The following is a 103,255-nucleotide window of genomic DNA, read 5'->3' on the forward strand; positions in this document are numbered from 1 at the left end:
GCGATCAGAGCCGGGGCTCAGCCCGGCCCCCAGAACGTGCTGGCACCGTCCCGGACTGCAGGGAAGGAGAAGCAGAGGGACAAACTGGCTGAACTCGTTACGCTGGTGACATTTGGGAAGGGTGGCTGGTGAGTGGCATGCTAACCATTGTGTCCAGTCTTTAAGGAATGCGTGCAGGATCCAGCAAGGCAGCAGCACTTTGGTGAGTCACGGCACGGACACGCGGATTCAGCCGGGATTTCAGCACAAGCCACCTGTAATTGCACATTAGTGCAGGGATGCTTCAGGTAATCAGCTGTTCCAGCCACGCCAGAAAGGGGGGAAGGGAGCAGGGCTGGAGGGGTGGCCGTGCCTCCAACCCCTCCTTGGATTACAAGGCAAAAATATAGGGCACACAAACCGCCCGGGGAGCGCTGGCTTCCCCTTTGAAGGCAGGGTGACACTGCTCCAGCTGAGCCCGGGCCTCGATAGCGGCGAGATAAGGAGGGTAAACACGCCGTGGTGCTGGAGAGGGCAAGGATCAACCACCGCAGGCAGCCGGGGCTGCGTCCCCGTCCCGGCAAAGCGAGGGGGGGAGCGGCTGCGGAGAGAGCAGAGCTGCTGGCGCTGAAACCCAGCTCTGGGAAACGCGAGTTCTCACCTGCACACACAGAGATAACAAATCTCACATCTCACAGCACCACATCATCTCACAGCCGCACATCTCACATCTCACAGCCCCACATCATCTCACAGCCCCACAGGTACAGGAGGGCAAGGACAGCCCGTCCTTGGCTCCCTTGTGCAACACCTCCAGGCTGGGTGACGAGGCAATTCATTTATTTTCCTCCTTTCCTCAGGAAACGCCTCTGCCGCGGCTGTCAGTCACTGCCCGGAACACTTCGGGATGCCAGCAGAGTATTTCAATCAAATTTGTCAGAGCCATCGTGTTTCTACAAGCTGGAATGTGTGTCCGGGCTCGGGGATCCACCCAAGCGAGGCAGCGCAAACCAGCAGCACCTTCCAGCCCCGCCACGTGCGGCTCATTCCTGCGAGGAAGAGCAGCAGGGAAGAGCCGGCATCCGGCATCCGGGGCTTCGGGGGAAGCTGGAATGCTGCGGGGCAGGCGAGAGCTGATCCCTGCTTGGGATGGCTCAGGAGGGACAGGAACGCCCGAGCTGCTCCTTCCAGGTTACATCCCAGCAGTGAGAGATGAGAGAAGGTGCTTGTCAGGGAGATCACGGAGCTGCTAGCCGAAAAGTCTGTGGCAACCTGTATTTGTAGATGAACAGAGCAAATACTCCATGTGCAGACGGAATAAAAAGCTTTTTAAAGGTTCCGCCGCCTGCGCACACACTGGAAATGGTAACGGCCAGCAGAGCTCAGGGAGGGTTTGGAACCTCTCTGGGACTGTTCCTGCTGCTGTTCTGCTCCGAGTCGGGAACTGCACAGCTCCGACAGCAGCACGAATCCTGCGGGGAGCAGCAGCTGGGAGGAGAGCTCGGGGGTGACAATGACACAAGGACAGAGTCCCCGGCCACCCCTCACCCCCAGAGCCGGGAGCAGAGCTCAGGGGGAGGTGACAATGACACAAGGACAGAGTCCCCGGCCACCCCTCACCCCCAGGCTCGGGACAGGGGTTTGTTCCATCCCTGGACAGCCCAGCCCGAGCTTTGGGGCAGGGACGCGGCGTCAATGGAGCGATTGTGACGCGCTTGGCAGCACCAGGAGCCGGGGCTGGAGCCCGAGCGCGGCTGTGAACGGCCAGAGGAGCCCCGGCCGCTGTTCTCTGCTGTTCTGTGCTGCTGCCACACACACACACACGCTGTTCTCTGCTGTGCTGTGCTGCTGCTACACACACAAACGCGGCTCTCTGCCGTTCTGTGCCGCTGTCCGCTGCTGCAGCAGCTCCCGGAGCCACCTGCACACCCGGCCGGGCACGGGAGGAGGAGGGCAGCCAGGGAGAAAACACTGGCACGCTGCAAGGAAAAAAGCTAAACAGAGATTAAAAATAAACTGGAAATGGCGTGCTGGGTCTAGCGAGCCGCCTGCACAGAGCTGGTGCCACCCTCGGCTCCAGGCAGCAGAGCAGGGACGGCTGCAGCAAGATGCTGCTTGCACGCTGCAGTCAGGACGAATTCCTGCCGTTCCAGCGAGCCTGGAGCACGGCCAGGTGTCCTTCCAGGAGCAAAAGCTGCAGCAGCCCCAGGAGAGATCCTGCTGCTGCAAGGTTGAGGATTTCTGGTGCTTCTGCAGGCCTGGAGCACTCAGCAGCCCCGTGCCACCCCCTCTCCTGTCCCAGCCCAGCAGCGATCTGGGCACTGCCCAGAGCACGGGGCTAAAGCCAGGGGCTGTAGTTACAGAGAGCTGCTGCAAAGGAGCAGCCACCCCACACACAGAGCACTGCAGCACCACCAGAGCCTGAATTTCACCCACCAGAGCTTCAGGCACACCGACTTACCCATCACCCCCTCAGCTCAAAGAGGAAAATAACGACAGACTACAGGCTGTGAGAAAATATAGAGTTGCTTTGGTTTTTTTTTTTTTATTATTTAACAATTAACAAAAGAGGGATGGGAATCTCAGCTGTAAACATTGATTGCTCCTTTCTGATCACAACGAGTACTTTCCACCAACATCCCTTTGTATGCTCTGATCCACTCCAACAATGCCCAGCCGACTCTGTCAGGGCTTTATTTGCTCTGCTCAGGGTCACAAATCCAGAGGCAGCTTATTCACCACACACCAGCAGCAGGACCAGCCACCCACACAAAGACAGCTCAGGGACTCAGAGACTTCAGAGCTGCTGCTGTGAGATACACTCAGAAAAGGCAGGACATTGTGCTGGGCTTGTGCCAGAAAGAGGGAAATGTCTCCAAACCCAGCAGGTTTGGAGAGAAAGGAGCCCTGCAAAAGGTAGGGACAGGGACCCTGGCAGTGCCAGCCCAGCAAGAACATCCCAGCCCTGTTGTCAGAGGGAAGCTCTGGCCCTGGACTGTAAAAATTTGGAGGTGCAGAGCCAGCAAGTTTGTCCCAAAGAGGGACTGGCACATCGTCAGCTCCATTGTTGCAGTGGAGCCAGAACTGCCTGGAGCTTGACAGGGGAAAGTGAAACTTCATCTCAGGCTGGAGGGCAGCCAGGGCTGGAGGAGCTGCACCCACTGCCAGCCCTGCCCTGGGAATGTGCCTGAGCAGCAGCAGCAACCAGCACCCAGCTCCTCCTGGGACAGAAACCCTCCCCAGCCTCTCCTTCTCCAGGAGGAGCCACTCTGCAGGCGGCTCACAGAGCCAAGGCTCAGCTGCTGCAGCTCCCAGCAGCAGGAATGGAACCAGGGAAAACCAGCAGGGAAAGATGGAGGCAGGGAAAACCAGCAGGGAGGGGCTCCTGGTGCCACCCCCACCTCAGGGACCTCAGCTGTGGCACTGCCCAGGACTCAGAGCTGCTCTGGCCTGGGGAACACCTGGGCAGGTCCAAGCAGGGTCTCAGCTTGCCCCTGTCAAGGTGCCCAGCCAGTTCCCAGCCTGGTTTTTGGTGGCAGCAAGGTCAGGTCAGGTCATCTCCTCGTCACACTACCCACATGGACAAGCAAATAAAAATAACCCAACAAATTTGAATACACTGTATTTATTCATAACAGATTCTAAAGAATCTAGTGAGTCTATGTCAAGCCCATCGCATGACAAGTGATACAGGTGTAGGAAAAAAAAAAACAAAAAACCAACATTTAAAACAAACAAAACAACGAAAAAAAAAAAAGAAGAAATCAAGTGCCATTCAAGCTACTGGAATCTTCCAATTGCCCCCTCACAGGAGGCAGCACAGTATCACTGCAAGGTTCAACCATCCACAAGAGTCCCACCACACACACTCATAAATCCAAAGTGCAATCTCAATGGTAGGTCGCCCTGTCGATCTGTTGGCTGTAGGGGATCTTTCTGGGCATCTCAAAGGGAAGGAAGGAGGGAATCTCAGTTTGGTGTGTCTGTGGGTAGGAGCAGCCTGTAAAAAACCTGCTGCAGGGCATCTATGCTCAGTTCAAAATGCAAGGAAAAAAAAAATACAACCTCATCTTCCTCGAAGCCACGGAAGTGGCACACTGGGGCTCCCAAAAGCAGCCCTTAAATCAGTTTTCTCTTGCACTGGAAATCCCAAGCTCCCAGCACAGGGAGTTTGGGGGACTTGGCCACAAAGGCAAAGCTGTGCTGCAGGGAGGCAGCCAAAACCTGCAGTGGCCACAGGGCCAGTGGCACTCGCCCAGCTCTGATAAGAGGGAGCAGGGCTGGGCCACTTCCAGCTGGGCCAGTTCATGCCAGGTGCCAGAGCCACCCCCCACCCACATTGCCCCTACCCCAAAAAAGGTACCAATCTGGCTGTGCACATTCCAAGGATCTAGTCTTTATTTCAATCTGCCCAGCTATTACAGTTTTGTCACAAAAACAAAAAAAAAAAAAAAACAAAAACAAAAACAAAAAACAAAAACAAAACAAAAAAAAAACCAAAAAAAAAAAAAAAAAGAAAAAAGAAAAAACCAAACCCCACAGGTTAGTAAAGGTACTCGAGTATCAGCCTGGCAGGAAGCACCAGGAAGCTGTGGTGACCCTGGAGCAGCATCCCAGGGGATGAAAGCCTGCAGCATCCCCCTCTGCCTCCCTGCACTCTGACACCCATCTGAGGTGGCTGAGGGCACAGCAGCACCTCCACAAAAACTCTGAGCTCCGGACACCTAACAACTCCAAACCCACATTGGACTGAGAGCCAAACCCTCAAAACACAACAGGGTCTGTTTATCAGACATTTTTTTCCTAAGGCCAACTAACTTCACCCCCTCCTTCCTCCCCCAGGCTCTGTTTCTAGCTAGAGGATGAATTTCAAATGCTATCACACAGGGAATCCCAGCTGGGGACTCTGCTCTGGAGACAGGACCTGCCCAAGGGATGATTTCCAGCATGGAAGAGGTCCTGGAGGACACAGTGACAGCTGGAAATGACTGACCAGTGACCTGGATAGTTTGTGCTTCAGAGGACAAGCCTCACCTTCCCCAAGAGCCCAGCTGGCCTCTGACTTTGTGCATTAAAATCACTGCATGTCAAAAAAAAAAAAAAAAAAAAAAGAAAAAAAATCAGAAAAGCAGCATTTCAAATTCCCCTAGAAAATACAGGATTAGGTATGGCAGCCTGGGGCAGGCTCCTGGACAAATCACCTGCCTCATCATTTAGGAACTCAACTATATTTTGGCACTGCAGACTTGGGAGCTTGAAGAAATCCATGTGTAGGTCCCTGCTGCCTTTTTGTCCAGCAAGCTCTGCACAGCACTTTCCAGCATCACTCCCCCCCTCCCCAGTGCTCCCAGTTCCAGCCATCCCAACCCCCCTGGGTAATGCAGCCCCACTTTGGCAGCTCTTGGCTCACAGGCAGCAAGTCATGCCCAAACCCCTCAGCCACACTGAACCTGCTCTGGCCTCAGCCAGGATAAGAAATGATCTTGCGACCCTCCCCATCCACGACAGAAACATTTTCCTCTCCAGACATTCCCCACTCAAGCTCTGGGCCATCAGCCTCCGCAAAAAATAATAAAGGTTTACAGTACAGTTGTGTTTCTATTGTTACAGGCACTTAAACAGGATTCTTTGGTCCTTCAAAGGAATTAGCCACTCTGGCTTCTCTCAGCAGAAACCACAAGTTTGCACACCCATAACACCTCCTGCACTAAAAAAAAAAAAAAAAAAAAAAAAAAAAAAAAAAAAAACCCACAATTCAGATCCATTTCAGGGCAGTGCAGCTCTACCTTAGCGTAATTCTACAGTCTCCCCTCACACACCCCACCCACCCACTGCCTCCACAATTCCACAAGGAGTCATTTCCAGAACACTGCACTTCCCATCACAGTGTAAAGCAGACAAGCCTCGTTCCAACAACCCCAGGAACAAGACACTCAAGCAAGAGTCCAGGAAGTTTCCTTTTGTCGCAGTTCTGGGAAGGTGGGGAGGTTTTTATTTTGTTCCCCCTGCCCACCCTCCCAAGCCGCCCCCAAGGCAAGGAAATACCTTGGAGGACAGACCCTGGAGCTGGTCCTGGCTCAGTTACAGGGCAGCCACGTGGGGTAGGACTGGTTGCAAGGCAGGAAGGGCTGCACGTGGGTCACGTAGTAGTTGAAGTTTATTTCGCTGACATAAGGGGCTGGCTGGTAGTAGCAGGTAACGTTTGTGACGGTGGGGATGATGTTCTGTTCAGCCAGGACCCTGACAGCCAGCATGGCAATGAGGTTCAGGGTTTGCCTCCTCTCGTGTCCCATGAGGCAGACCGTGCTCTCATTGACCACCCTGTGCAGGGTCATCAGGTAGTCGTACCTGCTGCTCTCCATGCCCACGAAGTGGCTCTGCAGGTAGCCCTCCAGCTTGCGCAGCTGCTCGCCGATGTCTGGGAAGTCGATGAAGAACCTGGAGCACATGTACCTCTGCAGGGCCTTCATGTCCACCTCCGACTTGGGCTTGAAGCCCCGCACCAGGAGGTTGCAGTACTTGAGGAGGCCCCCGCCACGGATCTCCTCAGGGCTGCGCGTGGCGATGACGCGGCCGCGCAGGTGCTCCATGGCCTCCTGGAAATCGCCGTACATGCTCTCCCCGGTCACCGTGGGGTGGAAGCTCTCGGCCATGGGGTTCTCCGAGCACTCCCCGAAGAGCAGCAGCGAGTCCAGGATGATCTGGAAGGAGTCCACGCTGAACTCAAACTGGCGCCGCAGAGAATCCACGAACTTGAGCTCCACGTTCTTGCCGCTGTTGTTGGACAGCGAGATGAGGCTCCAGCGGTCGCTCTCGTTGCACACCTTCACCAGCTTCTGCACGTAGGCCTCCTTCAGGGTCATGGGCGTGATCTTGTCCTTGTTGACACCTTCGGGGAGGAAGTCCAGCAGGCAATCCATGACCACGTCTTTCACCAGCTGGAAAACATCTTCGCTCTTGAGGTCCACCCCGAAGATGAGGTCCAGGTCCTTGTAGCCCAGGCCGCTGTCCTGGTGCAGGACGTGGCTGGCTGCTGAGCCGTTCAGCCTGACGTTGTGCACGGTGATTCCCTTCTGCTGCAGGCGGCTGCGCACGACCTGGGGCAGAGACAGAGCTGGTGAGAGGCAGCAGGGAATTCCTGGAGCACAGGGACAGGAGGATTCACTCCCAGCGCTTACTCGGGTCACTCCAGTGCAAGACACTCAAAAACCTAATCCATTGGAAATAGGTCACTGTGGAAAGCATCCCCAGTCCTGCCAGCAGCTGGGGGTGCCTCTCCTTCACTTATTCCCTGGCATTAGAGATCTGACTGCACATAAGCTGCTCTGCTCCCAGTACAATGTCTGCTCTCCCTGCCTTCCCCACACTGACCTGGAGAGGCTTCCTGGCCCCGATTTTTGGGGTGGTCTCTGCTCTGTCCATCCCTTCCCAGTTGCAGTGACCAAGCCAAGAGCAGCCGACCCCACAGTGACCCCAAAGCAGAGGTGGCAGCGCAGTCTGCAGCAGTCCCTGTGGATCTAATCAGGGTGGCTCACTCCTTTGAGCCATCTCTCCGGCCTGTCAAGATTCATTAAAGGCAAATCAAGATGCCAGAGCAGCTCAAAGGCCCCAGCCAGGCGTATGCAAGTTCATGTCCCAACTAGTAAGTGTATCCTAACAATTTCCAGTGTGTCAGAGCTTCGTGCTGAGCTTGGCATGCTATCAAGCACAAGAGGCAGCTTTCATCTTACGGGTGTTACTCCAGTGATTTTAATGCTGCCTGCCCAGTCCTGGCACACCCAGCAGCCCCTCCAAAGCTTTGTTCATTTACGGGGAAGCTGAATCACCTGCCTGATTACTTAACAAGCAGAAGGCTAAAATAATCCCCAAGACCATAAAATAAACTACCTGGACACCAGCTTATAATTTGAGTTTAACTCAGCTGAGAGATCCCAGGAAGATTAGGCTTGCACCTTCCAGCAGCAGCTCTTCCCACATCTCATCCTGCTTTCGTGTTCCCCTCCAGCCATTTCCCATTTTCCTGGGAAAGCCAGCCTAGAGCAAGGCCATGGCTTGAAAGAGCCAAGGCTTGGGACACAAATGGACAAATTGGATCACAAGAGCCAGTCTGACTGGGCCCTTCGGCCCTGTGAGCCTGCCCTAGTTTGATGGGCCCCACAAACACCCAAAATGTGAATTTCAATTCAAAGCTGTAGCACAAGGGCCAAACTCTCTTGGCCGCCTGGGCCTGAGCAGTTCTGGGGCAGATCAGATGCGTGGCAGTTCTGGTCTCAGCAGCAGGAAAACTGCCCTTCCACGAGTTTTGTTTGGAAGGAAGAACACACAGCAGGTCAGGGACTGCAGCATGAAACCCTCACCACATCAACAGCAAGTTCTGCTGCCTTGGCAAAAACATCCCAGAACAAACCCAGTGGTGTTTCCACACCTGGGAAAGGTGTTGCAGCTCCAGGCTCAGCAGGCAGCTTCCCTGGTGCTGTGTCCCTGAACAGGAGCCACCCCTGCTGTGGCTGGGATCACAGCGGGCTGGTGGCCAATGGTGACAGTCACACAGCAGGCAACACTCAGGGCACTGCTCACACTGCCAGCCCCAGGCCCCAGCACAGACACAAAGAAGCTGCTTTCCAAGGCAGACAGTTTGAAAAAAAATGAATCTGCTCCTAGATTAACACAGGGTTATTCCCCCAAATTGAGCAAACACCACACAGGGGACCCAGGGGAGCTGCTGGGCTGTGCCTGGTGCCAGCTGGAGCCACTCACCCAGGGCACAGCTCCAGCACTTCTCGTGGAGTTAGACTTCACTGCTCTCAGGCTTAGAGAGACAAGATATAGGTCACAAAGTGCTGGGTGCAGAGCTGGGCCCAGCTCTTGGAGAAGATCTTGCTCCAGATTAATCTCCTAACCCCAAAGCACACCTGCTTAACCCCTTTCTGGGCATGGCTCAGGACCTGCAGCATTCCAGAGCCACAAGCTCCGAGCTTACTTGAGTTCCCCAGCTCTATCTGTGTGAGATACATTCAAAAAACAAGGAAAAACCCAGTTTTTGAGTCAGCCTTGTCCCAAATCATCCCAGAGATCTCCAAGCTGCAGAGCAGCAGTGAGCAGAGCACTTTGCCATTCCTGGGAGCTCCCACTCACCAACTTCCACCTTGTCCCCCCTGGCCGCAGGCAGTGGGTTCAGGGCTCCATTTTTCCCCAGGGGATTGGATATTTCCAGGGTTAGGCAGCTGCTGACCTGCTTCCCAAAAGAGCAGCTCACCTTCCGTGTGGTTGGGATAATTGAGTGTGACAGCCAGGCAGGAGCAAATCCTGCAGCGTCCTGACCTGCTGCTTCCCCCCTCCCACAACAACAACAACAACAACGGGATAAATAAGTGCCTTTTGGGTTACTGGTGCAGCTTAGTCAGTCCTAAACACAGGGTCTGCCAGCATGGCCAGCACAATTACAGCCCTCACTGATCCCATGTCTGGAGCTGCTGCCGGCAGCATCCTCTGGGCAGCCCCAGCATCAGACCATGGCACCGGGGAGGAATATTTGGAATATGCTGGAACATCTGATGCTGCTCAGTGCCATGGTGCTGCCCCAGCATCCTGCCTGCAGCTCTCCTCTGCCATTCAGCTCCAAGCAGCCAAAACCCAGCGCTCCTACCCTGACAGGAACTCAAGGAATCCCAAACCAGCCTTTCAAATGTCACATTTCCATCTCCCAGGCTTAATTCTAACTCTTTCTCAAGCAGCCGAGGCTCCAAAATCCCGATTATTGTGAAAGCCAGTTGGGTCTTAGCGCCGTGAATAGGTTTTTTAATTAGAAGCCAACATGCCCGATTTTACATTTGATGAGTCACTACTGAGGAATGAAGTCGCCTCCCAAATATGAATATGCATCAGCTCATTCGAGCTGCATTGTTAGTTTAATATTAAACACAGTTATTACTTGATAGTTAAACTAAGAGGAGCTCGTGAACAAGCCGAAGTCTCAGCCAGGCTCCCGAGGATTCAGGCAGGGGTGCCCAGAAATCAAAGGACACGGACATTTGATCCGGTCTTTGAATTAATAACTCTGCCTCTTCCAACACAAGCCCAACATGTCCACCAGCACGAAGCCATTTCGTGGAAGCAGCTCCAAAAAAAGCCACTTCTGCCCTGGCTACACACATTTCACTGCTTTTTAGGGCAACAAATTAACTCAAAGAGAGGAGGAAGAAGGTAAGAGGGGAGGAAGCCAAGCAGGATCTCGGCAGCAGCTGCAGGAAGGGCGAGTGCTCAGGAGGGTCCCTGCAGCCCCAGGCTAGGGACCAGCCTCACCAGGACCCCCTGAATGGGGAGTGGAGCCAGCTGAGCACACAGCACGATGGGGGCCAGCCCCCCAAATCCTCCACCTGCCCCTGGAGCAGCCAGGCCGGGCAGGAGCCAGCAGTGCGCATGCAGGGCGCTGGGACGAGATGCTTCTCCCGAATTCCAAACGCGCCAGAAGCCAAGCAGTGTTTGGGACGCTCGGTGGGATTTCTGGCGGTGTCCCGTGCAGAGCCACGCCGGGATCCCCGTCCAGCTGAGGACATTCCCCGATCTTTAAGCCCCGAGCCACTGATCGGCTCCCCGTGGGGGGAGGCCGCGGTGCCGGCCGCGCTGGCTCGGGGCCCGCCGGGCCCGTTTAGCGCCGCCTCAGCACTTTGATTCCGTGCCTGACCCCGGCGCAGCGGGCAGAGTCCGGCCCGGTGCCCCCGGCCCCGCTCACCTGCACGATGGTGCGCGGCCGCACCGACAGCGTGGGGAAGTTGCCGCGGCCGTGGATGGGCACGGCCTCCCCCAGGATCTGGTCCAGCCGCTGCACCTGCTCCCACGTCAGGACGCTGAAGCGGCCCCCGCGCCGCTCCGCGCCCGCCGCAGGCCCCGTCGCCGCCTCCAGCATCGCCGCCGCCAACCCGGAACCCGCCCGGAAACCCGCCGGAAGCGCCGGGTGTGGAGCGGGAGGAAAATTTAAAAATGGGAAAAAAAAAAAAAAAAAAAAAAAAAAAGAAAGAAAGAAAAAAAACAAACCCAAAAAAACCCACAGTGGCGCCGGCGAGGGGCGGCTGCGCGGGGCGCGGCGGGAGCGCGGTCGGTGCCCGCAGGACTCGCACTGATCCGGGCCCGGCCGCCCCCCGCCGCCACCGGCTCCGCCGAGCGCTGCGCCCTCCCGCGCCCCGCTGCGCATTATATAGAGCTACGGCACGCGCCATTGGCCCGGCCCCCCGCCAGTCCCGGCCCGAGCCGGGCCCGGAGGGCGGAGCGCCGCTGCACCGGGACCAATCGCAGCGGACAGAGGAGGAGGGGGCGGGGCGGGCGCGGGACAGCACCGCCCCCTCCGCGCGCGGGAATCCCGGAGGTGATTGGCGGGAGTCCCGGCGGTGATGGGCGCGAATCCCGGCGGTGATTGGCGGGAGTCCCGGCAGTGATTGGCAGCCTCGGGGTCCCCGCACTGCCCTGCCGTACCCAGCGATGTCCCTCGGTGTCACCGGGGCATGCCCATGCCACACCAGTGCCCTCCGATGTCCCGCTGGCTCCCTTTGGTGCCCCATCAGTGCCATTGGACACGCCTTTGATGTGCCACTGATATCCCACCGGTATCCCATCGATGCCCACCGATGCCCCGTGATCCAATGCCTCATGATGTGATGCACCAGTGATGCCCCATTTATATCCTGGTTCCCCACTGATGCCCTATGATCTGTTCCCCCACTGATGCCCAGCGATGCTGTGCAGGCTGGCACCCCATTGATTCTCCCTGGAGTGATGCCCAATGGTCTGACACCCCATAGACGGGTCACGGCCTGTCATTCCACAGCTCAGTGTCCCCATCCTGACACCCCCAGCTCTCCTATGCCCCTGTCCCCGGCCAGCAGAGTCCCCAGAGTCCCCCTGTGCCAGCTCTGGCACCCAGGAGACACAGGGCCACACCCTGGGGTGATGGATCTCCAGGAGCTCAGACGCAGCACCTAAATCCCAGAGCATGGCCCAGCTCTCAGCTGAACCACCACTTCCTCCTGGGGCCAGACGTGTCCCTGGCCTCTGGCAACCCATTTGCTTTCATCCCAACAGCTCCCATCCCTTTGCTGTGCCCATTCCTGTGCAGCGTTCCACCTGCAGACATTTCCAGCACATCCTCCCTGCTGAGCTGGTGCCCCGCGATCCCAGAGATGGACAGAACAGCTCCAGCCCCACACCTGCAGTGGCCACTCCCATTTCCCCAGTTCCTGCTTGGAGCTGAGATCTATCCTTCAAAGCCACGAGCCCCGCTGGGAGGTGAGCCAGTGCTGATTTGTTTTTAGACCCTGGCAGGGTTTTATTGCAAGAACTCCCCTGGAAACTCCCGAACATCCACCCTGGGACTTTCTACCTCAGGGAAGGCACTGCAGAGCTCTTCCAAGATGCAAAGTCCATCTCGGAAGCTGAGGCCTCTGCCACATCCCAAGGGTTTTCTGCTGGGGGCTGGAGCTGGCTGCAGAAAGAGGAGCTGGAAGAATTGGGGTGTTCAGGAGCATCCACTGCAGGGGCTGGAGAGGAGAGAAGGGCACTGGTGTCCTAAGCCCTGGTTCTCTCTGAAACCCTCCCCTTTTCCTGATGCACTAACAGCCAGAGGGGTCCCAAGGAGGGCTGGAGTCTCCTCTGCCAGGGTCCCTGTGTGGGAAGCTTCTCCTGCTGTGGTGCTTTGCTCCCTGACTTCCTCCTGTGACTCCACCACACTTCTCCATTGGGATAAAAATGTTCCTGGGTGCTCCCTGTGAGACTCCAAACTGGGGCACAGCACAAGAGGAGCCCTGCTGGAAAGTGATTTTCCAAGGAACTTGATTAAAAAATCAGGCAGCTGCCACTCATTGCAAAACCCTTTTGATGTTGTTGGCAGAAAAGCTGGATCAGGAAAGGTTTCCCAAGAGGCTGAGAGGGGCCAAACGGCTTTAGGGATCAGGATCCATCCAGACAGAGGATTCAGCAGAAGGAGGGGAAGGGCTGGTCGGGGGCTGAGAACCCCATGGGTGTGGCGCCTGGGGACCCCCAGCTCTGGCAGCGCCAGGCTGTGGGGCAGGATCCAGGCGTGGAGATGGCACGGACAAGGCGCTGCAGATCTACTGGGATGAGCTGGGATGGACTCTGGGCTGCCCGGGCCGAAGGGGACAGAGGTGGAAGCCTGGGCGCTCTGGAAGGGGCTGACACGGGCCGAGCCGCTTGTTACCCTCCATCACCGAACCATTATCCCGGAGAGCTGCCTGCAGCGAGCCCGCGCTGGGAATGGCACCGGGCCGCTTCCTTCCAGCTCAGCCAGGGCCAGCCCGGGCTTTATTCGTTTGTTTTGCTGGCAATTAAGGAATAATCATCTTCTTGGGGGGAAACGCGGGCTGTTCCTGCCTGCTGGGGATGGCACGAGGGTGGCAGAGCCCCTTTGGAGACACGGGGATGGGGCAGGGGCTGGGCAGGGGGGTGGCGGCTCGGGATGCCATGACCCCGCTTGGCCCACGGATCTGGGGTTGGCAGCATCCCCACGGCCACTGCTCCATCCCCCGGGAAATCAGCCCGTGTGCGGGGAGGAGCGGTGACCCCACACTGCCGGGGGCACGGGAAGGAGCGGGCGGGGGCAGCGATGGAGCCCCTCGAGCTGCGTGGAGCTCCTCGGGGTGCGGGGGATCCTTGGCAGCCCCGGTGGGGCGGTCAGTGGGGGCACTGGGGCAAAGCAGCGGGAAGAGCTGCGGGAGTGGGGCAGTGGGTGAAAGTGTCTCCGGCCTGGAGGTGGAGAGAGCTCGGGGACTCTGTGACTCGCGTGGGACCGGCTCCGTCCCACTCGGCGTGACGCAGGGCGTGTGCCAACTCCCTGAGCAAGCAGCAGGGACCAAGCCCTGCTCCCGGAGCCACCGACGTCACACAGCGTCGCCCCGGGGGACAGCAGTGCTGCTGGCGGGGTGGGGGCGTCCCGCTGCCCCGCTGCCAGCGCCCTGGCACCCCCGCCGTACTCGCGTCACCGAGTCCCGGGCTGGCAGTGCCACCGTGCCCGCGGCACCTGGCACCGTGCGGGCGCTGCTCGTTCCACGCACGCAGAGCCCGCTGTGCAGAGCTGCCCCACGGGACACGAACTGTCCCCACGGGAACACGAACTGTCCCCACGGAGACACGAACTGTCCCTAGGCATACACGAACTGTCCCCAGCCGTCCCCTCGCACTAAAGCCACCATGGCCGGGCAAACACGCACTGTCCCACGCACAGCTGCTGCTGTCCCTGCACGCTCGTCACCGTCCCCACGCCCACGCTGCCATCCCCTCGCGTCTGCCCGTGTCCTCGTGTGCGCTGTGGGTTTAGGAGGTGGAGTCCTTCTCCACGGCCGTGTCCAAATCCTCCCTCGACAAATACAGTTCGTGGACACCTCCCAGTCACCCGGGTTCACTGTCCAGCCCCGCTCACTCCCACACAGCCCATCCCACAGGTGCCACCCGTGCTCGCAGGTCACCCGTGTCCCTGGGCAGTGCCACCACCTGTCCAAAGTGCTGTTTTGCCCGTGCAGGCCACAGCAAGGCTGGGGTTGGCATAAGAGACACTGTGAGCACCCACTGCACGGCATGAGCCGTGTCACTCTGCTGCCACTCCCTGCTCTCAGCCTGGGGTCCCTGTGTCACCTCCCCGGACCCTCAGACTCGGCCACATCCCATCCCGGAGGGGATGATGAGCGATGCCGCTGGAGCGGGGCCGCCCGGGAGCGCTGAGATGAAAGGGATCGCAGGGTGTCATTACTGCAGGTGACACAGAGCTGGAGAATGGCACCTGTCACCTCCCCGGCTGCTGCAAAATGCTGCCCGGGGAGCGGGGGGACACGGCACCGCCAGCTGTGGGGACAGCGACACAGCCACAACGCAGCCCCAGCACTGATGTGGCCCCCCCCTTGAATCTCCCCTGGGGTGTCACTGGCTGGGGACATCCCTGTCCCCTGGCAGCATGACCTGTGTGTCCCCCGGCAGCATGACCTGTGTGTCCCCCGGCTCGGTGGCTTCCTGGTGACACCACGTGCTGTTTTTTGGCATGACTTGTGCCTTTACAGCCGTGGCAGGGATGACCCATCTCAGTGCCACTAATTTGGGCTTGGCAGGGAGCACAGCCGCTCCCTCGCTTTGGGTTTTGGGGCCCCGGGTGACAGCTGAGCGCAGCCGCGGGTGGTGGCATCTCCAGGACACCCTGTCCCGTGGCTGGGAGAGCCGGAGTTCTGCTCTGGAGGCTGCTGAGCCTGACTCGGTGACTCGGGGAGTGACTCCATGGGTGTTTCAAGGGCTCTCAGTCCTCGCTGGGACCATCGGGACAGTCCCTCCTGCCACCCACTGCACCTCAGGCTTCGTGCTGGACCACAGAGAGAAACTGAGGCATGGGAAATCCCACCTCCTGACAGGGGCTGCAGATCTTTAACCCTCATGGATGGGGGCTGTGGAATGGGCATAAACACCATGGCACACACATGGAGGGATGAGGTCATCCTGCTCAGAGCTCCTTTTCTCCCCTTGTGCCACCACCAAGGTCCAAACATGCTTTGGGAGGGAGAGTGGGATATGGGGCACGGGGAAAAGACATCACTGCCAGGAGCATGTGGGACACGCTGGGGCCCATCCAGCCCCGGTCCCAGCACTGTGTGTGCTTTGGCAGTGGCTCAGCGGTGACAGCCCAGCCCTGGAGGGATCATTAGTCCTCCCTCATTAAATAAAGTTACTCACCCTTTGAGACAGAAGCAGGAATATCCTGGAAATGCCTTGGTTTGGGGAGTTCTCGCTCTGAAGGTATGACTGAAATCAGGCTGCAGGTGATGCTCCCTGGCACGTGGGCAGGTGAGTTACCTGGGCACTGCCCGGGGCTGCTGCAATCCTGTGGCTCCCTCCGTGTCCGGGGTGATCCTGGAAAAGGACCTCCCCCTGGGACAGCCTCCAACACATCCTCACAGCACTGCAGCTCCAGGGAGGGATTTGGGAGCCTGGGCTTTGTCAAAAGCCAAAAGCTGGGAATGGTTTAAAATGTCCCCATAGGATGGGGCTCCAGTTGTCCCTGAGCCACGGAAGGAGGGTGAGAGGCAAACTCTCCATCCCTGTGACGGGGACGAGGTGTCACAGCCACCTCGTTCCTCTGGGACAGCCGGGACCACGTGGTAGCGGCAGGAGTCTGAACAGCTGGAAAAACCCCCACTAAAAATTAACATTAATTTATTAGAATATTTATGATAAAAACCAAGAATCTCTTTACATGTGGGTTTGGTTTTTTTTTTTTCCTTTTTATACAAGAGAATTTCCATTGCTTTTTTTCCTCCTGGAAACAGAGCAGGGCAGCAGGCAGGCGCAGGCTGCTGGGGTGCCAGCAGGACGGGCAGCGGTGGCATGTGGGACAGGTGCCCACCAAGGCAGCGGGCAGAGCGAGGCAAGGCACGGCACGGGGAGGGGACAGCGGCCGGGCCCCTGGGGAGGGGTGCTAAGCATCCCGTGGCACCCACGGCGAAGGCGGCATGTGGGGACAAGGTGACAGATACAGGACATTCCTGAGCCTGAGGAGGGCTGCAAGTCACCACAACACCCAGTGCTCCTCCCAAGCCTTGGGGAAAGATGGGTCCTTCCAGGGCCCCCGGACCCCCCCACCCCCAGTCGTCCCCTTGCTGCCAGCCTTCCAGATCCAGCGTGTCCCCAGGCTGAGGGAGCTGGCACTCAGCTGTCCCCCAGCGCCTCTCGGCTGCAGGGGCACAAACAAGCCCCTGGCACACGGCACAGCCCGGCCCCGTCTTTGGTTAAGGAGCGGCCACTGCGGCACTGGCACAGGGCGAGGGGCCGAGGCTGGCAGAGGGTCCCCGTGGGGACAGCTGAGCTGACAGCAGTTCCAGGAGGGAGGGAGAGGCTGCACAAAGCGAGGGGGGGTCCCAGCTGCACCCCTGCATGGCTCTAGAATATTGATTTGAAAAGACCTGGCATGAAATGTGAGGCCAGGAGGGAGGATCCCAGGCACAGCTGGTCCCATGGGGAAGCTGCCAAGGCAGGGGGAGCCCGAGGTGCCTGGAGGGTGCAGGGGGAGTGTCTGTGTGTGTGTCTGTGTGTGTGTGTCAGCCCGTGACAGCTCCTGTTGTCCCATCTCTGCTCACAGCAAGGCAAGGGGGCAATACAGCACAAGAGGGGGAGGGGAAGCTGTGCCATGTGGACACCCCTGGTCAGAGCCGGCCAGGTCCTGAGTGGGTGGGCACCTCTGGAGAGCCCCGCGGGGGCTGTGAGGCACCTTCAAATCCCAATCCCGGGCAGAAAATCGTCCGTCACCCCCAGCACACGGCCCAAGGAGCCCGGGCATCCCAGGCCTCCTTCCTGCTCCTTGGGGCCAGCCCAGGGCTCTCTGGGCAGAGCTGTCCTGGCAATCCCAGTCCATCCAGGACAGGCTCCCCTTCCTGAACCCGGTGTGTAGTGACGAGAAACCAAAAAGGAGAGCAAAGAACGAATGAGTGAAGAGAGAGAGAAACGACCTGGAGGCTTTGTGCCAGCAGCTACTGCCCCTTGGGGATAAAGGGCTCCCCCTCCTCAGGCTCTGGCCGCGGGCCGGGGTCGCTCAGGCACCGCAGCATCCGCTGGTTGCTGGGGCTGTCACTGTTCCCCGGGGTGAAGACGTCGTCAGTCCCTGGGGATTCGGAAGGCTCCTTCACCCGCATCACCAGCCCCTCCTCATCCTCCTCGGGTGAGGGCGGGAGGCCGCTGCAGCCCTTGGGCTCCTCGCTCATCAGCTCCGCGGACTCGGGGGACTGCGGCGAGGCGGGGTCGATGGTGATGATGGGCAGGTTCTCCGAGTCCTCCTTGGGCTCGTAGGCCAGCGGGTCTGGGGGGTCAGAGGGGTCAGGCAGGGCAGGGGGCCTCAGGGACCCCCGGTGATGCACCCCAGATGTTTGTTTGGTGCTGGGGTGCCCGGGCTGATTTCTAATTCAGCTGTGTAATTCCCCTAATCCTAACCCTAAACCCTAACCCTAACTCTAACCCTAACCCTAACCCAAACCCTAACCCTCTTCCCCTGAAGGGCGGAGCAGAGCTTTTTAATAAATAATTTAATAAATGATATTTAAAAATATAAATATACAAATATATGTAAACATATATATATATATATATATATACATAAAATAGAAATAAATTTTAGTAACATAAAGATTATGTATGTAATAAATAATAAAGGCGGGGGGGGCCTGCCACCCAGAATAAAGGCCCCGCCCACCAGAGGAGGAGGAGGCCTCTTTATTTTAAACTATATTTAAATATATTTTTCTATTTATATATCTCTTATTTATATCTGTAATTTATATATTATGTATATGATACACTATAATATATACAATATTACCTATATTATATCCTACATATATACTTCTATTTGTTTATATTTTATATTTATATATATTTATACATACATATATTTAGAGATGCATATATACTTTTAGTTTTATGTTTGTATATATTGTATACTTGTATATTTATATTTTTGTTTATATTAATTATATCTATATTATTTATTAAAAGCCCCGCCTCTAACCAAATAAAACCAATAAAACATTTATTTAAACTACAGTTTGGTATTTTATATATTTATATTTTTCCTGTCTTCTACACCCAGCCCTCCCTGAGAATGTTCTGGCACCCGTAACCCAGCGGAGCTGCCGCCAGCCCGGCTCTGCTGGGAAGGGCGAAGCTGCCCTCTGCTGACGGAGCGCCGGCTGTGCAGCCACGCCACACCCCGGCACCCGACACCCTGTCCCCGCACGGCAGGGGACACGCAGGACAGCAGGAACCGAGGGTGTCAAAGCAAATGTGCGATGGACAAACTGGGAAACAAGGGCAACGGGTCCCACGGCTGGGCGCTGCTGATCCTCTGCCCTGAGCAGGGCTGGAGGGCACGGACAGAGCCGTGGCTGCCTGCATGGAGCCAGCTGAGCATCCCCTGCCCTGAGCAGGGCTGGGGGGCACGGACAGAGCTGTGGCTGCCTGCATGGAGCCAGCTGAGCATCCCCTGCCCTGAGCAGGGCTGGGGGGCACGGACAGAGCTGTGGCTGCCTGCATGGAGCCAGCTGAGCATCCCCTGCCCTGAGCAGGGCTGGGGGGCACGGACAGAGCTGTGGCTGCCTGCATGGAGCCAGCTGAGCATCCCCTGCCCTGAGTAGGGTTGGGGGGGCACAGACAGAGCTGTGGCTGCCTGCATGGAGCCAGCTGAGCTCCACAGGGACAGCCCAGCCTGACTGCCCAGTGGGAACCATGCTGGGAAGCGAGCTGGGTGCTTCTGCTGGGAGCAGCAACCCTCTGGGGCTCGGGATGGGTGTAGGATGGGGATGGTCAGGGCTGGAGAGCCACAGGGAGCTGAGGAGGTGCAGGACAGCACGAGCTCCAAGGGGTCCAGGTGCTCCTCCTGCAGACCCCTCGCACCTACCTGAGCCGATGCGAGCCCGGGACATGGTGGGTGAGTCCACCCTGTGTGCTGGCACTGTCAGGTAGTTGTTCATCTGCAACAGAGAGGGCAGTGTCAGTAGCATGCCCAGGGCAGTGGGGAGGGCAGGCAGAGAACTGGCCTCAGGGATGAGCAGGGAGCAGCAGGGGGATGCAGGGGAACACAGGCATAGATCGTCCCAGCCACCTTCCAGGGACTTGCCTGGAACCCGGGGCAATCAGAGGACTCCCAAGGCTTGGGGTCACCCTCTGTCATCTGAACCCCAGCCCCCACCCTGTGCCTCCCCTGGCCCCCATCCTTCCCAGCCCTGTGCTCCCCCAACCTTCTGTTCCAGCTGCCGGGCCTTCTGCCTCCGCAGGAGCATCTGGTTCCAGGCCTCCTCGTAAGGGTCGGCCACCAGCGTGTGCCGGTTGTAGGATCGCAGCTGGGAGAGAGCCCGAGGAAAGGAGACAGGTTAAAAACATCCCACATGGAAAGGGAAGGACCCAGTCCCGTTCCTCCTGGAGATGGATGAAACAGCCACCAGTGGGCAGAGCGGGCACAGGCAGGCTCGTGGCTCATCCCTTGTGTGCCACCCTGGGATGCCTGATCCTGACCTACCCTGGCCCAACAAGGGCTTAAAGGCACTGACACCAAATCAGCCTCCCCCTCAGACTATCCCAGCAGCATCCCAGGAGGAAAAGCTTCCAGGGGAGGAAGAGTCAGGCCAGGAGCACAAGGCACAGCAGGGCAGGGACAGCAGCGGTGAAGGGCCTGTCTGATGGGCAGTGTCCCTGCCATTCCCAGCAAGGCAAAGGGGACACACACAGTGTGGGGGGCTCCAAAGGGGACACACACAGTGTGGGGGGTTACAAAGGGGACACACACAGTGTGGGGTCTCCAAAGGGGACACACACAGTGTGGGGGGTTACAAAGGGGACACACACAGTGCCAGGGGACACCTCACCCTCTGCCTGGTTTTCTGCAGGTTGGTGCGGAGGATTTTCCGGATCTCCTCCTCCTTGTCCTTGGACAGGGCTGGAAGGACGCGCTCCAAAGGGAGGGTCTGGGGGTTGATGTTCCTGCACAGACAGACAGGATTCAGAGCCACACCACCATGGCCACGCAGCACCCAAGGGCTGCTTGCCCTGTGGCCACCAGCAGGGAACACTCAGGATGCCATGGGAGGGTGCCCAGGGCTGGGAACTCACTGGATGGAGACGGTGGAGACAGCAGAGGGGATCTTGCCAATGCCCCCGCTCTCCACCAGCTCGATCGCCTGCTTCATCTCCATCTTGTGGTAGAAGGCGATGAGCTGTGGCTCCTTGGAGCGCTCCCCCGCGATCAGGCACTTCTTCACGTACTTCTTGTTGAAGCGGTTCAGCCTTCCGGGAGTGCGGGAGGGGAGGAGCAGCCCCGGGTCAGCCTGGCCCCACCCCAGTCCCACTCCCCACTCCCCACTGCCCAGCCCGGTGCTGCTGGGCTCAGTGCTGGCTCCAGCTCAACCAGCACAGCTCAGGCCAGGCTTCCCTGAATCACTCCCGAGCCAGGGTGTCTCCACAACACCCAGCACCTGCTGGTGCCCACTAGGGATGGCCCTGGCACAGAGCTTTGCAACCTTGTGGGTGGTGACTGGAACCCTTCCCCAGGCACCAAAGTTCCCCACTCACTTGTCCTTCCAGTGGTGATGCCCATAGTGACCACAGATATCCTCGATCCCTGTCAGAAGGTGATCCAAGAACTGGAAGAGATGGTCCAAGGCATGAGCAGCTTGCAGGGCTCTTGCCCACTGTCTCCCTCCGCTGACACCCACACTGGCACATGGGGAGGGCACTCAGGGTGTGTAAAATCAGGGCTCTGGGTCCAGGATGGGCTTTGGGAGGGCAGGATGGACCCACACAAGTGGGCTTGGCTCTACAGGCACTGGGGGTGTGGGTCAGAGCGGGCACTGGACAACACAGACAGGGGAGAGCCCTCGCTCTGCCCCCCCTTACCTTGGGCACTGCTTTAGGGGCAGGTCCCAGTGACAGTGGAGTGGCAGAAGCAGAGAGAGCAGAGGGCGGAGGCAGCGCGCGTTACCTGCGTGTGGATCTCCTCGTTGATGGAGCGCTTTGTCTCCTGCTTCTTCTTCACAGCCAGCAGATCCACCAGGGGCCGGATGGTCATGCCCTGGGGAGGGGAAGGGGTTACAGCTCTGCCCAAGGCACAGTGCTGGGAGTGGGACAGGCTCAGCAAAGCCAAGCTGCTGTGGCGTCACTGTGCAGTTTGGGGACGTGGGACAGTGACAGGGTCAGGGACGGCCCTGCGGAGGGCTCCCTACTCTGCACGTGGCCATGAAGAGCCCCCTTTCCCTCTGAAAGCACAGCCTGGGTGCCACCAACCTGCACGAAGACAGTGAAGAAGATGACAGTGATGATGGCAGTGAGGAACATGTCCCTCATGTCAAAGTGGTGGTAGTCCAGCAGATAGCCCAGGGAGAAGGCGATGGCTCCCCGCAGGCCCCCGTAGGCGATGATGAACTGGTCCTTTGGCGTCAGCTTCACGATCCGGAACTTGTTGATGAACCAGGTGAGGACAAGGACACCTGGGGGAGCAGCACAGCGCTGTGTGAATGGCCAAGGGTGCCTTCCAGTCCCAAAGAGCCTGCCCTGCAGCCTCTCAGAGACGTGGGTGCAGGTGAGAGCTGCCTGCTCATTCAACGACCCCGAGCACCTTCCACCCCACGTCTGGCACAAGCACAGCCTAAGCCCCCTCTCCCCACAACACCAACCACCAGCAGGGGTGATGCCCACGGTGGAGCAGTGCCACCCAGTCATCTCCAGCCTCCCCAGCAAGGGGAACCATCATGGTCCTGAGAGTTCGCTGTGACCCAGATGGTCACTCAAGGCTAGGCTGGTATGGTGGAAGGTGTCCCTGCCCATGGAAGCTGGAACAAGATGGGCTTTAAGGTCCCTTCCAAATCTCTTTTTCCACCCTGAGGGCTTTGCCAGCACACTGACAGCTCACCCAGGACCCTGGCGATGAGGCAGAAGAACAGCGTGCTGATGACGAAGGTCCAGTTCCAGTAGTGGTGACCAGCCACGGTGGAGACACCCAGGAAGATGAAGATGAGGGTCTCGCTCACACTGCTCCACATCTTGAGGAAATACTTGATGGTGGTGTGGGACTTGTGGGAGATGTTGGCTTCCACATAGGGCCGCATGACCACACCGGCAGCGATGAGCCTGGGGATGAGACAGGGCCCTCAGCAGCCATGGGGACATGAGGACAGCCCCCAGCCCCGGCTCTGCAGCAGCTTCCTGTGTTCTCACACCAAACCCAGGGCAGGACAGGCCTTGTGAACCACCAGCAAATATTCAAGGCCTCCAGAGAAGGGAACAGGAGGTTTCTGCCTCCCCTGGCAGGGCAGGGTGAGCACTGGAGCACAAGCCCAGCTGTCCTGAGCGCTCAGCAGGCTCTGCCTGCTCCTAAGTGCCCAGCAGAACGGGAACAGGCTGCCAGCACTGGGACTCTGCAGGACAATCCCCAGCACTCACTTCTCTCATGTGTCTCCGTGAACACCCAGCCCAAACACCCTGCTGGGCCTCACTGGCTGTGCACTGACCACAGCAGCCAGGACACCGTGGGTGCACCCAGCAAACCCTGCCAGGTGCTGGGGACACAGGGCACCCCTCCTGCCAGTACCACTCACGCCATGATGCCCGACAGGTGGAAGAGCTCTGCAGACAGGTAGGCCATGTAGCTGTAGAGGAAGACGAAGAGCGGCTCGATGACGCGGATGTGCGAGGTGAAGCGCGACGTGAAGGCAGCGATCACCCCGTAAATGACGCCCACCAGGACCCCGCCCAGAGACACCACGAAGAAGCTGAGGAAGCCCAGGATGATGTCCAGGATGGTCACCTGCTCAAAGCTGGCAAACTCCTCAAAGAGGTGGTAGAGGACCTGGCAGGGCAAAGGAGAGCAGGGTTCAGACTGTCCCTAAGGTGAGACACAGCCTCAGCTCGGGGGACACCTGCACAGGGACCTCCCCTGGGAGGTTGGCACACCTGGGCTGGGGTGTGGCAGTGCTTGCTGACCCCGAGCTGGGTCCTGTGCTTGACCAAGGCCCACCCAAAACCAGCTTCTGGTGCTTTGCTGGGGCAGACACAGACCCAGGGGGATCAGCTCCCTGTCCTCTGTGCCCACAGGGACACAGTGCCACCAAAGATGCGTCTGGGACAGTCCTGCTCCCCAGCTGTCCCAGGAGGGCATTTGGTCACCAGCCAGAGACTGCTCCTGTTTTCCCAATGAGCAGGTCAGGACAAACCCAGGCTGGGGGACTCCTGACAGATGCACAGAGCCACCATCTGCCCTGCACAGCCCAGCGAAGAGCCCAAACCCTTGAGACAGCTTCTGTAGCTGAGGGAAACCTGAGGAAAAGACTCTGGGCTGTGCTGCCTTCTCCCATCCCCAGACACTGCAGAGTTGTTAAAGCAAGTGTCAGGATGGAAAACAGGATTTAGGGCATCCTGCAGGAATAGCAGCACTTGCAGGCAGGGGGAGGGCAAGGTGCCAGCTCCTGCCTGCTGGGCCAGGCCCTGGGTGGGACAGGGGCAGGGACAGACAAAAGCACTCCCCAGGGATGAGAGTGGGGACACAGACCCTGCAGGCACCCCTCTGCTGAGAAATGGGGGAGAAGTGCCTGGGAAAAGCCCCGTGGTAGAACAGAGTGTTCTCTGTCACCAGGAACCTTGTCAGCAGGGGTTGAACAGCCAGCTCCAAAATGAACAGCTGCGATATGGGAAAAGAGCCAGGAAAAAGCAGTGGGTTAGAAGTTGATTTAGAGGTCAGCTCTGCAGAGAGGAGAAGGCCATGCTGGCCCAGCCAGCACCTGGAGAGTGATGTCCTTTGGGAAGGGAGCAGGCCTGGCCCCATCTCGCAAAGGTCCCTGCAAAGCTGCTGCTTGGACTGGGGTGATCCACGTGGGATGCCAGGCTGGCTTCAGCCCCTCCAGTTCTTCCCTGTGCCATGGTTGATGGCCTGCCCTCCCACCTCCTGGGAGCTGGAGGATAGCAAGGGTGACCCCATGAAAGGAGCAGCAGCTACAGGGCAGCGCTGCCTGACACAGCAGCAGCCACTCGTGCTTCCCCTGGCAGGACAGGCACAGGCACAGCAGGAGAGCAGATTCCCAGAGCCCATGGCACCAAGAGGCTGACCAAGCATGTGCCCTTAGCCTCCCCAGCCCACCAAGTGCAGCACTTCACCTCTGCAGTGTTTTAAGCCTCTATTTTTAGCTTTCCATCTTGGCAAGGTTTGGTCCAAGTGGAGCTGCCAGGAGGTGCCTAGCAGCTTGGAATGGCTCTGACTGCCAGCTGCCAGCACCCTGAGACGGCCCTGCCCCAGAGCAAACCCTGCTCCCTGTGCCCAGCCACTCACCACGGTGACGGCGTCGTTGAGCAGGGACTCCCCGAAGACCAGGATGTGCAGCAGCTCGTTGATGTGGATCTCCTCGAAGACGGCCAGCACGGCCACCGGGTCCACAGCTGAGATGATGCTGCCGAAGAGCAGGTTGGCCAGGAGGCCGATGTGGTTGAGGCCGGGCCCGCCCAGCTGGCACACGGCGTACATCAGCCCCCCCAGGAAAAAGGCGTTCCACAGCGTCCCCACCACGGCGAAGATAAGGATGGTGCCCAGGTTCTCGGTGAAGGGGCGCAGGGGCAGGAAGTAGCCGGCATCCAGGATGATGGGGGGCAGCAGGAAGAGGAAGAAGATGTCCGACTTGAGGATGGGGGGCTTCTCACCCACCCCTTTGATGAGCCCCCCAACCAGCAGGCCCACCACGATGAGCAGGCAGCTTTCAGGAACGATGCTGGACACTGACGGGATCACGTGGAAGCCTGGAGAGAAGCAGAGAGGAAGATGCCCGTTGGCTACAGGAATGGAGGATGCTGCCTGCAGGGGGACAGTGCCAGAGTCAGGGACCAGCTCCCAGCCCTCCCTGCACTTCTCATCATCTGTCACTCCTTGTGTGCCTCAGTTTCCCCTCCTGCCCCGCTCTGCCAAGTGGAAACTGCAGCTGAACCAGACCATGGTACTGCTGGTCTCAGGCCAGAACCCAAGCTGCTGCTTGGTGGATTTCAGGATGCAATTCTCCTTCCTGGGGGTTTTACATGGCTGGTTGCAGCAGGGACAGGATGATCCTTGGGGTGCAGGTAACACATTTCTCCTTTGTCAGTCACAGCACAGCACCAAACACAGGTCTCTGAGCCAGCTGTGACCCACTGATGACATTCCCACCAAGCACCCCCAGCCGGGCATCTGCCACCAACACCCACAGGAGGATTTTGGGCTCCCTGGATCTTCTCCCAGGCTATATGATTATTATTTTGAAGCGAGGCATATTTGTTCCCTGGCAAGGAAAGTAGTTTAAAATAAGGAGCCCTGCCTTGGCATGCCGTGTTCCTGCGCTCCTTCCGGCCATGCCATCTGCAGCGATCCCACACAGACTCAATCCCTTGGAAGGAGCCAGATCCCCCAGAGCCTGCAGGGGCACATCTGTGCCAGGGCCAGCTCCTCCCTCCTCCACCTGCACCAAGCACCAACCCAGCTCCAAGGGAAGAGCCCACAGTCCCTCCCTAAGCCCCCAGCCCCGTGCAGCTCCCTGGGCACAGGATCAGCCCCCAAATTCCCCCTGAGCTGCAGGCACAGGCTCCAGCCCAGAGGATTTAGCACCCCCGAGGCTCCAGGAACCATTCCAGCTGCTCCAAAGGGTCGCTGGTGCTGGGGTGATGCTGGAAGGAGCCTGGTTCCTAGCTGGGCTCTGCCACAACAGCAGCAATCCTGAGCAAACAGCTTGAGGGGAGCTGGGAGGAGATGGAAACATCCAAACTCTCCCAGTGCCCCCAACACCCATCACCTGCACTCAGGGACTTCCCAGCGCAGATGCAGCTCCTGATTTACCCCCATGGGATTTCTCTTCCTCCTTGGATCCTCTGGAGCCCACACAAGCTCTGGGCACCCCCAGGCAGCCCTGGCACGGAGCTCCTGTAGGAGGGGAGGTGATAATCCCCTTTCCATGCACAGCTCATGCAAACACCAGGAACCACCGACCCTTCCAGCACACCAGGCAGTTTCTGGCTGGAATAAGGCTTAAAGCCACACACGCAGTGAGAAGCCAACAGCAGATCAGTTTTTGCTTGCTAAGTATGTTCAATCATGAATAAAACACAAACATTGACAATTAAGCATCTCTCACTTCTTCCCCACAGGCCCCCAGGATTCCATTAAACTGGAATATTCGTGTGCTGATGGGAATTCAATAGTTTACAGCCTTTTTGTAGGGCCCTAAAAATACACTTACACGGGCTGCATTTTAATTATGCCTTTGATTTCACTGAATTTCAGCCATTTTTTGCTCCCCGCTTGCTCCGCTCAGTATTTTTAAAGCATTCCAGAGCTCCTTGGCACCAATCTGCTGGTGAGGTCCTGCTCCATGCATCCCATTTTGAGATGGGGGTGACTGATGGGCAGGAACCCACCAGGAAAGGGTGAAGTGCTCTGATCCCAGCCCTGTGCCTGAACCTCCCTCCTGGAAGAGGAGGAAGGCTGTGGCAGGATGCTGGGAGATGAGGATGCCCAGCCATGGGAACACCAGGAGCAACAGAAAGGGGAGTAAGTCTTGATAAGAGCTTTAAAGATGATGATGATATGATAATAATAATAATAATAATAATAATAATAATAATAATAATAATAATAATAATAATAATAAAATAATAATATTGTGACCCCTGATCCCTAAATCCCTAGCACAGTCACTCAAGCTTCCTTCTTTGGAAAACAAACTCCATGGGAGCAGCTCCCTCTCACCAGCATCAAACACCACCAGAACCATTAAAAGTGAAACAGACGAGTTAAACATGAACCCCAAGAGCTTGAGCAAACAAGGAAAAGGAAATCCAGGAGATAAAAGTTCCTGCTAAAACAGCTCCTTGCCCACATCACATACCCAGCTCCCACGTGCCCAGCAAGGCACACACAGGGATCCCTCTACTGGTGGTAGCAATTCCTTGGGTTGGGGCAGAAAGGAGTTAGGGATGGGAATCCCAGTTTTAACCACAGTCTAAGCACTTGAAGATCTGGAGGAAATGCTATCCTCCAAATTAAAGGATTTTGGGCAAGGAAAGCTGGATCTGACAAAGTTTGTTCTGCAGCTTCTGAATGTTTCTCGTCTTTATTTTGGGGATCAGCGGATTTGCATGGGGCAATAGAGGGCAACATCAGGAATTTCCCCCAGGAGGTTTGCAAACGTGAGGGCTCCCATTCTGGCTGCTAAAGGTTCACCTCCATCCCTCCAAGGGGGAGCTGGGCTGCTTTTTGCAAGGCTCTGGCTGCTGGGGGATGCAATGGCATGTAAATATTTACTCCTGACCAACCAGCCTGGGACACTCTGCCCCACTGGGGATGTTTCCTTCCCGGGTTCTTGGATGCTGTGCCTGGGGTTATACAAGCTCCATCCAGCAGCTCCTTAATGTCTCAAACCCCACCGTATCTGATCTGCCTCCAGCCCGGCAGGAGGAGCCTGAAGGGATGTGGAGGGGAGGGGTGGCACCAATCCAGACCTGGCATTCCTGCCCTGCAGGTGTCAGAACCAGCCAGACCCCTCTCAGCACCTGCCTGAGGTGACACTTCCCACTCAGCAGCTGAGGCTGACGCATGCCCATGCCATGAGGTGCTCACAGCCCTTGGAAAGCCTCTCCCAAGGCCAGGAGGGAAGGATTTGCAGCTTCCCATGGCCCTGGCCCTTACAGCTCCACATGGCATGGGATCCAAGGTCAGGCTTAGTCAGAGCTCTGGTTTAAAGACCTCCCTCAGACCCCATGGAAAGAACATTGTAAGAATGTTTTAATCAAACCTTTGATGAAGAAAAGGAGGCAAAGCCTTCAGGCACTTCCCTGGTCCAGGCCAGCTCAGGGAGATGTCAACATCTCCCACCTGGCTCCCACCACTGGGACATTCCTGGAACTGCAGCTGCAAGATGCTCTGCAATTCCCAAGGGCCTGAAAAATGCTGGTGTTCAGATGTGAGAAATAAAGAATAAAACTAAGAAAAATAATTAAAAAAATATATAATGCTGAAGCTGGAGCCAGCCTGCAGCAGGAGACCCTGGGCCAGCCCTGGGATAAGGGGATTGTCCCCACGAGCCAGTCCCTGCAACTCGGGATTGCCATCAGACATCACATCCTCCTGCAGGTTGAGTTTGGGTGGGATTAACATCCCCACCTCCCAGAGGAGGAAAAGAAATAGGAAGGAGGAGGAAGAAAAGCCAGTAGGTTGTTGTCAGGCCGAGGAGGGCGGAGGGAAGGAGCACAGAGCACGGCTGCAGGCTCGGCACAGCCCTGGTTCAGCCGGATGCTCCCGAGGCCTCAGCCCAGATTCCCGAGCACCCACGCACCGACATGGCCTGGGAAAGCCAGGATGCTCCTTTTAGCCAAAAGGAGGCACAGAAAGGAGAATGCTTACACAAACCCCATCCTCCAGGCTTCCCAGGCTTACTGGAGCAGCTGCAGGCTCCAGCAGGCAGGCACAGAGCAACCTCTCAATTATTAACCAGGGTTATGAGCTCTCCCACCCCTGGGATTGCTCTGGAAGGGGGTGGGGGATGAAGGGTCAGCCTGGGCAGGGTGGGATGCTCCCTGCAGCCCTGGGGGCCTGGGTGCTGCTCTGGGCTGGGTGTGGAGCTGCAGAGCAGGGGAAGCCCTGGAGAAGGCACAGGCTGTGGGAAGCAGGCATGCTCAGAAGGACTGCCCTTCTGAAGGACACTGCAGAGAGCAGGGCTGGAGGAGCCACACGTGTCTGACAGCACCAGGGCCTCCAAAGGGCACTTTAACCCTTCAGGACCGGGCTGGCAGGGGCTGGGTGCCCCTAGAGAGGGCAGCAGCCGTCCCAGGATGAGGGATGCAGGCAGATCTGGATCCCTCCCATGTCCCCCTGAGACACAGACATAGGGAGAGCCCCCACACACCGACACTCTGCTGGCTGAACCCCAAAATCACGGATGTGTCACCAGCCCTGGGGACAAGTGATCCACAAGCCATGACTCAGCAGCATCCCCTTCTTTCTCCTGTTGAGAAGAAGGAGGGAAGGGAAGGGAAGGGAAGGGAAGGGAAGGGAAGGGAAGGGAAGGGAAGGGAAGGGAAGGGAAGGGAAGGGAAGGGAAGGGAAGGGAAGGGAAGGGAAGGGAAGGGAAGGGAAGGGAAGGGAAGGGAAGGGAAGGGAAGGGAAGGGAAGGGAAGGGAAGGGAAGGGAAGGGAAGGGAAGGGAAGGGAAGGGAAGGGAAGGGAAGGGAAGGGAAGGGAAGGGAAGGGAAGGGAAGGGAAGGGAAGGGAAGGGAAGGGAAGGGAAGGGAAGGGAAGGGAAGGGAAGGGAAGGGAAGGGAAGGGAAGGGAAGGGAAGGGAAGGGAAGGGAAGGGAAGGGAAGGGCTGGCCTGGGCTCCAGGGTCTGCAGAGCTCTGAGCCCCTGGGGTCTGCCTTTCCCTGCTGTGTTTTGGGCAGGAGGAGGCTCCAGGATGGGGGTGAGACCCCAGCAGGGTTAAAGCCCTGTGAGGATGGTGATGCAGTGACAGAACATTTTGCAATGTTTTCCCCGGGGAAAATCCATCCCAGTTCTCCAGAGTTTGGCTGCAGTTTCTTTCCATTTATCCTCTGACCTCAGAAACACCACACTGTATTTCTCTCCTCCCTGGCCTGACCAGCAGTTGCCCAAAGATCAGCCAGGCTCTGCTGATTGCTGCTGGCCCAGCAGGGCCATCGGGGATGGCTCAGCCCTGCTGTGCTTCCCCCTTGGAAAATAGAGCTGGATCCAGCAGCTCCCTGCAAAGACAGGGAGCAAGGAGAATGGAGAGAGCTGCAGCAGATGGAACAGGGGAGCCTCGAGGGAAGGGGATGAAAATTGAACTTGCTCAAAAGGAATTAAATAGCTGGTGATTTACACCTATAAATAGAGCGAGGCCAGGGCTGGTGTCACCCTGCCAGGAGAGGGGGTAAAACCACTGTACTTAAATTACATTCACTGCTCTCACGAGCTCACACGTCACCACGTGCCCTGAAATTCCAGCCCCACGGAGCTCCAGCCCAGCTTATTCCCACAGCCATCCCATGGGAGGGCATATGTGGGGCCATGACGCACTTTGGGCTCTGCCAAACCCTTTTCTGTTTCACCAGGGAGCAGGCAGGGTTTTAATGCAGGTCCAGGTCACCCCAGTGCTCCCCTGCAGCTCTTTTTGGGTTGGTTTCAGCAGCTTGGGTTGATCTGGGCAACCTTTTAAGCACCCAGTGGTGCAACGTCCAGAACGGAAAAGCGTTGATTTTCCACCCCAAATGCCATTTCCTGGTGAGAAGGTGACTTCTTGTTTTTTGTGTTAAGGCACAGGTACAGAAAGTGCTTCTAAGCAAAACAATTTCCTCCAGAACAAACCAAATGTTTCATTCGAGCCTCATTATTTTGTTGTCGCTAATTACGAAGCAAAGCCAAGAACCAGGAAGGTAATTAATTTATGCTGCTTTTTGTGAGTCACTGAGTGAATGCAGATCCCACACAGGGGCCACAGAGCCACCTCGCCATGGACACAGTGTGCAAAGCCAGCACAGGAGAAGGGAAAAGCAAAACACCCAGCCCTGATTTCGGGGTCACTCCCGCACCCCAAGCTCGGGTGGGCAGGGGCTGCAGCCAGGCTCAGGACGGTTAAAAATCACCAGCATCCAGCTCTGCCCCACGGCCTGCAGGCCTTTTCAGGAGTCAGGATCAACTTCATCCACGTGGGATAGGATGGCATGGGATGAAGCCCTGGCTGCTCCCCCCAGGGTCTCCCTGCCCAAGGTGCCCAGCACAGCCTGGCTGAGACCCTGACCTGCAGGACTGCACACAATGTTCCCAAAAGCCATGCTGTCACAGCCAATGTGCACACAATGTCCCCAAAAGCCATGCTGTCCCCTTGCCAGGTGAGAAAGGGACTGTTTTATTTTCCCCTGCTGTGCCTACAGACCTTGCTCACCCAGCTTGGCCCCACCTTGCAGCCACCCAACTGCCCCTGGTTTTACCCCTTTTCCCACCTAAAGCAAACACCCCAGGCACAAAAGGAAGCAGTTCCTGCCTGGTACAGCCCCAGCCCTGTGGGTCCAGCCCCAATGCCTGAGGCAAGGCAGGTGTGGGAAGGTGACCTGGCTGGACCCTGCCTACTTTGCAGAAGATAAGAACAGGGCTGATAGCATCAGGCCAGCCCTTGGGTGACTCAAAACCTGAAAGCCACAGGACAAAAAGCAGACTCTGACAGGTACCAGCCTTGCTGCAGGTCAGCCAAGCAGTCACAACCCACAACCTGAGCAGGGTCTACACGGGAGGACTCGTGAGGAACAGCTTGGTGGAGCCCTCGAGGTACAGCCACAGCAGGCAGAGCAGGAGGCCTGGCTACTGCAGGGCAGGGCAGAGCCCTTCACCCCCGAGGAACAGCAGATGCTCCCCTGCACCACTGTGAGAGGGGCTCTGGGCAGGTGCAGCAGGGCTGTGATGTCTGACAGCTTCACCCTCCTCCTGCAGCAGCAGCTCCCAGGAAATTCCCACTGGCAGACCCTGAATAAACCCTCTGATGGAAGGGGAGACAAGTGCAGACACCTCATCTGAGCTAGAAGCAACAGCACTTGCCTTTCCCAAACCTCACTTTCCCTGGGGACCTCTTGGGAGCAGAGCCTGTAGCCCAGGGCAGGATAAACACAAAGAAGCTGAAGCCAGAGCCTTTCTCCTTGGAAGGATGCTGAGAGCTTGCCATGCTCCATGCACAGAGGGATGGATGCCAGGGCAGCAGCAGGAGCAATGGCTCTGCCAGGTCATGGTGCCAAGGACAGGTCAGAGATGGTCTGGGGGACAGGCTTAGGCTGCTCTGTGCACGGAGCCTGGTGGAGAGCAGCTCTTCAGAGCCATTTCATGCATTGTAGCTGCTCGTGGTGATAATGGGATGGGGTCTGGTGTGCTGTCAAAGCAGCTCCTGGAGCAGGGGAGGGGTACAGCTCCTTCCCACCCAGCACCAGCCACTGGCACGACACAGCTGGGAACAGGGGACAAGCAGCTGAGCCCTGGCACAGACAGCAGCAGCAGCAGGGCAAGGGCACAGCTTCTTCTGGCAACTGAGTGCAAGGGCAAAGTCTCTTCTGGTAGCTCAGTGCCTGCAGCAAGAGCATGCAGGAATGTGCCTCCAGGCCCGTGGCAGCCACAGCAGGCAGTGCCACGATGCAGAGGGATGCAGGGAGTGCCAGACCCTGGTGATGCAGCCCCCTCCCAGCCACGGGCACCAGCAGAGAAATGCCAAGGATGATGATGATGATGGCACTGCCAGGAAACCCCGAGGCTGTCCTTCCCATGTAGGCCTGGAGCTGGAGATGCAGGAAGGTCCCCAAAAAGCTGAGCAGCCTGGAGAACATGACCAAAGGCATCACTGCATCCTGGCAGGAGCCAGGAGCTGCATGCAGATGAGCCCAGCTCCCAGCTGCCCTGTGCCCTCCAGGAGAACACACTCCCACTGGAAAGGCAAACCCCAGTTCCCTCTCCTGGAAGGGTGCAGGGCAGGCTGCGTGGGGGTGTGCAGGTGTGCTGGGAGCCCGTGGCAACACTGCAGTGCTGCAGAGCCATGCTACTCTGAATCACCCACAGGCAGCCTGGCCTGCAGCCTGCAGGAGGGGCAGCCTGTGAGCCTGTGTATACTCAGAAACCAGCTGTTTACACTGGGAATGAACCACAACACCCACACCTTCTCCCTGGCCCTTCCAGCCTCAGCATCCACCCCTCCCTCTAGCACAGCCATAGGCTCCTTGCTTTGCTTCTCCCTCAGCATTCCTCCCAGTTCAACCTCATTGCCCCGACCCTGGAAGGACTGGGAAGACCTGGAGCAGCCCGCAGGGAGGAGAAGGTGCCCACACACACCACAACATGCCCTGAGAACAATCCATGGGCAGAGGTCTTCAGCAAAAACACTTGAACACGGGGTTTTTTTTTGAGAGCAGCAAGAGCATGTACCTTGGTTTTATCCTGAAGCACTCACAAGAAATTAAGAGATCAATTGGGAGTCTTTTACAGAGCTGGTATTAATTTTCTCCCAGCTGTAAAAAGGAAATGAGAGACAAAAGACATTAAATGGACTTGCCCAAGTCCCCAAGTGAATGGCGTGAGAAGCCAGCAGCTCCCAATTTCCAGTCCTGTGTTTAGATAATGCTTCTCCTTCACACCAGAAGGGAAGCCAAGGACACTCTGCAAGAAAAGCATGTTTTCAGAAAGACCTGATTGCCATTAAAGACTGAGAGACCCAGGGCCCTTGGGCTGTCACCCCATGGCTGCAGCATTCCAAGCAGGGAGGAAAACACAGAACCAGCGATGGCTTGGGAGACTTCAAGGCTCGGAGCCACCACATCTTGAAAAACCCTCTTCCCGGCCCAGCTATGCACAGCCGTGCACGGAGCAGCTCTCCTCCATCCCTCTCCAGGTCTAGAACTGCCCCGTGCCAAGGTGCCAAACCCACCTTCCCCCTGAGCTTTGGGGAGCAGCCCCGGGTCTGGTGTCACCCGGTAACCCCAATCCCTGCCGGCTGCATTCCTGCCCCGGGCATGTTCCAGAGCCACTCCCAAACCACAGCCTGCAATCACCAAACCTGTTCAGAGCCTCTGGGCAGGCTCCACACAGCTTTTCTAGGGCGGGACCCTGAATCTTTACCAGCCCATGGCACTCACCCAGCAGCAGCCGGGCACGGAGGTACATGGGGACAAACTGCCACCCACATTTCCGCTGCTGTTGTCTCAAGACTCATTTGTGACTCTTCCTCACCAGCTCTGGATGGGTGCAGCTCACAGCCAGGCCTGCAACGCTGGGACCTTCCTGGCACACTGAAAACTGAGTTTTCTACAGGGCAACAGCATCCTCACCCAGGTTTATATCCTTCAAAACAGTGATGGCAGCTGGACTTGTGCATTTTGAGGAGCTTTAATGTCTAGAAAAACTTCTTTAGCTCCAGGGAGAGGGACAAGGAGCTAAACATAACTCACTCTCACCAGCTGGCTCTTCCCAGATTCCATCAGCTGCTACAAGGCACTGGATGCCACGAATAGCTGGGTTAGGAGGGGTCAGTGCCAGGGGATTTCTGCAATAGAATCCTCCCAGTTAACATCTGCGTGGTGCAAAGGGAACCTGCACACTGCTGGACGCAGATGGACGCTCTGGAGCAGAAGGGACTCAAGGTGATGCAAAGAGATAGCACCTCAAACTCAAAATAAGGCTCCAGTTGCTCTCCCAGCTCCTCACCCTCAACCACAGCACACAGCATTTAATTCCAGTTCCTGCTGTCCCTCAAAGCCTTGGGGAGAGTTAAACCTGAGCCAGCCTGAGGTGAGCAGAGACAAAGTCTCCAGGCAGAGCGATGCCAATTGCCCTTCCCAGGAAAGGCAGATTTCCTACCAGGAACACAGGCAGGAAAGATAAACAAAAGCTTTTCAGGAAATAACCTGTTGGTGTCCACTCGGACAGCAGGGAGGAGTAATTGCAATTAGCACTGATTACTACCGGGCTTTGCAGGGCCAGACAAAGTGACACCACCCTCAGCACACGCCAGCACGAGCAGCCGGCCGCTGTCACCTCCTGCCCAGCACACACAGACACCACTGCAGCCTCCCAGCACCATCCCCAGCCAGGACACTCCTCACACCCAGCCCAGCTCCTGGGAGCAGCTGCTGTCCCTCCACAGCAGCTGAGACAGGACAGGAGCTGTTCCTTGCAAACTCACCCCCAGGGACCAAGGCTGCTGTGGGAAAAGTGTTCCCAAGGAAATTGAGGCACTAACAGGGCTGGAAACACCAGCTCTTCTCTTTAAAGGCCTGTATGTGCTTAGATCTGTGCCCCTGGAGTGTGTGCTGGTAAATCTCCAGCAGTGGGGTGGGAAGCTGCCTTCTCTCCAAATCCCTCATTAAGTCTTAGCATGTCGTGACTCCAAAATGGAGAATAATTCCAGGCACTGGAAATAAACTGCGGCCACGGGGTGTCTGCTCTGCAAATGTGTATCTTGCACAAGAGAGGGGAATTATTTCCCTAGAGCACCCTCTGGTAAGTCGGATTTAAGTGCTGTCCCTGGAGGTCGATTGTACTGAAACTTTCCGGGGACAAAGATGCTGAGATGTTTGTGAGTCACTCCAAGAAAACTGCATGTGTTCTCTCCTGACTAAAAAAGTACTATTCATTCTTCAACTTTCCACTCAAAACACCCCCCAACTTCAAATGAGCCTTAGTCAAGCCCTTCTTCTGCAAGCAGGTTCTGGGCAGGAGCCCCAGGACACAGGGTGATGTAACACCAGATCTTTGTACCCCAGAGGTGACACACCACCAGTCATTCTCACTGCTCCACTCCCAGCAAGGATCAGCCTTAGATCTTGCCTTTTCCAACACACAGGCAGCAACGAGTGTGTGCACGCCCATCTGCTGAGCTTTCAACTTGGTTTCTTCCTTCCCAAGCAGAAACACACGAGTTCTGCTGCCCTGGGAAAAAGCCAAAGGAGAGAACATGACAAGATTTAACACACAACTGGAGGACATTGTACAATTAGGTCTGTGAGATATCCTGCGCCATGAAGAACAGATGGTGGTACCCCAGTGGAATGAGAGGATCAGCCACCACTTGGGTCAGCCCAAACCATCCCCTGCTCCTCTGCTGCTCCCTTGGAAGCTGTCTGGCCCTCATCTCCAAACACTGAGGTTTTCATCAAACCTTTGCTGGCAGTATTGAGCCCCAATGGGTGAGAAGAAGCTGCTGCTGACTCAGTCAGCCCAGTGAGGACAGGGGGATGAGGTGTAACCCAGCTCCAGCTCCACTCAGCAAGGCTGTGTTTTCACAGAGTATTCCGTGGGGATTTTGGGTTTTATCTGAACAAATTAGGCCTTGGGGACCCAAAACCGAAAGAAAAAAAAATAAAAGAAACCAAATGTTTACAAGGCAGCTGCAGTAATTCATCCCCATTATTGCTCTTCCTCTGTTGGTGCCCTCAGCTCCAAGGATGCTGGAACAAAGGACCAAGCCCTGCACGGCCCTGGGGCAGGCTCAGAGCCCCCATCACCTCTGCACCTACACCAAAACCAGGGCTTGCAGCAGGGAAAAGGGAAGGGTTATGTTAAAGAAGTATTTACTTGAAAGCCTAATGAGCATCTGGTTTGTACAAGATATCTGTGTCTCTTCTGCACAAGAGGCGCTGCAGTCCCTCTGTACCACAGGATTATTGTCACTCCAAGAATGACCCTCTGCCCTCTACCACCACCTGGTTTTTCCTTCCCAAATCCCAAAGGAGATGATTTAGTTACATTAATTGCAGACAGAAGACTTGTCCTCCATGCCACTAATTCCCAAGGGAGCTCCAGCATCTCTGGGTGTTGTGGACAAACTGTGGTTGGGTGATTGGACAGTTTTGGGAGAAGAACATGAACCAAACAGGCCAAATATTGGCACAAACCACCCCAGGTCACCTGGACGTCTCAGGGGAGGAACAGCTCCATGGCATCTCCCTGAAAGCCAGGCCAGCACCAGTCTGGGCTGTGGCTACCACAGGACTTGCAACATCCACATCCCAAATTCCACCTGCAGCCTGTGTGGGCAGCCAGCCCTTCCCTGACCCCAGCATCAGGTCTCCAAGCCTTTATTGATAAGTGGGATGAAACAAAAGCTTTGGCTCCTGAGGGCCTCGAGGTCCAGTAGCTGCCACAGGCAGCAGGGTCCCTGCAGGGAGCAAAGCCATGGCTGCCATGGAGTGCAATCCTGCCTTAATGGACATCAGGGCTCACCAGGGAGGAATGGCTGTGATTACAGACCTGTTCTGCTTTTCCCACTCCATCACCATCCCGTATTTCACAGCAGGAACCTTTCACTCTTCCAGCCATAATTAAACTAATGGTTTGCTCAGATCCACAGAGGGAACAGTTTGGATGTTTTCTAGCTCAGACACCCGCAATGTGCAGATCAGAGAGGGGAAAATAAATGCCATGGCTGTTTTTTCTGAGATGGCAAATCAAGGGAAAAGAGAGCCAGAGCATGTGTTTGGATCATCCCCCAATAAGGGAGAGAGAATGCAACAAGTCTGCATTGGAAGAGACTGTTTAAATTCATTGTCACGACAATTTACACTTCTGTGGCACCAGCTGCAGCAGTGCTTCAAAATCCTTTCCCAACAGTGATTCACCAGGGCCCAGCTCCCCTGGAACAGCTCCTGAGACAAGTGGGGGCACTGGGGTGACCTCAGAGCTCTCACCAGCACAGTGTCTGCAGTCAACACGTGGTAAGCCAGGCTAGAGGACAAGGAACAAGACAAACATTTCCCGGGGCTCGGGGAGGGAACCAGGATCAGCCAGCACCAGGATCCAGCAGGAGCTGCCCCTTCCAGCAGCCCAGCACAACCACCCTCTGTGGCACAGGGGTCACAGAGACACCCCCAGCACTCCCACCCTACAGTCACACACACCTATTCCCAACACCAAAGTGCTTCTGGGAATGTTTCCTTGCTGTCCCATCCCCACCCCTGCAGGTGGCACTGGCAGAGGTGTCCCCACATCAGTGGCTTTGCTCCAGGGTGTTTCTGCTGTGTCTGCTCTCAAGATCCAGTTCTTCCATCCAGAGCCACCACAGCAGGTTTCCCACCCTGCTTATCAGCCCTCATACAAAGGACTCCTCAAGTTCCTCAACTCACAGGGCTCTGTAAGACCTCGGGTGGCCCCTCCAAAAGCCACGATTTCAGGGCAGGGATGTGGGCTGATAAAAACATTTGAAAACACCCATGTGTTTTAGTACCCAAGAGTTTTAGCACCCAAATCTCGCTGTCAGTCAGCAACCACAAGATTCTACAAACATTTCTCTGGCCATTTTGAAACTGTCTCTTCTCCTCCAGGCTTGGGAGCCACCCTCCATGCCCTGGGCCTCTGTGAGGCTCCACAACCCCACCTGCACCCAGCGTGTTCTGCCCTTCTTCCCCCAACTATCACCAGCTCACAGGCTCTGAGAGTTTCCTTAATCTTGCTCCTCCCCAGGTGCAGCAGTGCTGGGGACCATTGGTCTCTCCAAAGGAGAGTCACAAGTACGGTGCTGTGCTGGCACAGAGGGCTCAGATGTGACACCAAAGCTCCCCCAGGCACCAGTGTGTCACACCAGAGCCACCCTGGCACAACTCCGGGCTCCCTCTGCTCTGAGCACAGACCCTGGCCCGGCTCGTTTTACCCCAGCCCAACAGGCACACAGAGGGGACATAGAGGGGACACAGTGAGGACACAGAGGGGACACAGAATGGACACAGACAGGACACAGAACAGACACAGAGGGGACACAGAGGGCACACAGTAAGGACAGTTCTGTGAGTGGCAGGCTGGCAGTGTCAGCTGTCACTGGGTCTGGAGGGGCAGGGAACAGCCCAGACACAGCAGGGCTGCCAAGGGGGCAGAAGAGGCAGAGCAGTGACTCAGTGAGTGCCACAGGCTGCAGAGCAGCAGCAGTGTCTGCTGAGGAAGGAGCTCAGCTGCCTGGTGGGGACCCTGCGGTCACTGCCCTGCACACAGGGAACAATGTCCCCACGCCCTGCTCTGGCTGCCCAGAGCTCAGCTGCCCCACAGCAGCCCTCAGAGTGCTCTCACCTTGCCAGGGCTGGGACAGGGCTGATAACACTGAGCAGCACTCACAGCATTAGAGCTGCCCCCAACATCTGCCCCTCGCCAGGAGCTGGGGGTGGGCAGCAGTCTGGAAGGAGACACTGCTGGGACTGCCCCAAGCTGACCAAAGGGATGTTCCACACCACAGAAAAGCAAAGAGTAAAGAGGAAGAGAGGGTGGGTAGCTCTAATTACGACATTTGCTTTCCGGAGCAGACACTGTCTCCTGAAGGTATTTCCCAGGAAGTGGCTGGACATCATCTGCTGATGGGAAGTAAAGAATAAATCTTTTGTTTCCCTTTGTTTCTGCACATGACCTTTACTTTATTAAACTGCCTTTATCTTGATCCGTGAGGTTTTTTCCATCCTAGTTTCTCGTGCAGAGGAGGAAAATGATAGAGCAGCATAGTGGGCACCAGGAGCCACAGAAACATAGAATAGTTTGAGTTGGATGGAACCTTAAAGATCATGCAGATCCACACCCCCAGCCCAGGCAGGGATACCTTCCACTGTCCCAGGCTGCTCCAAGCCCTGTCCATCTGAGCCTTGGACACTTCCAGAGATGGGGCAGCCCCAGTTTCTCTGGGCAGCCTGTGCCAGGGCCTCCCCACCTTCTAAGTTATTTTTTTTATCTAATCTAAACCTGCCTACATAAAACCACTACAGGCCTCGATATGAAGCCTCTCTCCATCTGGGGGAGACGGACTCCCAGAGAGAAGAAGGAAAGGCATCACCCAGCTTTCAAACCTTGGGCTCAAGACAAGAATTTTAGGTTCCTTTCCAGCCAAGGTGAACCTAGCACAGCCATCAGCACACATCCTTGAGCTGATGGTGGAGTGGCCAGGATGCTCCAGGGAGGCTGGGAAGCCATTTGGTGCAGACAGATAACAGTGGAAGGTGGATAGTGGAATTTCACTCTCTGCTTTTTGGCTTTAGGAAGGGCCAGCGTGGGCTTTGGAGAAACAGGTACCCCAGCTGTTCCCCAAGGTGGGTAAGAGCTGGTGCTCACCACAGAGCTGAGCCTGCTGGGCCCCAGCACAGCCAGCAAAGGCACTGCTGACCACAATCTGCTATTTGCATTCCTGACTCACTTGTTCCCTTTCCCTTGAAACCAGCAAGTATTTACAGTCAAACCTGAATTCCCCTAAACATGTCTGGGAGCCTGGGAGCTGAAAGGTCAATGCTCAGAGTGAGGAAACTGCAGAGTGAGGTTCTCCTGCTGGGAAAGCCCTCAGCTTCCTAACCACTCCCTGGGCACTGTGTGAAGGAACCCTTAGGCTATCCCTGCAAACCCTTGGAGAGAGCTCCTCATTGGGGTGTTTTGTGAAGGTCTGACCTTCTGCAACAATACAACAGGTTGAGACCATCTCTGGTTGCAACCTGCAGCTGCAAAGGTTTTTCCTGGCAAAGTCAGGCCACCACCAGACCTGACCTGCACATGGTTGTAGCTGCCCTCACCCCCTCTTCCCCTACACAGCCTTAAAACACCATGTGAGTATTCAGTGAAGCAGCCAGCACCAGCTTCCCCTTCTCCACGGGATTAACAAAGCAGAACAGCCCATGCCTGCAGGACATGCTGGGGTGACACATCCCTCTGTGCCCTGGCAGGTGAGGAATCCTCCAGAAACCAACATCTCTGAGGCATTTTACAAAAACTGCAGCAAGAGGGGAAGGGCCCAACTCACACCTTTGATTCCCCAAAGAAACTCACAGTGAGAGCTGCTGAAAGGACAAATCCCCTGGATGGGACAACAGGAGGATGTGTGTAAGTCTGAGAAGCTGATTTTGCTGCTGCTGAACAACAGTCTGTGATCCAGGGCTGGATAGACAAGGCTGGGATATGGACACGGAGCAGTGAGATGTGTTTTGCAGCTCACAAGCAGAGGAAGCTGTACCAGCAACTTGGAACTACCTGCCAAGGCAGCACGAACAAGAAATGCAAAACCCTAGAGAGGAGGCCAAGGAAAAGGGTGTTCCAGGAAACCCTACTGTCAAGGCCCTGTCTGAGTTGTAGGTAAGCTAAGGTGTGGATTTTGGCATAATCAACATCTCTGGAGTTCTGCAGAGCACCTGCCACCTCCAAAGTCCTTTGCCAAACTTGCAGGGCAGCCTCTCCTAAAGTACATCCCTTAAAAGACACAGTCTTGCACAATATCTGTAGCATCAAAGCTGACAGCTGGCAGACACAACTCTTCCCGCAGCACAAACAAGCCCCAACTCCAGGTAAGGGTGGCAGGAGCAGCTTCCCCCAGTGACAGACAGCAGGGAGGGTGTCCCAGCACGTCCATCCATGCCCCAGAGCCGCTCCCCGCTGCCCATTCTGGTGTATTCCAGCACAGTTTCCCCCGTGCTCCCCGGCAGGCCCGCAGGCCATTGGCCCCTCCTTTCTCTACCAGCTTCCGTGCAGATACTCCTGATTTCCTCACTCCCTGCTCCCCGAGCAGGGCTGAAGGTGCAGTGCAACAGCAGAGCCCTGCCAAAGGAGATCTGCCTTCCCTAGGGACAGCTGAATGTGCCCCAGGTGGTTTTGGGACATGCCAGGAAGGCATAAACCCCACGGTTCCCACCTGGCTCCACCCTGTCCTGCCTGCCTGCCTCCCAGGCAAGCCTCTGGCTCTGAAGTGCTCTCACTCCTCTGCCTGCATGTAAATAAAACACTCAGGAGGGACTGAATGGACTTGGAAATGGGGCTTCACCTGCCCACGCAGGCTCACAGTGCTGAGGAGGGGACGGGGTATTTTGAGGCACACCTGGGCAGGAAGGATCTGAGCTCCTGGGGGTTTCTCAGACCCCTCCAGACCAGGACAGGGCACAGTTCACAACAGGAACCAGCTTTAAAAAGCTCCCAAAGTAGGATTTCCCTCAGCAAGCTGGAGCACCCCATAAGTGAGTGTTATTAAACCACTGATGGCGATTGAGGAGGAAAATGAAGGAGTGTAGACCTCTATTCCCCCCTCACCTGCTCCAAGGCAAACATTTCACATGTCCCCTGGTTTTATCACAGCCATGGGAGCAGGGCCAGCTCCACCTCTGCACTGCCGGAGGCTGGGGACAGCACAGCAGGGCCGAGCGGAGCGTTACATCACAGCTTTGGGAAAATTCGGCTGGTATTGATCCAGCTGCAGAAGTTTGGAAAACACTTTGTCAACAACCCCCACTCCCAGGCATCCCTCTGGGAGTGATGCTTTCCCAGAGCCATGACTCTTCCAGCCCCGATCCGCTCTCTTTAATTCGGGAATGTCAAGGTGCTCTGCAGCAGAGGCAAACCCACCCCGGTGTGCTGCAGAAGGGGATGAAGGGGAGGCTGAAGCACCGGGAGGTTTTTGAGTCACTTCTCCAAGGTTACAAAAGGCATCCTGTGGTTTGGAGAGGAAGTGAGCAAACTGGATGCCTCCTCCCTAAGTGTCAGAGGGAGGAAAGCCCTGGTGCAAGCAGGGGTCAGGAGCATCTCCAGGCCCGCTCCAGGCACGGAGCAGTCTGCGGGAGCACAGGGACCAGGATGCTGCTGTCCAGGCCCAGGACAGAGAGCCAAGGTCGTGGGGAGAGCAGTGCCCACCCCGGCCTAGCCAGCCCGGGAGGTCTGCAGATGTGCAGAAGATTTTGCCCTGGGACGTTTGGGGTGGTCCTACCTTGGAATTTTCAGAGGGGTCTCTCCCTAGGATGCTCGAAGGTCCCTCCTTGGGATGTTCACAGGAGTCACTGCCTGGAATGACTAGGGGTGTCTGTCCCATACAGCTGGGGATGCTCAGGGGGTCCCGCCGTGGGATGCTCAGGGGGTCCTGCCCTGGGATGCTCAGTGGGTCCCTCCTGGTAGAAGCCAAAGGGTCGCTCCTTGGGATGCTCGGGGATGTCTGTCCCACCTGACCAGGAGATCCCGCTCCGGGCTGCTCCGGGGGTCCCCCCTTCTCCAGACCCTTCCCCACGGACTCCCCCCACCCCGCCGCCCACCTACCCAGCTTCATGAGGCAGGCCAGGAGGATCCAGAGGGAGATCTCGAAGGGGATGCGGACGTGCTTGTAGTCGATGCCGATGACCGGGAAGGCTTTGCGGGGTTTGGCGTGCCCCTCTCCCGAGCCGTTGGCCGGCTGCTCCTTCAGCGGGTGGATCACCTCGGGGGCGGCGGGCGGCGCGGCGGTGAAGCCGGGCACGTCGCCGCCGGGCAGCGGCGCGGGCTGGCCCTCGGAGGTGAGCATGGGGTTGGCCTGCAGGACCTGGCCGGGCAGCAGCGGCCCCAGTAGCAGCAGCGCCCAAGGCAGGGCGCGCAGGGCCGCGGCGCCCATGGCGGCGGGCGGGGGGCGCGGGCCGGGCACGGCCGGGCGGGCGGGGGCCGGCGGGGCCGCCGCGGCGGCGAGGGCTGGAGCCGCCCCGCCACAGCCCGAGCGGAGCTGGGGCGGCCGCGGCGCCGGGCTCGGCCCACAGAGCGGGCGGGAGGCACCGGCGGGAGGGACCGGCGGGGGCGGCGCCGGCGGCGGGCGGGAGCGGAGCGGGAGCGGGGCGGGGGAGAGCGAGGGGAGGGGAGGGGAGGGGAGGGGAGGGGAGGGGATGGGATGGGCCCGGGAGCGGCGTGAGGGGAGAGGAGGGGATGGGGCCGGAGAGCGAGGGGGCCGAGAATGGAGTGAGGGGAGAGAAGGAGGGGATGGGGCCGGAGAGGGAAGGGGCCGAGAATGGAGTGAGGGGAGAGAAGGAGGGGATGGGGCCGGGAGCGGCGTGAGGGGAGCGGGACTCGGGATGTTCGAGGGGAGCTCGGAGAGGGGGGAAGAGGGCAGAACGGGAGCTGGGGGTGCTGATGGCAGAGGGCAGGGGAAGGTGGGCGCAGGGAAGGGTTGTGGGGTGCGTGTGTGTCTGTGTGTGTGGGAGGGGGGCAGGGTTCAGGGGAAGGGGCTGCAGGGGCAGAGCGTGCTCATGTAAGACTGGGAAGCCCAAGAAGGGGTGCAGAGAGAGGGGAGCTGTGCAGGAATCACAGGGCTCCAATGCAGAGGAGCAGAACGGGATGTGCAAGGTGTGTAGGGGAGCAGAGGGGTGGCTCTGCTCTGTGCCCAGAGTGGGGCTGGCAAGGACGTGGGGCAGTGCCCAGCCCAGCACAGCCCACCCTGCAGGACCCAGCCGGGCACGGGGCACTGGCAGAGCTCCCTGAGCCTCTGCCTCCTCCCTTTGCTCCTCACAGACACAGCCGTGCTCTGCTCGGCCTTGCTGTGGGGCTCTGGGCTCTGGGTGTCAGGGGGGCCTGGTGGGCACTGGCTGCTATTCTGGATAGAGCTGTAACCCCATCTCTGCTTGCTGCTGTGGCCGTGCCCTTCTGTCCAGTGACCGTTTGCTGTGAGTCACCAGGAAATCTGATAAGGCTACAATAAAACCTCTGGAGAAGCGTGGGGGGTTGCTTGGCACTGCGGCCGGGCTCGGCCACCCTGATTTCTTGGCTCCCCTCCAGCATCCTGACTGTCACTTGCGTGTGACCAGAGCAATCCAAACGCGTTTTGACCTGGTTTACTGCATAAACTTCAGGAGCCAAGGGGCCTTTTGGTAAAGATGCAGCCACTGATTCTTGGGACAGCTGCATGTGGGGAAGGCATGGGCCCTTTCCGTGTCATGTGGCACCTAAACCTCGAGCTTTGAAGGTGATGTTTGCTGGTTTGCATCAGTTACATTCTGGATTTGAGCCTCCCAAAGCACTAGTGGTCAGCAGGCTGCAGGGAGCGTGGAGGGCAGGAGAGGAGCCCTGCAACCCTGCGGCAGTAATGTGGTGGAAAATCATCCCCAAACGTGACCTATCAATTAAAGCAGATCGTCAGCCTCAGCAGGAACCTGCTAGGCGTGTCAATTCCTCTTTTCCGCTTGGCTATGTGCTGGATGGTCAAATTAATCTGTTTTAGCAATTAAGTAAGAAATCCTGAGCGTTTCTCGTGCTGAAAGGACTTAGTCATATCTGGGTGAGAAGGCTGAACCTGTGCGATGCAGCTGGTGATGTCTGGGTTGAGGCAGGACTGCGCTCTGCAACCGGGAGGCTCCTTGAGGCGAAAACACGGGGGCTGCTTTGCTCTCAGGAACAGTTCCTAGAAGCTAAAACAGGTACAATGTTCCTGTGAAATGGCTGGGTCGGGTTTTTCTCCCTCCTCATGCCTGGATCAGCTGGTGGGTGTTTCCAGGCGGATATGCAGCATCCAGGGAAGGCCCCGTGGCTTTGGTAGCAGCTTCCTGCTTGTCTTGGTTGGACAGGGGCCTGTCAGCCTGTTCAGCTCTGCAAAGGATTTTGGCTGGTGCAGATTCTTGGCCAAGAGGAATTTCCCTTGCTTTGCCCTGACCGTTCTAACCTGCAAACAAATCCTAGTGCAGCTCCAGGACAAACCACTTACAGAGTGACATTCGTGTCTGTGAATCTGCATTTGCACCCTGGGACATCCTGTCTATGGCTCAGGGTGTAAAACTGAACTTTATGTGTGTGTTGTGGAGTTTTTACACTGAATTTTCTTTTTTTCTGTGTAGCATAGATTGAGGATAGAAAAGGAGACAGGTATTTATTGAAAGTGTTAAAAATGCCTTTTGTGTTACTTGTTTTCCCTTCAGTCCTGTAAAAAGGGCAAGCTCTCAGGCAGATTTGTTCCTTGCTCCCTTTACTTTCCTTGTACTGGAAGGCCCCAGCCCTGTTCCACGAGGATACTCTCCAAGGTGTGGCTATCCTCTGCTGGGAGAACACCTTGTTGGCATTCCCCAACTCGGAGCCTGCATCAGGAAACTCCAGGCCTGGCAGGTAGAACCAGCAAGTCCTCCTTGGCTCCAGCCCTGTTATTCCTGTCACCAGCTTGAGAAAAAACCTACCTCCTGTGCCCCCAATTTTCTCTCCATCAGCAAGAAAAACTTCCATGTCAAGGGCATCTGAAGCCTGCCTGATTTTCTGCGAGGAGCGTTGGATCCCCATGGAGATGGCATCTGAGAAAAGAAGATAAAGCCCTTTTGTGAGGATGGATCTCGATTATTATTTGTTTAATTAAAGAGTCTGGACTGATGCAGAGGCAAAAATTAACAATTACCTTCTGTAAAGAACTTTGACAACAGCTGAATGGGTTAATGACTTGCAAAGTGGAGACAAATCATTGTAGCTGTCATTTATGAGGCTGGAGGTACTAGGAAGAGTCCTCAGGCTTCCACCTGATGTCTCTGATTTAAGGGTCTTTTCCTCCTTCTTTTGGAATAATCAAGTAGCAATTTTCTTCTGCCATACAGCTGGGATTATCTGGGAGCCAGGGAATTAACTTCCAAATGAAAATTTAAACTATTCATTATACTTTATTGGGAGACTTCAGGAATGTTTAAATGTGGAAATAAATTCTAGGGAGGTGAATTGGTAAGTTTTGATTTCTTTTATGCACATCCCCCTTTTTGGAGGGTTCATTAAGATAATTGGAACTGTTCTCAGTGTCCCCAGGGCCATTGGCCAGGGAGGACAAGGAGAAGGGAAGGATTTTGCTAACACTGCCACCCCCTGGCTCTTTCCTGGCTCTTTTTGGGAGTTTTATTTTGCAGACAAACCCAGGCTCAGTGCTGCTGGACAAGCAGCTGCTTGCACACTTGGCTTCTGGAGTTGTGCTGCAATGAGACTTTCTGCAGGGGCTCGGTGACAGCCTGGCTGTGCAGAGCTCAGAGAGTCACAGATGTCCTGAGGCCACCGAGGGATGAGGGTTCAGAACCGCTCCCTGAGGAAAGGCTGACAGGACTGGGCTTGGAGGAGAGAGGAGCTTCAGGGTGACCCAATTGCAGCTTTCCAGTACCTGAAGGGAAAGGGGTTATTTAAAAGGGTCTGGAGTGATTGGACAAGGAGGAATAGCCTCAAGCTGGTGGGGTGTACGTTTAGATTGGATTTTGGGAAGAAATTGTTCCCTGTGAGGGTGGTGAGGCCCTGGCACAGGGTGCCCAGAGCAGCTGTGGCTGCCCCTGGATCCCTGGCAGTGTCCCAGGCCAGGCTGGACAGGGTTTGGAGCACCTGGGACAGGGGGAGGTGTCCCTGCATGGCAGGGCTGGGATGGGATGGGACCCTTCAGGGACAAGGGAAGCTCCAGACCCTGATATGCTGCCCTCTGCCCCCTCTTCTCCAGGCTGGACAAACTGAGTGACCTCAGCTTATGCCTTCCCCTCCAGACCCTTCACCATCCTCGCCGCTGTGGGGCAGCCCGAGCTCAGGGGGCTTTAAGGCTTTAACCCCGGTTTGGGGAAGGGGCCGGCGGCCATCACTCCCCCTCCTGGACTACATTTCCCAGCATCCCCATTGACGACCTACGCTCCCGCCCCTCAGGGCCGATTGGCGGATCCCACGTGACAAATTCCCTCCCTTCCCATTGGTTTCGCGAGCTGCCAGTTCCGGCGAGGCGGCGGGCAGGAAGGGGCGGAATTCACGAAGAGGATTTACGCCTTTTGCGCGGGGCGGGGCGCGGCGGCGCGGGGGGGGGAGGTTGCGCAGTTGGCGTGGCGCATGCGCAGCGTGTGGCGGCGGGGGGCGCAGCGCAGCCCCGGACAGCTGGCGGGGGTAAACGGGGCCGGGGGCGGGGGGCACGGCCGGGGCCCCGCCGCGGCCCCTGTGGTGCGTGCCGCTCTGCCCCGCATGGATGGAGCCCCGCGGCCTCCGCTGCCCGCCGCGCTCGCGCCCGGGAGGCCTGACAGGTAACGGGCCCCCGCGGGCCGGACGGGCCCCGCCGCCCTGACAGGCGCCTCCCCCGGACCCCGTTCCCTGCCCGCCGCCCCCTTCCCCGCCAGCTGCACCCCGCACCCGCTTCGCTCGCAGCTGATCTGCCGGGCCCCTTCTGTGTCAGCCGGCCCCCGCTGCCCCGCTCCCGGCAGCTCTTCCCCTGTGCCCCTTCCCTGTCAGCTGCATCCCCCCATTCCCTCCCCAGCCAGGCACACCCCGTGCCCGCTCCCTGTCAGCCGTGCTCCCTTTCCTGTCAGCCCTGCCCCTGGCCCCTATTCCCTGTCAGCTCAGCTGCCTGCCCTGTGCGCCCCGAACCCCTTCCCTGATAGCTACATCCCCGTGTCCCCCCTTCCCGCTCAGCTGTCCCCCCTCATGTCCCTTTCCTGATATTTCCCCCAGCCCAGGCTCTGTCAGGTGTCCCCTCATTTCCCCGAGCTGTCACCCCCTTCTCTTTGCCGGGGATCTGAGTCCTTTTGAGGCTTTCTCCTTTATCCATGCTCCCACTCCAGCCCCTCAGGCCCTCTTTCCCCCAGCCCTGCATCATCTGCCAGTGCCACCCCCTGCCAGGTACAGCTCCTGCTTTCTGCCTTCCCCGTCCCCTTCCCACGCCTGGCACTGCCCTGCCCTCACATTCCTTTCCCCTTTCCTGGCTCTGCCCCTGCTCTGCTCCCTCTGCTCGCTGTCCTCTTGCTGAAGCTTTCACGGATACTTTCCCTGCCCTGGTGGGTGGCTGGGTGTCCTGCAGCCCCTTTCCTTGGAGAGGGGATCAGCCTCTCCTCCTGGAGCTCCTTCCTGGAGCTGCTGTTTCTCTGGCACTCGGCATTGGGATGTTCATGTGCTGGGCTGAGGGGGTGCCTGGCATCTTCCCTTTTTCCCCGTGGCTGTGGCAGCTGGGGAGCAGGGGACAGGCAGGATTGCAGTGGGAGGGCTGGGCTGGAGGCACCGTATGGCCCGAGTGTGTCAGAGTTTCCCCTGACAGTCCCTTCGTGCTGGCTCTGTCAGGGTTCAGGTCTCACCTCTTCTCCTGGCTCCCTGCTCCAGCCATCTGTCCTGGGGAGCCACTGCTGCTAACAACTCCTTCAGCTGCAGCAAAACCTTCTTTTGGCAAGGTGTTTGCTGCTAACCAGGTCATCCTTTCTTGGCTTTTCAGGTTTCTTTAAAAAAAAAAAATCCTGTCTGCACTTAAATATTTTAATTTGATCTGTGACCTCTTGGAAAGTGAAGGTAAAGAGGGCAGGGAGATAAGTTGTGAGGATAAAGAAGCCTCTGGAGGCAGGTTCTGGGTAGCGTTTGGATGGGTGAAATAATTCATAGGTGCTGAAGGGGAGGGTCTAAGGAATCTTTCTTGGGATGAGTTGTGAATCCAGAGGCTCGTGGTGTGCAGTGCTGCTTTTTCCCAATGACCTTGAGTTTGTTTGGAGCCTGAGAAACTTGGGCACATCTGAGCAGTTAGGAATGGCATTGCTTGTTTAAAAGTGCTGATTCCAGGAGTCCTGCTTCTTTGTGGAGTTCCTTGGGGTGGATGGAGCTTTCCCAAGGGGTGCTGTTGCCAAGGTTGGAGCTCTGACCCCCGGTGCAGAGTCACTGTCATTGTGTTGCTGTGAGTGGGTGTTCAGGTGGTTCCATGAGAGGGAAATACAATCCAGCAAAGGAGCAATCCCCCAAATCCAAGCTGTGCTGGGAGCATTTGATGTTCAGTTGATGGAACTATTTGTGTTACCAGTGTGGAGGTTTTGTTTCCAGGCTAGGAGTGAGTGTTCTCTCCATGCCCTGGAGCACCCTTTGGGAGAGTACTTTCCCAGGAGCTTAGGGGGCTTTTAAATGACTGTCAGTGTAAACAGAGCCTGCCAGATTTGGAGCCCACGGAAATGTGTGCTTTGTTAATTTTTGACTGTGGATTTAAAGGCCAAGCGTTGCGCAAGTTGTGTTTGTGCCCCTGGAGTTCTGTGTGGCAGAAGGAAAGTGCATGGAGGTGCAGGTGGGCTGATCCTCTGTGTGCTCCAGGCTTGAGAAGAGGCTGTCACTGGAGGAGGTGCCAGGTTTTTAGTCCTGTCTGGGCAGTTCCAGGAGGGCTGGAGCAGTGAGGGATGAGGGGCAACTGTCCTTGAAGGATGATAGAGAAATGTGCCCTGGTGTTACCCAAGAAATAACCCCAGAGAGGTGAAGGGATCATGGAGTGGTTTGCCTGGAAGGGACCCTAAAGATCCCTTTGTTGCCGTGGCAGGAACACCTGCCACAGCCCGAGCTGTTCAGCCCTGTCCAGCCTGGCCTGGGACACCTGCAGTGACAGCGAGGGCTGGGGTGATCCCTGCTTGTGGAGTCAGCCCTGGGAGCAACAGTGCAGGTTTATCCTAAATTGTCCCTCACTCTGGGACTTAATCCCTCATTCCACCAGGATTTGGGTGTGCAGGGTTAGTTAAAAGCCAGAAACTGCAAGAATGGGATAGAGCAGAATTTGCACGGTGGTTTTGCCTAAAGAGGAACATTCTTTAGAAGTTTCCATGGTGGAAATTTCCAATTCCTTTGGTGGTGACAAAGACAGACTCTTTGGAGGACTTCATGTTTGGAAGCCTTTGTGTCTAAGAAATTCGGAGGCACAGTTAATTTTTGTCTGATTTCTATTATACGTATTTTGCAGGAGATCTACTAATCTTGGAAGATTTTGTTTTTTTCCGGGGTCAGTTTGAAACTGGAGGTTGGATCTACCTATACAGTGCTGGGGTCAATAGTCTTTAGTGTTAAGATTACTTAATATTTATTTTATTTATTTTTTATTTATTTATTATTAGAATGAGGTAGCTGTCATATCCATGGGTACTGGAAGTCTGGGATTGTGATCAGTTGTGGCTAATGCTCAAGATGTGATCTGGAATGAGAATTTGGGCTTTTTAATCCTTAGTCTGTGATTCCATGATAATTGAAAGGTTGCCAGAGCCTTTGTAGTTGTGGAATACCTGTTGAGCAACAAAAAAATAGCGAAGGGAAAGGAGGAAAGGCTCTTGAAGCCTTCTTGGCCAGGCAAAGGCACAAATCTGGGAGACCTTTGAGCATTTTACAGCACTCAGCTGCCAAATCGAGCCCTTTCCTGGAAAGAGAGACTCCTTAGGCTCCTGAATTCCTGTTTGACTGGGTTTTATCCAAGCCTCTTATCCAAGGTCTGATTTCTTGGATGATTTTCCTCACCTGTGTCTTTTAAGAAGTAAAGTTGAGGTGTGTTGGTCTCCTGAGGCCTGCACTACAGTGCTCTGTTGGGGCAACCTCTGAGTTCCCACAGCTGGAATGACTTGTCCAGAGAGTTGGGAAGCTCCACAACACATCAGTAATCCCAGAACCACTCCCAGAAATTGCCAGCTCCTGTGTACAGCTGCTCTCACCCAGCCAGGGTGCATGTCAGGGTCCCACAAGGTAGAAGATGCTGCCACAGAGGAGTCTTTGTTGAAAAATCAGGGAATTTGGCTCTGTTAAGGAGTGGTGGTTTTTGGGGGGGCTGAATATTCCTTCCCTCTGGGCATCCTGTTCATACAGAGGGGTTTTGGGATATTAATGGTTTTGCAGTGACTTATTTAGCTCTAAATTGGCCTCTTGGTGTGATTATTTCTGCGTGTACATGGGAGATCTGGACCTTTCCATGCACGTGCATTTTCCCTTGTGTGTCCTTGAGGCTGTTTGGTGCTGATTAGAAATCAGCCATAGCTAGAGGTAGGAAATGTGACCAAAAGACTCCTAGAAGAGCAGTGGGGTGTTTGTCAGCAGGGAGGAGGTGACAGCTGCCTGGCACTGGCATGCTGGGCTCTCAGGAGCCAAATTCAGTTGCTCTCAAGGAGGAAGACAAGGAATCTGCCTGGCAGGGAGGAGGAGGAGGAAGCTGGAGAGGGGAGACCGTGGATAGAGGCTGGGAATGTTGTAGGGATGCTCTCAGAGGAGTGGAAGGCTGTAGCCAAGCCTGAGGTGCTGAAATGTGTTGGAGTATTGTCCCTTTTGAGGATGGAGCAGCCTGAGGCCATTCCCTGGACCCCCCCTCACTGCCCCTCCTGGCAGGGAGTTGTGCAGAGCTGCAAGGGCCCCCCGATCCCCCTTTTCTCCAGCCCCTTTCCCAGCTCCCTTCCTTTCCCTGGACATGCTGCTGCTCCTCAGTCTCTCTCCTGAAGTTTGGGGAAGCAGCTCAGAAACTCCTCAGGAGCTGCAGAGTCAGCAGATCCACCTGCCCTTGTGCCCAGCTGCTGCTGCTGCCTCCCCTGCCTGTCCTTGGCAGCTGTTCCTGGGGGAGTTGTTGTGGCTGCCCCTTCCCTGGAAGGTCCATGACCAGGCTGGACAGGGTTTGGAGCAGCCTGGTAGTGTGGGGTGTCCCTGCCCTGGCAGGGTGGGACTGGAGGGCCAGGGCAGCAGAGGATCACATCAGCTTTGCCAAGACTCCAGTGTGTTGCAGCGTTTCTGTGAAATGCTCGTTTCAATGAATCAGCATTTCCTCATTTAGAAGAGGAAAATTTTGGCTTGTTCTGCTTGGAAATGTTTTTAAAGAGGATTTTAAACTAGAGGGTTGCATAGGACAAAATGGGTGTTTGAAATTTAGTTTTTATTCTTCTTGTTATTTTGAAGAGAACTGTAGAAACATGGGAACAGGTCAGGCTGTGGGGTGGAAATTGGGGGAATTGCAGCATTTCTCAGGGACTGACTGATCCTTTGCTAGGCAGCCTGTCCAGCTCAGGGTTGTGACCATCATGCTGCAATTTGAATGTTTTTTAGCAGGAGTAGCCAATTCCATGGGGTTTCAATTATTTAGGTTAGTACATTAAACTCCATTAAGCGTGTGCAAAACTCTTAATTTCTCCTGGAAATTCAATTTTAACTGGTCACCCCTTTTCTCTTGCTGAGGTAATTAGGTGTTCAGGTGTCACCTCGTGCTTGGCTGTTGTGATTTCCAAGGAGTGTTTATGCCCTTTAGGATATTTTAGGGGTGTTTTTCTGATAATTCAATGTAGTAAATGGTAGAAAAGACATGGCCAAGAGCATCAATGCTGTGTTTATTCACAATATAACCTTTGTTGGTTGTGGAGTTTGGGAAACGTGACATTGGACATGAGTGGTCATGGAATGTGGGAGGGAAGGCTGGGACAGGACACTGCTCTGGACTCACAGGGTCTGTGCTGGGATAGAAACATGGATTTTCCAGGTTGATGTAGTCCTGGAATCCTGCTCATCATTAATTTCTCCACAAACTGGGAATGGCCTTGAGTCAGACATTCATTCTTCCGTTGTTCCTTCAGGAGCCTTCATTCCAAACTTTTCAGTTCTTAGCCACCCCTGTTTGTGGGAAGCAGAGCTTGGTGCTATGAGAGGGGCCTGACAGTGGTGTCCTGTCCCTGTCCCCTCCTGTGCTGTCCTGCAGGTAACTGAGCCCCTGGCTGTGGATCCTGCCTGGCTGGAATGCTCGGGTGCACAGCAGCTCTTCCCACGGCTTCTCCTCGTCTGCCCCACTGCAAGAAGATGGCAAAAGCCAACATCACCAGAGACATCATCCACAGGCAGATCAAGGTCTGTGAGCCCGTGTTCCTGGTGCTGGGTGGGAGCAGGGGACTCCGTGCTGCAGGGAGAAAAGCGCCTGGTGCTGCCTTTCCTTGGGGAGGAGATCTCTGTTGGTTACAGGTTGATAAGCCCTGTAAGAGCTTGAGAGAACAAACACTCAGGACCTGTCAGTGTCCCTAATGGAGAGCTGGGGTGAAGTCTGGCATGGCAGGAGCACAGTTCCTCTCCCTGGGCTGAATTGCCATCAGCAGCTCTGTTCCTTCTGAGTCGGAGAGAGAAATAGAGCTGCTTGTGTTTGGGCACCACAAAGGCCCTTAGCCAGCTTCCCTGTCTGCTCTCTGTGTTCTCCCTGTGTGATCTTGCCATCAGAGGTATTTCTGACTGCAGTAAAGCTAATAATCTCTGTCACAGCCTCTCTGTCTCCTTTTCTTTAGAGAGTGCTGTGTTGATTCCTTTGTGTAGGGGAAAAAAACTTGTGCAGTGGTGGGATCAGTCATCTGATGGCTGCATTTGTGGAATATCAACGTGAAAGGACTGGCTGCAGCAGACACAATAGGCAATTATTGCTGGGACTCAGAGGCCTGAAATCATTTGCAGCTTTGATGATAATCAGCATTCAGGAAAGGGATCTGTGAGTAGCCAGAATAAGGAACTGGGAGCTTGAGTGCTCACTTTGCAGTTTGGTACCAAACTCTGTTATAAGCTTATAATTTAATCCATGTGCAAAGATTTGTTTTGCTGCCCTAACAAGGAAGGGCTGGTTCTGTGGTTTGAGCCTTAGCCTGGGACTGTCTCAGACCGTCTGCTCTGTCAGACTTTGATGTGTGACCTTGGGAAGATTGCTAAGTCAGGCAGTTCCTTGTAGGAAAAGCAATATCCTACCCCACAGCCCTCCCAGAGCCCCTGAGGCTGCAATAGCACAGAATTCTACCTGCAGCAGCCTACATGGCCCTTGCAGTGCTCTAGGAATGCTCTCCACAAAAATACATCAGGGGTTTGAAGTTTGTCATGGAAGCTCCTACAAAAAGCCTGGTTTGTTTTGCCTCCAGTCCTTTTATGTCTGCCTCCATTTTGTCTTCAAATAGCTTTTGGTGTGTGGAGTTCATTACAGAGGGCTGGGAAGGGAATTCAGCACTTCTGTGTCTGCTCTGGGACTACTGATGTGCTCTGGGCATCACCAGGGTGATTTTTTGGACACCACCAGGCTGATTTTGACATTGGTGTTCCCATCTCTGAATGCTGATGACAAAGGATTAAGCTGACAAGTGTGGCATGGGATGGGACCACAGCTGGGTCAAGTCCTAGGGAAGAATCTCCATGGACATTTAGATGTTCCATCCAAAATCTGGCTTGCATTCCCTCTCCTTCATTCCTGCCTCTGCAGTTGGCCTTCTTTCATCAGAGCCATCTGCTGATGCATCTGTGAGCCCTGTGAGATCACAGGGGAAACAACTGTCCTGCTTTCCTTCACCTTCATTAGTTCTGGTGCAGTTCTGTGGCAGCTGTTGCCATCCCTTGGAGCAGCCTGTGCTGTGCCACTTCAGCTCTGCTCCTGGCTGAGGAGGAGCCCATCCCTGGGGGCTGCTGGCCACTCACACCCCCAGTTCCTCACCCCTGCTGCCCTGGGGCAGGCTCTGCAAGGCAGAGTTCTCCTGAGCAGCTCTGCTCCAGTGCTGCTGTGCTCAGGGCTGAGGTCCTGCTGAAATCCTTGCCAAAGGATCATAACAGGCATTCCCAAGTTCTTCCACATCTTCTGTTTCAGGCCCAGAGTTGGGCCAGCTCACCCTGCCTCAGTGGGGGCTCTCAGAGCGGTTTTGGTTGCCCAGCTGGAGCCTGGCACTGAGTTACACAGCATTTAAAATCAGTTCAGGGGCAGAGATGAAGAGCTGCCTTCCTGGAGGTGTTCAAAGAATGGGAAGGCTGGAGAGGGACTTGTCCCAAGGATGTGTAGTGATGGGACAAGGGGGGATGGCCTTAAGCTGAAAAGGGACGGGCTTAGATGGGATATTGGTAAGAAATCCTTCCCTGGGAGGGTGGGCAGACCTGGCACAGGTACCCAGAGCAGCTGTGGGTGCCCCTGGATCCCTGGCAGAGCCCAAGGCCAGGCTGGACAACCTGGGACAGTGGGAGGTGTCCCTGCTGTGGCAGGGCTGGCACTGGAGGGGCTTTAAGGTCCCTTCCCACCCAAACCATTCTGAGATTGTCACTCCCTACTACAGCACAGGACCTGCAGACATCCCAGTACTGGAGTGATTTTTTAACTTCAAGAATGTTCTGTGGAAGGTCAGAGCAGTGTTTGTGCTGTGCTGCTGTGTCAGTGTGGTGTCTGTTTGCCCCTGCAGGAGAGGGGAGCGCTGGGCTTTGAGCGCCACTACCACGTCACCGACCCCTTCATCCGGCGCCTGGGGCTGGAGGCTGAGCTGCAGGTGAGTGTCAGGGAGAGTCCAGCTCCTGTGTGCACCTGGCTGCAGGTGAGTGTCAGGGAGATTCCAGCTTCTATGTACCCCTCACTGCAGTAATGCATGAACTTCTCTGTTTTGGAAGGTGAACACTGATTTCTTGGTGCCCCAAACTGCATTAGAGGCTGAGTAGGTCAGTGGAAGATTTCTGCACTGCCTGGTGCCCCTACAGGAGAGCCTTTAACAGGGTGGGCACCAGCCAATCTCAGCACTGGTTCCTGGAAAGGACAATTGTCAGCTGTTCTACATACTCAGCTCTGGTGGGATCACCCAGGAACAGGCTGTAGTGCACTCTGACATACCTTAGGAAAGGTTTTAAGAGGATACAGAATGTTCTGAGTTGGAAGGGACCCACAGGCATCATTGGGGCCAAGTCTGAAGTGAGCAGCCCCATCTGGGGTCAAAGCCACAACCTTGGCATTATCAACACCCTGCTCTACCCAGCTGAGCCAGCCTCTAACACATCAATTATCTTGGTTTGGGGGAGAAAAGGATTCTTTTGTCCCCCTTTTCAGTCACATCTCCCACATCAAGTGCTGCTCAGCACTCCCCCACTTCCTGGTGCAGGGTTGGTTAATGTGGATGAAGATGGATGATGCAGTCACCCAGCAGCAAGGTGCTTCTAACAGAGCTATCAAAAGTGCATTTTCCCTGTGTTCCCAGAGTGCCTGTACATGTAATTTGTCAGCCTAGCCAAGGGCTTTGGAAGCAAAGTCACCTTTCTGTGTGTACAACAGGATTTCAGCTGTAGCCTCTGAGACTAAACTGCCATTTTATTCAACACTACCTTTTTCTATTTGTTTCATTTTGCCTTTTCTGCCCCAACTGCTCTAGCATGTCTGTCTTTTCTAGAGCTACTTATCTTATGTGTGGAGTTCTTTGCAGGGTTGGAATAAAAACAACTGCTTTTATTGGAAGAAGTAGTTATTTGTGAGGAGCTCACTGTGTCCTTGTCTTAGGACAGCTCTGTTTGATACGTCTGAAGTTTGAGTAATGCCATCTTCCCTTGCCTCCTTCCCTCAGGGTCACTCTGGGTGTGTCAACTGTCTGGAATGGAATGAAAAAGGAGAGTAAGTACGTGGCTTCATCTGGGGAATCAGCAGAGCCATAACCCCGGGTTTTCCCAAGAGTAGGATGTAGGTCATGTAATCATAAGCAGCTGCTTCCCATTCCTAGTAAAGTGGAGCTCAAGCTCAAATTTTGAGCTGTAGTAGAGCTCACGCTTCAAAAGAAGCTTTATTTTGTTAAATATATCTGGATATTATTAGAAATGCCCCTTTAGTGAGTTCAGAAGGGAAATGGTCATACTAAGAAGTGGAGATTGAAGGCTGCTTCTCTTCTCTTAAGTGGTATTATGGATTATAATGGATCCTTGGGATTTGCCCAGCTGGTGGTGACATTTCCTCACCCCCTTCACCATGCTGTTAAAAGCTGCTGCTGGGGAACAAATATCCGAGGGAAGGAGGTGGAGAATTCACCCCTCTGCCATTTTAGAGGGAAACTAAAGAGCAACTTACAGTAACCAAGTGGAATGAAGAGTTTCTGTGGATTGGAGCAAGAGTGGGTATTTCTGCACCTGCCTCTCACATGCAAAGTCTGCCCTCTGATACTCCTCCAAATTACTTGCCAGTGAAAAATTCATGTGCTTGAAAGAGAATGGCTGAAAGGAAAGTAAGTTTGAAAGAGCTGAGGGTTGCAGATGTCAGATTCCTTTGGTTCAGATGCAGGTGGATGGACAGGCCAGGAGCACCTTGCACACTTTGGAAGCAGTTTGTGGTTCACCCCCGGGCACGTCTGGAGCCTGGCAATGAATCCTTGGCTGGGCTTCAGAGGTGATGTGGAGCAGTTAACACAGCCAGGGTGATAGGGAAGGCAGGGGCCCTGCATTTTGTCGTTGACCAAGCACTCCTGAGGTGCTTCAGCCAGTTGTGTTTTCTGGGGAATTGCTGTTTGTCTACTTTAGCTCCTGGAGCTGGCTGGAGGGGTGGGTGCATGGTGAGCAGCAAGAGCAGAGAGCTGAGGGAAGAGAGGAAATGGGCTGGTCAGGGCTGAATTAACTTCATGAATGTCTGTGGTCAAACAGCTCCACAGAGCCAGGCACGGTGAGGAGCAGAAGAATTCATGGTGCATATTTGTCTCCTGTTCCTTTTAGCTTGTTGGCCTCTGGCTCTGATGACCAGCATACCATTGTGTGGGATCCTCTGCACCACAAGAAACTCCTTTCTATGCACACAGGACACACTGCAAACATCTTTTCTGTCAAGGTATGTGCTTAGAAGGAATGAACAACTAACAGAAACAGTAAAAGGATAAATCCTTCCTGGGAAATGTTTTCCTGAAAGCAGTTTCCTCCCCCAAAAATTTAATATTTCTAATTATGGGTGAAAGGATTAAATCTGATATTGCTCTTAGTTTGTGCTGATCCCTTATTCTGTCTGTGAGTTGGAAGGAAATGGTTGTAGCAGGTTGGGATGTGTGATGAAGACACTCTGGTGTATGCTGCTGTAGCTGCTGACCCTGGAGTGTGCACAGTGACCTGTGTAACGGGGAATAGCAGGGATCAGCCCACGTTCCTGAGGCACCATCCCTGCCCTGTGCCTGCTGGGTGTCCCTGTGAGCAGCTGCTGCAGCCTGAGTGCCCTCTGCCCTCCTGCAGTTTTTGCCACACTCGGGGGATCGCATCCTCATCACCGGTGCTGCTGACTCCAAGGTGCATGTGCACGACCTGACTGTCAAGGAGACTGTGCACATGTTTGGGGATCACACCAACAGAGTGAAGCGGATTGCCACGGCTCCCATGTGGCCAAACACCTTCTGGAGTGCAGCAGAGGATGGCTTAATCAGGTACAGAATCCCAGCTGCTTTGGTTCTGGGAGCCATCACAACGTGTGCTGTGCACAGAGCTGGACAGAGGCTGTCTCTGTACCAAACAGCTTAAGCTCATCTCTCCCTTTCCTAAAACTGGAAAGATTTATCTTGTACGGTCATAAATACTCTCCTCAACTCATCCATTCTCCTCACTGATGGAAAGGGAGGCCAAGAAAGGAACAGGTCATGACTTGGGAGTTTAATTTGGAACTTGAATAAATCTGTGCGCATTACAGATCTGCTGCTAATGTTTATCCTGGTATTGAGGCCTAGTATGTGTTGAACTGAGGTGGTTCCAGTAACCTGTGGCACAAAGGACTGTTGTCCATGTCCTTGGTGTCATCTCTCTTAGCTGTGTCTGGAGGGGTTTGGGCTGGCTATAGGGAGAAGGTTCCCTGGGGAATGTCACAGCACCAGGGCTGCCAGAGCTCCAAGAGCATTTGGACAGCACTCTCAGGGACAAGGTGGGGTTGTTGGGGTGTCTGTGCAGGACCAGGAGCTGGGCTGGCTGCTGCTGGTGGGTCCCTCCCAGCTCAGGAGCTGCAGGGTCTGTTCCTGCTGCTGTCACCCCACGGTGCCTGTGCCTCCTCCATCCCTGCAGGCAGTACGACCTGCGGGAGAGCAGCAAGCGCTCCGAGGTGCTGATAGATCTGACTGAGTACTGTGGGCAGCTGGTGGAGGCCAAGTGCCTGACAGTGAACCCCCAGGACAACAACTACCTGGCCGTGGGGGCCAGCGGCCCCTTCGTGCGGCTCTACGACATCCGCATGATCCACAACCACAGGTACAGCTCCTGCCCTGCCCTGGGGCATTGCTGCTGCAGCAGCTGCTCAGCCTCTGCTGGGAGCAGGACCCAGCCCTCCCCAGCTCCTGAGCAGTAGTGCTCCTTTCTTTCCATCACCCAAAGCCTTTTTGATGAGTGCGCCGGGGTGGTGTGGGCTGGTGACCATAGGCCTTGTCCTGGTGGATGGACAAGAAAAGCCAGTGTGGCTGGGGCTTGCAGCAGCTGCAGGCTGTGCTTACCACGAGGTGTTCCTCTCCCTGGGCAGGAAGAGCATGAAGCAGAGCCCTTCAGCTGGAGTGCACACCTTCTGTGACCGGCAGAAGCCCCTCCCGGACGGGGCGGCTCAGTACTACGTGGCAGGTATGGGGGTACTGGGGGGACTCCACTGCCTGAAGAAACAGAGAAACCCGCCACACAAACCCCCTGCTCAGAGGGTCTCTTCCATGGGATAGTCCATGGAACTGCAGGTTGTTTCACTGGGATGGTGAGCTAGCCTTGCTGCTTTTTGTCCAGCATAAACATGCTTTTGTCACTCCTGCTGGAAAGTGAAGGATTGAATATAACCTGGGCTCTGTAGGCTTTCCTGGAACTGCTCCCAGCAAAGCTGCTGTTCAAAATCTTTTTGGCACAGAAGTGACTCGTCCTCATCCTGCAGATGAAGAAGCAGTGATGCAGTATCTGAGCAATCTAGATTACATTTTCCTCCAGTGTTCATTATTTACTATCTTTTACCCCAAAATGTTTGGGGTTTTGTGTTGTTGTTTTTTTTTTAAGTATCTCAGACCAGCGTGTTCAGCAGACCAGTTCTGACAGTCCTGTTCCTGATGAGTCCCACTAGAGGGTTCCTCAGGTCCCCTGAATTGGTCATGCAGCACATCTGCTGTCTGAAGAACAGAACCTGTGTGTGAGCTGAATATTTAGGAGCTTTGGTTTCCTTGTGCTGAGGGCTTTATTAAGGAAACCTAATTAGGGGGTTGAGGATGGAGGTATTTGCAGATGGCTGCAAATCACAAAAGCCAAATCCTAGTGAATCCCTAAAACTGAGGTTTGCTGGGTTCTGCAGGCTCATTGTGAACAAGGCAGTGAGAATTCTGGTCTTCACATGGAGGTGGCTGGGCAAAATCGAAATCATGGAATCACAGAATGGTTTGGGTTGGAAGGGACCTTAAAGCACACACTGTTCCACCCCTGCCATGGCAGGGACACCTTCCACTGTCCCAGGCTACTCCAAGCCCTGCCAGCCTGGTCTGGGGCACTGCCAGAGGTGAGGCATCAATCCCCAGAGCTGTGGAAAGGCACCTCTGGGTTCTGGCTCCTCGTGGGAGGATCCAGTGAACAGTGGGAAATGGAAAATCCACTGGTGCTCGTGCTGCATGGCTTTGCTCTTGTAGAAGAGAGCAGCTGGGGAAGGACAAAGAGCAGTTCAGAGCTAAGGCAATAACTGTGGGCTTGTCCTCTCCTCAGGGCACCTCCCAGTGAAGCTCCCAGACTACAATAACCGGCTGAGGGTCCTGGTGGCCACGTATGTGACCTTCAGCCCCGACGGCACCGAGCTCTTGGTCAACATGGGCGGGGAGCAGGTGAGGAGGCAGGAAAGCTTCACACTGGGCCACTGCACACTCTTGTGTGCTGCTGAAAGTAGGTACAGCAACTTCTCTGTGGGTAATGTGATTGATTGTAAACTGCTTTCTGATTAACTCAGACTAAGTACTTGGGATTAGGGATATATTTGTTGCACTGTCACTGATCAAAGGTAAACCATGTTCTCTTGTGGTTTTCCAATTCACATTTCACTCTTTGGAAGGGGAGAAAGAAAAATAAAACCAGTTCTAGAACTGACCTTTGTTGACCTAGAAAGGATTTAATAACTCATTGTTGAAACATCAAGCTGCTTCTATAATAGAATGTAGTGAATAAGGAACTTGGAGAAACAAAGGCCTTCACCTGGAATATTGATTGCTTTAATTTTGAGCTCTGGGTGATATTCATGGATCTTTTGTAAAGCTTATCAAGGGAATGAGGAAATCCTCCTGACAGCATTAATGGGTGTGAGTTAAGCAGGACCTTTGCTTGTGGGCAGGTTGCTCTGTGCTTGTCCTCTACAACTCTGTCTCACACCTGCACTCTCTGCCTTTAGGAGAAGGTGAACCCTGAATCTGGCCTGGGCTGTCCATTCCTGTCCCAGTACAGCTGGGAATTAGATTGCACAAAGCTGCCCTGGGAGTTTCCTGGGAAATACTGGTTTCATCCTTGGGAGGCTTTTCCTCAGTGTCCCACCTCTTTTCTGTCAATAGGTGTTGGGTTTCTTCATTATCATTGTGTTAATTGAAATATCTTAGTTGCTTAATTGAAAGAGGAAGCTTTCTGAGCAGGTTGGTCAGTGGTCAGGTCATCTTTGGGGTTCTGCAGGTGTGGAGTCAGACCAGGTTCCTGTTCTCACTGTTGTTCTCGCTGAACTGGGCTGGGCTCAGACACACGCCAGTTACTGCTGCTGTCCCTTGTGTGTCCATCCATAGAAAAGATTCCCAGTGAGAATATTGGAAACAGCAAACATAAATATGGAACTCTGTACCTACTGAGCCCTCTTTTATTTCTGACTGGAGCATCTCTGTTTTGCAGACTTGTCTCAAGCTCTTTTTTCCTTTCCTCAGGTCTATTTGTTTGATCTGACATACAAACAGCGACCATACACTTTTCTCCTCCCAAAGAAGTGCCACACTTCAGGGGGTAAGTGTGATGCTGTCACAAAGGGAGTGAACAGCAGAATGGAGTTCTCATTTTCAGGGTGCAGCAGGAGAGTGAAGCAGGGTGTGGGTGGTGCTGGGCTTTTCTGCATTGCAGCTCATACCCTGAGTTCCAAAATCCTTCTGCAGAGGGGTAGGACATGAGGGCAGAAGTGACCTGTGGCAAGGGGTGTGCGTGTGAGTTGGGAGTGCCTAGGGCTGTGCTCAAGGATTAAGCAGTGGGTGAGGTCCTGGTATCCTGCCAGACCACTCCAGGATCCCATGATGCTCCTATGGCCTGAGAGCAGTCAAAGGTAATTCCCTTGAAGGTGCCCTTGCTGTGTGTGAGCACTTAGTTCTGTGTGTGTCTGCTTTTCTGATCTACAATTGTATTGCAAAGGACACTGCAGAGATTTGTGAATGTTAGAGAACAGATCAAATCCAGGTGGCTGGGGCAGGTGGGATCAGTGAAGTTGTGTTTCTGCTCTCAATGGGACTGTCATGTAAAACAAACCCTGAGTTTGTATAATTTATGTTGATACTTAGCATGGTTGAATTTATCTTTTTCTGACCTTCAGAAGTGCAGAATGGAAAAACCTCCACCAATGGAGTGTCCAACGGGATCCACATCCACAGCAACGGCTTCCGCCTGGCCGAGGGCAGGGCTCATGCCAGGTGAGGCAGGGCTGCCCCTGCAGGGCTCACGCCAGGTGGGGCAGGGCTGCCCCTGCAGGGCTCACGCCAGGTGGGGCAGGGCTCACATCAGGTGGCACAGCTGCCCCTGCAGGGCTCCTCCTCTTCCTCTCTGCAGGCTGAGGTGCTGCCAGAACAGTGTGAAGGGCAAATCCCTTCCCCTGCTCCCTGATTGCCAAGTGGCCTCTGGTGCCTGGGCTCTGAGCAGGAGTCAGACCAGCCAGGAGCATCCTTGGAGAAATTGTCCATGAGGATTTTTCCTCTTATGATGAATTAAAGTGGACGAAACTAAGAAATGATTTTTCAAGCCTGGAAGCAAAGTGTCCTGAGTGCTGGTTGCTTCCTGGCCTGCAGGAACTGTGTGTGGCAGAGGCTGCAGGTGAAGGAACCTTGCTTCCCTTTGCCATTTCTTGGGCACTTGCCTGCTGCAGACTGAACTGAAGCAGCCAGAATTGTTCTGTGACACCAATACTGGAACATTACTGCCATTCCTGGCATGGGAGGCAGGACTGGATGGAGCCTCCTCTCTTGCTCCTGCTGGTTTCTTTCTTTAAGAGCAGAATGCAGTTGGGGTGAAGGAGCAGCAGCACATCTTGGTGGCTGTTTTTCTCCAGGCTAATGAGACTTGGTTCAAAGTCAAGACCCTTATTTAATACCATATATGGGTAGTCTGGGTTCCTCCAGAGTCTCTTCCTGGGCTGTTCCAGCTCCTCTCCTCTAGATGGCCCCTCCACCCTGCAGGGTTGGGGCTGGAATTTTGGGTTGCAGAGCAGGGGCCTGGTGAGCTCAGATGCTTCTGCCTGTGCATTGTTGTGCATTGCTAAAAGAGGATTTGAAACGTTGTTTATGCAGAAACAAAGACATATTGGTGAAGTCTGATGCTTAAAATACCCACTGCTCAATTTGGAGTGTGTCTCTGCAGATGAAGGAAAAATGGAAGCAGTCAAGTGATGGTCACACTGATGTAGTGAGGCTGCCAGAGGGTGGGGAGGCCCTGGCAGAGGTGCCCAGAGCAGCTGTGGCTGCCCCTGGAAATGTCCCAGGTCAGGCTGGACAGGGCTGGGAGCAGCCTAGGGCAGTGGAGGGTGTCCCTGCCCATGGTAGGGGTGGATTGAGATGGGCTTTAAAATCTCTTGCAGTCCAGGTTATTTTAGGATTCTGTGGTCAAAACCAAATTTTCCTCTTAAACTCCAGTTCTTCAGGTCCAGGTTTCCCCTCTGCCTTTCCCTGAATGTGTTATTAGGAAGTTTAGCAAACATTACCTGAGCTAATTAACTAACCCCTGACATGGAGTGAAGGATGTGCCCCTTACCTGTGCTGCTCCCTTCTGCCCTGCAGCCCCCAGGTGGAGCTGCCCCCGTACCTGGAGAGGATCAAGCAGCAAGCCAACGAGGCCTTTGCCTGCCAGCTGTGGACCCAGGCCATCCAGCTGTACAGCAAGGCTGTGCAGAAAGCCCCCAACAACGCCATGCTCTACGGGAACAGAGCTGCTGCCTACATGAAACGCAAGTGGTAAGGGGCAGGGGATCCCAGGGGACACCCAGGGGCACTGCAGGGGATCCCAGGGGACACCCAGGGGACACTCAGGGGCACTGCAGGGGATCCCAGGGGTCACCTTGGTGTGCCTCTGCCGGGCAGGGTTGGGGTTATCAGACTGAAATGTAATTGGGCATCTCTGGCACAAAGGGGTGGCTCAGCAGTGTGTGCTGGACAAATTCTGGGGAGACCCAGCTGGTGAGCAGCTCATTGTTTCACCTCCTGATGTGCTGTGTGACATCCTGATCCTTTCCTGTTCAAAAAGAAGCCCAAAGTCCACATCTGATTCACAGCATTCTGGGTGGCTCCACGGGTGCCTGTGTTTCTTTGGGTGGTTCTAATTTGCATTAAAGAAGGGCTCTTAGATCTGCTGTCAACACATGATGTAATGGTGACTGTGCTTTATAACATCTCATGGCAGAAGGTTGTTTTAGGGCTGCTGGATGCCTTTGGTTGCTGCTTTATCCAAGTAGCTCACACTGCAGACACTCAGACCTGCTGGTTCCTGTGTTCCCCCACTCCTTGGGCTGCAGACACACCTCTGGGAGGGGTCAGGGGAGGAGGCAGGTCCTTGCAGTCTGGAGGGGATTCTGCCCTGCTGGTTGCAAAACACCCTGTCAGCCTCTGCAGTAGGTAATGTCTGCTCTGACCAGTGGCCAGAGCTGCATCTGCAAGATACAGCTGAGTTATTTTAGTGCCTGTCCCCTTGAGCAGAGTAAGACTGAGCACCATGACTTGCCATTAACATATTTAAAATAGCTGTGGTCCTTCATCTCCATTTGCTTTGTGAGGATATCCTTCTCCTCTCCCTGCTGAAATCCCCAGTATGAATTCTCCTCTCTTCTTGCCAAGATAAAGAGCAGCCAGCAGTTGTTGTGACTGTTGGTAACTGGCCTACTGGCTGTTTTGCAATAGCAGAGATTTGGGAGCTGCCTCAAAAAGACCTCAGTGTTCAGAAGGAGAAGAACAATAGGTTGGGATTAAGGGATGGAACACAGAAGCTGAGTGCTGATCTCATGAATGACATTTTTCTTACAGGAATCTTTATTTCCCAAAGGGTGTTGGCACATCTGAACCTTTCAGTGTGTCAGCTACTGCTTTGCCACAGTTTTGGGTAGCAGAAAGATGTGAAAAACATCCACACAGTGGGTTTCTGTGGCTTGCAGGGTTTAGGATTTAAATAGCACTGAGGTGGTACCTTCCAGGTGCAGAAAAGGGGCATTTTTCTGCTAGGAACAGTTTGTGGAGTGTGGAGAAGGTGGCTGGGATGTCACTTAGCAGGAGGAGAGGCAGACAGTGACCCAGGCTGAACCACCATGTGTCTCTGGGGTGTTCTTGATGTCTGGAGCAGGAACAGGTACAGGCCACCCTCAGAACCCTGCAGATCCTGCTTTGGCTTCATTCTCTGAATAACAGAGAGAGCAAGAAAAAAGGAAGGTCTGTAATTTCCTAACCTCCCCTTGTTCATCTCCCTTAAGATGCTGCTCATATTTTCCAGCACTTCCAAGGCTGTCATTTGAAATTTTGCTCCTAAAAGCCAACTGCATCCCCCTCTGGATTGCTTTCAGCAGTCCACGCTGGCAGCACTGAGCTCATTTCTGGTTTTGCACAAGCTGAGTCAATCCTGTAACAAAGGGAGAGCCTGCTTTACATCCCACCATGTCCATTTTCACACCAGTCTGTTGGGCTGGCAGTTGGGCTGGAAGGATGTTTGAGTTTGAGCAAAGCAGTTTAAAAGCCCAGTGAGGTGTGTGAATGTGAGACACCTGTGCCTGCATTCCCTCTTCCTTTGACTAAAAATGCCGCGTTGCTGCATGTCCTGCATTAACCCTGGAAGTGCTGTAGGCAGCCCTGGGGAGCCCTGCAGATCTCCTGGGCAGGGCTGTGCTGGGGAGTTGCCAGTGGCCACCTGGGCAGGAGGGAGCTGCAGGGCCAGTGGTTTGTAAAACATGCTCCTGCAAGACTTGGAGCTCCCCTTAGTAAGTCCAGACACTGGGACACCTCTGCCATCTTCCACCTGTGTGAGGAGGAGCTTTTTTTCACTGTGAGGATGACAGAGCACTGGGACAGACTGCCCACAGAGGGTTGGAGTCTCCTTTACTGGAGATATTCAAAATCTGTCTGGACACCTTCCACTGTCCCAGGCTGCTCCAAGCCCTGTCCAGCCTGGCCTTGGACACTTCCAGTAATGGGGCAGTCATGTGGGCATGTAGGTTACAGGTATGAAACATTATCATTATAATTATTGCTATTATTAACCATCAAATGGAGCCTTGGCACTCTGTTCAGGCAGCTTGTGCTGGGACCCCAGGTGTATCTGCCCTGCCAGCCTGAGCTGAGCACCAGACAGGGCTCAACAAATCCCTCCTGCTTCCAGAGCACAGCCAGGGACAGCCTCAGTCCCAGAGCCAGGGACAGTTACAGTCCCATGGCACAGCCAGGGAAATCAGGCTGTGACACAAAAGGACACAAATACCAGTGCAGCCCATCTGCTGTAACACTCACTGCTAAAACTCCAAGGCTTTAGAACTCAAGCTTCTGAAAGGAAAAGGTTTTTCGTATAAAGGTGAGGAGAGGCTCCTGCTGGAGAGGTTTGTCCCCTGTAGGAGAGGTCCTGCAGCCCTGGCCGGAGCTGTGCCGTGTGTCCACACAGGGGCACGATTGAGCTGCAACAGGAGCCCGGCTGGCACGGGAGGGCTGTGCTGCCTGCCCAGAGGGTTGCTGCATCCTCCATCTTCAAAGGGCTTCCCGAAATGTGCTGCAGCAGGGAGCTCTGCTCTGCCGGATTTAAAATGGCAGGTCAGGGCTGGCGGGGCAGCCTGGTGTGGTCACATCCCAGAGCTGCCTGTGGGCGGCTGCAGAGCCCTGGGGAGGCTGGGCTGGGTCAGGTGGTGCCCCCGAGTCACAGCAAATGCTGTCAGTGAGCTCCTGGGGTGTGGGATTGTGTAGAGAGCTGGAAACAACAAGCTGTGGAGTGAAATGAAGGCTGGGAAGCAGCAGTGGAAAATGTTTGCTGTTGCTGCTGGGGCTGGCTGATGCAGTGCTGTGTTCTCCTCAGGGATGGGGACCATTACGATGCTCTGAGGGACTGCTTGAAGGCCATATCCCTGAACCCCTGCCACCTGAAGGCCCATTTCCGCCTCGCCCGCTGCCTCTTTGAGCTCAAGTACGTGGCAGAAGCACTGGAGTGTCTGGATGACTTTAAAGGGAAGTTTCCAGAACAAGCACACAGCAGTGCCTGCGATGCACTAGACAGGGACATCAATGCTGCCCTCTTCTCCAAGAGTGATACCGGTGAGTGCTGCTGCTGCTGGGCTTCTCCAAGGTTACACTGGAATCTAATGAGCACACAAGGACTTTTCTCCTTAAACTGCCCCTCTGAAGTAAAGCTCCAACTTCTGAGAGAGATTGATTGTTGCTGTGCACAAAAACTGGCCTGAGCCTGTTCTCTGCTTGTGCCTGCTCCTGGTTTGCTCTTGAGTGATTAAAGGAGTCTGATGCAGCCAGGAGATAATCTGGAGGGAAGGAGGCTCCTGCTCTGAGTCCTGCTCCCTGCTGGAACTGTCCTTAAGCCTTCTCTGAGGCTGTTGGGGTCCCCTGGGGTGTGTTTTGCTCAGAAGTGCCCTGGTGGTGCTGAGGGAAATGTGTTGTCCTTGCAGCTGAAGACAAGAAGGGGGGTGGCCCGATCCGGCTGCGAGCCACGGGCCGCAAGGACTCCATCTCCGAGGACGAGATGGTGCTGAGGGAGCGCAGCTACGACTACAAGTTCCGCTACTGCGGCCACTGCAACACCACCACCGACATCAAGGAGGCCAACTTCTTTGGCAGGTGGGCTGGCAGGGGCAGGATGGGGTGAGCAGCAGCAGGGTGATCTGCCCTGTTGGAGCCTCACGTGTAGCCCCACGTTACTGTTCATGAAATGACACAGATGCGGGTTTGGGGGATTGGGACGAGCTGACAGGACCCTCCTCCTGTGCTGCTGCACGAGCAGATCCACAGAGCACCTGGTTGGGCTGGATTTCAGAAATCCATATGGGACTGAGAACAGGACTCATGGGGATGCAGGGAGCCAGCACGGGGAGCTTTATCAGGGTGTGTGAGTGTGAGGGGTGTCAGCCTGCTGGTGTAGAAGCCATATGGAGCGCTCAGCCTGCTGGAGCCTGGCTCCTGAGCCTGACCCCGGGCTATGCTGTCTGCCCTAGCAATGCCCAGTACATCGTCAGCGGCTCCGATGACGGCTCCTTCTTCATCTGGGAGAAGGAAACCACCAACCTGGTGCGAGTGCTGCAGGGGGATGAGTCCATAGTGAACTGCCTGCAGCCTCACCCCAGCTACTGCTTCCTGGCCACCAGCGGCATCGACCCGGTGGTGCGGCTCTGGAACCCCCGGCCGGAGGTGAGAGCTGTGCTCAGAGCCTCCCTTGCTGTCTCCCTGCTGCCTGTTCCCCTGCCCAGGGAACAGCCCCTCGTGGTGCTGAGTGCTGCCCTGGTGTGTTGCAGAGCGAGACCCTGAACGGGCGCGTGGTGCTGGACATGGAGGGCGCCTCCCAGGCCAACCAGCGGCGCATGAACGCCGACCCGCTGGAGGTGATGCTGCTCAACATGGGCTACAGGATCACGGGGCTCAGCAGCGCCGGGGCCGCGGGCTCCGACGACGAGGACAGCTCAGAGGGGCAGGTGCAGTGCCGGCCCAGCTAAAACAGAACTGCCTCTCCTTCCTCTAAATGTTTGGCTGAAAGGGAACCGAGTTTCCTTGGTCCTGAACTTTCTCTGGTGAATGACTGCACTGTTTGGCACTATGCACAGGGTAGGACAAGCTGGCAGGGGCAGGAGCGGCCGTCTCTAAACCACCACCACCTCCTCCTCCTCCTCCATGGCAGTGCAGTCCGGGGTTTGCCTTTAGTGGAATTTAATCCCAACAGGGGTCTTTGAGTTGTCTGTGAGCAGTGTAACTGGTGATTATTTTTCCAGAGCTGCTGTATGATCTGGTACAGGGGCTGTTGCCTGCATTGCAGGGGGGATGTTAAATTCCTGAATAAAATACAAACCTAGGGCAGGGGTTATGGAATGAATTTACTGCAGTGATTTGGAAAGCTTGACTGTGCTACCAGCCTGTCTAGAGGCCCCCGGTTTACGGTTGTTGGCCATGAAACACCTGTTCTGTCCCATAACATCTTCTGGTTTCCATCTCAGACACATCAGCAGATGTAGCTGTACTGGTTTGAGCAATGGAGGTTGCCTGTCTTGTTCCCCTGTGTTAGCTGAGGGATCAGTGGAGGCACTGGGTGTGCAGCTCCACAGGGCAGAAGGAGCTTGCCCAGTTCTGATCCTCCCTCTGTGCTCCCTGAGCCATGGAGGGAGGTGACAGCGATGGGCACGGGCTGGAGCAGTGGCCTAGGACTTGTAGCTGAAGCTGCTGAGGAAAGGGGCAGGTGGCAGCCCCTCTCCATTGCCCAAGGTGTGTAGCTGTGTTCTCTTGCTCTTCTCTGCCTCACCTGTGCAGGAGTTGAGGATGTTGTTACCGTGGGAATGATACAGCTACAGCCTGGAGCTGTCAGAAGCAGCATTTTTGTGCAGCCAGCTGCTCTGTCTTGGTCAAGGTGGGCCTTCCCTGCCTCTTTGTGCAGCCAGCTGCTCTGTCTTGGTCAAGGTGGGCCTTCCCTGCCTCTTTGTTGGTGTAACATCAGATGGATTCGTGGTCCTCTCAGGAACCCTCCTTCCTCTTCCCACTCCCCACGCCCTGACTGGCTGCAAAGCCAGGAGCACACCTGAAACACAGCACTGTACTTCCATTCCTTCCCCCTCCTGTAACACACAGCCCTGTTTCCCCTCTTGCAGTTGCCAAACACTAAATACCCCACAGATCTTACACAGCTGTGCTGCAACCACCTCTGGAGGTTGTTTTTTCTAGGACTATCAACTAAGACCAAAGAGCCCCTGGAGATCTGAACCGCTCTGCGCTGTCTTGTGTCTCTTCCTGCCCAAGGTCTGAACCTGTTAGCCTTGGTCCCAGGGGTGTGAGCTGTGTGTCTGGGAGTGTGTGTGCATGTGTGTGTGCTGTTCTTCCATGTGCTGCAATCCCTGGTCTTCCTGTTGCTGCCGTGGAAAGATGAGAGGCCTCTCTTTCCTGCCCTGCTGCCTGTGCCAGGCTCTACTGAGTGCAGCTGCCTGAGCCAGGGCTTCTCTGCTTCCAGAACAGTCCTGACACCAGCAGGGAGAGAGAGAGCTCAGCTGGCAGCATCTCTCCAAGTACTCTGTTCCTACAGAGGAAGAGACCTGGGGCTCAGGGTGCCCCCCAGGCTCTCCTGCTCAGTGCCAGGGTGGAGCTGAGCTGTGGGAGCTCCTCGGGGGAGCAGAGCAGCTCCCCTGTGCTGAGCCCAGCTCTGGGGGCAGGATCAGCCTCCCTGTCCTGCAGAGGCACAGCTCACCTGGGCCAGGTGTCCCTGAGCTCCTGGGGCAGCTTTGCTGGTTTCCATGCAGTACCTGTGACTGTTGAGTTCACCTGGCTGGGGTGTGGCCAGCTGCACCGCCAGCATTCGCTGCCCTTCCAAACCCAGAGGCAGCAGAAAATTCTCCTCTCTTGGGTGGCTTTCTGACATGGTCTGCCCTTTTCTTTTTTTGCTTAAAGCTTCCTACTAGACACATCCTCTTCCTTTTTTTTTTTTCCCTTCTTCTCCTCCCACTCAAACTTTTTTTTCAGCTTTCAGTAGACAACGTCTGCAGACTTTGATTTTTAAACTGAGAGACTGAGGTGGAAAGCTCTGAAGAGAACAGACCTCTCCCTCCCCATTCACCTTTTGCTGTGGCAGCTATTTTTTGGTTTTTTTACCCTTGTGAGACAGTGCAGCTCTTTTACCTGCCAGTTGCAGTGTGAAAGCAACCAGATTCCCTGCCTCTGCAGTGGGTTGCTGTTTTTAATGGCTGCTTTGGTTAAATAAAAAGATTAATAATAATAGGAGAGAAGGGGAGAGAAAAATCTTTCTGCCTGGAGCCCCTTTTCCCCTTGCTGTGGGCAGATTACCTGCTTGTCGCTTGTTAACGAGGAATTTGTATTTATTGGTGAAGGAAAAAAACATGCTGGGGAAGTCAGGAGAAGATGTTGCTTTATTGACCTCTGCTGTTTACTTCAACCCCCTCTTTGGGAAAGCTTCTTCCTGCTCTTTCTGGTTAACTCTTTCTAGCCTGGGATATGCAGGGATGCCTCCTTTATTTTTGTATTCTAGCAATGGGCTCTCCGTTGGGAGACTCTAGGATTCTCTTAGTGTTGCAGTGACCATTGCCTCTCGCTTTTTTGAGTACTAAAGACGATCATCTCGTAAACTTTGCCCCTGCAGTTGTAGAGGTAACACACAAGCCTTACTGCTCTCATTAGAAGGAGCAGAAAACTTGTTTCTCTGATCCCTGGAAGAGAAAGGGTTAAGCGATTAAACAATTCTTTGTTCTAGTTCTTTCTTGGTGTGTTTTGTTTGGGGGATGTTGTGGCTTTGTTCTACCTTGCTCTGAGGATGGGTGGAGGGTGGCCTGGCTGGGCCAGGTGCTCTCTGTTCTTCAGAGAACAGAGGCTGCAGGAGTTGGTGTGGGCAGGGGCTGGGGGGCCCAAAACGTGGCCCCATGAGCTGTGCTGGCCACAGAGTCAGTGCTGAGTGAATTTATCCAGGTTTGGGCACTCAGAGCTGCCAGTGGGTGAGGGTTTGGAGCTGCCAGCACTGGGGTGGGGATGGGAGCAGCTGCCTGAGAGAGGAAGCAGGTCCTGCAGAGCTGCTCCTGTGTCCCAGGGGTTTCCTAGACACAGCAAAACCTTTTACACTCCTGAGCCAAGAGCCAGAGGGGCTGGTGGAGGCACAGCTGCAGAGCCCTCCCTGCCTTGTAGCTGCTCCCAAGGAGTCCCTTGGGCTGGGCTGGGAGCCCAGGGTGCCCTGGCTGAGCCCCCCTTCCTGAGGGACCTGCAGGGTGCCTCACAGGGCGTGTCCAGCACCAACCTGTGCACCCAGACATGTTCTTTGCTAAAGGATTTCACAAACGTACTCTTCCCTCCGGGTTCCTGCTGCAAAACCTCCCAAACATTTCCTTGCTCTCCAAGCTGCAGGCCTTAAGGGAGAGCTGGAAAACCAGGCTGTTATTTGCAGAATCCATTAGAACTCTTCTCTTAAAAATTCCTGTTGGACACCTTTCAGCTGAAGGTCTTTTGAGGCCTCTTCATTTCAAATCCTGTCTGATATAAATTATTGCTTTAAAAGGCAGCTCTGCTGTAACAAAGCAATGAGCACCCATAGCTGGAATTGGCAATCAGCTAATTGGGTCAGCTCTTGGAGTGAGTGGTTGGAAGCCGAGTGTTTGAATTGTGGGTGGAAATGGGTAGAAGGACCCAGAAAATTAGTTTTATTTGTCATTTGGATGAGAGGATTGGGTTGAGGAGGCAGAGGAGGGATATGCTTTGGGATGTGGGGGGAGGAACAGTTGCAGCCTGACTGACAAATTCACTTTTCTCTGATGGAACTGTTGGCAGTGCCAGCAACAAACCTGCCAGGGGCTGGAGATGTGTCCTGTGTGTGAGCACAGTGGGAGCAGGGTGCTGGGAATGCTCTGGCTGCTGGGGGGAGCTCAGCCCGTGCTGCTGCAGGAGAGGAGGCTGATGGGGACCCCCTTTAGGGCTGGCCTGGAAAGGAGCTGGGTTTTATCCTGGATTTCATGGCTGAGAAATCCACCCCTTGTCCTTGGTAGCTTTTCCTGGAAGGTGGAAGTGGAACCTGTGTCAGAGGTGAAATTAATGGGATTTATTCATCACAAGAGGGAGAGGAGAGCAGGAAATGCAGTGACAGGGAGAGAGAAAAGCCCCAGGGCTGGAGCTGGTGGGGCTCAGGGCCACTTTAAGGGAGGTGGCTGAGCCTGGTGTGTCCATGGCCGTGTGTGGTGGCACCAGCAGAGCCCCAGGGATGATTTTGGCTCCCAGGAGAGGCTGGGGCTGCACAGAGTAGAGCAGGGGAACGACACAAACCCCGGCCAGGGGAAGGACACGGGGCCGGTGTCCTCCAGCAGCCCCAGCCTCGGTGACATTTCCAGCAGCTCCTGCTGCCGCTGGGCTGTCAATGTCAGGAGGGGGAGGGGATCTCCTCTGCCCTGCTCCGGTCCTGGCAGCCCCTCCGACGCTGGAGATGTCACACGGGGCCGCTTCCCAAGGCAGCGCTGCTGAACAGGAGCTGGCCCGGCGCCCCTGAGCCAGCCGGGCAGCGGGAGGAGCCCGAATCCCGGCCGGGCCGGGCTCCAGCAGGGCTGGCACAGCCCCCGTGCCCCTCACTGACCCTGGCAAGGCTCGGGGTGCCAGGGCCCTGCTGGCACCTGCCAGAGCAGGAGTGGCCCCTGGTCCTGGGGCTCAGGGCAGGCACAGCAGCCAGCGGGGGCAAGTCGCTGGCAAAGCCTTTTGTTTCTCCTCAAACGAGAGCTTGCACAAACAATGGTGGCACCATTCCTGCTCTGCACATCGATCCAGGGCTGTAGCCAGGCAAGAGAGCTGCAATAAAACCCCGGCCTTTAATTTTATGCATGGAGAACTTCTTACCTGCTCTCCCCTCCCTGTCCTCCCCCCCACAGTTCCTTTTCCAACTGCAGCTATTTTTCCCTGCTGACTTCAGGTGTTTTGTATTCTGCTTAGATCAATAGCAGCACAACAGCAGCAGCTTTCCAGTTGTCACCAGGAAGACCCTGCTGTCAGCTCCAGCTCAGCTGTGCTCTGCCGGGGCTGGAGAGCCCTTGTGCTTCCCTGACAGACACAAAGAGCTGCACAGCAAACCAGTGCTCTATTGATTTTGGGTTTAATTATTATTTTTTTTTAATGCAGCCTGGGGAAAGCTGTGTTCTTGCCAAGCTCTAGCAGCTGGGTTTGCCCTCCTGCACTGGGTTTACGAGGGAGGGAAGTGTGTGAAGTGCCCCTGGGCCGGGCGGGAGGTGGCACTGCGGGGACACTGCTGTCCCTGCTGTGTGCCTTTGCCAAGGAGCTGCTCCCTGGTGATATCCTGCTTAGCAGCTCCCAGCCATGAGCAGGAAGAGCAAATCCATTGCCTAATCCGACAGACGTGCCAGGACCACATTAGCTGATGTGAACATTGGCCCTCACTCGTGGCTTTTTCACAATCTCTGATATTTATGTTGGCCTGGAGCGAATCAATGCCGGGGGTTTTTTTCTTTGTCGAACAAAAAGTGTTCACTGGAACACAACCTTAGTGTGCATCTTCCATCCCAAGTGCCAGAATGGAATCATAGAGTGTTAAGGGTTGGAAGGAGCATCTCATTCCAACCCTGCCATGGGCAGGCACAGCTTCCCTTGGCTGCCCCAAGCCCCTCCAGCCTGGCCTTAGGCACTGCAGGGATCCAGGGGTGGCCACAGCTGCTCTGGGCACCTGTGCCAGGCCCTGCCATCCTCACAGGGAAGGATTCCTTCCTCTTACCCAGTCTAACTTCCCCTCTTTCAGTTTGTACCCATTACTCTCTGTCCTAAAAGAGGAAATCAGAAACCAAACACCAGCCATGGCTTCGCTCTCAAGTGTTTGATCTCCTCAGCTTTCTCTCCTTTGGAGACTGTTTTGTGGATTCCTTTCCCATCAGACAACTGAGTGCTCAAGGGGATTTGCTGTGGCTTGCAGGAGAGGCCACCTTGACAGGAAACTTCTGTGCCACTTTCTGCCCCAGTGGCCCCTCCGAGGGGGCAGAGGTCACCCATCCCCTGGAGGGCTCCGGGCTCCAAAGCTCGGTGTGCAAGGGCTGTTCTGTCCTGGAACACAGAACACCCATGGCTAGACTCAGCGGGAAGGGAAGGGAAGGGAAGGGAAGGGAAGGGAAGGGAAGGGAAGGGAAGGGAAGGGAAGGGAAGGGAAGGGAAGGGAAGGGAAGGGAAGGGAAGGGAAGGGAAGGGAAGGGAAGGGAAGGGAAGGGAAGGGAAGGGAAGGGAAGGGAAGGGAAGGGAAGGGAAAAGCCTTTGGTGAAGGAGCGTTTGTCAAAGTGGGAGCTGTGAGCTCGTGATGAGTGCTGGGAATGGAGTTTGTCAGTCCCCAAACCCAAGGCCACCTCTGTGTCACCTCTGTGCCACGTGCAGGAAGGGCCAAGGCTGTTTGTGTTGATTCCCAGCCCTGGCACAGCAGCTCTTCTGCAGAGCCCTGCTGCTCTGTACCCTGAGGGGAAGCACGGCTGTGTGTGAGGAGGAAAAGGCGGCAGGATGCAGAGTCTGGGAGGCGGCCCTGGCAGCTCTCCTGCTCCCCTGGGGCAGAACATCCCCTCCTGGGCAGGGCTGGGGCTGCTCCAGCTCCCCTGTGCCCCGCTGTGCCTTCCTGCAGCCCGCGAGTCCCCGCTCTCCCAGGGTGGGAATCTGCAATAAACATATTTCTCCAGTTTCCTCGTGGAGTTTGAATTTAACACCCCAATAAAGCCAATAAAGTTCTTTTCTAACCCTGTTTCCCCTCTGCAGAGGCTGTTGCTGCTCTGGCAGCTCCTCCCCTGTCCCCGGGGGATGATTATCTCTGCTGTCGGGGTCTCCTCCTGCTCCTGCCCGGGGAGAGCTGGGGCGGGGGCAGCGGTGCCGGGAGGGAACGGGAGGGGCTGCGGGCCGGATTCGGTGCCGGGAGGGACCCGGGAGGGGCTGCGGGCCGGATTCGGGGCCAGAACGGGGTTTGGGGCGATGGGCCCGGGCTGTGGGGTCCAGCACCGGGATGGGCTCCAGGCCCGGACTGGGGGGCTGGTTCTGAGGCCCGGCCCGGTCCCGTTCCCGGTTCCCTGTCCCGTTCCCGGTTCCCCGTTCTTATCCCGTTCCCCATCCCCATTCCTGTTCCGTTCCCCGTTCCCCTTCCTATCCCGTTCCCCGTTGCCGGTTCCCCGTTCCCGTTCCTGTCCCGTTCCCCGTCCCGGAAGTGCCTGTCCCGCCGGAAGTGACGCGCGGCGGGCGCGCCCCGGGCATGGCGGCGGCGGAGCCCGGGATGAAGCAGTTCAATGGCGGCGGCGGCGCCGCGCCGGACGCGGAGCGCGGCCGCTTCCCGCACTGCGTGGTCTGGACCCCGATCCCCGTCCTGACGTGAGCGCGGCGCCGGGACGGACCGGGCACGGGCGGAGCCGCGCCCGGGACGGGACCTCCTCACTGCCCCGGGGCCGCCCCGCCCTGAACCGGCCCCCCCCCCACCCCTCTGATCCCCCCGAGCCTCTGTCCAGACCTTCTCCCGGTGCCCCCCTCGCCCTGCCCACTTCTCCCCTCGCCCCTCCCGAGTCCCCGCTGCCCTTCCCGGCCCCCGGCCCCGGGAGCGGCTGGTTGGTGCAGCTTGCCGAGCGTGGGGAAGGCTCTGCAGCCCGGGCTGTCCCCTCGGGGATCCGAGGAAGGCTCTGCAGCCCGGGCTGTCCCCTCGGGAATCCGGGGAAGGCTCTGCAGCCCGGGCTGTCCCCTCGGGGATCCGGGGAAGGCTCTGCAGCCCGGGCTGTCCCCTCGGGAATCCGGGAAAGGCTCTGCTGGCCGGGCTGTCCCCTCGGGGATCCGGGGAAGGCTCTGCAGCCCGGGCTGTCCCCTCGGGGATCCGGGGAAGGCTCTGCAGCCCGGGCTGTCCCCTCGGGAATCCGGGGAAGGCTCTGCTGCCCGGGCTGTCCCCTCGGGAATCCGGGGAAGGCTCTGCTGCCCGGGCTGTCCCCTCGGGAATCCGGGGAAGGCTCTGCAGCCCGGGCTGTCCCCTCGGGGATCCGGGGAAGGCTCTGCAGCCCGGGCTGTCCCCTCGGGAATCCGGGGAAGGCTCTGCAGCCCGGGCTGTCCCCTCGGGGATCCGGGGAAGGCTCTGCTGCCCGGGCTGTCCCCTCGGGGATCCGGGGAAGGCTCTGCTGGCCGGGCTGTCCCCTCGGGGATCCGGGGAAGGCTCTGCTGCCCGGGCTGTCCCCGCGCGGATCCCGGGGACGTGAAGCTGTTTTTGGGGCCCGGGCCGGGCCGCTGGGGCGCGAGCAGCCCGTGCCCGGGCGGTCCCGTGCCTCGGGACTGGCTCTGCTGCCCGGGCTCGCCCGGAGATCCGGGAGCTCTGCTGCAGCCGTGGGAACGGGGAGAGCTGTACTGTGGGCACAGCCAGGCTTGTTTTTCCACCCTGCTCTTCCCCCCGGTCCCCGTCAGGTGATGTTTGTTTGCCGAGGGCTCGCAGTCAGGTACAAGCTGTGGTGTGGGCTGTGCCGGGATCGGGAGCTCGCCCAGGACAGGCTGCACTTCCCCTCCTGCCGCCTCTTTTATCTCTTCTCTTTTTTGATTGCTTAAAATTTTCACCTCGGCCTCTTCCTGGAGGATTTTTCCAGAGCTTTGTAACATTCCTAACCCCGGTGGGAGTGCTGAAGGGAGCTGCCAGAGCCACTCAGTCCCTCAGGGAGAAGAAATCAGGAGATCAGCAAACCTGAGGGTGCTGGAGCCTGTGGGGGAGGACTGGAATGTCAGCTGGAGTGTTCACTCCTGTGTGATGGTGATGGAAGGAGGCTGCACGCGGGTCTGACAGTACAGATATAGATATTTGGATATAGATCTGAGGGTGGAAGGGGGTTGGGATATTGGTCTGCTGCTCCCTGGGGCTGTGAGTGTCCGTCAGGAAGAAGGCTGTGAAACAATGGGGTCATTTAGGGGAGGGAATGCTCTTCCCAAAGCCAGGAACTCAGTTTTCTGTCTGAGCTTCAATCTAGGTTGCAGTGGGAAGCTGCAGCGTGCTGGGAAGGTGGGCAGGGTGACCTGGTTTTGGTTTCTGAAGTGGAAAGGCTGGTTTTGTCACAGGGCAGCTCCTGCAGGATCTGATGTGTGTGCTTGGCTGCACAGAAGGGTTTGTGTGGGCACTGGGCTCCCTTCCCTGCCCAGGTGTGTGCAGGACTCTGTGCAGTGTTCTCTGCTCTCCCCAGCCTCCTGCCCTGGGGCCAGGGCTGTTCCTCGCTGCTCTCCTCCTCCCCTGTCCTGTGCAGCCCTGCCCCCCAGCCCTGTGTCCCTGACTGTCCCTGGGTGTCCCTGGCTGTGGCAGGGCTGATCCCCTGTCCTGCTCCCTGCAGGTGGCTGTTCCCCATCATCGGCCACATGGGCATCTGCACCTCGGCCGGCGTCATCCGTGACTTCGCGGGGCCCTACTTCGTGTCCGTGAGTATTTGCTGAGCTCCTGCTCAGCTCCTGCTGCAGATCCTGCTGCAATTCCTGCTCAGCTCCTGCTGCAATTCCTACTGCAACTCCCTCTCAGCTTCTGCTGCAGCTCCTGCTCAGCTCCTGCTTTCCCTTCTGCAGCTCCTGCTGCAGCTCTTGCTCAGTTCCTGCTTTCCCTTCTACACCTGGGGCTGCAGTACAGCTCCTGCTTCTCCTCCTGCGCCCAGAGCAGCAGCACAGCTCCTGCTTCCCCTGCTGCTCCCCTGCCCGCGGGTTTCTGAGCCAGCCCTGCCTTCTCCAGCTCCATTAACACCTTTACCTGGTTTTGGGGATCTGAGGTCCTCATTGGAGCTCATTTAGTGGCATGATAAATAATGGCTGGTTTGGTGATGAGAAGGGGAAAAAAGTTTGTATTCCAGGCTCTAAATTAGGAGTTTGGGACTTAATTCTCTTAATTCTGAGTAGCAGGAGTGCCTGGGCACTTGTAGGTAAGTGGTGTCACTGTGTGGGGTGTAGATATGCCCATGGCCAGAGCAGAGGATGGAAGCAGTGGGAATCCAAAGCCAGGCACACCAGGATTGGTGTCTGGGGCAGTGGGATCACTCAGCCAGCACCATCCATGCCCTGAACATCGGCTTCCTCCTCCTGAGACAGTTCTTCTTTTTTCTTTTGTAGGAAGACAACATGGCATTTGGGAAACCTGTGAAGTAAGTGCTGTGTGTTTGTGTTAAACTGCCCTGCAGTTCCTGGGGCAGACCTGCTGTGACATGGCTTTTCCTGGTGCTCACTCACCTTGGTGGTTGGTGTGTCTGCTTTTTGGGAAACCACATTAAATTAAATCTTTTAAGCAGCATGGTGGCGTTAATAACCAGAGTTGTGTGGAGTCTTTGTTAGAGAAAAGGAAAAGGCTGAACTGTTCTAGGATGATGTTAACAAGTGCTCTGAGTAAACACTGCCTGCCTGTGCTGAGAACTGGTGGCACTCACATCCTGGCAGGGCTCTGGGGAGAAGAAGGGCCTGGGTTTGTGTCTCAGGTCAGGTTTGTGTTTGGAAGGGCCGGGAGGTTCCTTTGGGATGTGGGAGCAGTTCAGGGCAGTGCCCTGCGCTCTGTGATTTCTCTCTGGGGTGCTGAGGGGTGCTGAGAGCTGGGCTCTGCATTTCAGAGGCACTGCCTCTATCCAGGGCAGGGCGTTGGCCTCCGTGCCCCTTGTGCCCCTTTGCAGCTCAGCACACTGTGATCCCACGGTCCCCCTGGGAGGAGCAAGCAGTGAGGAAGGTGCAGCAGTAGAAGAGTGCAAAGGAAACTGTTCTTACCCTTCCAGGTACTGGAAACTGGATCCCAGCAAAGTCTTTGCCACCGGTGCCAACGCGTGGGATACGGCCGTGCACGATGCATCTGAGGAGTACAAGCACCGCATGGTACAGCCTGTGCTGCCTGCAGGGAGTGGGGCAGGGAGGGAGGATCCATCCCCCAGGGCTCCAGGGGGTGCCCAGACAGATCCTGGATACCCCATCCCTGCTGCAAGTTGGAGCAAGGAGCTTTAAGGTCCATCCAACCCAGACCATTCTCCCACCCCACATCTCCGCAGTGGTTTGAGGGGATCCCTCCCCAGCATTTGGCTCCTGGAGCCACCAGGACTCTACACCAGGACCAGGAAACCTCAGGGACAGAACTTCTAATCCTTTTTTGTGTTCCAGCACAACCTTTGCTGTGACAACTGCCATTCCCATGTGGCTCTGGCCTTAAACTTGATGAGATACGATAACAGCACCTCGTGGAACATGGTGAAACTGTGCTTCTTCACACTGCTCTATGGGAAATATGTCAGGTGAGCTGAGGGCCAGCCTGCACTCAGCAGCATGAGGGGTTCTTCCCTTCTCCTGAGCCCCCTGAGGCATCACCTGGCCCATGGAGAAGGGACAAACATTCCCCCCCAAGCTGTGGGTGGAGCTGCCACTGCCTGTGCTCAGCAGGAGAAGCAGGAGTGCTTGCTGGGTTGCAGTAGATGCTGCTCCCAAAATACTGTTTGGTTGCTGATTTGGAGTGCCTGGAATTTGGGAAATGCTGGCTAAAGCAGATCTCCTTCTGTGTTGTCTTCTGGCTGGGTTAGGTCAGAACATAAGGTCACAGGATGGCTTCTCTCCAAGGATTACTGGTTTCCCTCCCCTCTCTTGAATCTTGTTTACATAAAAACTGGTCTGATTTCCAGCTGCTGTGGAGCTTCCAACTGGACTGGGGAGGGAAACCCCGAGCTTTCCTTATGGAAGGGGTTTTGAATCTCCATTTCAGCTCCTTGTGCCTGAGGAGGAAATTCTGTGAGGGCTGCCCTGCATGAAACTCCATTTCTGAGGAGTCTCCCCTGTTCTGGAAGAGTTTCTTTACTTGCTTTTGGGCAAGGAGAGCTCCAGCTGGCTTGTTTAAATCCACCAGCAGTCAGAGTAACTAGCCCTGTGGTAATGGGGTTTCGTGTTTTGTGGCCTCCTGTCACCATTCCTGTCTGTGCAGGTATGAAATGGGTTTGTCTTTGACTTAATTTGAGCTGGAAGGAGACTCCAGCCCTCTTGTTTGTAATATATTTATTGTGGTTCTGATTGAGTCTGAGTTTTTAACTGAATTTCCAGGGTGGGGTGTGTGGCGGTGCAACAGGCAGCAGTCATGCATCTGTTTTCTCCAGTTTTTCTCCCATCCTTTTGTCTCTGCTGATTCCTCACATTTAAACCTTCCCCCTTTCCCTCCTGCAGCATAGGGGGGTTTGTGAAGACCTGGCTACCCTTTGTCCTCTTCCTGGGGGTGATTGTGACCGTGGTTCTGACCCTGCACCTGCGGTGATGGCAGCCCTACCCCCCTGAGCACACAGAGGAAGGAACTGGGACTGATCCAGGGATGGAGGCCTGGGGCTCTGAGAGCCTTTTCCAGGGCAGGTGACAGCCCCACTGCATCGTGCCAGCTCATCTCTGTCTCCTGGAGTTGGCTTCTTTTCCTCCTGTTCTGTTCTGTCAATGGCATCTCTCGGTGTCAGGGTTCTGGAAGCTTCTGCTCCCTCCCTTTCTGCAGCTGGGGAGGTGGGGATGGGGTCAGGACACCAGAGGGATGGGCACCTTTGCTTTCAGTGCCAAGAAAAGCCTCCAGGCAGGCTCTGCCTCCTGTAGTGGGACGAGCAGGTGCACCCTGGGAGGGTCTCTCTGATCACCGGCTTTCCTCCTCTTCACCAGACGCTTCCTCCCGTTCCCTGGGTCTCCGGTCAGGAGCTGCTGTTTCCCCTGTGGCACATCTTTCCAGAGGGAAGGCTGGGGTTCTTCCTGGGAGGAGGGGGTGCCCCAGCACTCAGTCATGGCCCTAGCAGTGGCTCTTGAGGTGGGACACTCCTGAGGGACACTCTGGGCAGGGCCAGCTCCCCTGGTGCTGCTGGTGAGCCTGGAAAGGCAGGAAAGCCCAAGGGCTGCCTTGGGAAGGGCTCATGGCAGGGTGCCCCCCTTCAGGAGCCTGCTGCAGCTTTGGGAGGCAGCCCCTTGTCCCTTTTAGCTTGTGCCAGAGAAAATAGCAGTCCTCTGCTTTTCCTCGGGCTCTCAGTTGCTAAATCTGGCGCTGCAGTCCTCACAAGGCTCTTGTTCCCCTTTGATCCCTGTGCAGCTGGAGCAGAGAGGCCAAGCCTGGGGCTGGGAAACCTCAGTGGGAGCAGCACCTGAGCCCAGAGCTGAAAGGAGGGGCTGGAAGTTTCCTGTCTGGCTGGGCTTTGCAAGCTGAGGCAGTGGCTTTTTCCTGGCTGGTGGCTGAGGAATGGTTTAGGGAGCTTTGGAGAGCACAGCTGGGCACAGGGGCTGTGCAGGGATCGGTGTGAGGAGCACAGCTCGGGCAGGGTGGCTGTCCCTCAGTGCCAGGCAGGGAGGGGGTTTGGATGTGACCTGCAGCTGGGTGTGCTCTGCAGGTGCTGATTTTGGAGGGCTCTGAGCCCGGGGGAGTGCTAAAGCCAAGCCTGGGCTGCAGGGTCATGTGCAGCTGAGCAGGTCCCTGCAGAGTGCAGAGATGGGAGAAGAGCTTTTCCACCCACACCTGAAAAACCAGCTCATTACTCCAGAACCTGGTGGGTTCCAAGGAATCCATTTTGAGGAGTGCTTGTGCCAGCAGGAAGGCTTTTCTGGGGTGCCAGCCATGTCTGCAGCTTCCTCAGCCCTCTGGCTCTCAGACCCCTCCCCATGTGCCTCTCCCCTTCCCCGACCCCTCCAGCCATAGGAGGGTTGGACCCTCCTCCTGAGCTCGTCTCTGTGTTTTCCCCTCTTCCTCAGTCACTTTTAAGTCACCCCTTATTCCTCCTGCTCATCACTGTCCCTCTCTGACCCTGCTGTGCCCTTCCCCAGCAGCCTGGAGCTGGAGCAGCTCTGTGCAGTGGTTCCCTGCCTGTGGGGAGAGTGGGATGGAGGCTGCTGAAGGATGAAATCCCAGTCAGAGAGAGCCTGGATGGAAGGGTGGAGTGTGCTGAGCTCTGTTCTCTGCCCAGGGGCCGTGCCCAGCCGGGTGGGAGAGGGGAATGAGCACTTTCCCTGTGTGTTGGGTTCTGTGTGACTCCTTGGGGTGCCCAGCCCGGGGCTGGATCCCCCCTCAGCAATAACCGTGTTTTATCCATGAGCTCTGCAAGAATTGCCAAAGCTGGGACTTGGGGGATGCCAGGGGGCCCTCAGACTTCCAAATCCCCACTGCGAAATTCCCTCTCGTTTGCTCCTGATGCTTTTTAGCAGAGTGGAGTTTGGAATGGCGAGGGCGAGCCCCCGTCCCTCATCCTTTGTTCCCTTCATCTCTGCGGGGCGCTGGGTTTCTTTGTAAATATTTAAACTCTGCTTCTGTGGTTTCATAATCCCGACGGCAGGGAAATAAACTGATTTCTGTGGATATCTCCAAGTGCTGCTCTTCCCTCCTGCAACCCTCAGCCCAGGCAGGGTTGGGATCAGGATCTCTCCTGCCCGTGGGAGCTGCATCCTGCAGCTCCCACACCTTTGGCTTTGTGAACTTGCCCTTTTCCCACTCCAGGGAGGACTCACAGCCCTGATGCTGGGAAGGAGGTTTGGGGGCAAGAGAATTCCCCATCCCTGCAGTGCAGGAAGAGCTTGTGGGATTTAATGTGGGGTCTTGATGTCTGGGCAGGGGCAGCCAAGTGTTGTGGGGTGGGAGATGCTTTTTTCCAAGGCTGATTCCCTCCAGCTGTGAGCAGCTTCCCTTTTGTCTCTCTCTCCTGTGTCCTTTTTTCTAGGAGGCACAGCTTTCCCTCCCTTCCCAGCCCCAAGTCCCCTGTCCCCAGGGGAGGGGACGCCTGTCCTGGCCCTGGGGCTGCCTGGAGCAAGGAGCCAGGCTCATTTCCCCTCTGCCAGCAGGATCTGGGCTGCGAACAGGGAGAGCTGTGCCTCCTGACTGCAGATGCAGCCGCTGATTTTCTGTTCCATCTGATATCCAGAGGCTGAGCTGTGGGGGGGAGTACATCAGCCTTCAAATTAGGTTGTGTCCGAGGCCAGGGGATTTCATGGTGCAGCCATTTTATGGAAAACCACCTGGATCCTCCTGCTCTGCCCCTCCAGGCAGCCTCGGCTCCTGCAGGAGGGCAGACGGCTCCCGGGGCTTCATCCCACACACATCTGTCGCGGGAAGGTGAGGTGAGGATGCCAAAGCCCTCGGGGCCGCCTCCCAAGCCTGGCAGGATTTCCCAAACCCTCTGCTTCGGGGGATCGGGGTGGGGTGTGTGGGAGCTGAGCCGGGTACAGCTCCGGCAATGCGGGGTCGGAGGGGTGTGGGAGTGCCCGGGGTACCCCGAGCCCCCAGCCCAGGGTAGGGGACTGCGGGCGAGCCCCGCTCCCCTCCGGGCTCTCAGCCCAGCCCAGGAGCCAGGAGTGCTGCAGGATGGAATGTCAGAATCCATCCCAGCTGCCACATGGCCTGAACGCTGATCCCGGAGTGACCCCGCTGCTTCCCCCGCAGCCCCGACCGTGACCGGCCCCGGCTGGGAGCGGGGCTGGAGGTCCCCGAGCTCCCCCCCTGGATCCGGGGATGTCACCCCCCTGGAGTTGGGGATGTCACCGCTGGGGAGCCGGGGATGTCACCCCGCTGGAGCCAGGGATGTCACCGCCCTGGAGCCGCCTTTGAAGTGGGGTCACTTTTCTGCAGCTGCCAGAGGGGAAGCTGCCATTGGGGCCAGGTGGCCCCGTGGATTTGGGGGGACACGTAGTGGTGCCAGGGGGTGCTGTGCTGCCAGGGCTTCCCCACCTCCCAAAAATCCACTGCTGGGTCTCTGCCCATGCTCCAGCTCGGCTCCTGCCTCAGTGCCACCCCCAGGAGAACCAGACCTGCCTGCACCTCCCAGTCTGGGGCTGGGAGCAGGCTGGGACTCGCTCCTGGCCGGCGCCACCCACGCATCCCCAAGACGAGAGAGAGCCTGCTCCGTGCCTGTGGCTGCTCCTCCTCCGAGCTGCTCCAGGGGCTGGCTGCAGGAAAACCATCCCCGAGGGCTGGCCTGGCTCCTGGCTCAGGTGTGCTGGTGGCCAGGGCGCTCCTGGGTGCCGCTGGGCTGGTGCAGCCTCTGTCCCCAGCCCCCGAGGCACCGACTGTGGCTGAGACACAGCAAACTCCCTACACCCCTGGGTCACCAGGGATGGGGGGACACCCTGCAGGATGGGTCCCACTTCTCCTGACGCCCTTCTCCATCCCATAAATGTTCCTCACTCTGGGTGTGGCAGGAATAAAGAGCCCAGGATGCTCACCCGGGGTGAGCCAGAGCTGAGGCCCCAGCCCACGAGGAGCCCTGCGGGGACTCAGTATCCTCCTGTCGTTGTTCCCCTGCAGTTCCAGGCTGCATTCCCAGCACACCCAGAGCAGGGATCCCATTCCTTTGGGACCCTCCCCACCAGAGCTGAGCCCTGAGCACCCTGCAAGGGGAGAAAGGGGAGAGTGGCCCACGGACAGACACACGAAGCCGCCGCTGAAGTCTCATTTCCTGAGAAACCAGGCTAAAAATAATCCCCTTTTCTTGCGGTCCTGTGCTCGGCAGGTGCTGCCATCTCACACTGAAGCTGGGGGGAGCCTGACCCCCACCCCCAGCCCTGTGCTCCTGTGGGGTTTGTCCCTGCCTGGCACTGCTGGCCCCATCCTGCGAGGGGCTGAGCCCCAGAGTGGTGTTGGGTGCCCAGGACCCCCGGCCATTCCCATTGTTCCCGGCGGGATGGGGGTTGTGAGGCCGGATTGGGAATGTGGGGTGGGAATGGGAGGGGTTTGGGGAGGGGGCTGGGGCCGTCCCGTGGGCTGGGAATGCGTTATGGGATGGGGGCCATGGAGCCGAGGACACCCTGGGGATGGGGGTCCTGCACAGCCCCAGGGACCTGGTGTTGCTCCCCGCTGGGGTTTTGGGGTGGGGGGCTGCAGGGTGCTGCAGGGGGCAGGGATTGCTCGCCCACGCCCAGCACAGACCAGTCCCCCCAGTTCTCCCAATGCAGCCCAGCGCTCTCCCAGGAGCTCCAGCGGCTCCTCCTGCCCCTAGCCCCCCGTGTGACACCAGGCTGGGACACACCCCACCCCATTCCCCTTCCACACCCTCGGCTTCGAGTCTCCACCAGGCTTGGGGTCCTCCCGTCCCGGGGGCATCCCCACTGCGCCACCCCTTTCCAGGCGCCTGACGCCTCCCAGTTCAGCCCAGTTCAGCCCAGTTCAGTCCCGTCCGGCGGGTGCTGCCGGCTCCAGTCCCTGCTTTAGTGCCGCCGGGCGCGGAGGCGCTCGCAGGGCTGCGGTTGAGTCACCCCGGGCAGCACCCAGAGCCGGGGGTGGGACCGGGGGCGCCGCGCACCCGCGAGGGTCCCGGGGGCGCTGGGGGGCGGCGAGCACGGAGACCCCGTCACTTGGGCAGGTAAGGGGGGCGTGGGGCTGAACCCGCCAAGGGGGGGGGGGGGGCTGCACCGGCTCTTTGGGGGGATCCTCCCACCCCTCTTGGGGGGCTGCACCCCCCTCACCCCCCCGCTGTGCTCCCCAGGGAGAGCCGTGGGCTGGGAGCGCTCACGCGTCCCGGGGTGAGTTCTGCTGTCCCCACGCTGTGACAGGGCCTGGCTCTGGCCGGGGTCACCCCCGGGATGGAGGCGGCGGGGGGATCCCGCTGTGGGGCAGCCCTGGGCTGTGCTGGGATCCGCCGGTTCCTGGGGACGCTGGGCGTCACCTCGGAGGGGCTGGGCCTGGGTGCATTTTGGGGAGAGGGTGTGGGGGGTGTTTCACGCCGTCCGGAGCCCCCCCTCCACCTTGTCGGGCTGCCTGCAATGAAAAAAGGGGGACGCGCAACCCCCAGCTGTGGCTCGTTGGGGAGGTTTAACTGGTTTGACTGGTCCCTGTGCAGGGTGGGGGGCCCGGTGCCCAGCACCCCTCTCACTCTGGCGGGGCTCTGGTGCTTCACAGCTCCGTTTTGGGGTCCCCGTAGGGAACAAGGCACCACAGCAGCGCCTGGCTCAGACTTAGGTGACGTTTGTAGGTGGTGGCTCTTTTCCGGGGTTACCCCCCCCCCCCCCGCGTACCGGCAGTAAACAGGATACGAGCGGCTGCGGCGGGGAGACAGCGGCAGCATCACCCCAGCCCGGGGGGAGTCGGTGCGTGTCCCCCGAGCCCCCTCCCAGCCCAGGGGGAGCCGGTTCTTGTCCCCCGAGCCCCCTCCCGGGCCGATGTGTGTGTCCCAGGTTCCTGTCCCGAGGGGGCCAGGGGGTGTTGCGGTTCCCCTGTGTGTGATGGGGGTGTCTGGGGCTGGTTTGCTGTGGGCTGTGGCGGGGTTGGCATCCCCTGGGCTGGGGTCCCCCGTGGGGCGGGGACAGGTGGAGGTGGGACATCCCAGCCGTGTCGGGTCTTGTCTCTGTGGGTGCCTAGGGACATGAGGAGCGCCTGGGGGGTGCCCGAGGGGCGCCCGGGGGGTCCAGGCTGATCCAGCCCCATGGCTGCTGCAATTTCCTGCCCTCGGTGGCAGCAGGCAGCGCTTTCCCAACACCAGGGGCAGGAAGGGCCGTGAGGCAACGCCGGGCGTGGGGCAAGAGCCCTGCTGGAGATGCGATGAGCTGAGCTGGCTCTCAGCCCGGCTCGGTCTCAGCCAAGCCCCTCCTGCCCGTGTGTCCTGGAGCCGGTGCAGCCCTGGGAAAGGGGCAGAGGCAGAGCCAGCCCTGAGCAAACACGCTGGACAAACACGGGCCGGGATCAAGGCGGGGCTGGCACGGAGCCGCCGCAGGAGGAGCCGCGCTGTCCCCGAGCCCCTCGGGCTGTGCCCTGCCCCGGCGCCCCCGGCACCCCGCGGCGGGCACGGGGCTGTTCGGGGTGCGCTGAGCTCCCCCTTTCCTCCCAGCAGGATGACCGGGGGGGCTCCTGCCCGAGGTGCCTCTCCCGATGTTGGCATCGCTGGTGCACGCCCGGCGCGCTGAGCCCCCCGCGCCCCTTTGCCCGGCCCCCCGCGCTGTCCCCACGCTGTTCCCAGCCCCCGGCATGGCCCTGGAGCCCGGGCCGCTGCTGGACCTGAGCTTCCTGACGGAGCAGGAGCGCAGCTGCATCGCCGAGGTGCTGCGCCGGGACTGGCAGCTCCGGCGGCGAGAGCAGGGGCGCATCAGGTGGGCCGGGGGTCCTTCAGGGACAGCAGAGACCCCCGGGAGCAGCCAGCTCGGGGACATCACCCCTGGGGACACAGCCAGGTCCCCTTTTACCTGGTGATGGGGTCACCCACTGAACACAGCTAGGGGGAAGCCTCCGGTTTGTCACCCCAGCACCGAGGGTCGCGCCGGCCCTGGGAGCGGGTCGCTGTGTCCCCCAGGCTCTTTTGGTGGTGGCTATGTCCCCCAGACCCCTCTGGGGCAGTTCCATGGATTGGGAAGGCTCTAGGGCGGTGGCACAGGGCTGCTGGCAGTGCCAGGGCTGGGGTCCCAGTGTCCCCTCCCGCCCCCCAGCAAACTCCGCAAGTCGGTGTCGGACCCGGCGCGGCTGCGGATCCTCACCGGGGACTGGTTCTGCGACGCGCGGGCCCGGCGGCACCAGCAGCCGCTGGGCTCCGACCTGGTGCGAGCCTCCATCCGCCGCAGGAGGCGGCCCCGGGGTACGCGGGGAACGGGGACTGGGGAATGGGGAATGGGGGCAATGGGGAACGGGGAAAAGGGAACATGGGGAATGGGGAACAGGGAACGGGGACTGAGGACTGGGGAACGTGGGAAATGGGGGAAATGGGGAATGGGGTACAGGGAACAGGGGATGGGGAATGAGAAACCGGGAATGGGGAACGGGGAACGGGGAACGGGGCTGGGCCCGCTGAGATCCCCGATGTCCCCAGGAACGGGGGAGCTGGAACGTGACCCCAGTCTGGGCGAGCTGGAGGCCATCGATGAGCCACTGGCAGAGGAGAGGGAGGATGAGGACGGAGCCTTGGAGACAGACGAGAGGTGACGGAAGGGAGGAAGGAAGGAAAGGGCGTCACCCCACGGGTGCCCCGGGCTGGTGGCATCTCCCCGGTACCACTGAGGGGGCACAAGGGGGCTGGAGGGGGAGCAGAGCCCCTGGGGAAGGGGGTGGTGCAGTCAGGGCTGGGGTCTTCCTGTCACTCCAGGGCTGGTTTTCCTCCGTGTGCCCACCAGTGAATGTCCACCATCCTGTGTCTGTCTGTCCATTATCCCAGTATCTGTCTGTCCATCATCCCAGTATCTGTCTGCCCACCATCTCAGTGTCTATCTGTCCATCATCCCAGTGTGTCCCACTATCTCGGTGTCTGTCTGTCCACCAACCAGACCAAACTAACGGTGCTCTCTCCCCACAGCTGCCCCACAGAGCAGGTGCAGGAGGCCCCTGAGCCCCAGGTGGGTGCCTGGGTGGGGGTTGGGCAGTACCTGACCCCCGGTGGTGGGTGGGGGTCACCCTACAGCGACCCCAGGGCCCTCCCGAGCCTGTGCTGAGCCTGGAGCCATCCTGAGCCCTGGGGAGCAGCAGGAAATGTCCCACACAGTGTCCCTGGGGTGGCCCATGGGTCACCTCTCAGCTGTTCGGAGCACAGAGGGGTTAGGGAGCAGCTGGGGGAGGAGGGGGCGCCGGGGTCCCGTTCTCACCCTTCCCTGGCAGCCCAGCCCCCCCGCCCCGGCCGTGGAGGGGACCCCGATGTCCCAGCGCCCGCTGCACGGTGACGTCCCGGTGAGGGAGCAGGACAGCCCGGCCCAGCCAGGTACGGGATGGGGGGTGCTGCGGGGGTCTGGGGTCTGCAGCCCCCAGCGCTGCTCACCAGTCTCCTCTGGCCAAAATCGGGATCCCCTCCTGCCCTGGGCACGTCCCCCTTGTCCCTGCAGGAGACACAGCGGGGGAGAACGGCCTCGGCTCATCCAGCAGGGAGGAGGATGAGGAGGATGAGGAGGAGCCGGACTCGACACAGAGCAGCCACAGCGCTGGGCAGGTGGGAGGGCACTGGGGATGCTGTCTGGATTTAGGGCGGGGCTCTATAGGATTGGGGGAGCTGGAAAGGGGTGCAGGGAGTTTTGGAGGCAGCTGTGTGGGGTTTTGGGGGTCTGGGGGGACTGAACAAAGCCAGCACAGCATGGGCTGTGGTGAAACACCAGGCACTGCTGGGAGCTGGTGTCCTCAGTGGGTCTGGGGGCCCAAGGGGGAGATGCTGACCCCTCTTTGCATTTCCAGAGACCAGAGACCCCCCAGACGGATGAGACACCCCCAGACCTGCTGTCCCCACAGAATGGCCACACCCCCCCGAGCCTGCTGAGCACCAGCTCCTCCGTGTCCAGTCTCAGCTCCTCCACAGTACGGGGCTGGGACTGGGACTGGGACTGGGAATGGGAATGGGGCTGGGACTGGGAATGGGAATGGGATTGGGGCTGGGACTGGGGCTGGGAATGGGGGCTCCCCCCACCCCCCTGACTCCCCTGTGTCCCCCCGCAGCTGAGCGGGAGCCTGATGAGCCTGTACAGCGAGGGGGAGCTGGGCCGGGTGCCCGTGCGGGGCTGTGTGCAGTTCTCCCTGCGCTACCACCCCGCCCAGAGGGAGCTGCAGGTTCACGTCCTGCGCTGCCGCGAGCTGGCCGAGGCCAAGAAGCAGCGCTCGGACCCGTGAGTGCGCCACCCCCGGCACCGCCCAGGGGATGCCCACGCTGCCCCCACTGCCCCCAGCCCGTTTTTGGCCCCAGGCACAGCCCAGGGGATGCCCACCCCCGGCCCCGCTGGCCCCAGCTCGTTTTTTGGCCCCCAGGTACATCAAAACGTACCTGCTGCCCGACAAGTCCAACCGCAGCAAGCGCAAGACCGCCGTGAGGAAGAGGAGCTTGGATCCCGTCTTCAATGAGACCCTCAAGGTTCCTGACCCTCCTTTGGGGCGGGTTTGGAGGGTGCCCACGGTTCACATGGGGTGGGTGGGGGTGGATAATCTCACCCTGTGTCCCCTCTGCACCAGTACAAGCTGGACAAGAGGGACCTGCAGGGCCGGACCCTGAACCTCTCCGTGTGGCACCACGACAGCCTGGGCAGGAACCTGTTCCTGGGGGAGGTGGAGGTGGCCCTGGGAACCTGGGACTGGGCCAACACACGCCCCGAGTGGTTCAGTCTGCAGCCACGGGTGAGCCCCGAGCCCCCGAGCCCCGCTGATGGCGCAGTGCCCCCGTAACCCCCCTGTCCTCCCAGATGCCCATCCCCTCGGACGGCCTTGCCAGCTGGGGCAGGCTCAACCTGGCGCTGAAGTTCATCCCCGCGGGCTCGGAAGGTGAGAGGGGCCCCTGGGCAGGGCAGGGGAGTGGGGGGGTGGGGCACTGCAGGGTGCCCTAACCCCTCATTCTCTCAGGAGCGGGGATGCCACCCACGGGCGAGCTGCACATCTGGGTGAAGGACGCTCAGAGCCTGATCCCGCTGCAGAGCGGCACGGTGGACGCCTTCGTGCAGTGGTGAGGGTGGGGGTGGCACCTGGGGGCGCCCAGGGGGGCTCTGGGGTGCCCCCCGCTCACCCCCTGCCGCCCCAGCTACGTGCTGCCCGATGACAGCAAGGCCAGCCGGCAGAAAACGCGGGTGGTGAAGCGGAGCCTGAACCCCCTCTTCAACCACACCATGGTGTACGACGGCTTCCAGGCCAAGGACCTGGGCGAGGCCTGCGCCGAGTTCACCCTCTGGCACCACGAGGCCTTTTCCAAGCGCCAGCTGGGTGGCATCCGCCTCAGCCTGGGCACCGGTGAGGGGGACCCCAGCCCCGGACCCCCAGGGGATGAGGGGAGGGGATCCCAGCCCTGGACCCCAAATCCCAGCCCCGGACCCTGCTCCCCCAGGGTGTGAGAGGAGGGATCCCCAGCCCCGGACCCTAAATCCCAGACCCCCAGCCCCGAACCACCCCCAGGGTGGCCCCAGTGTCGCAGCCCGGGTGACAGGGCTCTGTCTCGCAGGGAGCAGCTACGGGCTGCCCGTGGGCTGGATGGACTCGACGCCGGAGGAGCAGGGGGTGTGGAAGCAGCTGCTGCAGCAGCCCGGGCGCTGGGTGGAGGCTCTGCTGCCCCTGAGGACCAACCTTGTGCCCCGGGCGTAGCCCTGAGCGGGGCCGGGGCACCTGAGCGCTGGAGCCCTGGGGCAGCACTGTGCGGGCTGTGCCCTCCCCTTCCAGCAGCAATGAAGTGGCACCAGAGGGCACAGCTGGCAGCTTTTTATTGCTGTGGGCACATCTGGGGGGTGGTTATTGCACTAGTCTCCATACCCTGACTTGTCCCTGCACTGTGGGGCTGGAGCTGCTGTGTCCCACTGCCCCCATCACTGTCCTGCCAGCCCCGGGACTCCAGTGGCCTTGTTACAGCCCTGGGTGGGGCAGGGGGGTCACTGCTTTACCAGGATCCCCCTTTTCTTACCGGGGTACCCCACACTGGGCTGCCCTGTCCCAGTGGGACCCACACCGGGTCCTTGTCCCTGATCACTGGGAGCACTGGAGTCACCTGGGGCCGCCCACCAGTACACGCTGTGGGCAGGAACAGCCAAATCCCCAAAGGTGTTTCTGCAACCAGAATCTCCCGGGACAGCACCCTGCTGGGGCTCCGGGGTGACAGGAGGAGGGTGACAATGACACAGACACCAGAAATTACAGGAAAATCCTTTATTGGTTTCTGTAACCCCAGTTCCAGCTCAGGCTCTGCCCAGTGTGGGGCTGGGGCCAGCACAGGGTGGGGGGACCGAGGGTGGAATTCGGGGCTGGATGGGCCCCCCCTGCCCCCCCTTATCCCCTGGGGCAGCGGGAGGGTGCAAACCCCCGGAGCACCCCAGGGACAGGGATGGGGTCGTGTCCCTGCTGTCCCACCCTGCTGGCCCCAGCTTTGCATAGTCGTGGTGGGGGGCCTGGGCGGGGGATAGTCCGGCCGCGGGCAGGGTGACACCAGCAGTGGCCTCTTCACCCGGAGAGGGCGGGGACAGCGGCCCCCAGCCTGGGGACCTCAGATCCTGGTGCATCGGACAGAGAGGAGACATGGCAGGAAAGGTCCTGGGGGACTTCACTCAGGGGTCCCAGCCCCTTGCAGCCCCCCAGGGAGTGTCCCAGTGCCCACCCACCCCATGGCTAGACACCCCTGCACCCCCCCAAGCCACAGCAACCCCCGGACACACACGGACACCACCTCGCAGAGTTTAATGGGGGGCAGCCCGAGCTACAAGTGTCACCCCACAGCACACGACACGCAGCCCCCTCCCCAAAACAGCACACAGAAAGAGGGTGGGGGAGAGGGGACCCCCCCCAGTCCCCCCCAGAGCACACAGAGGCACAGCAAAAGCACACAGCAAGGCTCTGGCTCCGCTCCCCTGGCGGGCACGGAGGTCTCAGGGCATGGTTGGGTGCTCTGCTAGAGGGAAAAGCACCCAATGCTCCCCGAGCCTCAAGGCAGGGGGTGTTGAGAGCGGGCAGGGGGCTGCTGGGGCCAAACTGGGGCCAAACTGGGAGCCCTGCAGGCTGTGCTGTCAAGAAGGCTCAGGGTGAGGGGGCTGCACCCCACTGTGGGGAGGCTGGGGACGCTGGGGACACCTCACCCAGGTGGCAGAAGGGGCTCTTTGGGGCTGCACCCCTGAGGGGCTCCTGAGGGGGACCCCCTTCCTTTCCATCCCTAACAACTCCCAGGAAACAGCAAAACCAGCTGGGAAACACCCAAACAGCGCCATGCAAACCAGGAAGGGGGGTCCATGATCCCCCCCGTGCCCGGGGAGGTGCCAAGGGAGGGTGAAGCTCTGGGGGTGTGGGGGGACACCCCCTCCCCACTGCTCCCAGAACCTACTGGTTGTCCTCTCTGGCAGCGTGGAAGGAAACAGAGAGGGCAGGGCCCCCCACGTTATACACAGCGACCCCCGGGAGGGGCAGAGCACAGAGACCCCCGACTCAGCTCCGAGGGACGGACCTGGGACCCTCCCGCTCCCTGCGGGGCTCAGAGCCAGGATCCAGCCAGACACGGACAGACAGAGGGGCAGGACAGACGGACAGGGACAGGGGGACAGGCAGGGGGACATGAACCCGCCCCTCCATCTCCCAAATCATCCCCTCACCCTTGAGGCGGGGTTGGCACAAAGAGCCACGGGACACAGGGCACAGCGCAGCGGAGAGACAGGGCAGGACAGGGGCAGACACAGGGACAGGACAGACCCCAGTGCTGCCTCCAAGGCTGGGCTCGTCCCGGGTCCAGCCCCCCAGCCCAGACCCCGCCCTTACAGCGTTTGGTAGGTGCTGTCCTTTGACTTGATGAACTTGATGACGAAGAAGGCGACGGCCTGGACGCAGAGCACCAGCACGATGCCCCCGATGAAACTCGCCGTGTCGAAGCCGGGCGGGTGGAACTCGGGGCTGCCCGTCAGCGGGGCACTGGTGGTGGTGGTCCCTGGTGGCCAGGGAAAAGGGAAGGTTTAGGGAGTTACGGGTGCAGTTGGCATCCCTGAGTACACGTGTGCAGCAAAGAAAGGGGATCTGGGGTCTGTGAAGGAACCAGTGGCTGCACAGGGAGGAATGGAAGCTGGGATGTCCCCACCAATGAATGTCGGGATGGGCTCAGCCCCTTCCCATGCCAGAGCAGCTGGAGCTGTAGAAAAGGAGCCAGTGGCAAAAGGATCCCAGTGGGATCAATAATTCAGCAGGCTCCAGGCTCCGGTTACCCGCTGCAACTAGCCCAGAGCTCTCCAGTTCCCCTTTAGTGGAAGAGGCTCCTTTGCTCCCAGCCAGGCTGGAAGTGGTGATTCCCAGCAATGACGGAGTCAGGGCTTGCTCAGGATGCGTGTCATGAGTCACTGCACTGCCCGGTGGAGGGAGAGGGGACGGGGACAGAGCTGGGACCTGGCAGAGCCCCGAGGGCAGCTCCGCTCACCCCTCCCACAGGGATGTGAAACAGAGAGGGAAGAGCCTTGGTGGGACAGCACTGATCCCTGGGGCGCCCAGGACCCCCATCCCAGCGCCTCCTACCCCTCCCCAGACCCACTCACTTGTGGGGTGTGTCACTGGCTCCTTGCTATGGGATCGTGGAGGCTCTTCCGTGTGGGACTTCAGTGCTGGAGAGGGCAGGGACAGAGGGAAGGGGTAAGAGAGGTGACAAGGACATTGCCACACAGCTCTGCAGCCGTGTCTGTGTCCTGGTGGTGATGTTTCATCCCCACGGCGTGGCACCCGCAGCAGCAGGTCAGAGGGTCTGGAGGTTCAGGGGTCTGGGGGTTCGGGGCCTCGGTTACCTCGGCACACGGTGCTGCTGTTGTAGAGGGCGCAGCTCTCCCCCACGGCAGAGCCTCTCCGCACGCAGCTCCCGGGTTCTGCGGGAGCAGGGAGCAGAGCTGTCCCAGGGTCCCAAACCAGGACAGCTAGTGGCTGCCCTGAGGGTCTGGGATGAGGAGGTTTCACCCACAAGGGTGGGACTCCATCTGAGGAGCCGGAGGAGGGGGCTCAGAGCTGCACCCCCGCAGGGCAGAGCCCTAAACAGCTGAGCTGGGCCTTGAGCTGCTCAGTCAAAGCAGCTGCGACCGGGCACCCGAGGGTGCTGAGTGCCGGCACCACCTGGGCACCGCTGGGGAGGGCTGGTGAGAGCCCCTCCTGTGCCCACCCAGCCCAGCCCAGCCCTCACCTGGCTCCTCGGGGGTCCCGCAGCCCACCCAGACGCAGTCGGTGTTGTTGTGGGGGTGGCTGCTGCCCGTGCACATCTCGCAGGACTTCAGCTTGCCACACTCGCCTGCCAAAGCCAGGGAAAAGCGATGAGGGCACTGCGAGCGCCCCTCCCTCGGGCGGTGGGGTGGGGGATGGACCCTCAGCTCCATGGAGAGGCAATTCTGGTGATGCAGCAGGAGGAATGAGGGCACATCCCAAAGCACCTGGCCCAGCAGACCTGTCCCCACAGGGTGTTCAACACCACCTCCCCAGCGAGGGGACCCCTGCAGCTCCCAGCACCCGCCCAGGACTCCCCCAGCACCCCCAGCTCAGGAAACATCCCCCAGCCCCAGCGCTGGGATCTGGGAGCTTTCGGTGGGGGTTGAAATGAGGTGAGGAGGCAGCACCAGCCTGGTTGGGGTTACCTGAGCAGTGTCACCTCTGCCCACCCGGGCCACCCCGCGGGACCCCCCCTGCCCCCGGCCCGGGGGGGCCGTGAGTCACTCTGGTGTTTGCGGAGCTGCTCTTCCTCCACACGCGCTCATCATTAATTTACAGCGCTGTCTGTCGGCGAGGGAGGCTGCGAGGAGCTGCGGCCGGGCCCTACCCGCACCTCGCCGCGTCCCGCGCCAGCGTTTGCGGCGTCCCGAGAAAGAGTCGGGAGCCATTCCCCACGCTGGGTGCGTCTGCAGGCTCCCAGGGGCAAACCCTCCTCGCAGGGCTAGCAGGAGGCTCTTGCGGGCTGCATTTATTCATTCATTTCCCCGGGCTGACATTCATTCCCCTGGGCTGGCTCCCCAGGGAACAAGGCATCCCTGCAGGCAGCGCTTCCCACCACACCGCTTCCCTTTGCAGGGACCGGCTGGAGCCCCCCAGCTTTTCGGGATCCCTAAAAACCATGCCCGGCTGACAGAAAAATCCCCTTTCCTTTTTCCCAGGAAAAGCCAAGGGGGCAACTGGTGGCTGAGGAAGCGGAGATGCTGCGGCCCCATCGCCATGGCTACGGGAGGGGGAGGTGGGCATGCCGCTGGGCCCCCCCTCCCAGCATTTGGAGACCTGCCGGGAGCCAATGGGAAAGTAGGACTTTGTTCGCAAGGGTTTAGGCAGGTTTATAATTTATTTTTATCGCGGCAGGCGCAGGAACAGGCGTTTGAGCCCAGCGCTGTCAACTCCCGCTGCTGCCGGCAGGTGTGGGGAGGGAGGGGATGGAGGGGGGCAGCGGGGCCGGCTGGGGGCAGCCCCTCCCCCCCCATCCTTCACGGGCGCTCTGGGAACACGCGTGGGTCCCGCCGGGATCAGTCAGGGTGAAAATCGTCCCTGCAGCACCGGGGCATGGGAGAGGGGGAGCGGGAGGAACCTGGGGTTTGCATAATTAATGCCCGGAGTTGCAGCAGTTCGGGAAGGAGGTGACGGCTCCGTTCCCCTCTCCCCCACGAGATCCCCGCACGTTTTGGGGAGCAGCTGGGACCCTGCTTATCCCTCTGCAGCCCAGCGCAGCCCCCCTGGCCCTCGGGGGTCGCAGCCCCCGGAGCACGGCTGGGAGCGGGGGTCCCTCTCCCCCAAACCAAAGCGACCGAGTCCCGCGGGGGCGAGAGGAACCCCTGGGAAAAAACCAACCCCCACAGAAAAGTTGAGCTGCCCCGAAGCCGCGAAGGCCCGAGCTCCCCTCCCGCCCCCGGCCGTACCTGCGCGGGTGGGAGCGAGTCCCTGCGAGCACAGCAGCGCGCACAGCAGCGCGCAGCGCAGCGCCGCGGGGCCTGGCGGGGCCATGGCCCTGCCCGGCTCGGCTCGGCCCGGTCCCGGCGGAGGGGTGCCCGCGGATCTCCCGGGAGAGCGCAGCGCAGCAGATGCGGGAGGCGGCCCGGCGGCGGCGGGGGAGGGGGGGCGGCCCCGCCTCGTCCCGCCCCGCCCCGCCCCGGCCGGGGGTGTGGGGGTCCCTGCCGGGGGGCACCACCCCTCGTCACACACACACCCCCATATGGGCCCTGGGAAACGCGGGACTGCAGGGTCTGCACCCCCTATACACACCTGTGCGCACCTGTAACACCTGTACACACCTGTACACACCTGTACATACCTGTAACACCTGTAAATCCCTGTACACAGCTGTGCACACCTGTAACACCTGTACATACCCGTAACACCTGTGCACACCTGTACATACCTGTACACAGCTGTAAATGCCTGTACATACCTGTAACACCTATAAATGCCTGTACACAGCCGTACACACCTGTAACACCTGTAACACGTGTGCACAGCCGCACACACTGCACACCCGCACGCACCGCTCTCGCTGCCCGCTCCAGCGCCCCTCCCGGGACATTTGGACACTTCTCGGGGCCGCGGCTGGCCCGGACTGGACCGAACCGAACAGAACCGAACGGAGCCGAGCCCCCGCTCGGTTCCTGCCGGGGCTCCGAGCGGGAGGCCGCAGCCGTGCCCGGGACCACCGGGACTCCCGCGGGTCCCAGCTGAGCCGCAGCCCCGCTCGGGCTCTCCGGGATCCCCTCTCCCCTCGGCGGGACAGATCGCCGGCCAAACGCGGGGGCTTCGAGGAACCGGTGCGGGGAAGAGTCTCGAGGAGCGCAGCCCTCTCGTCCTCCTTCTCCTCCTTCTCCTCCTTCTCCTCCTTCTCCTCCTTCTCCTCCTTCTCTGCCTCCTCCTCCTCCTCCTCCTCCTCCTCCTCCTCCTCCTCCTCCTCCTCCTCCTCCTCCTCCTCCTCCTCCTCTTCCTACTCTCCTCCTCCTCCCCCCAGGGCTCCTGCAGCTCTGCCCGCATCCCCGGCCGGCCATTCCCGCTTCTCCTGGCCGTGACTCATCCATTGCGGTGCGGGGAAGCCGCGGGGAACCGCCGGGGGAGGATAGGGGGCAGCGCAGCCCCGGTTGTGCGGGGGCAGGACAGGACCCATCCTCAGCACCCCACACCGCCCCAAACCCGGTCCGCCCCCTCCCCAGCGGAGCCCCCGGAGTGCGCATTGCGGGGAGAAGGGGCGAGCAGCCCTCCTTCCCCAGCCTGCAGCACGGCGGTGACCCGGGACTGGTGGGGGTCCCGTGGGGGCGTGGGAGTTTTTGGGGGGGCGTGGAGGGGGGCTGTTTTTATGAATGAGCCGCGATTACGATGCGGCGCGCGCGCTCCCGCGCTGCCCGCGCGAGCGCTGATTGGCTGCGGCGCGCCATTGACGTCACAGCGGGCCTCGGGGCTGGGGGGGGCCGTGAGTCACCCCGAGCCCCCCGGACCCCCCCGGCCCCGCTCCGCTATAACTCGGCGGCGCCCATGGCAGCGGGGCCCCAGCCGGGCAGCCAGCGCAGCGCGGGCCCGGCAGCGCGGCAGGTGAGTGTCCGGCACCGGGGGGCACAGGGGGGGCACCGGGGAGCACCGGCACCGGGGGGTACAGGAACCGGGGGGAGCCCTCTCTGCCCTGTGGAGAAGGGTAGCGAGGGGCGGCCGTGCTCCCCAAAGCCCGGCCAGGGGCTGCACTGCCCGCGAAGACCCCCAAGGTAAGAAGGGATGCCACGGTGGGGGTAGGAGGGGTCTGTTCCCACTGATCGGGGGGAGCAGGGTCACCCCCTTTACTTGCTGCTTAGGATCCCCCCACTTTGGCCCCGAACTCATTGCGGGGGAGGGTGTTTTCCCCTGCCAGTCCTGCTCCCCTGGATTTATCCATCAAAATCAGGCAGTGCCCAACCCCCAGCAGCTCAAGCAGGCAGGAGCAGGGATGGTATGTGTGTGTCTGTGTGTGTGTGTGTGTGTGTGTTCCTTCCCCTTTATTCACCTACTTATTTTAAAACTAAACTATCTCGTCCAGAAAAATCTCCTCGGAGCAAACAGCGAGCACATCCTCAACCTTCACTGCCCTGCCCACCCTCCTGAAGACAGCTTTTGGAGGGGTCCTGTCCCGTCTGGGTGGCACGGGGGCAGCTCGTGGACAGCAGGTCTTGCAGGCCACCTTCTGCCATCATGATGGAGAAAGGGCCCCCCAACTCCAGCGAAGGCCAGCAGGGCTGGTTCTCAGCCAGGAACGGCAGCGGCAGCTCCTTGGATCTGGAGTCCGTGGTGCAGCCCCTCGCCCTGAACCCGTGGGACGTTGTCCTCTGCGTCTCGGGGACCGTCATCTCCTGTGAGAACGCCATCGTGGTGGTGGTTATCTTTTACACGCCGGCCTTCCGCGCCCCCACCTTCCTCCTGATCGGCAGCCTGGCTACAGCCGACCTGCTGGCAGGTTTGGGGCTGATCCTGCACTTTGCCTTCGTGTACTTGGCCCCGTCGGAGGCGGTCAGTCTGCTCACCGTGGGGCTGCTGGTCACCTCCTTCACGGCCAGCGTCAGCAGCCTGCTGACCATCACCATCGACCGCTACCTGTCCCTCTACAGCGCCCTGACCTACTACTCGGAGAGGACGGTCACCAGGACTCACATCATGCTGATCCTCACCTGGGGAGCCTCCATCTGCTACGGGCTGCTGCCCGTCCTGGGCTGGAACTGCCTGCAGGAGCCCTCGGCCTGCAGCGTGGTGCGCCCGCTGACCAGGAGCCACCTGGCGCTGCTGTCCGTGTCGCTGCTGGCGGTGTTCGCCGTGATGCTGCAGCTCTACGTGCAGATCTGCCGTCTCGTTTGCCGGCACGCGCAGCAGATCGCCGTGCAGCGCCACTTCCTCGCCAGCTCCCACGATGTCACCACCCACAAGGGCATCGCCACGCTGGCCGTCATCCTGGGCACCTTCGCGTCCTGCTGGCTGCCGCTGGCCGTGTACGCGCTGCTGGGCGACGCGCGCTCCCCGCCGCTCTACACCTACGCCGCGCTGCTCCCCGCCGCCCACAACTCGCTGCTGAACCCCGTCATCTACGCCTTCCGCAACCCCGAGATCCAGAAGGTGCTGTGGGCCGTGTGCTGCGGCTGTTGCTCCTCCTCGCCGCCGTGCCGCTCCCGCTCCCCCAGTGACGTCTGAGTCGCCCCCCCGCACCTCTCACTCACCCATGGCAGGGGGATGCGCTCCGAGCCTCCCTTTCCATTCCCCGAGGCACATTGCAGGAGCTCCTGGAACCGAGCAGCTCTTCCTGGCCTCATCCTTTTTGGGCACAACACTTCCTTTTCATCTATTTTTCCACTTTTTGAATAGAGAGAAAAACGTATTTTTTATCCATAATATAATCTATATTTATGAGTGAGAGAGAGGGGGCAGATCCTCATATTTTCTTTAAAAGTATTTATGATGCTTTATTTTTTGAAGGGTGGGGAAACACCAGGAACGTTCATCCCCCTCTTGTTTTTTTTACTACCTTGTTATTTACCTCAGACAGTCAAAATATATATTTTTACATTTGGAGAAGGGGAGGAGAGACTCGTTGCCAGAGGAAGAGGGACTCAATCCCATCTCCCCCCACCCCCTTCTCCCAGCCGTCCATCCATTTATTTATTTATTGGTATTTGAATTATTATTTAATTTGATTTCCGTGCCTCCCTCCCGCCGCCCAGCGCTGGGCCCTGCTGCCCTCTAGTGCTCGCTGCCTTCAGGAGGGGCTGCCGGAGGCTCTGCACCCCCAAACCCACAAGTTTTGGGGTCCCCTGTGTGTTGCCACCCCCCTCGCGGCACCCAGGGCTCCCCCTGCCAAAGCCTTTCTTTGCACTGGGGTTGGATTTGCACATTTCTGCGCTGGGGAATGGATGTGAGGGGCCTCTGGTGCAGGGGACCCCTGGAGATGGGGATCCCCTGGGGTGGGGATCCCTCCGGATGGGGACCCCTCTGGAGGGGGCCTCTCGGTGCGTCAGGGTTGGGGGGGGAGGGGGCTGCTTCTTGTTTACAGCTCTGGGAGGGGAATAAATGAATTTGTGGTACGAGGTGCGGCTGTTTGATGTGGGGAGGGGGTGGGATGCGTTTCCCGAGGGGGCAGACGAGGCTGAGGCTCCCGACCCCCATCAGGGCCCCCCCGCTCCGTTTCCCTGCTCCGGGTAAAAGATGCCGAGTGACAGCGCTGCCCCCACCCATCACATCCTGTTAGCAGGAGCTGGCCCGGGGGGAGCAGCGCTGAGCCCCGACCATCCTCATCCTCAGAGCCCCGCGGGCGCAGGGGCTGCATCCGGCTCTGCTGGTGACATCCGAATGTCCACCCGCTCAGGGATGGCGGGGACTCGTTCCCACCTGGGTTCTCCATCCAGCAGGAACCTCTGCCTCCATCTGTGCCCCCTAGTCCCTCTCCTGTGAAGGGCGCGCAGGGGACTGTGCCCAGCACCCCCGCACTGATTCCCGCGCTCACACAGGATCCGAAGCGATCACCCTGCTGCCCCGGCTGCCCGCGGGGTTAATGATGGCACAGCTAATTAGGGCAGCTCAGCCCCTCCGGAAGCGTCCCCAGAGCCCCCCGAGCCCCCCGTGACCCGGGTCGGGAGCAGCGGGTCTCTCACAGCCCTTTGTGCACCCGCCGGGTGGGGACCTGGTGGCAGCCCCGAGGGCCGGGGCTGTTAATTGCAAAGAAAATGAAGATCTGCCTCGGCTGAGCGCTGTGTTAGCGAGGGCTGGGGGGAGATGGGGCCGGGAGGCTGGAGGAGCCGCAGATCTGCTCCTGCTCTCCCGGGCTGCCTGGGCGCTGGGCACGAGGAATTTCGGGCTACCCTTGTCCTCGCCGAGGTTCAGCCAGAGGCTGCAGGTGTTCGCTCTGCCCCAGGGCTCAGCTGAGCTAATTCCCGAGCCTGCCTCCCCCAGAAGTGAAAAATCCCCTAATGCCCAGCTCTGCTGCATTCAGGGCCAGTTTTTACCTGGTGATTCTTGTGTCAACATCACATGGCAGCTGAAACAGCTTTTCTGTCCCTCGTGCCTCCCCTGCTGATGTTTTCAGAGGGAGCTTCTCCTCGGTGTGCGAGCCCATCCAGTTCCTGCCGCTCCCTGGGGTCGCTGTCACTTCCCCTGGGGACAGGGTGACACACTGGAGTGTGCAGGGCACAGAGGCAGAACCGTTCAGGTGTGCTGGAGCCCCTGCTCAGGCTCCCACCCGCCAGGGCTGTGCCGTGGCTGATGAGCTTCCCAGACGGACCGAGGGCTCAGGAGCTGCTGTGACCCACAGTGACAACATGGCTTCAAAAGCCATCGCAGCTCAAGCCAGGCGTTCCCCCAGGATCAGAAACTCGGGAGCAGTGGGAGCTGAGACCTCACTGAGTTCTTGTCACCACCACCCTGAGAATGTGACCCTCACAGCCCCGTCCCCTGCTGCAGCTCCATGTGCCCCTGCCCAGGTGGGAAACGCCCCCTTTGGCTCCTACCTGCGTCGGTTCCGCTGTCAGAATGGGTGAGGGTGGAGCACGGGCTGCAGGAAGCCACGAGCCGGCGCTGCCAGTGCTGGCCGCTCTCCCAGGGACGTTCCCGGTGCTCCAGGCCCTTGGGGATGATGGAGCAGGCGGCACCGGGCGGGGAGATCCAGCAGGGCCCAGCCTGCTCTCTTTTTTGGTGGAGAAAGATGCAGAAAGTGAGGCTGTAAAAAAGAATCAAATCCATCCAAGAAGGTGCCAGAGCGCTGAGCAGCCGCCCCCACGCCGGGGATGTGCAGGAGAGGCTCAGGGGGGACCAACAGCCCAACTTTGGGGTTAAAATATGAGCTGAGAGACGTGGGCACGGCCTCACCCCAGCTGTGCTTGCACATCTGGCAGGGCCAGCCCTTCCCAGCTCCCAGCAGATGCCGCAAGCACAGGCAGCTCTTGCCTCCCCTGCTGCAGTGCAGGCAAGGGGGA

The 103,255-nt window shown here is 57.8% G+C and overlaps 7 protein-coding genes across 11 annotated transcripts; 4 read left to right on the forward strand and 3 right to left on the reverse strand.

The window, feature by feature from the left end:
- Positions 1 to 1,751: 1,751 nt before the first annotated feature.
- Positions 1,752 to 11,771, reverse strand: TENT5B (terminal nucleotidyltransferase 5B). Of its 2 annotated transcripts, XM_056509115.1 has the most exons (3): positions 10,712 to 11,771; positions 6,025 to 7,076; positions 1,752 to 5,686 (listed from the first exon to the last, which is right to left on the reverse strand). In XM_056509115.1, exons 1-2 carry the CDS (start codon positions 11,168 to 11,170, stop codon positions 6,057 to 6,059), a joined length of 1,479 nt encoding a protein of 492 aa, XP_056365090.1. In that variant the 5' UTR covers positions 11,171 to 11,771; the 3' UTR covers positions 1,752 to 5,686; positions 6,025 to 6,056. The 2 variants fall into 2 exon arrangements, with proteins under 2 accessions (XP_056365090.1, XP_056365089.1); XM_056509114.1 differs by having other exon boundaries at positions 1,752 to 7,076.
- A 4,388-nt stretch (positions 11,772 to 16,159) lies between these two features.
- Positions 16,160 to 43,490, reverse strand: SLC9A1 (solute carrier family 9 member A1). Its single transcript, XM_056509105.1, has 12 exons — positions 43,038 to 43,490; positions 24,818 to 25,278; positions 23,094 to 23,344; positions 22,409 to 22,626; positions 21,784 to 21,986; positions 21,482 to 21,571; positions 21,073 to 21,143; positions 20,614 to 20,787; positions 20,370 to 20,484; positions 19,746 to 19,847; positions 19,406 to 19,478; positions 16,160 to 17,812 (listed from the first exon to the last, which is right to left on the reverse strand). The coding sequence occupies exons 1-12, from the start codon at positions 43,363 to 43,365 to the stop codon at positions 17,487 to 17,489; spliced, it is 2,412 nt and encodes an 803-aa protein (XP_056365080.1). The 5' UTR covers positions 43,366 to 43,490; the 3' UTR covers positions 16,160 to 17,486.
- A 4,058-nt stretch (positions 43,491 to 47,548) lies between these two features.
- WDTC1 (WD and tetratricopeptide repeats 1) lies at positions 47,549 to 71,788 on the forward strand. The gene is made up of 17 exons (XM_056508873.1): positions 47,549 to 47,734; positions 53,146 to 53,291; positions 55,625 to 55,708; positions 56,765 to 56,811; positions 57,894 to 58,005; positions 58,398 to 58,585; positions 59,211 to 59,393; positions 59,659 to 59,753; positions 60,858 to 60,973; positions 62,045 to 62,120; positions 62,695 to 62,791; positions 64,148 to 64,321; positions 67,404 to 67,639; positions 68,005 to 68,173; positions 68,548 to 68,740; positions 68,845 to 69,944; positions 69,995 to 71,788. The coding sequence occupies exons 2-16, from the start codon at positions 53,184 to 53,186 to the stop codon at positions 69,040 to 69,042; spliced, it is 2,076 nt and encodes a 691-aa protein (XP_056364848.1). The 5' UTR covers positions 47,549 to 47,734; positions 53,146 to 53,183; the 3' UTR covers positions 69,043 to 69,944; positions 69,995 to 71,788.
- A 4,458-nt stretch (positions 71,789 to 76,246) lies between these two features.
- On the forward strand, positions 76,247 to 83,339 carry TMEM222 (transmembrane protein 222). The gene is made up of 6 exons (XM_056508875.1): positions 76,247 to 76,399; positions 78,370 to 78,454; positions 79,130 to 79,161; positions 79,777 to 79,873; positions 80,153 to 80,283; positions 81,197 to 83,339. The coding sequence occupies exons 1-6, from the start codon at positions 76,284 to 76,286 to the stop codon at positions 81,282 to 81,284; spliced, it is 549 nt and encodes a 182-aa protein (XP_056364850.1). The 5' UTR covers positions 76,247 to 76,283; the 3' UTR covers positions 81,285 to 83,339.
- Positions 83,340 to 86,155: 2,816 nt separating this feature from the next.
- On the forward strand, positions 86,156 to 92,085 carry SYTL1 (synaptotagmin like 1). Of its 4 annotated transcripts, none has more exons than XM_056508879.1 (16): positions 86,156 to 86,331; positions 86,890 to 87,055; positions 87,793 to 88,051; positions 88,385 to 88,530; positions 88,762 to 88,870; positions 89,242 to 89,281; positions 89,541 to 89,640; positions 89,762 to 89,865; positions 90,105 to 90,224; positions 90,363 to 90,529; positions 90,669 to 90,771; positions 90,870 to 91,031; positions 91,097 to 91,175; positions 91,254 to 91,353; positions 91,429 to 91,634; positions 91,843 to 92,085. In XM_056508879.1, exons 3-16 carry the CDS (start codon positions 87,834 to 87,836, stop codon positions 91,980 to 91,982), a joined length of 1,794 nt encoding a protein of 597 aa, XP_056364854.1. In that variant the 5' UTR covers positions 86,156 to 86,331; positions 86,890 to 87,055; positions 87,793 to 87,833; the 3' UTR covers positions 91,983 to 92,085. The 4 variants fall into 4 exon arrangements, with proteins under 4 accessions (XP_056364854.1, XP_056364853.1, XP_056364851.1 ...); XM_056508878.1 differs by having other exon boundaries at positions 86,941 to 87,055; XM_056508876.1 differs by having other exon boundaries at positions 86,157 to 86,331; positions 87,796 to 88,051.
- A 94-nt stretch (positions 92,086 to 92,179) lies between these two features.
- On the reverse strand, positions 92,180 to 97,422 carry CD164L2 (CD164 molecule like 2). The gene is made up of 6 exons (XM_056508880.1): positions 97,223 to 97,422; positions 95,518 to 95,622; positions 95,132 to 95,209; positions 94,889 to 94,954; positions 94,128 to 94,293; positions 92,180 to 92,878 (listed from the first exon to the last, which is right to left on the reverse strand). The coding sequence occupies exons 1-6, from the start codon at positions 97,305 to 97,307 to the stop codon at positions 92,872 to 92,874; spliced, it is 507 nt and encodes a 168-aa protein (XP_056364855.1). The 5' UTR covers positions 97,308 to 97,422; the 3' UTR covers positions 92,180 to 92,871.
- A 1,215-nt stretch (positions 97,423 to 98,637) lies between these two features.
- On the forward strand, positions 98,638 to 101,372 carry GPR3 (G protein-coupled receptor 3). Its single transcript, XM_056508881.1, has 2 exons — positions 98,638 to 98,870; positions 99,346 to 101,372. The coding sequence occupies exon 2, from the start codon at positions 99,498 to 99,500 to the stop codon at positions 100,482 to 100,484; it is 987 nt and encodes a 328-aa protein (XP_056364856.1). The 5' UTR covers positions 98,638 to 98,870; positions 99,346 to 99,497; the 3' UTR covers positions 100,485 to 101,372.
- The last annotated feature ends 1,883 nt before the right edge of the window (positions 101,373 to 103,255 follow it).

The sequence above is a fragment of the Oenanthe melanoleuca genome, chromosome 23 (genome assembly GCF_029582105.1).
Source record: "Oenanthe melanoleuca isolate GR-GAL-2019-014 chromosome 23, OMel1.0, whole genome shotgun sequence".
NCBI lineage: Eukaryota > Metazoa > Chordata > Aves > Passeriformes > Muscicapidae > Oenanthe > Oenanthe melanoleuca.

Excerpts from the sequence above, each read along its gene's own strand:
- TENT5B (XM_056509115.1), bottom strand. The coding sequence starts at position 11,170 with ATGCGCAGCGGGGCGCGGGAGGGCGCAGCGCTCGGCGGAGCCGGTGGC. Across the intron at positions 7,077-10,711 it reads GGCCGCGCACCATCGTGCAG|GTCGTGCGCAGCCGCCTGCA; the intron begins GTGAGCGGGGCC and ends TCTCTGCCCCAG.
- SLC9A1 (XM_056509105.1), bottom strand. The coding sequence starts at position 43,365 with ATGGGCGCCGCGGCCCTGCGCGCCCTGCCTTGGGCGCTGCTGCTACTG. Across the intron at positions 20,485-20,613 it reads GTCTCCACCGTCTCCATCCA|GAACATCAACCCCCAGACCC; the intron begins GTGAGTTCCCAG and ends CTGTCTGTGCAG. Across the intron at positions 19,479-19,745 it reads CCCGGCAGCTGGAACAGAAG|ATGAACAACTACCTGACAGT; the intron begins GTTGGGGGAGCA and ends TCTCTGTTGCAG.
- WDTC1 (XM_056508873.1), top strand. The coding sequence starts at position 53,184 with ATGCTCGGGTGCACAGCAGCTCTTCCCACGGCTTCTCCTCGTCTGCCC. Across the intron at positions 59,394-59,658 it reads CGCATGATCCACAACCACAG|GAAGAGCATGAAGCAGAGCC; the intron begins GTACAGCTCCTG and ends CTCCCTGGGCAG. Across the intron at positions 60,974-62,044 it reads TCAACATGGGCGGGGAGCAG|GTCTATTTGTTTGATCTGAC; the intron begins GTGAGGAGGCAG and ends TCCTTTCCTCAG.
- TMEM222 (XM_056508875.1), top strand. The coding sequence starts at position 76,284 with ATGGCGGCGGCGGAGCCCGGGATGAAGCAGTTCAATGGCGGCGGCGGC. Across the intron at positions 76,400-78,369 it reads ACCCCGATCCCCGTCCTGAC|GTGGCTGTTCCCCATCATCG; the intron begins GTGAGCGCGGCG and ends TGCTCCCTGCAG. Across the intron at positions 79,162-79,776 it reads GCATTTGGGAAACCTGTGAA|GTACTGGAAACTGGATCCCA; the intron begins GTAAGTGCTGTG and ends TTACCCTTCCAG.
- SYTL1 (XM_056508879.1), top strand. The coding sequence starts at position 87,834 with ATGTTGGCATCGCTGGTGCACGCCCGGCGCGCTGAGCCCCCCGCGCCC. Across the intron at positions 89,641-89,761 it reads GGACAGCCCGGCCCAGCCAG|GAGACACAGCGGGGGAGAAC; the intron begins GTACGGGATGGG and ends TTGTCCCTGCAG. Across the intron at positions 90,225-90,362 it reads CCAGTCTCAGCTCCTCCACA|CTGAGCGGGAGCCTGATGAG; the intron begins GTACGGGGCTGG and ends GTCCCCCCGCAG.
- CD164L2 (XM_056508880.1), bottom strand. The coding sequence starts at position 97,307 with ATGGCCCCGCCAGGCCCCGCGGCGCTGCGCTGCGCGCTGCTGTGCGCG. Across the intron at positions 95,210-95,517 it reads CGGGACCCCCGAGGAGCCAG|AACCCGGGAGCTGCGTGCGG; the intron begins GTGAGGGCTGGG and ends CTGCTCCCGCAG. Across the intron at positions 94,955-95,131 it reads CAGCAGCACCGTGTGCCGAG|CACTGAAGTCCCACACGGAA; the intron begins GTAACCGAGGCC and ends TGCCCTCTCCAG.
- GPR3 (XM_056508881.1), top strand. The coding sequence starts at position 99,498 with ATGATGGAGAAAGGGCCCCCCAACTCCAGCGAAGGCCAGCAGGGCTGG.